At 44.8% G+C, this 142,918-nt stretch overlaps 4 protein-coding genes and 1 long non-coding RNA gene across 22 annotated transcripts in view; 2 read left to right on the forward strand and 3 right to left on the reverse strand.

Moving 5' to 3' along the window:
• Positions 1–34,255: 34,255 nt before the first annotated feature.
• GP2 (glycoprotein 2) lies at positions 34,256–51,451 on the reverse strand. Of its 3 annotated transcripts, none has more exons than XM_077986424.1 (11): positions 51,190–51,451; positions 50,061–50,190; positions 47,607–48,047; positions 46,647–46,757; positions 44,027–44,238; positions 43,386–43,534; positions 41,954–42,199; positions 40,989–41,151; positions 39,702–39,786; positions 38,406–38,450; positions 34,256–35,036 (listed from the first exon to the last, which is right to left on the reverse strand). In XM_077986424.1, the coding sequence occupies exons 2-11, from the start codon at positions 50,152–50,154 to the stop codon at positions 34,978–34,980; spliced, it is 1,605 nt and encodes a 534-aa protein (XP_077842550.1). In that variant the 5' UTR covers positions 50,155–50,190; positions 51,190–51,451; the 3' UTR covers positions 34,256–34,977. The 3 variants fall into 3 exon arrangements, with proteins under 3 accessions (XP_077842550.1, XP_077842548.1, XP_077842551.1); XM_077986422.1 differs by lacking the exon at positions 51,190–51,451 and adding an exon at positions 51,048–51,169; XM_077986425.1 differs by lacking the exon at positions 47,607–48,047 and having other exon boundaries at positions 51,190–51,330.
• A 4,730-nt stretch (positions 51,452–56,181) lies between these two features.
• On the reverse strand, positions 56,182–76,725 carry UMOD (uromodulin). Of its 10 annotated transcripts, none has more exons than XM_077986417.1 (12): positions 76,504–76,530; positions 74,811–74,974; positions 74,440–74,567; positions 72,203–72,979; positions 71,989–72,096; positions 69,255–69,463; positions 67,198–67,346; positions 64,229–64,474; positions 60,721–60,883; positions 60,076–60,157; positions 58,915–58,956; positions 56,182–56,496 (listed from the first exon to the last, which is right to left on the reverse strand). In XM_077986417.1, the coding sequence occupies exons 3-12, from the start codon at positions 74,525–74,527 to the stop codon at positions 56,435–56,437; spliced, it is 1,926 nt and encodes a 641-aa protein (XP_077842543.1). In that variant the 5' UTR covers positions 74,528–74,567; positions 74,811–74,974; positions 76,504–76,530; the 3' UTR covers positions 56,182–56,434. The 10 variants fall into 10 exon arrangements, 9 of the variants coding, with proteins under 9 accessions (XP_077842543.1, XP_077842541.1, XP_014981228.3 ...); XM_077986415.1 differs by having other exon boundaries at positions 74,440–74,630; XR_013411909.1 differs by lacking the exon at positions 74,811–74,974 and having other exon boundaries at positions 64,229–64,508; positions 67,099–67,346; positions 74,440–74,630; positions 76,504–76,697.
• A 3,203-nt stretch (positions 76,726–79,928) lies between these two features.
• On the forward strand, positions 79,929–95,342 carry LOC144338099 (uncharacterized). The gene is made up of 3 exons (XR_013411913.1): positions 79,929–80,058; positions 82,769–82,885; positions 92,563–95,342. It is a non-coding gene; the product is annotated as an uncharacterized LOC144338099 (long non-coding RNA).
• The window catches only part of PDILT (protein disulfide isomerase like, testis expressed), a 61,678-nt gene continuing 1,326 nt past the window's right edge, over positions 82,567–142,918 (reverse strand). The window contains exons 1-12 of one of the 2 annotated variants that reach the window (XM_001087695.5): positions 127,121–127,361; positions 121,755–121,963; positions 106,977–107,183; positions 99,223–99,356; positions 97,963–98,100; positions 96,148–96,258; positions 95,938–96,063; positions 92,649–92,846; positions 88,744–88,864; positions 85,777–85,955; positions 83,969–84,058; positions 82,567–82,970 (exon numbers count right to left, since the gene is read on the reverse strand). In XM_001087695.5, coding sequence (XP_001087695.3) covers positions 82,725–82,970; positions 83,969–84,058; positions 85,777–85,955; positions 88,744–88,864; positions 92,649–92,846; positions 95,938–96,063; positions 96,148–96,258; positions 97,963–98,100; positions 99,223–99,356; positions 106,977–107,183; positions 121,755–121,956 — 1,752 coding nt within the window. In that variant the 5' untranslated portion in view covers positions 121,957–121,963; positions 127,121–127,361 and the 3' untranslated portion in view covers positions 82,567–82,724. Of the gene's footprint in view, positions 82,971–83,968; positions 84,059–85,776; positions 85,956–88,743; positions 88,865–92,648; positions 92,847–95,937; positions 96,064–96,147; positions 96,259–97,962; positions 98,101–99,222; positions 99,357–106,976; positions 107,184–121,754; positions 121,964–127,120; positions 127,362–142,918 lie in introns of those variants that run through there. The other variant, XM_077986421.1, reaches the window with a different exon arrangement.
• Positions 134,253–142,918, forward strand: part of ACSM5 (acyl-CoA synthetase medium chain family member 5) — a 31,299-nt gene continuing 22,633 nt past the window's right edge. For 4 of the 6 annotated variants that reach the window (XR_013411911.1, XR_013411912.1, XM_015125745.3 and 1 more), the window contains exons 1-3: positions 134,253–134,384; positions 136,151–136,369; positions 142,791–142,918. The exon at positions 142,791–142,918 is cut by the window's right edge and continues 83 nt beyond it. Coding sequence is in view for 3 of the 6 variants with exons in the window: in XM_015125745.3 (XP_014981231.3) it covers positions 136,166–136,369; positions 142,791–142,918 (332 nt within the window). In the remaining 3 variants the exon portion in view is untranslated. Of the gene's footprint in view, positions 134,385–136,150; positions 136,423–142,790 lie in introns of all 6 variants that reach the window. The other 2 variants (XM_077986420.1, XM_077986419.1) reach the window with 2 other exon arrangements.

Consider the following 142,918-nt stretch of genomic DNA (forward strand, 5'->3'; position numbering starts at 1 on the left):
ATCACTCTATTTGTAGAAAGAAGCCCTATGAGCTCAGAACAGGCCTGAGGTTGAGCAGCGTCCACTCTGCCGTCCTGCTGATTCCTGTGGCTCTGCTCTTTCTCCTACTCTGGGCCTTGCAAGTGCTGTTCCTACCACCCTCTTCTAATCTGCTTGCTTGGCTCATTCTTTTCAGAACTTAGTTCAGATCTCCCCACCTCCAAGAAGTCTTCCTTGATTCCCCAGAGTTGGGGTAGGGACTGCTTTTCAGTGCTCCCAGGGCCCCAGGATGCTCCTAGTGCAGCCCTTACTGGGAAGTGTTGTGGTTACTTGGTTTCTAATCTGTCTTCCACTCTGCACTGAAATTCCGTGAGAAGAAAGAAGTTCAATACCTGGGACATTGTTGGAGCTTCTTAAATTTGTGTTTATTCGCTACATTGAAGGGTTGAGCTTTGAAGAATGGGTAGAAATCAAATGGGAAGGGGGAAATGAACAGGATCCTTTAGGCATTGGGATGGAAACACATGCTTAAGTGTCTGTGTGGGGTGGGGGTAACAAGTGACAGGGAATGTACAGTGTAGGGGCTGGAGCCATCTTTGGCTGAGCAGACCTTCTAGCCCACTGGCTTGATCTTAGTCCTCAGGGGTCTTCATATTCTCCATGAGATGCACAATGGAGAAGCCTCTATCCCTGCCACATTTGCCTCAAGCATTTCCCAAGAATTGCTCTGAGTACCCACCTGTCCAGCAACTGCTGTTAGTGTTCAGACATTCTCGGGGCTTAATCCTTTAGGACAGAGGTCAGCGAACTTTTCTGCAAAAGGACAGAGAGTAAATATTTTCAGGTTTGTAGGCCACACAATCTCTGGAGTGACTATGCCAATCTTATTAAAGCATGAAAGCGACTATAGACAATGTATAGACAAATGGGTGTGGCTGTATTCAATATAACTTCATTTACACAAACAGGCAGTGGGCCCTTTTCCACCATGCCTGAGTTTATAGTAATGAGGTGATTCAGAGTGGAGCCCCTAGATAGCTGGGCGCTGGGCACCAGAAAGACCACATGTGATTGTGGAGGGGGGACTTTCATCCCTGCCCACTGACATCTGGAGGTCAGAAGAGGGACTGAAGATTGAGTTACAAAAACTCTTAATCATTGAGATTCAGGGAGCCTCTGGGTTGATGGACATATTGATGTGCTGAGAGGGTGGTGCAGTTGGGGAGGACAGGGAAGCTCTATGCCACCCCGTCACTCCCATACCTTGCCCTGTGCAATCTTTCATTTGGTTATTCCTGAGATGTACCCTTTATAATAAACCTGCAAATGTAAGTAAAGTGCCCTTCTGAGTTCTGTGTCATTCTAGTGATTATTGAACCTGATGGGAGGTTGTGGGGACCCCTGAAGTTGTAGTTGTCTGGGCAGCAGTGTAGGTAACTTAGACTCCTCATTTGTGGCTGGTGTCTGCACTGGGGGCAGTCTTGAGGAACTAAACTCTTGAGCTGAGGGGTCTGCACTAATTCTGAATAATTAATAGTGCATGTCAAAATATAATTGAATTGTTGGACACCGAGTTGGTGTCAGAGAATTGGTTGGGTTGGAAAAAAACATTTGATGCCTTTGTAGGCCAGAATTTACCAACCTCTGCTTTATGGAAATGGTAGCATCATCGGAGAACAGGAGGCCCCTTCCCAAAGCCTCCAAATGTGCAGGAGTGGTTTGGAGCTTCTAGCTCATTCATGTTTGATAATTATTTATTGAGCATCTACTATGTGGCGGGCACTGTGCAAACTGCTGGGGGTGTCATGGTAATCAAGACAGAAGAGATTCTTGTCCAGATGGAGGGCAAATTCTAGCAAACAAGGCCCACAGTTAGAAAATAAGAAAACTAAAGAACATTTCAGATCTTGATGGATTCCAGGGAGGGCATTTGTGGGGGATGTGGTAGCACATAGGGCGTGTATGTGGGTGGGGTTGGGGGTGCTGCTGTAGACACCTATATTAGTCTGTTTTCACATTGCGGATAAAGACATGCCTAAGACTGGGCAATTTACAAAAGAGAGAGGTTTAATTGACTTACAGCTTCACATGTCTGGGTAGGCCTCACGATCATGGTGGAAGACGAGGAGCAAGTCACATCTTATGTGGATGATGACAGGCAAAGAGAGCTTGTGCAGGGAAACTCCCATTTTTGAAATCATCAGATCTCATGGGACTTATTTACTATCACAAGATCAGCTTGGGAAAAACCTGCCCCCATGATTCAATTACCTCCCACTGGGACCCTCCCACAACACGTAGGAATTCAGGATGAGATTTGGATGGGGACACAGCCAAACCATATCAACACCCATGGGCAGGGAAGATGGTCTGTGGAGTTGACATTGAACAGAGCCTCCAATAGTGAGAAGGAGCCGGCCATAGGAGGAGCAGGAGGAAGAGAATTCTTGGAAGATGGAACAGCATATGCAAGATTACCCAAATGGGTAATAACCTGGCAGGTTCTAGGAGCTGAAAAGAGACCAGTGTGGGTGGAGCGAGTTTGTGAAATTTGTCTTTGGTTGAACGAGAGGACTCTCTACTCCACTGGCAGGACACTGCTATTTCCTTTAACAAGAAGGCATTGTGGCTGTATCTGTCATTCTCCCCTTTGGGTTACATGAGAAAAATTATGATTGCTAATATTCGTTGACTACTGTGCCATGTTAAGTGCTTTATTTTAATGATGTCTTTAAAGCCCAACAACAACTTTATGAAATATGGACTATTATTTTTATTTCTATTTTGTAGTAGGGGAAACTGAGGCACAGAGGAATTTAATTAACTTGCTCCAAACACAGTTAGGCAGATCTGGGATTTGAACTGGCAGATCTGGGATTTGAACTGGCAGAGTTGGGATTTGAATCTACGGAGTACAGGTGACTATGCTCTCAGCTGATAAACTATTCAACTATTTTCTTTGATTATGTTTCCCTCAGCCTCTTTGGGGGTAATGTATTTTCTCAAGTCCCCTGAAACTGAGAGTCTGAGGAGGTTATTCTAATAGTGGCACTGACTGGCATCTCATCTGTGTAATGAAGGTCTTTGGGCTCTCCCTGCGCTAGGCAAATTCTCACCCATAGAGTTTCACATAAACTCCCAGATAGTCCTTTCAAAGTGTGTTTACTCCAAGTCCCTCTTCTGTGGCTGTTTCTCACCAGCTCCCGCTGGAGCCATCTTGACAAATGTGTAAGTCAAGGGTGATGTCAATGGGTACTCCTCAAAGCTGGCAATCCGCAACACAGCAAAAACATCAAAACGAGCCAGCACTCAGCAGATCCTTTCTCTATACCCATAAAAGCACCCTCCATGTAATAATTCATTTATCACTCATAGTAAGCTTAGGAGGTAATCACTATTAATATACCCATTTTACGGATGAGAAAACCAAGGGGTAGACACATGAAGTAACTTGCCCAAAGTTGATTAGAAGAAGCAGGGCCGGGATTTGAATCCAGGTCATCTAGCCTAGAGCCTGCAGTCTGGTCCTACTAGATAATGCTGCATTCCCACTGTCATCCCTGAGCAGAAGCCACACTGTGGGTTGTGCCAAAATGACTCAAATGCTGCTCTCTGCCTGCATGTGCCCCAGTTTGTCCCAGAGCCCCCAGAGTTGCATTGTCAGAGCCCCTGAAGTCTCACAGACACTCCTCAGTATCCCTCTCCTCAGGGCTCAGACCCTAGCCATGAAGCCTTTTTCTCAGATAGAACCCTTGTTACCTCAAACAAACGAACAACAAAAGCTCCTGCAAAATCTGCCCACTTGACCGATCATTTTCTCGGAGTCCTTTTTCTTTGCAGAGAGGCTGGAGCCTATCAGAGAGAATATTTATTTACCCAAATCTCTGAGAAGCCCTGCATTCAGTCTGCTTTTTTTTTTTTTCTTTTTTTCCTCCTTCACATGACCATTGTTCAATTGCAAACATCAGAGATTGGCTTTTGAAGCCAAAATTATATCCTAGGACCAATACTGATTTTATGCTACAAAAGATTTCTAGGAGAGCTGCAGTAAGCATTTCATTTTCTCATGGGTTAGGATAGGAAAAGGACCCGGGGGAGTCCATCCCCTGAGGTTTTCACCTGAAGGTCAGATCTCTCGCTGGGTGAAGTCCTTGAAATCAATGCAAAGTGGAGTGTAGGTGGCAAGGCAGGAGATGAAAGCCTGGAAGCTTTCTGCAAATACTACCTGTAGCCCAAGCAGGCACCAACTCCTGATAATCTTCATCACTGTAATGAAGTTTAAAACATGAAGGAAGGATTTGTTAGGATGCACCCAGCAGGACCTGAGATCTTGGCTGCTGAAGGCCACGTTTCAAGGCCTCTGCTGTTGGGAAGGTGACAGGAGGCAGAGAATACTTAAAGGGGCCCAAATCTCCCAGGGGCCAGCAGATTTCCTCAGGATTCTGTTCGCTTCCTGATGGCTACTCAACTTTTATGTGCATCTTTCGGTAGTAAAGAATGTGTTCCTCTTCTCACATCATCTTGCCACAATCAATTTCATCAACTGGGCCTTGCTCAAGCCTCTGCCAAGAAGAAACTTCTTTAGAATCATTGGGTGAAAAATTAGGCTCAGTTGTTTGTCTGAAGGCTGGCAAATTTCACTGTCTCCCTGCAGACAATACATCAAACACAGCTACAAATGGACTTCAAACACAAGCATAATGAATTGGCCACGCACTTAGGACTTGGAGCTGAGCTTGCAGCTCAAACTGAGTTTCACAGGCATTTTCCTCTACGGTGTTTGGAGCATTGCAGGCCTTGGCGGAGACACCAAAAGAAAGCTGTGCCTTAGGGCATCAAAATCCTCATGCACATGTGGTATGACTCAGCATTTCCGCTCCTACATGTCTACCCCAGAGATTTGAGAACATATGTCCACACCAAAACTTGTACATAAAATCATGGCAGAATTCTTCATAATAGCCAAAGAAAAGCTGGAAACAGTAGAAACACCCATCAAATGGCAAATGAATAAACAAAATGTGGTATATCCACACAATGGAATTCTACTCAGCAATCCAAAGGAACAAGTTACTGATACGTGACATGAATGAACCTTGAAACAAAACAAAACAAAACAAACAACAAACCATATGAAATATCATGGGAAAAGCAAGCTAGAAAAGACACGATGTATGGTTCTATTTATGTGAAATTTCTAGAAAAGGGAAAATTAGAGTCAGGACACTGATCAGAGGACATTGGGATTAGAGCTATGAATTAACAGCAGATAGGCAAGAACAAATTTGGGAGATGATAGAAGAGTTCTAAAACTGGATTGTGGTGATGGTTGCACAACTGTAGAAATTTGCTAAAACTCACTGAACCATACAATTACAATAGGCACATTTTATAGTGTGTAAGTTATAACTTAATAAAAAGACATGATAACTAAAACGTCTCTCAATTTCCTTCTCTCCTCCTTTCCCTTCCTTCCTTCCTTTGTTCTTCTGTCCCTCCCTCTTTCCAATCTTCTCCGAACATTTACTAAACCTCACAAATGTACCCAGCCCTGTGCTTGGCACTGCAGTCATTCATTTCTCCATGCAGCAAATATTTATTGAGCACCTACTATGTGCTAGGCACAGGCTTCAGGACTGGGGATACAGTCATGAATAAAGTCCCTGTCCTAATGGAGCATACATTTTAATGGAGCAGAGAGACAGATATAAACATCATATTAGGAATCCATGTGTGTTTTGAATAGAGAAGGACTAGAGAGTGATAGCGATGGTCATTTGGGATGGAGTGGGGAGAGCCTAAGGAGGTGGCCCTTGTGAAGCAGCCTGAAGGAACTGAGAAATCTGTGTAAGTATTTGGGAGAAGAGCAGACAAATGGCCAGTGCAAAACTGTGAGATGGGGACTTGCTCCGTGTGTCTGAGGAATAGCAGGGAGGCCAGTGTGGCTGGAGGAGAGGAAGCCTGAGGGCAGAGAGGGAGGCAGGGGCCAGATCGCAAGGCCTTGTATGTCATTGTAAGGACTTTGGGCTTTATTTTAAGAATGATGAGAAAACACTGGAAGTTCACAGCAAGATGAGACCTAAGCTGACTTCTGTTCGAAAGGATCACTCTGAACGCAGAAAACACAGATCAAAGGGGATTGAGATGGTGCATGCAGGCTGTTAGGAGGCTGATGTCTGGGTGGGACAAGATGGTGGCTCGCACTAGACTGGTGCTAACGGACAAAGGGAGATGTGCTCAGAAATGACATCTATTTTGGAGATAAGACCGACAGGATTTGTAAATAAAGAGCTGAGAAGCTCAAAAGAATTAATAGCCCAGTGGAGGAAACAGGGATGTCAGGATAGTGGCTATAATGAACATGTATTAATCATTTGCTCCGTGCCAGGCATTCTGCTAAACACGTTTTGATTCTTATAGTAGCTATAAGGTAGAAGCTATCCATTTTTCCATCATTTTACAGATGGGAGAATTGAGGCCCCAAGAGATTAAACAATTAGGCCAGTGTTAGGCAGCTGGTAAGTAGTAGAGTTGGGATTTGAACCTAGGCAACCCAATTTCAGATGCTGCTCTCTTAACCACTCTGCCACACTAGCTATATGTACTAATTGCTATGGTAGAAGCAGGTACTCATGTGTGGATGTGCGGTCTTGATGAAGAAGGCAGAGAGGGCTTCCTGGAGAGGGAGAACTTGAACTGTGACTTGAAGAGAGTACAAGGATTCTACAGCAGACAGGCACGGGAACAGCATGTGCAAACTCATTGGGAATGATCAAGTTTGGCATGAAGTTAACACTGCATATGATCAACAAGGCTGGAGTATAGAATATCTGAGAAATAAGTTTGGAGAGGGAGGTAAGGGGAAGACCCTGAAGGACCTTGTGTGCCTGGCCAAGGAGTTTGGAACACATCCAAGAGGCCAGTGTTTAAATAGTAGATGCATGACCCGGGGGCTAAGTAAACTTATTATAGGTGATACACAGGCAGGCACTCTTATTTAGATAGTTATGGGTTACTTATCAATTTATCTTAACATGAATTAGAAAAATATATAATTAGTCCACCTAACCTGTGATTTCATAGATACTGCCTAGGATGAGAGAATTTTTTTTTCAAAACAGTTGAAAGAAAGATGTTACAACATTCATGTTACAATTGGGAGATTATTCATACTGCATGGTTTGTGACATTCAAAAAATTGGTTACCACCTCAATGCCTATCAGTTGGGGACTGGTTGAAGAATAGGACAAGTGAATTCAAAGCAGCTTTAAAAAAATGAAGAAGCTTTTTATATTCTAATATACAACAAGCTCTAAGGTATAATGTTAAGTTATAAAAGCAATTGGTGAACATTATATCTGTTACGTTCCCATTTGTGTTTGAAAAGAGAGTGTCTCAGCCAGGCGCTGGCTCACATCTATAATTTCAGCACTTTAGGAGACCAAGGTGGGAGAATTGCTTGAGGCCAGGAATTTAAGACCAGCCTGGGCAACATATCAAGACCCTATTTCTACATTTTTTTAATTAGTTGGGCATGGTGGTATGCACCTGCAGTCCTAGCTACTCAGGAGGCTGAGGTGGGAGGATTGCCTGAGCCCAGGAAGCCAGGGTGCAATGAGTTAGGATTGCACCACTGCACTCCAGCCTGGGTAACAGAGAGAGACTCTGTCTCAAAAAAAAAAAAAAAAAAAGATGTGTGTGTGAGTTTGTGTTTGCTTACATATAAATAGACTTTCTCCGAATTGACAAGCAAGACATGGACATTGGTGGTTGTCTCTGGAAAGGGGACCTGGTGGACAGGGTGGATGGGAGAGCTTTTGCTCTGTATTTCTTTATAACTTTTGCATTTGGAATCATATAAATGCATCAAAATAAAGTCCAATTGTTTAATATTAATAAGAGTACAGGTAGTATAGATGGTGACGATCATCGTGGTGGTACATGCAAGTTGAGGGTCTTAGACCCATGTGGCAGGTAATGGGGTGTTGCAAAGACCTCACAGTGGAGGCATGCTTTCTAATGGACTTGACTGAGGCTGTCTGGGTGCTTGGCATTATGTCTTTCTTTTCCCTTTTCTATGCTTTTCATATCTATGCTCTCATTTCATTTTCATTAGACTCCTATAGGATGAAACCCTTCTGTAAACGTGGGCACTGTTGATTAGAATAAATGCCTATGATTATTTAAAAAATCAAATCAAAGCGGATTAAATACTTAAATCTAAGACCTCAAACTATGAAACGCCCCCAAAAAAATCATTGGGGAAACTCTCCAGGACATCGCTCTAGGCAAAAATTCCTTGAGCAATACCCCATAAGCACAGCCAACCAAAGCAAAAAATGGACAAATGGGATCACATCAAGGTGAAGGGCTTCTGCACAGTGAAGGAAACAATTAACAAAGTGAAGAGATGACCCATATTGAGAGAAAATGTTTGCAAACTATCCATCTAACAAGAGATTAATAACCAGACTATATCAGGAGCTCAAAGAACCCTATAGGAAAAAAAATCTAATAATCTGATCTTTTAAAATGCCAGAATAATTGAATAGACATTTCTCAGAAGAAAACATACAAATGACAAACAGGCTTATGAAAAGATGCTCAACATCACTGATCACCATAGAAATGCAAATCAAGCCTGCAATAGGATATTATCTCCAGTTAAAATGGCTTATAACTAAAAGACAGGCAATGGCAAATGCTGGCGAGGATGTGCAGAAAGGGAACCCTTGTACACTGAGGGTGAGAATGTAAATTAGTACAACCACTATAGAGAACACTTTGGAGGTTCCTCAAAAAGCTAAAAATAGAGCTACCATATGATCCAGCAATCCCACTGCTGGGTATACACCCAAAAGAAAGAAACTCAGTATGCCAAAGAGATATCTGCACTCCCATGTTTATTGCAGCACTATTCACAATAGCCAACATTTGGAAGCAACCTAAGTGTCCATCAACAGATGAATTGGTAAAGAAAATGTGGTACATGTACACAATGGAGTACTATTCAGCCGTAAAAAAGAATAAGACCCTGTCGTTTGCAGCAACATGGAACTGGAAATCATTATGTGAAGTGAAATAAGCCAAGGACTGAAAGACAAACTTCGTATGTTCTCACTTATTTGTGGTTTCTAAAAATCAAAACAATTGAACTCATGGACATAGAGAGTAGAAAGATGTAACCAGAGGGGAAGGATAGTGAACAGGGCAGGTGAGAGGGAAGGGAGAGGGTTAACGGGTACAAAAACAGAAAGAATGTATAAGACCTACTATGTGATGGCAAAACAGAGTGACTATAGTCAATAATAACTTAATTGTACACTTAAAAATACCTACAAGAGTGTAATTGGATTGTTTGTAACTCAAAGGATAAGTGCTTGAGGAGGTGAACACCCCATTCTCCATGATGTGCTTACTATGCATTGCTGCCTGTGTCAAAACACTTCATGTACCCGATAAGTACACCTACTATGTACCTGCAAAAATTAAAAAAATTTTTTAAAGTCTATGTTTCAGGCCTGAATAAGCTCCTCTGTGTCCACGCGATCAGATTAACTGGCTTCAGTGAGCATGAGCATTTCAGGGCAGGATCTGGATTCCAGGCTCAGCCCTGTCTCTACTTCCTGCACAACCTTAACCAAATCTTTTTCCCTGCCTCTCTTGAACCTTGGTTTCTTCTTCTGCAGAACTGAAATGATAATACCATGTCTGACTCCAGTGTTATTGTGGTGAGAATGGAATGAAGAAACACGTGTAAGGCATTTAGCACAGTTCACGGAAGAGATTAAGGACTTAACAAATCTCAGCACTTGTGGGTCGTGGCAAGTCAAAACAATTTCCTCTTAAACAAGAAACATTTGACGCTTGCTGTAGGTGCTGTGGGTGTGGGGTGTGTAAGGGAACCTTTGTCCTTGAGGATTTTACACTTTTGTTAGAGAGCCCGGACATTCTCTTGAAAACAAAATAAAACATGAAGCATACACGCAACAACAAAAAATACAATGCTATGTACCATCAGTGGAACAGGAAGTTATTTTGGGAGCTGCATGGACAAATCACAGCCAATCAGAGTGACACCACCTTCCCCTCTCATATTTTCTTCAGTCTTTGTGATGTGTCAAGGAGAAAGTCTCAGTAAGTGCTGATGTGCCTTTAAAACCCTTGGAACTCTTGCCTGTCTTCCTTTATAAAAAAAGGAGAGTCACTTATTTTAATAGTTACCTTTTATCTATGGCATATTTATGGCATTACTTATTGATGGCTTCCCTATAATGTTGAATAAAAGTTTCCTTTAAAATGCATTTCTATAAATAAAAATGGAAGAACATGATTAAGTCAACTTTAGTGTTGCTGTTATCTAGATAGGAAACATCACAGAGGTAGAACTCAAATGCCAGGAATTAAGTAGGTGCTGGAAGAATGAACCATGGAAATTCAGAGGATGGAGAGGTGAGAGTGGGCAGTGCAGGACAGGAAGTGTTTCTTGGAGGGGCTAGGGCTGATGTGGGCCCTCGGGAGGGGCTAAATAGATTTAGGAGAAAGAGAATTTCCAGGCGTTCCAGGCAGAGAAGCCAGAGTGAGCCAAGACTTGGCTGCCAGCTTCAGATGCCCACCCCTGGAACAGCGCTTCTGTTTCGTGTCTTCATGGAGGTGAAGTGTGCATGTGTCTTGAGGTCAGAGTTCAAATGTCACTTCCTCGAGAAGCCTGTCCTGACCTCACTCTAGGTGTAGTCCCCTATCGCATGTTCTTAGACCTCCCTTTGTCTTTAGTTCAGAATGCTTATCACAGTTTGTAATTATGTAGCTATTTGTGGGACAATTGGATTAATGTTTGGGCTCTATTACACTCTAAGCTTGTCCGGTGCAGAAACTCTGCCTATTTTTGTTAGGAGTATATCCGTGTTGTCTAGTATAGCATTTGGCACAAGGTAGAGACTCAACCATTTGTCTAACCAATCAATCGACGAATCAGTGAATCCATTAATTCATTCATTAATGGTTGTATTTTCCACTGAGGTTGTCCAAAGGGCAAGGAAGAGAGAACTGGCCTGCCCTGGGGTCTGAGGCTTCCATTCAAAACTCCCAACTACAAATATCAAATGTCTTTGAGGCCTTTCTTTTATTTTATCAGTGCATAAGCAGGTGGTATTCTATGTCATAATATATCTGTTTGCTTTAATCTAACGGTCATGTTTTCTATTACGCATTGATGAAATAATTTAACTTTTTTCCCCCTAAAACATTTTCCAGTAAATTGTCTTTCCAGGAAGATGCACCATCCTTTTTCTGTGGCTTCAACCACTCCCGCTGCGTGCCCCACTTTGAGAAGCACGTCCTTGGGGACCTTTGAAATTTTTCAGCTGATTTCATAGCCTGCAGTGCCAGTCTACCAAGGGACAAGGCTGAGGTCATCTCTTGATTTTGGGGGTCTCTTCTCCCATCCCACTTTGTTTTCTAAATTTCATCCACACTTTCTCCTACTCTTCCCTGATTCTTTCATCTTGCTCCTGTGATGCACTTTAAAAGTGTAAGATCTTGGTCTGGCAAGGTGGCTCATGCCTGTAATCCCAGCACTTTGCTGAGGTGGGCAGATCACCTGAGGTCAGCAGTTCGAGACCAGTCTGACCAACATGGAGAAACCCCCTCTCTACTAAAAATACAAAAGTACCCGTGTGGTGGTGCATACCTGTAATCCCAGCTACTCAGGAGGCTGAGGCAGGAGAATCACTTGAACCTAGGAGGCAGAGGCTGTGGTGAGCGAGATCGCACCATTGCACTCCAGCCTGGGCCACAAGAGTGAAACTCTCTCTCAAAAAAAAAAAAAAAAGTATAGGATCTTATGGCTGAATCCTGCAACCCAGGGGCCCTCAAACTTGAAGGCACATCAGAATCACGTGAGGACCAGGTGTGGTGGCTCGTGCCTGTAATCTCAGTACTTTGGGAGGCTGAGGCAGGTGGATCACCTGAGGTCAGAAGTTTGAGACCAGCCTGGCCAACATGGCAAAACCCCGTCTCTACTAAAAATACAAAAATTAGCTGGGTATGGTGGCACACATCTGTAGCTACTCGGGAGGCTCAGGCAAGAGAATCGCTTCAACACGGGAGGCAGAGGTTGTAGTCAGCTGAGATCATGCCACTGCACTCCAGCCTGGGCAACAGAGCAAGACTGTCTGGAAAAAAAAGAAGAATCACATGGGGAGCTTGTAAAAACAGATTACTGGGTCCATCCACCCCCTAAATTTCTAATTCTGTAGGTCCATGCAGAGGGCTGGGTGGGGGCTAAAATTTTTAATTTCTCACGTGTCCAGGTGATGCCATGTTGCTGGTTCAGGGATCACTCAGAATCACTGTTGTCATCTCAATTGGTGGCATAATCAAAGCACCTGGAGGACTTAAAAGAATCCAGTGTATAGGCCTAGTCCCAGATCAACTAAATCAGAATCTCCAAAACACACATTTGTGTGTTTCATTTCCCTGAGAATTCTAATGGTCTAAATCCCAGAGAAGCTGTGACTTGTCTAGGGTCACACAGCAAAGTAAGGCAGAGGCAAGACTGGAGCCGGCATTCCAGGTTCTCAGAACAGCGTCTTCCCAAAACACCCTTGTGCACCTGAAATTCCTAGGCTCTCTTCTGCATATGAGCTTAAAGAATCCTCCCTTTACAGATGAGGAAACTGAGGCTCAGGGAGATGAAATCCCTTGCCTTAGGTAGCAAAGGCGGAACTGGTACCCGGGGCCACCTGCCTTCAAGTGCTGCTGTCTCTGAGGACAGGGTGGAAAAGGCCTGGGCTTGGGAAGCAGAAACACTTGGACCTGTGTTCTGGTTCTACAACTTGGTGGAACTTGGTGACCAGGTAAACTTGGCTAAATACGGACTTTACGGGTTTCTCTCTAAGTGTTAGTCCCCTCATCTATAAAATGGGGCCAATGGTATGCCACCCTGTGGAAAGGAAATGCTCTGTTCTGTTCTTGCAGGACATCACGTCCTACCCCATCGCCTTGCAGTCTCTTCCCCACAACCTCAGCGATGTCCTTCTTTTTCTTTTTTGAGACAGGATCTCACTCTGTCATCCAGGCTGGAGTGCAGTGGTACGACCGTAGGGCACTGCAACCTCACACTCCTGGGCTCAAGGCTCAAGGAATCCTCCTGCCTCAGCCTTCTACGCATCTGGGTCTACAGGTATACACCACCATGCCCAGCTAATTTTTTTTTAGAGATGGGGTCTTACTATGTTGCCTAGGCTGGTTTTAAACTCCTGGGCTCAAGCAATCCTGGTGTGTCCTGCTGCTTAGGCGCCTCAGAAACTTCTTCTTCTTATTATTATTATTTTGAGACGGAGTCTTGCTCTATCGCCCAGACTGTAGTACAGTAGCATGATCTTGGCTCACTGCAACCTCTGCCTCCTGGGCTCCAGGTTCGAGTGATTCTCGTGCCTCTGCTTCCCAAGTAATTGTGATTATAGGAACACGACACCAGAACCAGCTAATTCTTGTATTTTTTTTAGAGACGGGCTTTTGCCGTGTTGGCCAGGCTGGTCTCGAACTCCTGACCTCTGGTGATCTGGCTACCTTCGCCTCCAAAAGTGCTGGTTTCATGGGTGTGAGCCACCATGCCTGGCTGGGCCCAGGGGTTCTAAGAGAAATCCTATGTAGCCCCTTTGTACATCAGAGTTGTAAAACAGACTTTGCTTTAAGCTATTGTTCACACATCATTTCATTTAATCCCTGCAACCATCCTTTTAACGTAGATGTCCCTATGCCCAGTTTTCCAACAAAGACACTAATACTTGGGGGGCGTCAAACAGCTAACAAGGGGCTGGACCCAAAGAAGAACCCAAGATTTCTCTTAACAGGCAAGTTTGCCACCATGTGCAGGCAAATTTCATTTTCAAAATAAGACGAAAATGTACTCCTTTTTAAAAAACTTACTCAATTTCAAACTAAAGCAGACAGCAGAAGGCTGGCATCCACAGCACTGTTACCCGAGCTTGTTGCCTTCTTCTTGGTGCCAGCCCTCTCCCAAAGCCCTTTCTTCCTCTCTGCAGGGCCAGCTTGCACCCACAGCCTCCCACACACTGTGCTGGCTCCAGGCTGGAAGCTCAGGGGCTGCTGCCAGGCATTTAGCAGCTTTGAGTTTCTTGGAATCTCTGGGGTGCTTGGGGCACCTGTGTGGTTCATTCTGGTCTCTCCCTCCTTTTTTCAGAGTGAGGATGCTTTCTTTCTCCCTTCTAGAAAAGCCCCACTCTCTGTTTCAACTTCTTGCTTTGATCTGAAATGCATGCCCCTTCCACCCTGCACTCCCCAAGGAGGCCAGACTTTAAGGGAAGTTGGGGTTGACTGGGTGGGGCATCTTTAGATTGTCAAGGCAGGATCTTTGGGGGAACTCCTGTGACCCTTGCACTAGAGAAAGGGGAGATTCATTACAGTGGAGCCAGTATTTCTTTCGTTTATTTATTTATTTATTTTAATGAGACAGAGTCTCGCCCTGTCGCCAGGCTGGAGTGCAGTAGCGGGATCTCAGTTCACTGCAAACTCTGCCTCCCAGGTTCAAGTGATTCTCCTGCCTCAGCCTCCCAAGTAGTTGGGACTACAGGTGCGTCCCACCATGCCCAGCTAATTTTTGAATATTTAGTAGAGACGAGCTTCACCATGTTGGCCAGGATAGTCTCGATCTCTTGACCTCGTGATCCGCCCACCTTGGCCTCCCAAAGTGCTGGGATTACAGGAGTAAGCCACCGCACCTGGGCTTCAGGATTTCTTGCTCACTGTTTTCCCTTCCTCCCTTCTTCCCTTCCTTCCTTCTTTCCTTCTTTCCTTTCTTCCCTCCTTAGCTGAAATCAATGGCTCACGGCTCACATCTATTTACCCCTGATGTGTCTGCTTGAACTTGGACTCATTGAGAAATTCTCCTTCTGGGACTCCCAAAGTGGAGGTGGACAAAATTGATTCTCCATTTCTCACCAGTCTGCTCCCCACTGCTCCCTCACCCAGACCTCTCACATCTCATGCCAAGATGGTCCCACACCTGGCCCTCCTTGGACGGGAGACTGCTCTACAACTGTACTTGCAAAGACGATTTTGGAGTCAGAGAGACCTGAGTTTGAATACTAGCCTGGTTCCCAACCTTTACTGAGACCTTGGAAATATATTTAACCTCTCTGAGACTTTGTTTCTTTATCTGGAATTTGGGGATACTATGCCTACCAGCATCATTGAGGAGATCAGAAGGGATGCATTAGTAAAGTGCCAGGCACCCAGTAGGTGCTCAGGGCTTGTTCCCATCTCTTCGTGATCAGGAAAACCCCTTCCCTATCAGAGCTGATGCTCAGATTCACTCAGGTATGATGAATGATAATTTATAATATTTACATAATGATTTATGCTTTTAAATATATATGTTTTTATTATCTCATTTAATGCCCCAACGTCCCCTTGTATTAATATTCTTCCAATCCCTACCTTTCAAAGGAGGAAACTAAGGCCCAGACACATTGCATAGCTTGCTAGGATCAAAGAGTGAGTCAGTAGAGGGTTCAGCATTTCAACCTTGGTCTCAGAAGTCCAGAACCTCAGGCCTGTCACCTGGGTATTATGTGAAGACATTGTCCTGCCCCTAGGGTATTTTCGTTTTTATACGAAGCTCAAAGAAATGACTCTCGAATAGAATTCTGGGCTTTTCGACTGGCCAGTGGGGAGAGCTGTATTGAGGCAGGAAGAGATTTCATGGGGTCATGGCCCTGCAGTCATTCCAGGAGAGTAGTCCCCATCATAAGGCTAACAGGAAAAAAAAAAAAAGAAAAAAAAATCATTGCTTTTAGAGCTGGAAGGAATCTCAGAGAAAATCTATTCCCTGCTGCAGTTTTTCACGTCATGAAGAGGGGACATAGAAAGGAATGAATTCACGCCTTGCACTCCCTTTGCAGATCTCTGCATGACGCAGGGGAGAGAGGAGACACCTGGCTCCTGTACCTTTGAGCCCTAGTGACAATAGCTGAGAGGTTTCCTGGGGTCTCCAGGGATCCCTATTCTCCCTCCTTGTACCATTTCTTCCAAGTCAAAGGGTCTGGAGGTGGCAGAAGGCTCCCATCTTCCCCCTGCCAAGGCCCATGATCTGGGAGGATGGGGACACCCCTGTCATCACTCCAGGAGGCTCTGGGGAGAGAGGAATGACCCCTCCCCAGCCTCCCCCACACTCATACACTCCTCACGTCAGGGGAGAGAGGAGGGGGAGGGAGCTGGCAGTGACTGAGAGCTTCATCCAACGCCAAGCATCGATCTGGCTCTCCGCGTCACCATGGCAACAGCTCTTCTGCATGGAACTCAGCACCACGAGGCCTCCTTCAGCCCCCTAGCTCCCTGCCCCCCACTGTCCCAGACACCTTTCCATCTGCTCTTGACGATTGTCCTGTGCTGTCACCACCGGTTCCCCCCATCCTGCTGCCCGCTTTTCCCCTCCAAGTGTCCCTGCCTCCGTCCTCTCCCTGCACTTGACCCCAAACTCCCTTGCCCACTTCTTCCTGCCCCGGCCAGCCATCAGGTCATCACCCCTCCGGGGCTTGGGGTCTCAAGCCAGCTCTCTCTTGGAATCCCACAGAGAAGCAGCAAATGGGAGAGGACAGGATTTCTTTCTGAGCCAAGAGGCTGGAGGCAGCTTTTTCCTTCCAGCAAGCCGTTCTCTCCCCTGCTCCCCAGTTTGAACCCTCCCCTGTGGGAGGAATAAAAGTCACTGAACTGTTTTGTCTGCCTGAGAGAACCTGGAGAGAAAGGAGCTCAGATCCTAAGGTCAGATGGACCTGGGCAGGGGATTCTAGCTCCTGCCTTGCCACTGATGAGCCTTGTGACTTCCTGTGAATGGCAACTTCTGAGAATCAGTTTCCTCTACTAAAAAACAAACAAACAAACAAAAAAATACAAGCCTGGGCAACATGGTGAAAACCCATCTCCACTAAAAATACAAAAATTAGCTGGGCATGGTGTTGGGTGCCTGTAGTCCCAGCTACTTTGGAGGCTGAGGCAAAAGAATCACTTGAACCCGGGAGGCAGAGGCTGCAGTGAGCTGAGATTGGGTGACAGAGTGAGACCCTGTTTAAAAAATAAATAAATATAAAAATAATAATTTTTTTAAAAAGGCTGGGTGTGGTGGCTGACGCCTGTAATTCCAGCACTTTGGGAGGCCAAGGGAGGTGGATCACCTGAGGTCAGGAGTTCGAGACCAGCCTGATCAACATGGTGAAAACCCGTGTCTACTAAAAATACAAAAATTAATTGGGCATAGTGGCAGGTGCCTATAATCTCAACTACTCGGGAGGCTGAGGCAGGACAATCGCTTGAACCCAGGAGGCGGAGGTTGCGGTGAGCAGAGATCGTGCCATTGAACTCCAGCCTGGGTGACAGAGTGTGACTCCGTCTCAAAAACAAACAAAACAAAACAAACAAAAAAACCCAACAAATACAAGTATGGTAATAGCATCCACCTCACTGAGTAACTGTGAGGATAAAATGAGATGACAATAGTGGGCCCCATTTATGGAGCCCTCGTTATGTTCCAGACACTGTGCTGAGTGTCTTGGTGCACAACTCAGTCCTGTGAAGTCACCGCATGCATTGTGCCATTTGCAGCTGAGGAGCTGACTCTTGAGAGAGGCTGCGTGCTTGCCTGAGGCCACCAGTACTGGAGCCATTGGGATGGTCTTTAATCCTAGGGACACTGCTTCCAGGGTTCTTGGTTCCAAACTCTACATTTTCTTGTCTCCAGCATTGGGAAAGTGGTAAGTCAATTGCCTGGCACACAGTAGGTGGCGAATATAGAGCACACCTACCCTGACAGGTAATTAATTAAATCATTGTTATGTGCCTAACATGTCCCAGGTGTTAGGAATAGAATGATAAATTATACACAATCCTTGTCCTTGAAAATTGTAATGTACTTTAGCAGGAGACAGATCTGCAGACAGGTTAAGAGTAGTGTGGTTCAGCGGGGAGATTCTGGAGCAGCTGGGGCTGAGTGCAAATATCACCTCCCCGACTTACCAGCTGGGAGATCTTAAGCACGTTACTGTGCCTTCACGAACCCTCATCTCCTCCTCGTCTGTATACAACGGAGCATTCAATGCTATCTGCCTTATGAAGTGGTTCTGTGGAGTAGAACCAAAAGAAAATGGACTGAGCGCAAGTGTTCGTGACTGTAGTCCCAGCACTTTGGGAAGTCGAGGCAGGAGGATCTCTTGAGGCCAACAGTTTGAGACCAGCCTGGGCAACATAGCAAGACTCTGTCTCTAAAAAAATAAAAAGTAAAAGCTTAGTTGGGTGTGACAGTGGAGCACCTGTAGTCTTCGTTATTAATACTTGGGAGACTGAGGCAGGAGGATTTCTTAGACCCAGGAGTTTGAGGCTTCAGTGAGCTATGATCACATCAATGCACTCTAGCCTGGGCAACAGACCCTGTCTAGAAAGGAAGGAAGGAAGGAAGGAAGGAAGAGAGGAAGGAAGGAAGGAAGGGAGGGAGGAAGGAAGGAGAAAAGAAGGAAAGAAAGAGAAAGAAAGAAAGAAAGAAAGAAAGAAAGAAAGAAAGAAAGAAAGAAAGAAAGAAAGAAAGAAAGAAAGAAAGAAAGGAAGGAAGGAAGGAAGGAAGGAAGGAAGGAAGGAAGGAAGGAAGGAAGGAAGGAAGGAAGGAAGGGAGGGAGGAAGGGAGAAAATATACAGCTTTATACCCAGAAAAGATTAATACTTTGCAACAGGGTAAAGTCAGTATTTGTGTTATCAGTTCAGTTACACTGGAACCTGGAGGAGAAACCTGGTCAGTTCTGTTTGGAGGAATCAGGGAAGGCATCATGAGGGTGGTAAGTTTCATACAGAATCTAGGAAAAATGGCTGTTTGCCAGGCTGTCTGGGAGAGCCGGGTCATTTAAGGCAATCTCCAGGACTGGAGCAAAGGCCTGAGACAGTCTGGTGTGTGCATGAGGAAGGGTACACCGTGTGCATAGCAATAGCTAGCATTTATGGAGCATTTACTATGTGCCTGGTATTGCTTTAGGTCAGTGGCTCTCTGTCCTGGCTGCATGTTAGAAAAATCTACAGAGGTTTGTGCTTGATCTGTTTGAATATGAATGCTAGGCTCCATCCCTAGAGAGTCTTATGTAATTGGTTTGGGATAGCCCAGTCATCAGTACTTTTTAAAAGCCCCTCAGGTGATGCTAATACAGATCCAGAATTTAGTAGCTCCAGGCTGGGTGTTTTAGAAGTATTAACTCATTTAATCTCCATGACAACTCTATGAAGTCACTGCCCAGGCTCAGACTCAAAGATCACACAGCAAGGAGTTATAAGGTTGAATCAAGGCAAATCAAACTCCAGAATGCTCTCTCTTAACCACTAGGCTGCAGATGTAGAGGAGGATGTTTGGGGGCAAAAAGAAGGCAGCAAAATGGGGAAGGTGCAAGGAATAGGTGCCAGATGGCAGCTGCTCTGATTGTCGGTTTTGTGTCCACATCTTCTTTGTCTGGCACCAAGTTTGGGTGCAATAGTCTCACAAGCATACAAGGACCTCAAGCATGTCCTTGTAAGCATCAGGACCTGGACCATCTTGTTCCTATCCCCAGCTTCACTGAGTTGGGCACTCAAATTTCAATGTATGTACGAATCATCAGGGGATTGTATCAAAATGCAGATTCTGATTCAGTAGGTCCGGAATGGGAACTGAGATTATGCATTTCCAAGAAACTCCTGGGTAAAGTCAGTGCTGCTAATCTGCAGACCACACTCAGTAGAAGTGAATAAAAATGCAAGTATAATGCGCCTATTCTGTCTGCGGGAGCCTGTGCATTCTTGAACCTGGAGAGAGCTCCCTTCTTTCTGACCCGGGAGTGACTTCTGCACCTTCTGCGTTTCGTAGAAGCCTCACCAGACTGCAGAAATAACCTGCTTTATTTGTGCTTCCCTTAGGGGATACTACAATGTTATCTCAGTAGTGGTTTGCAAATTTTAGCTTGCACAGGAATCATCTGGAAAGCTTCTGAAAAATGGAGATTGCTGGACCCCATCCCAGAGTTTCTGATTCGGTAGGTCTGCATGAGGCCTGCAAATTTGCATGTCTACCAAGTTCCCAGGTAATGCTGATGCTCCTGTTCTGGGGACCACAGTTTAAGAACACTTGTATTATAGAAATGTCTCCAGGACAGCATTTCCTTAACCATGTCCATTGTGGGTAGACACACTAGCTTTCTTGCCATCCCAACGAAAGGTATGGAGTCCCTGGCTTCAAGTCCTGGCTGTGCCACTAATTCCATTAGTGACCATAACAGCTATGGATTGAGTTGGCTGCATATAAGCAGAAAACCCAAATAACAATGACGTATTCAAGAGGTTTATTTTTGTTTCATGTGACGTAAAATGCGGAGGTAGGTGATCCAGGGTAATTGTGGTAGGTCCAAGATGTCAGCAATATTCTAGATTTTTAACTTTCTGGTCTACTGCCTTTAGTTGGTGGCTTTCATGGTCAAGATCGCCTCACAGGCATAGAATGGACACCTCTGGCCTTTGTGTTTGAATTCTAGAAGAAGAAAGGAGGAAAAAGCAAAGGTTTAGACCAAGCTTGTCTAACCCACGGGCTACATGCAGCCTGACAGCTTTGAATGTGGCCCAACACAAATTCATAAACTTTCTTAAAACATTATGAGATGTTTGTTTTAGGATTTTTTTTTTTTTTAGCTCATCAGTTATCATTAGTGTCAATGTATTTTATGTGTGGCCCAAGGCAATTCTTCTTTCACTGTGGCCCAGGGAAGCCAAAAGATTGGACACTCTGGCTTAGACCTTCTTTTAAGGGAATTTTTCTGGAAGCCACACTTATATCTCCACTCTTACTTAAATCTCATTGGCCAGAACTTAGTCTATGACCACCTTTCTCTGAAAGGGAGGCTGGGAAATGTAGTTTTTCTAATTGAGCATATGACCACCACCACCAAAATCTGGGTTCTGATTATAAGTATGTACTCTTTACTACTAGTTAGAATGAAGAAGAGAATGGCTGTTGCTAATTCTAACTAGTAGTAACAAGTAGTTCCTACCACAATAACCCTGGGCAAGTGTCTTCCACTCTTGGGCTCTATCTAGTCCAGTGTAAAATAAAGTTGGTCTTAATGATCAAACTTTATTTGATCCTATCAAATAAAGAGATCCTATCCAACTATAAGGCAGTTAGATTCCATGGTTCTGTCCCTAAACGTGTTTATCAGTGATGCTCCGTGGAAAGGAAGGCAGCCTGGGTATTGTCCTCATGCAGAACCCCTAGTGTGCTCAGCCTGATGACATGTCAGAGCATATCCTGTGCTTGTCTGTCTATTCATCCAACTACCTGTTCAAAATATTTTTTTTTTGAGATGGAGTTTTGCTTTTGTTGCCCAGGCTGGAGTGCAATGGCACGATCTCGGCTCACCGCAACCTCCGTTTCCTGGGTTCAAGCGACTCTCTTGTCTCAGCTCCCAGGTAGCTGGGACTACAGGTGCCCACCACCACGCCTGGCTCATTTTTGTATTTTCAGTAGAGACAGGGTTTCACCATGTTGGCCAGGCTGGTCTCAAACTCCTGACCTCAGGTGATCTGCCCGCCTCCACCTCCCAAAGTACTGGGATTATAGGCATGAGCCACTGCACCAAGCCCCTGTTAAAAATATTTGAGTACTACTATCTGATAAGTAATAAGGATACAGCTGTGAGTTTAAGCAGACATGGTCCCTGCTCTCCCTGTCCTCTTAGCAGTTTAGCAGGGAAAACAGATATAAACAAATAATGATTCAAATGTTCAACAAAGTGCTATAATGAATGTGGATGTACTACACAAGCATTATAAAGAAAATGTGGGGGGATGTAATTTAGGGGGGTGGACAAGAAGATTTTCCCAAGAATTTATTTTGAAGCTGACACCCAAAGAAGGGGTCAGACATGCAAAGAGTCAGAGAAAGTGCACTCTAGGCAGAGAGAACAGCAAGTTCAGACACAGGCCCTGAGGCAGGAAAGAACTGGGCTCATTCTAGGAAATGAAGGATGGCCAGGGTGTCCAGACATCATCAGTGAGGAGGAGGCTGGTGTGTAATGAGGCTGGAGTAGTCAGTGGATACCACAGCTTGCAGGGCCATGTAAGCTCTGAGAGTGAAACTGGATTTTATTCTAAGGGTAGTGGGAAGGCACTGGCATGTTTCAGACAGAGGTGGGGGCAAGGGTGACATGATGAGATGTGCATCTTCACAGAGATTTCTCTAGATGCTGAATAGGACCTGAACAGGTTTGGATGGAGGTGGTAGTGAGCAGTGCTCACATTGAGAGTTATATGGGTTTCATCCATCTAGCCACTCATCCATCAACCTATTCATCCACCCATCCATCTTTTCATCCATATGTCTTTTCTCCCATCCACCCATCCATCCATCCACTCACTCATCCATCCACTGAACCATCCACCTATCCATCCATCATCCATCCATCCATCCATCCATCCATCCATCCGTCCATCTGTCCATCTATCATCCATCAATCTACCCATTCATTCAACCATTCATCTATCCATCCATCCATCCATCCATCCGTCTGTCCATCTGTCCATCCATCATCCATCAATCTACCCATTCACTCATTCATTCAAACATTCACCTATCCATCCATCTATCTACCCATTCATCCTTTCATCCATCTATCTATCTATCTTTCTATCTATCCATCCATCCATCCATCCATCATCCACCCACCCATTCAACAAACATTCATAAAGCATCTTTAACTGCCAGCTTCTCCATTACATGTGTTGGGTGAATAAGGTGGTTCATTTTCTCAACGAGTTTACCAGTTAGAAAGGTAGAGAGACACACATAAACAAACCATCATGGCTGAGTGCAGGTCCTAACAGCAGTAAGCTCCAAGAAGGTGGGAATAGATTCCTGCAGTGGTGATCTGTTTGCCTAGTGCCAATGGCAGGTAAAAAGTCACCATGTGATTCACCACTCTGGCTGCCAAGAGTGAGGACTTTTCTGAGTCACAGGGAAATAAACACATTTTAGGGCAACAGCAAGACAAGGGAAAGTAACAGCCTTGGAATTTAGCTTGGGGTTAAACAAAAAGTCTTGGGAGATGCTAGGATATAGACACGTCCAGAATAGATGGAATTATTCCATGAATCTATTCGATGGTGTCCTCAGCATGAGTCTGAAGACTCCTTGTTGGCATCTCATTGATTTATTGGCTGGATTCTGGCAGCTGTTGGTGAGAGCAAGACTGGCTGCTCCAGGCATGAAACAAACCATAGAGGAACAAGTTCAAACTCTGTTCAGCTGTATGCAAATAACTTAACCTCTCTGAGCCTTAGCTGCTTCAACTCTAAAACGGTAAATAGCACTGAGCTTGAGAAACCCTGGAATAAGATGGCTGAAGCCTAAGTTCAGTGACTGGTTCATTGTTAGTGGACCTGAGAAACTGACAGGATGGATGCAACTAGGGTTGAAAAGGCACATACTATAATGGTTAACGGTGTGGACAATGGAACCTTGCCTCCTAAATTCAAATCTTCCAATTTTCTCTTCTTTCTGTTCCGCTTGCATCTGTAAACCATGTGCCCAGTCATGGCCCCATAGCTGGGCAACACCATTATGGTCTCCTTTGACCACGGCTCCAAGACTTTCAGGACATCTTGTGAGACTCTTCTCTCCAGCAGATGAAGGGTTATTATCCTCCCTTAGATTTGGTAACTGAGGCCCAAAAGAATCAAGAACGTTGGCCAAGCATGAGTCCCCATTTTACAAGGGAGAAACAGCCTCAGAGAGTTTTAGTAATAAATTCAAGTCCATAATGCTAGTAAGTGAATGAGCTGGGATTTGAACCCAGGCCTATCTAGCTCCAGAATCCTTCTTTCATGGAGTTCAAGTCTACCAGAAGGAGGGGAGGAAATGAAGCAGATGATAGATAAGTAGATGAGTAAGTCAGTCTTACGATTATAAAAATAATTATAAGAGCTGCGAAGGAAGTAAACTGGCTGGTGTGATAGGAAATGGGAGAAGAGCAATCTTTTTCAATGGGGAGATAGGGAAAGACTCCCAGAAGGGAGGTAATAAACCCTAAAACCATTCTTGGTAATGCATGTAATACATGCAGTATGATATTTGGCACGTAGAAAGTTCCAATAATTGGCAGTCATTATTAAGGACAGTGAAATGCTTTCTCAAAGATAATTGTAAAATCAAAGGGATAGTGTGTGTTTTGTCCTACTTTCAACATCTAGAGCCTTTCTCTCACGGAATAGTGGGGAGGGAGGAGAAAACTGAGGACAGTGATAGGCTTTGCAAACAGAGGCCTTGGCTGGCTCAAAGCTTCAGCACCTGGGGCCAGCTGCCTCATTCAGTTCTTGGCAACGCCCCCGCAGAGTGGAGAACGCCAAGGGGGTAGGAGTCATCTCCGCTCTCCACGCAGTAGCTGTGTGACCTTGGGCAAGTCACATCTCCTGTCTGGGCATCTGTTTGTTCATCTGTAAAATGAAGGTTTGGGTCTAGATGGGTTTTTAAGATCCCTTCCGGCTCTAATTCTGTGTCATCTGAGCCCTGACCAACGCCTCCCTCCTTCCGCGGACGTGTTCCCACAGTGCCCTCTATTGGCTGTTTAGTAGAGAGCAGGTACAATACAGATGCAGCCCTGGGGACTGGGAGAAATAGGAACTGCCAGCTGCCCTTCTTCTGTAAGGGATTTAGAACCCTGGGGCACATCTGGATCCGCACACAAGATAAGAGTTGGGCAGTCTGACTTCCCAGAGTCACAGAATTTTGGAAAGGGAAACTTAAAGACTATTTATTACAACAACAACAGTATTAGCTAACATTTGTTTAGGGCTAACCATTTACAGAACGTGGGCTTGATGCTGTGCATGAAGTCATGAGTATAACAGGCACAGGGCCGTCCCGAGGGTGGTAACGTGTACACGGGGACCTAAAGAGTGAGGCTTGCCCATGTGAAGATCAGCTGGAAAGACTGTAACAGCCAAGAGAATAGCATGTGCAAAGGTCCTGGAGGAGAAAAAGACAAGGGTGTCTTCGGAACCAAAGGAAGTAGAGTCAATTGTTACTAGATACTGGAGGCTAAAGAATCTTGGAATGTTAAGACCATGATGACTGGTGGAGTTACAATCACTTTGTGAAACTGCTTAGCAGTAGTCACCAAAGCTGAATATATACACTTCACGAAGATAAGCTTCTGCGCTCACCAAAAAGGCATGAATAAGAAAGCAGCATGCTTACCAGTAGCTGAAAGCTGGAGACAGCCCACATGTCCATCAACAGTAGAATGGATCAATAAATTAGGCTTTATTCTTCCAACAGAATCATGTCAGCAATCAGAATGAGATCCAAGTATAATTAAACACAACAATATGGATCAGGTTCACAAAGAGAATGTTGCACACATTAATAAGAAACTGAGTTCAACAGTGAGAACACTTGGACACAGGGTGGGGAACATCACACACCAGGGCCTGTCGTGGGTGGGGGGAGAGGAGAGGGATATCATTAAGAGATATGCCTAATGTAAATGACGAGTTAATGGGTGCAGCACACCAACATGGCGCATGCATACATATATAACAAACCTGCACGTTGTGTACATGTACCCCAGAACTTAGAGTATAATAAAAAAAAAAAGGTAGAAAAAAAAAAACTGAGTTCAAATGACATATATTCCTTTTATATAAAGTTCAAACCAGACAAAATCCTTCTGTGGTGCTAGGAGTCAGGATAGCGGTTGCCCTTGGGAGATGTAGGAACTGGAGAGGCAAGAGGGGGTTTCTGGGAGCAGCCACTGTTGTATTTCATGAATGGGATGCTGGTTACGCAGGAGTGTTCATTTTGTTAAAATTCATGAAGCTGTACTTGTGATGTATGTGCATGATCTGTGTATTATACACCAATAAAACATAGTAAAAGCATTATGTGGCTACCAGGTGACATCCACTTGTTCATCACACTCACACTTACTGTCACCACCAGTAGGAGCAACACAGACAGGAATATGTTGAGAACAAGATTCTAAGTGCTACTTTTCCACCTGAGGAGCTCCAAGTAGAGAGGAACTCTTGACAAGATAGGCCAGTTCCTTGGAGTCCCTGAAGAGTGGAGAATGACTAGACAAGGAGCTGGTTCACTGGGGTCTTTAGAGAAAGCCAGAAAGAATCAAGGAAGGGAACGTTTTCTCTCCCAAGGCATCTCAGAGTTCTGAATCAGTTTCCTGCTTAGCATCAGTACCAGAAAGGCACTCTCCCAGGTTCTGAATTTACTGGTGGGTTCTGAGGCCCCAGTGGGGATCTGTCTTGAGACAGCCTTAGGCTGGGTAAAAGAGGGCGGTTTTCGGGCCAGAAGGTTTGATATCCATACCTTGTCAACAGTGAAGTCACAGGTCATCAAGTATAACAGAGGAGGTATCATTACCTTCATTTACAGATGACCTGAGGGAAGTTAAGTGCAGTTCTTGAACTGCTCACATCAGCAGAAGTCAGGCTGAAATAGGAATTTCTCGATTCCTGGTTCAGTGCACTCTGGGTGTCAGTTTTCTCGTGGACACAAAGGAGTTGAATTAGATCATCTGTAAAGCTCCTCCGTGTGTCCCAGGTCCAGTGACTCTTCTGAGTTCTTGCTGAGGATAAAAGGGCCTTAGCAATTTCTCAGGACGAATGGATACAGTATCATTTACCCTTGCCTACTAGCAGCGGTCAGCATATGCATACACAGAAATGTGCACATATGGGCACACATGTACACACATGCACACGTGCACACTCATGCACACATGCATACACACATACACACTATGCACATTTATATGCTCTCATGCACATGCACACCTATGTACACACACACATCTTGCCACAGTTCTAAGGTAGGTTTTTTATTGTTGTTTTTCTTCTTCTTCTTCTTTTTTTTTTTTTTTTTGAGACATAGTCTCACTCTGTCTCCCAGGCTGGAATGCAGTGGCGTGATCTCAGCTCGCTGCAACCTCCACCTCCTGGGTTCAAGCAATTCTCCTGCCTCAGCCTCCCTAGTAGCTGAGATTACAGGTGCCTGCCACCTCACCTGGCTCATTTTTGTATTTTAGTACAGACAGAGTTTCACCATATTGGTCAGGCTGGTCTCGAGCTCCGACCTCAAGCAACCCACCTGCCTAGGCCTCCCAAGGTGCTGGGATTACAGATGTGAGCCACCGCACCCAGCCTGAGGTAGATTTTATATTTGTCATTGCCCAGCATCGAGGATCAGGCAGGGAGGTAGAAAGAGCACCTGTATTACATTTAAGCAAATCCAAGTTTGAATCTTGCATTCTGTCACTTTCTAACTGTGCAACCTGGAGCAAGTTCCCTATTATTTGTCCCTTCCTTCCTCATCTGGGATTTGAAGTGCTGACCCTTCTGTAGGCACTAAATACGTGGCAGGCAGGTGTTATCTGTATGATGTCAAGGAGTTCCTTAAACCTCTCTGTGTCTGTTTATTCCTCTGTAAAATAGAATAACAGCCCCTATATCAAAGGAAGAGGCGGAAGCACAGTATATGATGTAAAGAGTTTACTTGAGCCAGGATAAGGAAGATTCAGACACCAGTCACCTGGGATATGAACTCCACTTGGCCTTTATTACAGGCAGATTTTTAAAGGCAAAAAAGGAGGGGAACAAGGATTGGACTGATACAAAGTCCTGCCACGGATTCTCATTGAATTGCAGAAGTAACATTGATTAGTGATTGGCTACCCATGGTTAAGCCTTCGAGTGTGGGATGTCGTGTCCAGTGAGGCGTTATTAGGTTAATTCATGGCTACTTGTGGCAATAGCAGGCAGTTTCGACAGATGAATACATAGCTCTAAAGGGGGAGAATAAGATGTGATTGTTATATCATTTGACTGCTTCTCTGGGCCTAATAATTTGAAAGAGCTCACATTCCTCGATAAAAGTTCTTTCCTTTCCTTGAGATTAAGTTAGATGATAAATTTAAAATGTTTAGCATGCCGATTTATATGTATTAAGTATTCATAAAGTGTTATTCCATGTGCTGAGGGAGGGGAACACCCTCCCACATGCTCCCATGAACCCTGTTTCTGGCAGATGTAAAGTTTTTTTAAATGGCTTTTTTTTGGGCCACATATAGGAAGAGGGAAAATAAAGAGAAGTGAGAAGCAGCTTAGTCCATTAAAATGGGAATAATAGTAGTAATGATGGTGATGAGAATGCCGCAGTTTTCTTCTGTATGATTTTTTTTTTATTTTTTTTTATTTTATTTTTTTTGTGAGACGGAGTCTCACTCTTGTCACCCAGGCTGGAGTGCAATGGTGCGATCTCGGCTCACTGCAATCTCCGTCTCCCGGGTTCAAGTGATTCTCCTGCCTTAGCCTCCTGGGTAGCTGGGAGTACAGGCACGCACCACCACTCCTGGCTAATTTTTATATTTTTAGTAGAGACTGGGATTCACCATGTTGACCAGGCTGGTCTCGAACTCCTAACAAGGTGTCAGGTGATCCGCCCGCCTTGGCTTCCCAAAGTATTGGGATTACAAGCATGAGCCCATATGCAGGCTCTGCCCGTATGATGTTTTTTTATGCATTGCAAAGTGACTACACACCCTATCCCTTGTCTCCTTTCTCTCTCTAGCAACCGTCAGGTTCTTAGGGCAGCGACTACGCTCATCTTCCATGTAAGAAGTGGGAACAGTGTCATGGATGTTCTGGGGCCCACAGTCCAAGTCCTGGTTCTTAGAAAGTTGGATCCAGATCCTGTGTCTTGTAGGTATATAGGTATATGTTTATGCATTGAAATGAAATACGTACAACTAGGTCCTTCCCCGTCTCCCCACCCACCCAGCCTATAAAGTCTTCTATGAAACAAAGTTAATTCCACTCTCAGAGAGAGGCTCCCAGAATCCAGTGTTTTGGTTGGTCTCCGCTACAAATGCTTTTTCTGATATTTGTGTGTTTGCAAGTCCCTCTCTAAGACTTTCTAAGATTTGCTAATTGGCTGCTGTATGCATGAAGTTCTGGACTTGGTGTCCCAAGCTCTTTATAGACTTGCTTTATATATATATACACACACATATATATACTTTAAGTTCTAGGGTACATGTGTACAACGTGCAGGTCTGTTACATATGTATATATGTCTCATGTTGGTGTGCTGCACCCATTAACTCGTCATTTACATTAGGTATATCTCCTAATTCTATCCCTCCCCTCCCCCGACAATACTTGCTTTTTTTTTCTCCCCCTCCTGCCATTAAATAATCACCCTTCAGCTTCTCTCAACTTACTGTCCATCAATAACCATTGTATTGGTTACATTACAGCCCTCCTTAATACAAAACAACGACAACAACAACAAACCATTCAAACTTCCAACCAACTTCCCCTGAAGGCACAGAAAGTGAGACCTAAGCGAAAGAAATCCATCCTCTTTAACATCAGCTAACAGCATGGGAGTCAGTGTCTGGTGCAGAGCTCAGAATTCCTATTTCACATTCTGATTTGGCACTTTCATCGTAATTATTCAAGTGGGAAAATCTCCTCTACTTTTCCTGTGAAGCTGTTTCCTCTCCTTCTGGAAGATAGCAGCAGGATGATTGAGGAGGTAAAAGGATAAAGAGAAAGGATGCAGCCTGTTTCTTCATTTATTCGACCAATAATGTTGGAATGCGACAAAGTCCTTGTCCTCAAGGAACTAACAGTCTGGGGTGAAGGGTGCAGGTGGGACAGATGTAAAAACATAATTTCAGATGTAGTTGCTACATGTGATTATGAAAGTCTGTAGAGTGGCTCATGCCTCTAATCCAGCATCTTAGTAGACTAAGGCAGGCAGATTACCTAAGGTCAGGAGTTCAAGACCAGCCTTGCCAACATGGTAAAACCCCGTCTCTACTAAAAATACAAAAAGTAGCCAGGCGTGGTGGCAGCCACCTGTAATCCCAGCTACTCAGGAGGCTGAGGCAGGAGAATCACTTGAATCGGAGAGGCAGAGGTTGTGGTGAGCTGAGATCACGCCACTGCATTCCAGCCTGGGCAACAAGAGTGAGACTTCATCTCAAAAAAAAAAAAAAAAGTTTGTAAAGAAGAGGTCATAAAGTAGGGTAGTAGTTTTTGTAAATATATATCTTCCTTTTCTCTCATCATGCTCATGCTTTTCTCTACTTTCTTGAAAAAAAAAGGAATGTATTTATTAAACTGTGTTGCCTTTCTGGTCTGCTGATTCTATTATTTGTCATTTCTGGGTCTATTTTCTATTGATTGATTTGCCTACTTTACACCGGACAGGGGGAGCCAGGAAGCCTCCATAGGAGAAATAACCCCAGTGAGGGGAAGGGCCCTCCAGACAGCAAAAACAGCACATAAAAGTAGGGTAGAGCACAACAGAACAGCTCAGGGAGCCTGAGAAATTCCGTGGCACTGGAAGCTGGGTTATGAAGGGGATATGTTTAAGGACTAAGGCTGGAGAGGCCTTATCTCTCAGGTAAGCAGGCAGAACTCATCCTATAGAAGGTAAAGAGCCTCTGGAGTGATCTAAAGGAGAAAGTGACTTTTGTTTCAAATGCTCACTAGCTGCAGAGTAGAGAATGGATTGAGAGAGATGAGCCTGGAGAAAGGCCACTTCAGAAGCTATTATGGCGGTTATGATGAGAGATGACAGTAGCCTGGAAAAGATCAGATTCAACGAAGTTGAAGAAAGGTGGATGAATTTGATAGAGTTTTAGAAGGGAGAATCTAATATCATAGAAAACATGAGGGTGATTTCTGGCCCTTCACAGGAGAAAGAGAGGAACGGAGTGGGGAGAGATTATGGAATGAGTTAGGATGGGTGGGGTTTATCCTCTGGGGTTCCCATGCCAAATTTCCTTCAGGTGACCAGTTTTACCTTTCTCCCTACCCCGTTCATCCCCGCCTGGTCATTAAGGATGGATATGCCATTTGTCTTTGCTGGACCTCAATTTCCATCCATGAAATGAAGGGACTGGGATTGAGTCCTTCCCTCTTCTCTCAGGCTGGACTGAGGTCTCCCTTCTCTGAGTCCTGCAATGTCTGTCTCAGTCTTTCACTACTAAGCTTTTGCTGCTTCATTCTGTTTCCCCAAGAAGAGTTGAAGTTCTTTAATTAAGCCACTCGGCATCCTCTACCAGCTGCTTGCAAAGGTTTCTTCAGGCCTGAGAGACCAGTATTCCTCAGTATGGAAGACAAGTCTTCAGGTTGCTTCTTGCTATCCCCAACATCCTTATTCTCCAGAACTTTCAGATGCTGGGTCCAGGCCCTATTTCACTGAGCCCTCTGCAGCTGGAATTTATCTTGCCCCAGAGCCCAGCTGAACAGCACTAGGGGTGGAAGATGTAAGCTGATGGGGGAGAAACATGGCAGGAATCCTGGTTCTTGGAAAGTTGGATCCAGATCCTGTGTCTTATAGGTATGTATGTGTGTGTTTATGTATACATATGTATGCGTACATGTGCAGCCATATGTATGTGTGTGTGAGTATTGGAGTGTCTCTATGGTTTTTTTTCTGTATTAAGTTATATGTGAAGTTCCATGTATGTGTCTGCATCTAAATCATGACGCATAAGTCAGTGCACACATGTCAACATCTATATGCCCATGAGTATTAATGCCTGTGTATGTGTGAGGGCCTTTGCTGGCAAATGCATGTGTCTGTCCACATACCTGTGTGCAAGTGGGTGCATATATGTTATAAACATGCACATATGTATATATGGGTGCCACACTGTGTGTGTGTGTTTGTGTGTGTGTGTGTGTGTTAAGTGTTGTCTATAAATGGAGGCAAGATACAGTGTCTAGTTAAGAGCATTTGCTTTAAAGTCTGGCTACCTGGGTTCAAGCCCTGAAATCAGCATTTAAAAGCTATAGGCCTTTGAGTAATTATCTTTTTAAAGCATTGGTTTACTCATCACTAAATTGAAGGTAATAGTAGTGGCTAACTTCCATGTCTAATGTGAGGGTGGAATGATAATAATGCCCAAAATGTACTTAAAATAATGCCTTATACATAGGGGGTGTTAAAAAATATTGGTTGTCACAAAGTAATTCATGACAATAAATATGTAAGTGGCTGGCTTGAGGGTCTCTGAGGCTTTCCGCATGTGCTTCTGTGCCTTTGGGCACATGAGGTTGATGTGTGTGTCTGTTAGAATGTGTGTGTTTGTGTGGATAGACGCCTCTGGGCATACAGGCCTGTGTTTGGGGGTAAGTGGGTATGTGTGTTGGTGGTTTGTCTGTGAGTGCCTCTATGTGAGTTTGGGTTCTGCCAGGATTGTGAATCTTCCAAGGGAAGGGATTACATCTAATTAATCATTGTACCCAGGTCCCTGGACCTGGGACATACAAATTGCTAAGCAAATTTGTGTTGACTGAATGAATGAAGTGGACTGGACATTCAGAGATTGTTATTCAGACAACATGCTCATTTGTAGAAAAGAAAAAGTTGTAACTAGCTAGCTAGCTAGCTAGATGATAATTGAGTAGGTAGGTATGTAGATAATAGGTAGATAGGAGGTAGATGATAGATAGATAATAGATAGATGGATAGATAGATAGGTAGATAGATAGATAGATAGATAGATAGATAGATAGATAGATAGATAGATAGATAGATGATAGGTAGACAGCCAGACAGATAGATAGCTGAGATTGGCTCTAAGTGGAATCTTATGTACTTTCTCCTGGACATTATGCTAGAGTTCATACGTCCCAGGGTGCTCCAAAACATTGGCTCTGGCAGCTCTGTGAGTGTTTATGGAGTTGCCTTGAGGGCCTGCAGAGGAAGGAATCACAGAATGGAGAGCTAAGTTCCCCACCTGACATCATCAAGAATCTATTTGCTTTTAATCTCTGGATGTCCATGTCAAATTGTAAAGTTCCACTACTATACATTTTTGAAAATCTTGTTACAGACCAACCCGTTTTATTCTACAGAAGGCAGCAGCTGAGCCTCAGAGAGAGAAGAAGGTTAGAACCTGACCTCTCTTTCAGGCCTATTTCTACCATGCCACCTGCCTTGGGATGCAGTAGGTAGGCCTCCTCTAACTCACTGGGAAACAGAATGCAATTCCTCCCAGGAACTCCTCTTTTAGAGAAGCCACTATCATAGTGGCCCTTGGGATGTCTGTCCAAGAAACGACCCCATTCGTGTGAGATTGCCCCATCAGGTCAGCCACTTTGGCTGTGTGCTAGATAGTCCCAGTCTCCTGGCCCAGACTATTGAACCCTGGCCCAAGCAGCGAAATCAAATTCCCTGTTGCGATTTGGAGGCGGGATGGCAACAGGTTAACCAGTCTCTGTTGGTCCCTGAATTAGAAAGTGATGTGAAGCTGGAATGTCCATATTTAATCAAGGGATGAGTGAACAGGAAAAGCTGGCTTCAGACAGAAAAAGAAAACAAAGGCGATGCAAAGATACACCGTCATAAAAGGCTATGTGGCTTCAGAAAGAGGGACAGAAGGCAAGACAAACTTTGGCTTCTTTTGGCTTGCCAGGTCCCACTCCCAGAGCGTGTGCAGCCTGGAGGTATCTCTTGCACTTGAACTTTGTGCTCCTACGTCCTTATAATTAACTCCCCTTTTGCCTGAGAAATTGTAGTGGGTTTCTGTTTCTCGCAACCACACCATCTCTAAACAAGGTAGCACGTTGGAACGTCTCCTCCAAGTAGATACACAGGCTCGGCACCTGCTGGTCTACCTTGGTTCCTGATGTGTCTCTGAGGCCAGCTTTGCGAGGCCTTATCTGTAGCTGTGGGAAGGGCGTAAGTCAGTGTACACATTTCAGTATCTATATATATGCCCGTGAGTATTAATGCCTGGGTATGTGTGATGCCCTATTTGTTGCATCTTTGTGGAGTGCTTTGAAGTACTCATTAAAGGTCTCCAGAAAGGGACTTCACCCATCTCCTAGGCTTTGCAGTTACATTCCCATAGCAGGACTGGTGCATTGCTTCTGCTGGGACTTCTTGCTTAATCCTTCAGAGCAAGCACAGCACCGTTTACAGTGAGAGGTACTCCCTTGCGTGATGAAGTTTCTGCATCAAAATCGAGTCATTCCTCCAGCATCTAGGTCCCAAGGATGTTTGTGTAGTTCTCTAAGTCACAGCATGTCTGTGGTATGGTGGGGGATAGGGGAGCTATGGGGACTAGTTTTTCCTGGAGCAGAGTCTCCAAAAGTGGCCCTTTGATATGTTCCCATGGGGATTTTTGGAAACCATGATACAAACAATCAAAGGAAGCAGAGTGAATGCAAGGGTCAGTCTCTTCAATTCATGAGCAGTCAGAACAGGAGATGCTTAGGAAGGAATCATGGCCGGTGCTTCTTCTCCATGCTCATCCCATACCCTAGTGACAGGATACCTCTTCCCTGGAGTTAAAAACATGCGCCACACTTCCGGTAAAGGCTAAAGCCACAGAGGGCACCTAGCAAGCTTGCTTTCAAGGTCCCATTAACAAATGAGAAGGGCAGCCCAGTACAGACTGACAGGAACCCCACTATGTTACCTTTTTTTTTTTTTTTGAGACAGTCTTGCCCTGTCACCCAGGCTGGAGTGCAATGGCACAATCTCAGCTCACTGCAACCTCCACCTCCTGGGTTTGAGCGACTCTCCTGCCTCAGCCTCCCAAGTAACTGGGATTACAGGTGCCTGCCACCATGCCCGGCTAATTTTTGTATTTTTAGTAGAGATGGGGTTCCACCATTTTGGCCTGGCTGGTTTTGAACTGCTGACCTCAGGTGAGCCACCTGCCTCAGCCTCCCAAAGTGCTGGAATTACAGGCGTGAGCCACGGCGCCCAGCCGAGAGTTTTAAAGAAGGTGAAAGTTGTTCCCTTTCCCGAAACCTAGCCTGGCCTTGAGTCTGTTAATACCAAGACTGGGTGAATTGGAGTGGAAAGCAGAAGTAGTGAAGGGAGCCATTGCCAGAGGGAAGAACACAACTTCAAGGCCAGATGCTCAGTGGAGCTCTCAGAACAGCCAAGCCAGGAGGACAGTCAGGAGGACCATGGGCCAGGCCACCAGGAACCCTGAAATACAAGAAAGATGACTGTCAAGTGTTGGGCTTTGGGAGTCAGGAGTAAACGTAAGTTGGCCTCTTTGTGTTTTGCAACACCAGGATGAGAAAGGCAAAGCATCTTTAATATCTGGCCTGGTTATAGTCTCTGAGACTCACATGGTAGAGGCAAAGCTATCTAATCACCAAAATTTTTTTTTCATTTTCCTCTAGACACACAGTAAGGCAATTTTTCTCAGTGTCCTTTGCAAGTAGGTGGGGCCATGTGACTGAATCTGGCCAATAAAATGTACATAGAAGTCATCTGTGCCATTTCTATGTCTGATCCTTAAATCCTCCTATATATCCTGTTGCTCTCTCATCTACCATCTAAGGGAGCAGATGCAGAGTATCCAAGATAGGACTTGCAGGGGATAGTGGAATTGCCAGAAGTTACCAGAAGGTAGTAGAAGCCCGAGCTCCTAATGACTACATGGAGTAGAACTGTATCCCCTCCCCCAGTGATTTAGTGGGAAACAATGCTGTTGTGTAAAGACACAGAAGATTGGGGATTGTTTGTTATAGCAGCTAGCATTACTTATGCTGACTAATACTGAAGGGGCAGAAAGACACAGAGGTTAAAAAGCACTGCCTCTGAGGCCTGATTACTTAGCTTAGAATCTCAGCTCTATACCTAGCTGGGCAGTCCCAGAAAAGTTATTAAACCTCTCTGCCTTTATTTTCCTGTATGCCAAAGAGAAATACTAATAGCTCCTGTGACTTCACTGGATTTTTGTACGGCTTAAATGAGTGAGTTCATATTAAGCATTGAGATCAGCGCCTGGCACATGGTAAACACTATATAAATGTTGGTTTTAAAAGTTAGACTCTAAGATCTAGTTCTGCTGGGATTGTATCTCTTTGGCACATCACTGTGTACTCAGTTTCGGTGAAGGACATGGATCCCCGATGATAAATGTCTTGTATCGGAGGGCCTAGGAGAAACATGTGAGCCTTCCTGCCATACTACCAAATTATAAAATCTCCCCATTAACCCAATTTCAAAGTAATTGGCTGATGTCCTAGAAGTGAGGAGAGAAATATAAATTTCAGACACAATTCATGGCAAAAAGTTATAATTATCAAACAGGTTGATGTTCAATTAATTCTAAAACATCAAAGATGATTGTGATAGCAGACAATGAAAACCACAAGTGCCCTCTTGTAGTGGGTAGGCTGCCTCAACATCAGACTGATCCCCTCCTTGTCCAGAAGCGCCCAAAATCCACCACTCATCCTAGAAATTAGTCAATTTGGCAAACTGTACTGGGAAACCACACTGTTCCAGGCACTGGGCTAACCAGAAGGACTGGCAGAAAGGAATGAGACTTGAGGTTCCTGACTTCAAGCTGCTTTTTGTTTTGAGGGAGTTTCGCTTTTGTTGCCCAGGCTGGAGTGCAATGGTGCAATCTCAACTCACCAAAACCTCCACCTCCTGGGTTCAAGCAATTCTCCTGCTTCAGTCTCCCAAGCAGCTGGGATTACAGGCACGTGCCACCATGCCCAACTAATTTTGTATTTTTAGTAGAGACAGGGTTTCTCCATGTTGGTCAGGCTGGTCTCAAACTCCCGACATCAAGTGATCTGCCTGTCTCGGCCTCCCAAAGTGCTGGGATTACAGGTAGGAGCCACCCGCACTTGGCCTAAGCTGCTTTTAGAATGAGTTCTAACCACTCCTCTCAATGAGCGTGACTTTTCTTAGCATTGTCTGAATGCTGGCACTGAACATAGAGAGTCCATCTTGGACTTACTTGGGCAATTTAAAAACTGCCGTCTAAGTTTGGGCTTTGAGGATAGAAAGAACCTTTTCATGTCTGGGTTCACCAATATAGGTCATTTTGTGGGAAAGCAAATCTTAATAGTATGTGCTTTCCATTTTGTCCAAAACAGATTTCTAGTACCCTATAAATATGTAAAAAACATAAAAATGTTCTCTCTCTCTCTCTCTCTCTGTCTGGCTGTGTGTGTGTGTGTGTGTGTGTGTGTGTGTGATATTTCTTTTATTAGTCATCTTGTTTAGCTCCAAGTCATTAATCAAAAACCCATTCAGATGTTACTACCTGGTGAAATTCTTTCCAGACCTTATCCAATACAGTTAATTAGCCTTTTATGTACTCTTTCTGTACCATCTACCTACTTGTCATTTATTTGCTCAAGTGCCTGTCTCACTTGTGCAATGAATTGTTGGTGTTCCCATGCATATAGAGCTCATTCCCCTAACATTTGCACCTCCGACTCATTTTTCTCATTTGGCTTAAACATCACTTATTCTGAAAGTTTTTCTGACCACTTATCCATTCTGACAGTCTTTCTTCCTTCCTACCTTGATAATAAAGCCATCAAACATCGGTTAGGCACACGGCCCATCCAGAGTAAAGATTGCATTTCCTAGCTTCCTTTGCAGCTAGGTGTGGCATGTGACTAAGCACCAGCCAATGAGATGTAAGTGGAGGTATAAGGTGCTAGCTTTCAGGAATGTCTTTTAACACTCATTGGCTTCTTCCTTGTTCCCTCCATCCTGCTGCCTGGATACAAAGGTTGGAGCTCTGGCTGCCATCTTGGAACATGAAGATGATGGCCACACCTCAAAGATGGTGGAGGCATGAGTTGAAAGGAGCCTGGATCTTTGACGACTTTATGGTGCTACCCCACTAGCCTTGGATAGTTTGCCTCTAAGCTTCATTTATGTGTGACAGAAATGAACGTCTATACAATGAGAACACTTGGACACAGGGAAGGGAACATCACATACTAGGGCCTGCCAGGGGATGGGGGGCAAGGGGAGGGAGAGCATTAGGAAAAATACCTAATGCGTGTGGGACTTAAAACCTAGATGACGGGTTGATGGGTGCAGCAAACCACCATGGCACATGTATACCTATGTAACAGACCTGCATGTTCTGCACATGTATCCCAGAACTTAAAGTAAAATGAATTTTAAAAAAAGAAATAAAAACTTCTTGAGTTTGAAAAAAAAGAAATGAATGTCTATTTTAAGGCATTATTACTCTTCTATCACATCACTTTCTTGTATTTCCAAAGTACCATGTTTACTTTTTATTTTCTACTTTCCACACTGGTGCATAAGCTCTATGAGGGTAGGCACCTGGGCTGTTTTGTTTGCCATCACATCTTCAGTGCCTAGAACAAGACTTGGCACACAGTACATATTTCTTATCAAAGGACTGTCTCCTCCACTAGACTGCGGGCATCTCAAAGGCCAATCTTGGGTCTGATTAATGTCAGTGTCCCTAGCATAGGGTCTGGGCTGTAAAAGGGGCAGAATTGAAAAGAGAAAGGAGAGTTGAGAAAGCTATGGGAAAGGCATGAGAAAATGATGTACCTGCAGTGCCGGGGGTTCCATTCATGACACCAGGAGACTGCGCACCTGTGAACAAGAACAGAAGAGGAGGGTTTCCTCAGTCATGCTCCAGTGACTGCAGCACTGTGGCCATAACTGCTTCACATCCTCCTAGACCTGGCCATCACAACCACTGGCCATCCACATTGTGGGGACATCTATGATCTGGCACAGGCACCTTTCTAGACACATTGCATGCGTCTTAGACTTAATCCTCCTAACAGATTTGTGAGGAAAGTATTATCATCCCCATTTGACAGATGAGAAGACTGGAGCTCAGTGATGTTAAGGGACTTGCCAAATTGACCTTTCCAGTCAGTAGCAGAGCTGGGATTCAAACCCCAGTATGTCTGATTCAAAAGTGAAAGTTCTTAACCTCCACCAAGTTACCCTGTGATGCCACTTGAGGCTTCAAGTTGAGAGCTCAGTAAAATGGTAGGAAAACTCAGGGAAGAGCCTTCTTCATGAGACAGCCTCTGTTTGTTCTGGAAAATGGAAATGGTGATAATGCTTTACCTACCTCACCTGTTGTGAGCATTCAGAGTGATCGTGCATATAAAGGCATTTGACAAAGTGCCAGGCACAAGGAAAGTATTATTAGTACCAACATTACTGCATCTTAATTTCTTTAGGGGGAAAAAAAAGGCTTTCATTCTTCTACTTCTCCATCCTGGTGGAAATAAAAACACTAAATAGACACTACTGTAAATCCATGAGTAGGATAGATGAAAATATGAGGAGCCATTGGAAAGCCTCCCCTATATTATACTCCAGAATACCATAAATGAATTTTGGAAAACACAGTCATTCACCAGAAAACAAAGTTGCATTTAAACGGGATTTAGGACTTACACTTCACCTGTAAGGAACTGAGTTATGGGGACCTGGAAACAGGTGGAATAAGGAAAAGGCCACATGTTTTGGCATCAGACTGAGCTGGGTTCAATCCTAACTCTAGCCACTCATGAGTAGGGGGATCCTTGGCGAGTCACTTAATCTCTATGAGTCTTAGTTTCTCGCCTGTAACATGGACACAGGCATAGGAGGATTAAGTGAATTGATGGATGCAAGAGCTTAGCCTGGTCTCTAAGCACACAGGAGGTCCAAATGACAATATTGTTATTATTACTCAAAGCATCTCAAAGAATAGGTTTTTCAGTAAGGGTCAGACTGAGGTGGCAGCAAAGCCCTGAGAAGTTGGGCTGGTGACCCCAGGCATCTGTGGTTAACTGTCAACACTCAGCCAGCAGGTCTTGTCACTGGGATTTGGCCACTTACCTCTCCGAGTGATGGGCCCCAAATCTAGAACCCGGGATAGGTCAATGGCTGGTACTTCACTGCGGACTTGACTTCTTGGGCAAGACTGTAGGGATGATGAACTTTTATTATATCAAAATTTAAATACCTGGATTCTATCTAGACTGCTCCTGCAATGGGCAACTCTGGACCAAGAACTGGGTCCAGAACTAGTTCATGCTATGGCCCTAATTCCGATGCTGTGGTTATCTCAATCTAGAAAATTATCACTGTCATGCCAAACAAATCTGGGTTTGAATCTCATCAAGTAGAGACTTTCTTTTAGCTATATAATTTGGGGCCAATGACTTTGCCTCTCTACAATAACTAAATAATACCCACCTGGTTATGAAGATGAAAATGAGATGTGCCTGCAACACGTGGGCACAAAGTAAGCACTTGGAAAATACCAACTATTCACAGGCAGTGCCAAATGCAGGCAAGAGCAGGGACGCTGGAGTCACCTCTCGGCTGGGGCACACCCTGGCTCTGATATTTTTTACATGTGTGTGGCCCTGTGGGCAAGGACTTCTCTGACCCTCACAGTGGGGTAGATAAAATAATCTACTTACAGGGTTGTTCTGAGAGTTACATGAGAAAACGTATGCAGAAGTTTTAGTATGGTGCTTGACAAAGAGCAAGCACTAAAAACGTCATCTATGATTATAATCATTTAAGAGATGCCAATGGAATCTAGTAGATAGATTTCTTTATCAAATCTGCCTCCTGGGGACACAAAAATTGCTTAGATTTGGCCCTTTAGGAGACCTAGAGTATATCTATTTATCCTTCATTCTTCCCTCCCTCCCATCCACACACCTACCCATCTCTTTCCGTCTCTTCATCCTGCTCCCTTCCTTCTCTCCTTTCCTGTTCCTCCTTTCCTTCTCCATCCCTCCTTTATTCCTTTTTCCCTCCCTCTTCCCTTCTGACTCCCTTCCCTTCCTTCCCTCATTCCCCTTCCTCATCCCCTTCCCTAACCTTCCCTTCCCCTTCCTCTTCCCCTTCCTCTTCCCCTTCCTCTTCCCCTTCCTCTTCCCCTTCCCATTCCCTTCCCTTCTCTCCTTCCTTCAGTTCCCTTCCCCTTCTCTTTCCCCTTCCCCTTTCCCTTCCCTTCTCTTTCCCCTTCCCCTTTCCCTTCCCTTCCCTCCCTTTCCCCTCCCTCCCACCCTCCCTTCATTCATAATTGCAATAAATATATATGGAGAGTCTAACAGGTACCAGGCTCCATGCCGGGCTCTGAAGAGTTCAGTTCAAAGAGAAACTCACAGGCTGGCACTGTTCATTAAAAGAATCACAGAGATGAATCTCACAATGCAGGAAAACTAGGTCATAATGTCCAGCAAACATGAACATCTGAACTGAGAACCGGCTTTCCGAGGATCTCCCATTCTCCTCCACATGGATGGTGGAATCACGTTGATTTGAGCAGCTGGGAGGGTGACAGGGGCAAAGGTGTAACTTCTTAAAATAGCAGTGGAGAAAATTAAAGAGTCCCTCGGGTTCCCTCCATCATGATAAAGTGGACTTTTTCTGTTCCTCTGTTTCCTCCAAGATATATCCATAAACTCACATGGCTTAAATTATTTGGGGGCACAGTCTCTGTAGTGAAACAGACTGATTTTATATTCTAGCCCGACCCATGTTCTAGCTAAGTGATTATGGGCAGGTTACTCATCCTTACTGAACCTTACTTTTCTTATCTGTAAAGTGGAGACAGTAATATACACTTTATGAGACTGATGTGAGCATTTAATCAGATAACCCACATATATTTCTTGGCACATAGCTAAGCTCAATGACAAATATTAGCTAGGATTATTACTATAATTTAAATCGTGATCTATAGAAATGCATTTTTCCCTTGTTTTTGTCAGCCGGGCAGTTCAATAATATTTCATCCCACAACATTTATCATATTGTTTTCATATTGACCCAGTGTTCACTTTGGTGTAATAATCCATTACTACCAAATTGATTCCCTAGTTTTGAACAATAAGCCTGTTACCAAAGTTATCAAGAATATTGAAATGGAAAAATATTGGCATTTATTCACCCTACCCACCTATTTGGTATTAATATTTTAGGCTAAAATCTCAGGAGTGATATTTCTGAGTCAAAGAGTGTGGTTATGCTATGTAATACAACTTACACATCTGCTAGGGATGGATGAGACGAACATTTTCCCGTAAACGTTAGTAAGGCCAAATGATAATTCTAGAATTGCTCGTTACCTGTTTCTGATGATGAAATACTTCACAGGGTCAGCCTTGTCTTCAGTGGGGGTGGCATAGCAGTTCCTCAACACCAGGTTAAACCGGGAGGTGTCCCCTTGCTCCAAGATGGCGCCCACATAGAGCATGGACTCAACAGACAGTTCAGCTACATCCCCTTCATAAGGATTCGTGTAGTTCTGGTCTTGGAAGAGGGCCATCCTAACAATGAACTCTCCATCCCCGCCCACACTGACGTTCAGGAAGCTGAGAAAAGGAAAGCCACAAGAGTGGGAACCTCAGAGAGAACAACATAAATCAAGCCCTGCTACTTACTTAACACACTTATGAAGGCAAAGACACATGTCTTGGATCCTTAAGTGAACTATTCAATCATTCATTTAAACGGAGCATTTATTAGTTTCTAGGCACCAAACTTGACAGACAAGTCTGTCTCCAGGATTTCCACGGATCCTCCCTGCAGGACAAGTTACACATATATCTCTCACTGAAGGAATAACTGAGTGTACACCTCCATCTTCTCACCTGGAGAGTGGGGCTGAGAACCAGTTCTGTGTGTTTACATTTTGTTTAGCAGCAGATCGCTTCCCTCCATTCCACAGTCTTCAGTGAAACCCAATTTTAACAACAGAAATGGCTTTCCTTTTGATTTTTTGTGAACCAGGAGCCCCAGCACCAAACCATCTGGAAACCACTGAATTAGAAAATTGCTAATCCTTCTGATCCTGTTGCTTTGTAATACCAGGGGGCAATAAGGAATGAGATGAGCACTCTGGATTTTTGACTTCCCAGAAAGTCCCCTGGTAAATCTAGGGATGCTAAGGAACTGATTCAACAGGACCCCATTTCAGGCACAGAAACACAATAAAACAGAGAAAAGCCCCTGCCCAAATTGCTATCTGATGCTATTCCTCCTGGGGATGGGGTGCCTGTTTATCCGATAAAAGCTGGTCTCTGCTTCAATCTCATGTCTGCAGGGAAGTTGTTCTGTCCCCATCAAATCCACCACCAACAGGGGTCTGGAACCCCTGTTCCCTGCTCCCAAAGCGCCCCACGTTTTTTTCACATTGCACTTATCCTGCTTATAAGTAATTACTGATTTAATTCGTTGCTTAATACTTTTGTTCCTCAAGGTGAATGAACTTGTCCTGCGTTTTTGTTTTCTAGCACATTTAGTAAGCACTGTTTCATGTTGCTGCATTGCCTAGTTATAACCATCTTTAATATCCACAGAATAATCTATGTCTGTCTTGTTCATGCTGAACATCTTTAATATACAATCAGTGAGTGCTTGTGGAATGAATGATTGAATGACTGGAGGCTCCTGGAGGAGGTTGGTAATATGATGTGGGCATCATAGTCTACACTTGAAATAAGTGTGATGTGACTATTGCTAAGGTTATAGGTCAAAGGGCAAGGGTCAATGCCGTACCTTACAATGGGCTTCAAGGCAGCTTGGAGGCTGACTTTCATGTCCAGTGGGTAGGCACATTGGAAGTTGATGTTGAGGATGGTGTCTCTGATGATGAAATCACTGACCAAGGAGAGGGTGTTTTTGTAGATGGCATGGGTTTGATTTCTCTTTGGCATAAAAACAAAACCACACAGATGTTTATGTGTAAGTGTATGTAGGTGTATCTCAAATCCAGATCTGATTTCCAGAGTCAATGTGCTTAACCATGCAGCCACCCTACCTTCTGAGCTCATGGAGGTAAAGGGACCTCCTCCTTTAGTGTTACTGACACTTTGTGGGAAGGGGAATGAGGACACCAGACAAAAAACTAGACCAATAAATTATTGACCCTTGGGAAGAGTCAAGAACCGAGAAGCTTGCTTCTCTGTGCATCCCTCCCCCACCATCCCTAATTAAAATTATCATAATTGTAGCTTACGTTTATGAAACTCACATGTCAGATTTACACTAAGCTCTTTATGTAAACCAACATGTGCACTCTCACATAACCCTGGGGCTCAGGGAAGCTAAGTGGCTTGTCCAAGATCTCAGAGCTACTATGATAGGTCCCATCAGCCCAACACATACCTTCTGGCAGCAGTGGTGTGAAAGCCACTTACCTCCAGAATGTTCCTGCAGGCACTAGCCTGGACGGGGCTGGTCACAGATACCCAGTTCGTCTCGCCTGTCTGCAAGATGCTGCTGCAGTTTGGGTCTCGCAGGTAGGCAATGACCTCCTCCTCCAAACCCAGGCCTCCCAGCAAACATTTGTCCACCTTCACCTTGATCTCCTCGGCCCCACAGTCTAGCTGAGGCTGCAAACTGTGGAAATCTGCAAAGCAGAGATGAAGGCAAGTGGAATGGACATGAGTCTGGAAGCCCACTTTCCTTACTCTTTGGTAAGGTCTCCATGACCCAGAAGATTATGTAAACTGGAAGGTCCCTGGGACCCAGACGGAATTCATGCCTAGACTGGCAGTAGGTGAGGCTGGCAAAGGGGGCCCCTCATTCGAGATTTCCAAGTGTCCTATGTGCAGGCTTAGCTAAGGTTTTTTGGTCTAGTTCCTCTTGGGGATTGTGTTATTTGGGGAGGCAGGATGGACTTGCATTGCATACTAGAATCAAAGTTAGATATATGTTACCTTGTTGAGTCAGCACATCTGACCAAGTTCAGAGCTATCATATTTTAACTCAACATTTATTCAACACACAACTTCTTGAGCATCTACTATCTGCCAGGCACTGGGGCTACAACACTTATCAAAACTGACAAAATTCCCGCTCTTACAGAGCTAATATTTGAATAGGGTAGACAAATAGTAAACTAATAGGAAGACAGTTTCTATTGCATTCATGAATGCATTAATTCAATATATATTTACCAACCACCTTCTTTCTCTCTCTCTCTCTCTCTCTCTCCTTTTTTTTTTTTTTTCTTTTTTTTTTAGACAGAGTTTTGCTGTGTTGCCCAGGTTGGAGTGCAGTGGTGAAATCTCAGGTCACTGCAACCTCTGCCTCCTGGATTCAAGTGATTCTCCTGCCTCAGCCTCCCGAGGCTGGGATTACAGGCATGGGATTAAAGGCATGTGCCACCACACTGGGCTAATTTTTGTATTTTTATAGAGATGGGGTTTTGCCATATTGGCCAGGCTGGTCTCAAACTCCTGACCTCAGGTGATCTGCCCACTTCAGCCTCCCACAGTGCTGGGATTACAGGCATGAGCCACTTTACCAGCCACCTTCTCAAATGCTAGGTGCATTCAACACAAAGTAAATAAGGCATGGACTTGGCCTATGAGGATTTCTTGGTCTTGTGTAAACACCAACATACCCACAGCTTATTATACTTCAATATGATAAAGATACAGACAGAAGTATGTACAGATGCAGGGGGAGCAGAGAAGAAAGTCTAAGTCTCTTGGTGAAGCCAGGGAAGGATTCACAGTGGGGTGAAACTTGAAAGAAGGGTAGGAGTTTTGCAAGTGAGTAAAGCAAGTGAAAGCATCTCAGGCTAAGGGAATAGGATAGGCAAAAGCATGGAGATGAGATAGAGGGGATGGTGCATTTGTGGAATTTCAAAGTTCAGAGGTGCAGGAACCTAAAATGAGAGTGGGGTGTGAGAGATGGAGAAGGAAGTGAAAGTCAGACCACAGAGGGATGTGTCTGCAAGCAATGGGGCCCACTGGACAGCCATCATTCTGCTGGCCACTGATGAAGACGTGAGGCAGGCCACCTGCTCACTCAGTCAGCTGAGACTGTCCTTGGAGCCCATCCAGGTACAGGGAGGGCCTCCTTAAAGCCCAAGTTCTGACTCTGTGATGGGCCCAAACCCCAGAAAACCACACTGACTCTCTGGGGCCTCATCCACTCAATGAGCAGAAAGAGGCTTTAAGGAGATCAAGGTTGTTGGTTGTTCCCTACCCCTCATTTCCCAGGGTGCTCCTGCTGGGCACATCTAAGCATCGCCTTGTTCACACTGCAGCTCCATTTTCCAAATGTGTCATGCTCCTTCTTGTCCTGCTGCCTAGAACACTCTCTCTTCCATAGGGACTTGGAGTGTGCTCAGAGGAAGGCATGCTTGTGCCAAGGGCAAGATCAAAGGCCCTTGTTAGAGTCCAGTGATGGAGGGAAATAATCTCAGTGGGAGGCTCATCCATCCCCTGTCCAGGGCTTAGTGTTTGTTTGTCTATGACATCCCTACCCACGGGCCATCTCACTCTGCTTGCTCACCTCCTGGGACAAGAAATTCATCACCTCCTGAGCCTTCCCAATTGGACTGCTCTGATTTAGTTCTCACAATAGCCCTGTATGGTGGGTATTATTATCACCTTAACCTCATTTTACAGATGAGAACATTCAGGCTCAGAGACAATAGTGACTTGTCCCCAGAAGTCTGCCCATGTCCCTGACATGAAGACCCTGTGACTATGAAAACATAGCTCCTACATTTGCAGAATTATCATCTTCAGTACCTTCAGCCTCAGGGGTCAAGCCTGTGCATGTCAGAACCATTTCCTGAGGCCGTGGCCCAGCAGCTGACCTGGAAATTTGCTCCAGCTCTGCCCTACTATCCTTGCAAACCCACTGGCTTTACAGCAAATAGACTGGAGAGCCCACATTCCCTTGACCTCAGGTCCATGCCCCCGACTCTGCTTTATACCTTATCCTGACTCTCTAAAGCTCCCTCCCTCCTGCCCTGTCCACTCAGGATGGTAGTTACTGGCCCAGTGAGCCACTCACCAGAGCTATTGAGGTCCTGTCTGCAGAAACAGCCCCAGGTGCTGTTGCGGGCAAGGCACTCCTCCTCGGGGCGGCAGGCCTTCTCACACTTGTCCTCCACAGTGGAGGGATCTAGGTGATGGGGCACGGAGAGAGAAGATCAGGATGCAGTGTGGGCTGGACTTGAGGCCCCCAAGTCCAACCTTCTCATTCCACCGGGGCACAAGAATCTTGCCAAGGTTGTGTGATACTTAGTGGAAGCGTTAAGCCTCAAATTCAGATTTCCTGACTCCCAGTCCAGTAGGATAAGTGAGAGCCCTAAAGCTGCCACCTGAACACTTACCACAGACAAGACTCTATTCTAAGGACAATGAATGTATTAGCCCATTTAATCAAAATGAGAAAGGACAGCATGGCGGTTAAGCCCATGGATGCTGGAGCTAGAATGCCAAGTTCAAATCCCAGCTCTACCATGCTCCAGCTCTGTGATACTAGGACAGCCCCTTAATTTCTCTGTGCCCCTCATTGTGGTAATTAGGTAGCACTTATCTCATGGAACTGGGGAGAGGATCAAATGAGTTAATACATTTGAAGTACTTAGGATAGCAACAAGGACATTGTGAGCATTATGTGTTAGCTGTTATTTTTGCCGTTACCCCCTTTTTTTCAGATCAGAACACCGAGGCTCAGGGAAGCAAATTTAACTTCCCAAATGGAGCCAAAATCTGAATGAGCATTAGCTCTGGATTTTATGCTACAGACATTTATAAACTGGGAAATTTCACCCTTAAATGAGAATTTCTGGCTTGAAACGTTGGAAGGTCTGACAACCCCTGTGTTGTGTTCTCACTGGGCAGGAGCTGAGTCAAGGCTGCTCTGCATCCTCTCCTGTCTCCTCTTGACTTGCTCCACTCACTTTACTGAGCCTGGGGGGCATCTCGCTGACTGTGTAGCTGCCTCCTCCAGGGCTCTGCTGCTCACCTGTGCAGTATCTCAGATTACACTCGGGAGTGCCTTCCAACCGGTACACGTGATACCCGCCTGGGCAGGCCTTCACCAGCACCTCCGTCTTCCAGAGACAGCAGTTGCTACTCCAGTGGGCACAGGCAGTGCGGTTGACGATGCCATCCCCAAGGGCAGGGTGGGTCCCGTTCAACCACATGGGAGCAGCTGTCTGGCATCGGTGCACCTGGACACAGGTCTCCGACATCCTCACTCCTCCTTCCCCTACAAAGCGGTACCAGCCACTTATGTTGTCATCGCACCCCTCTTTCTCTTCTGAGTTCTCTGTGCTTCGGAAGGGTTCATCCAGGAGGGTGTAATTCTGACAGGGGTCAAAACAGATGTGAGCCTCTGGGGTGCCAGGAGCTCCGCAGTCCAAGTCCAGCCCATAGGAACTGGCTTCACTGGGGTTTCCATAACCTGGGAAAGTGACAGAGTGCAGTTGGGTTTAATGTTTAATCCATTAATTAAACATCAACTTCATCACCTTTCGGGCAGAATAACCAGTGAGGATCTTCTGCGGTATTTTTTAGGCATTGAGGACATCAGGGCCACCATCCTGCCCAGTCTCCCTCCCCGCCTTAGAGTAACAAAGTTCTTTCCTGTGCATTCATGCACAGCAGCCTTGTTTGACTAATATTTGTTTTTCTCATTATAAATGTAATACAGGCTTACTGAAAAAGAACCTCAAACACATTAAAATGAATAAAGCAAAAATGAAAGTTGCCATAAGCCCATCTCATCCCCAGAAGTAACAATAAATTTGTTATGTAGCCTTCAGATTCTTCTTAGGCATGTTTAAAATATATTGCTTTCTTAAAAATAAAAATAAGTTTAATTCTATACAACATCTTTTTTTCCACTTGCATTTTTTACTTAACATAACATAGACATTTTTCCATACGAGTAGCACAATCTAATGTAAGAATTCCAAACCTTGGCACTATTGACATTTTGGCTGGGTCATTGTTTATTGGAGGAACCATCCTGTCCATTATAGAATGTTTAGGAGTATCCTTGGTCTCTACCTACCAGATCCCAGCAGCATGACCCAAAGTGGTCTCCAGGCATTGCCAAATGTCCCCTGCGGAATATCGCCTCCAATTGAGAACCACTGACCTAATAAGACCATTTCTGATTGTTGATCTATCATTTTTCAAAACAGTTATAGAAACTGTGATGTATGAAGAGGCAGAGAAGTAAAGGAGGAAGACCACAGGCTGGTCGGGCTGACTTTAAATCCAATTCCACACTTGCTGGCTGGGTGACCTTGGCAGGTGACTTAAGTCCCCTGAGACTCATTGGCAAAACCATGTGTGTAAACTAGTGGTTCTCAAACTTTATCCATTCCTATGCCTTGGGTCATGACCTTTGCCATACATGTGTTTGCCTGTCCTATTATTGACTTAAAATGTTTCTTTCAATGATTATCTCTAAGAATTAGTTTCATCTTAAAGAATAATATCTGTGATAACATAGATATCATGTGCTAGTTATATTTTTTAGATATGCATAAAAAATAAACATAAAACCATGAAAAACTTGTTAAGAGTTTGCCAGGCATCCCCCGAATCATCTTGGAATATATACACCTCATTTGGAGAAAGAAAGCCTTAAATGATTGTTAGAGGATTAAGTGAGATAATATGTGTAAAATGCCAAGCAGAGCACCAGGGTCAAGCGAATTCTCTTCTCTAGTTCTGATTTGTTGAATGCTGTAGATGCCTGAAGAAGGAGCTAAGTGCACACACAGGATCATGTGCTTATAATACACGTTAAAGGGGCTTTCTAAAAAAAGAGACTTTCAAGTTTTGCACATGCTTATAATACACATTAGAAGGGCCTTTCAGAAAAAGAGATTTTCAAACTTTTCTCATGCATGTGCTTAAGACAAGGAATCCCTGCATTTATTGTTCTTAGATTACTCCTTGCACACCCTGCGTTTTTCTACTGGAGGCCTCCAGTGAGTTCAATTCCCTCACCCACCCTCCTCCACAGGGCTGAAATTTGCTCTAATTCTAAGTCTGAGATTCCTTTCTGCAAGTATCTGAATTGCCCAATTCATAAAGAGATCATTTAATCTAGCCCTTTCAGGAAAAGAAGAAGGTGCTTTCCAGTACAAGGTGACTAAGTTGTGTATTTCTTGATCTTCTTTAATCTGGGATCTCTGATCTCCCAAAGATATGGGCATGGGAAGTTATGTTAACTGGCTCCCACTGCCGTTTCAAGGGAATTTCTGATTAGATTCTTTGAGAGATGATTGTGACTTGATTTCCATTGTGTCTCACTATGTTTCCCTTGATTTCTAGCTCTGAGTTTTTGCTTTAGAACCGCCAATTCCTCTTCCTTACCTGAGTCACCTTCTCTGCACTTCTATCCTCACTTGCTAGGTCTTCCTTGACATCTGAGATGCCAGGTGAGCAGAATACTTACCTTGCTGCACTGCAGATGCCTGGGCCAGAATGCAGGAGACCAAGGCCAGCCACAGGAGGCCAGAACCCACCATCCTTTCCATAAGGTGAGGCATGCAGGTCACTTTGCTGTATGCAGACTTGCCGTGCAGCTACGGGAAACGAAAGACCCAAATAAGATCAGGGCATAAGACTATGTTCTTAGAAACAGATCCGTTGACTTCCTTCATGAAGAGCTGCATTGTTTCAAAGTAGGTGTGACTTGTGGACAGATGAAGCAAGATAATGGGAGATAAAGTTGACAGTAAGCAAACCAAAGACAAGCTCAGAGCTGGCTAGTACTGCAGAATGTCCTAGAAAGGTCTCAGGATGGTCCCTGCTCAGGTGGAGGTAAAGTCTCTCTGGAGATTGGATAGAGAAAGAGGGATACGGTGCCTGTCAATATCTGCACACAAAAGTAATGGCTGCCCTTTCTTAGTTTGATGCAATGGGTGCTGTTAAGAGCCCCCTGAAATGTCCTCTATGCATGTAGATTTCTGTGAGTGTGGAACCATGCCAAACCGAGCCCCATGTTCCTTGCTCCTAGTACAGAATCCGGCACACAATGGGTACTCATTAGAGGATTAAGGGATGAATAAATAAATCAATGGGGGTTGGGAGCAGTGGTGAGGCAGAAAGAAAGAGCTGCAAAAAGCCTGCCAGCATTTGGATGGCGTTTACTTTTCTGGGAAATCCTTTCCCTGAATGGCCAAATCTTTGGATAACTTCCTATAACCTCTGGAAGACTTCAGTGGAAAATAGAGATCGGTTTCTGGCAGGGATATCGTGAGTATGCTATGAGGCAGCAGGGATAGGGGAGCACCCAGGATTGGTGATTCTTAGAGTTGAGATCCCTATAGAGACCTAGTGCCCTGGTGGGAGTATCTGGGGCAAGGGAAAGGGTGGCAACCATAGGCCTGGAACATCGCAGGTGACTGAAAGCATGGCTGAGTTGGATATAGAGTGGTACCTGGAGCACTTGACAATGGCCAGGATCCAAACTCCTTGCTAGGTTCTAAAAATTTCCAGAAACAAAGAACCCTAGCAAGTCCAGTGGATCAAGATTTCCCAGGATTAGGAGAAAGCCTCCTGAGGCTTAAAGCAGGACTTACCTCCGATGAGAACACAAAGCGTTCCTTCTCCTCCGCCAGCCATGGGAATGCAGCCTGCTGTGGGCTGTCTTTTTATTGCAATTTCCCACCCATGTGTCTCTCCTCAATTGGTGCACAGGTGTGATGGGAGTTCTAGGCCATACACTGGGCTTGTTGAGTGGAGGTGAGATAAGCCATTTACGCAAAGGATGGTGAAAGAAGGGCCCTCCCCTCACAATGTAAACCCTTCCAGCTGTCTCAGCATCGTGCAAATGCTTCCCACAAACAATAGTGCTGTGTGCTGAATGCTGAACATGCTGGGCACTACTTTGCGTCCATGACTTCTCACATTTAATCTTCCTAATCAATCAATGAAACTGGTGCCATATTTATTACCAGAAACCAAACACGAATTGAAAGGAAGCTTAATACCCAAAGGGAAGTGAAGAGAAAATCAAACAGGCACTTGTTTGCACAATGGATTTTCAACCGTACCTTGTGTTCCTAGCTAATCATCTTGGAACATTTCTGCTTCTGTCTGAAGGCCACTGAGCTTGGGCCAGTTAGACTAAGAGGATAAATAGGAAAAGAAGGAAGGGAGTGTGGATATTTCCACAAAATTCCATTTCTTGGTCCATAGACTCTACCCAACTCCAGATTTCTAATGCTAAGGAGTTTCGGAATGGCTAATTTGGTGATGATGGATTTTGGAATGCCAAAGGACAGACAAAGGTTCCTGGACAAAAGAAGCATCAGAGCAGCCCCTGTAAATCCCTTTTGATATGTAGGCTGCCCTAGAGATTGGAAGGCATGAGACTGAGAAGACGCTGTAGAGGATCTTGGACTTACTAACTCCAGGCTTGGACTGGGCTTTCATGGCATGGTAGAAGTCATGGACTTCATAAAAGAGCCAAAGCTTTTGCAGAAAAAAAATGGCCACTGTTTCTTCTCTGTCACTCTGGGACTCCTTAAGGAGCCAAGGCAACTGGGGACAAGGGAACAGGAGAGTCCTGGCATTGGTAACACCTTCTACAAAACCTCAACCTGGAAAAATGAAAGGTGCTACAAGCCACCTTCTCTACTCCCAAAGCAACTGGAGAAAAGTCTCTATAATGTGGAACTTATGACAACTGGGTCCACTAAATAGCCCACTGATCCATTCAATCTGGCCAGGTGCCCATCCCAGTCTCCCCAGGGGCCACTCTCAACCTTCCCATTCCTCTTAAATGGTCTCTATGGCTATCATCACCCGCTCATACCACCTTTCTCAGCAGATATCTTGTACCCTACTTCAAAAACAATTTAGGCCACAACACCTGACCTTGCTCCTCTCCCTATAAACATATAAATACTGGTCTCTGTCCTCCACTTCTTCCCCCTTCAACTTTTAATAAGGCGATCTTCCTCCTTTTCAAAGTCAGTTCCTCCATCCTTCTTCTGGCCTCACCATTCCAATCTGAACCATGCAGCTACAACTTTATAGCCAAATCCACTGGGTAGTTTGTTTCTGCTCCTTTGTGATTGGATTTGCCTACTGCTTTTTCCGGGTACCTTGCATTTCCTTGACTCCGCATGATAGTATTTTCTTGAGTCTCCTATTTCTACTTGGAGATTTCTGTTCTGTTGCTACAAGATCCTGTCCCTAAGAATGCCGGTTAGGTCCCATTTTTCTTGTCACTTCATAAACTCTCCCTGGGAGGTATCAAGTTATCTCATGGTTTCACATACCATCTCCAGGCTGCTGAGTTCTGAATCTGTATCCCCAGCTTTCGCTACTCCCTTGAACTTCAGTTCCATCTACCTATTGATTGCTGGACCTCTCACTGCCGCTGAGATGCTTGAGACACCTCAAACTCAGCAAGTGCAACACTGAGCTCATCAAGTCCCCTAAATCTCCTCCTCCTCATTGTATAATATATTTTAGTCAAAGGTGCCACTCCCCTCCCAGTCATCCAAGCTGGAAACTTGGCCTCTTCCTTTCTAAGCTCCTTCCTTTCTCCCTCTGCCCCCATTTCCAATAATCCTTTCCTCTCCATCTCCACCTCACCAATCCAAATTCGGGCCACCATTCCTTATGAAGGTAATTTTTTTTTTGACCAAGGGTCTTGCTCTGTTGCCCAGGCTACAGTGTAGTCATGTGATCATAGGCTCACTGCAGCCTTGATCTCCTGGGCTCAAATAATCCTCCCACCTCAGCCTCCTGAGTAGCTGGGACTACGGTTATTGGCCACCACATCTGGCTAATTTTTAAATTGTTTTGTAGAGGCAGCGTCTTGCTATAATTTGTGGTTGTCTGGCCTCTTCCTCATCTTCAAGCCTTTGCATACACTATTCCCTCAGCCTGCATCACTCTTCACCCAGCCTCATCCTACGTTATCACCTCTTCCAGGAAGCCTTTCCTAACTCCACCGGCACTCCTCTTCTCTGCTCCTAGGCCTCGCAGGGCTGATTCCAATTACACTCACCTGCCAACTTATCTGTCTACCTCTGAAGGCTGTTAAGATCTTTGTGGACAGAGGCCAAGTGTGATGGCCCATGCCTGTAATCCCAGCACTTTGGGAGGCCAAGGTGGGTGGATCACTTGAGGTCAGGAGTTCGAGGCCAGCCTGGGCAACATGGTGAAACACCATCTCTACTAAAAATACAAAAATTACCCGGGCATGGTGGTGCATGCCTATAGTCCCAGCTACTCAGGAGGCTGAGGCAGAAGAATCACTTGAACCCAGGAGGTGGAGGTTACAGTGAGCTGAGATCACACCACTGCACTCCAGACTGGACAACAGAGTGAGACTCTGTCAAATAAATAAATAAATAAATAAATAAATAAATAAATAAATAAATAAAAGATATCTGTGGACAGAGAGCCTGTCTCTGCAGTCCTAATCAGTACCTAGTAAGTACTTCTTGAGTAAACACATGGACAAATTCATAAAAAGCACTCCCAGACCCTCTGCAGTGAGCAATTCCTCAAACTTATGGCTGTCCAGGTGTAAGCAGTGAGCCTTGCAGGAAAGACACAAGATCCTACCTCAGGACCTTTGCACCTGCTATTCCGACTGCCTGCAATGCTCTTCAGATATGCCCCTGGTTCACTCCTTTACTTCTTTTAGCCTCTGCTCAGCAGAGGGACTTTCTCTGGTCATTTTATGTCAAATAACACCCACATTGCTCTATCCCTCATCCTTTTTTCTTCGTCCCCCTCAGGACTTGTCACCATCTATCACGTGGCACATAGTTGTTGTTTAAATGTATCTGCCTTTTAAATGTAAGCTCTCTACCAGCAAGGGCTCTCGTTTGATTATTTGCTGTTTCCATGGTACATAGAAAATTGCCTGGCATTGAACTTATGCCCAAAATACCTGTTGAATATATTGAGCTGGATAATCGATAGAAAACAAGAAAGGCAAAGAAAAAGTACCGAGGGACTGAAGGAGTAATTCTGATGTGCTTTCTTTTTATCCCAGCTCTTGTCTTTGGTCTTTGTCTTTATTGATCTTGGCCCAGATTTTTCCTTTATGTTCTGTTGTATTGGAGTGCAAGCACAGATGGATGCGTACACCATCAGCCACCAACTGACCATGGCCTGACAGTGGACAGGGGCTGGGATCAGCCCATAGTCTTCCTCTGCAAAGTTCTTATGTCAAGGTTTTCTGTGCATGTCTGTGTGATAACAGGCCCCTTGACTTAAGACACACTGCCCTAGCAGCCCCCATTTGCTGATACACACGTGTGGATTTCCCTGGGATCAGAAAGTTCTGATAATGTACCAAGGAGGGCCTTGGCCTCTCCTGAAAAGCCACAGCTGGAGCCCAGGGAAGCAGCTGGTAGCAGAGCAGAGAGTTCCCATTGAAACTGGCTTTCTTCTATCCACTTGGCACAGAAGTCCAGAGACTCGTGGGGTATCTGGGTCTGCTGGAACCAGCCGCCCCATCCTGGAGGACCCTCATACCCCACAAAGCATTTCCTACTAATGGGGATCATTGATCTCTTTTCTGCTCTTGGTGTGTCCCTGGGAGTTGGTTTTCCAGGGAATCTTCTGGATTGGGAGGGAAATGTCTAATGATTGGAGGGAGTCCTTAGGACATTCCAGGTACCTGACCTTGACTTGCTTACTCCTTATTACCCCTAAGGACTGGGAGACTCCTGGAAGCAGGGACTTACTCATCAATATGTAATTGTCTGTCTTATTCATCAGTGTTCCCCAGCACCTAGAACAGTGCCTGGCACACATAACATTCTCAGATAAATGTTTCTGGAAAACTAAACTAACCCTCTGAGGACATCACTATTGTCTCCATGATACAGAACCAGCAGGCCCTGGTATACAATCATTAATTTTTCCTTTTTTTTTTTTAATGACAGAGTCTTGCTCTGTCACTCAAGCTAGGGTGCATTGGCATAATCTCAGCTCACTGCAGCCTCAACCTCCCAGGGTCAAGAGATTCTCCCTCCTCGGCCTGCTAAGTAGCTGGGACTACCGGCACGTGACACCATGCCCAGCTAATTTTTAAATTTTTTTTTGTAGGGGTGGGGTCTTGCCATGTTGTCCAGGCTGATCTCAAACTCCTGGGCTCAAGCAATCACCACCGCCGCCTGGGCCTCCCAAAGTGCCAGGATTACAGGTGCGAGCCACCGTGCCTGGCCTATGCTCTCATTTCTGAAATGTCTGACCTACTTAGAATTACTTGTTCAAGTTCTCTCTCCTACCAGACAGGAAATTCCAGGGCGGCAGGGATTGTGTCTGGCTTGTTCACTGCTATATCCCTGGCATCTAGCACATAGTGCCTGGCACATAGTACATGCTCAGCAAATACGAATGAATAAATGGATGAAGCTCAGAGACATTGTGTAAGGTCACACAGCAGAACCTGGTCTCACTGAGCAGACTGTGAACTCCGTGAGGACAGGGTGGGGGGCTATGTTTTCCTACCATGGGATCCTTAGCACCATACATTGTGCCTACATGGTAGAGTTCAATAAATACTTGTTGAATGAATGGATGACTTCAAAGACTGAGATTTAAAACTCATTATTTTGCCAGGAGATGGGGGACTCGGGTACACCGTCACAAGTCCCATTTTGAGAACAAGCAGCATTTAAAGACACAGGCTGTTTCTCGACAGCCGGGATGAAAGGGGAGAAAAGAAGGCAGGCTGACCAAAGCATGAACTTTCTTTTCTGTGGCTGGAGCACTGGCCTACATCGTGCCCCCTGCCCGGCAGGAAGTGAGGCGGCAGCCACGGAGCACAGGGCTTTCTGCTGTCAGTCACTGAAAAGTCAGGGTCAAGGTGGCCGAGAGAAGCAGAGGCAGCCAGACTTTCAGGAGTCCTGGAAAGAAAACAGTTACAGGGCAACTGCTAGTACGACTGTACTTTTGTGCAAATTAACATAAGCTGCCTCCTCTAGACTGACCAATCAGAAGAGGACCCCCTCTCTGGGTTGGTCTCCTAGAAAAATGAAGCTTCCTCTTTATCTGCCCTGAAAAAGGTGGACTGATCTGAAAAAGGTAGTCGTTCCTCTGGCACTAGGCTTGGTACCTCCTCAAAAGGGCACTCTTGTGCAGTGCCCAACCTACTCAACCATCCTTAGAGACCTTGGGGGATAGTCACAGAGGGCAAACCTCTTAGGAGTACTGTGACTCTCCATCTCTGAGCTCACCAGTACTGGGCTGAACTAGTTCAGGTCAAATGCCCAGTTAGCTGGGTGGGGTGGCTCACACCTTTAATCCCAGAATTTTGGGAGGCCGAGGGAGGCGGATCACCTGAGGTCAGGAGTTCAAGACCAGCCTGGCCACACGGAGAAACCCCATCTCTACTAGAAAATACAAAAATTAGTCGGGCATGGTGTTGCAAGCCTGTGGTTTCAGCTACTGGGGAGGCCGAGGCAGAAGAATCGCTTGAACCCAGGAGTTGGAGGTTACAGTGAGCCGAGATTGTGCCATTGTACTCCAGCCTGGGTGACAGAGCAGACTCCACTTCAAAAAAAAAAAAAAAAGGCCAGGCGCGGTGGCTCAAGCCTGTAATCCCAGCACTTTGGGAGGCCGAGACGGGCGGATCACGAGGTCAGGAGATCGAGACCATCCTGGCTAACACAGTGAAACCCCGTCTCTACTAAAAAATACAAAAAACTAGCCAGGCGAGGTGGCGGGCGCCTGTAGTTCCAGCTACTCGGGAGGCTGAGGCAGGAGAATGGCATAAACCCGGGAGGCGGAGCTTGCAGTGAGCCGAGATCCGGCCACTGCACTCCAGCCTGGGCGACAGAGAGAGACTCCGTCTCAAAAAAAAAAAAAAAAAAAAAAAGCCAGGTTAGTGTAAGAACCTCCTTAGATCCAGGTACCAGTAGCTGTTGCACAGATTTGCTTTTCACCTAGATTTTTAGACAATTCAGTAGCCATAAAAATGGTGGCCATAAAAATGCGTTTTTTTGCCACCTGTCCCTGGCCTTTGTGGTCAGAAAAGCAAAGAAGCAGAGAAGTAGGGTTTCTTGTTTGGTCGTTGTATTCACCCCAGTACTAAGCATGCTTCTTGGCACATAGTATTACTCAATGAATATTCGTCACCTATTGAATGAATCTAGGAAAAGGTGTCAGAGAGGAGGCTTGGAGCTTCAGGAAGTGCCCAAGATACAGATCTGGGGTATGTTCATATCCTTTGGGTACAGGTTTCCAATAAGTGTGTGTACATCTGCACACACAAATATGCACGCAGACAATTGCAGCTTTCTGTGCATCTGTACATGCAGATATGATTGCATGTATGTGACCTTGTGTGTGTGGACAAACATGTCTGGATGACCTACATTCTCAAGTGCTTATCTGGGCATGCCTGTGTCTGTGTGCACATATGTACTATTGGGACACAGCATAGGTATGTGTGCATGTGTCCAGCCCTAGGTCCAGGTACCCCAGGCATTTCCATAGATACAGTTGCCTCTTCAGAACTCAAGTCCAGCCCTTCAGCACACCCTGGGACCCCAGGCAGTCAGAAGAGCAAAGAAGAAGCAGAGAAGTAGGATTTCTTGTTTGTTGTGTTCACCCCAGAACTAAACATGCTTCTTGGCACATAGTAGCACTCAAGAAATATTTATCACCAATTTTTTTTTTTTTTTTGAGATGGAGTCTTTCTTTGTTGCTAGACTGGAGCACAGTGGTGCAATCTTGGCTCACTGCAACCTCTGCCTCCCAGGTTCAAGCAATTCTCCTGCCTCAGCCTCCCAAGTAGCTGGGACTACAGGCATGCACCGCCACACCCAGCTAACTTTTGTATTTTTAGTAGAGACGGGGTTTCACCATGTTGGCCAGGATGGTCTCAATCTCTTAACCTTGTAATCCACCCACTTCGGCCTCCCCAAGTGCTGGGATTACAGGCATGAGCCACTGCGCCTGGCCTATTTGTTACCTATTGAATGAATCTAGGAAAAGAGTGTTAGGAGCCTTGGAGCTTCAGTAAAGGCCCAAGATGCAGATCTGGAGTGTGTGCATATCCTTTGGGTACAAGTTTGTAATAAGCGTGTGTATAAAATAAGTGATCTGTATACTGGAGCACACGTCCCAGCTCTAGCAATTAATAGACAGATGCATGATCTCAGTAGAACCACTCAGGTTGTCTGAGCCACTCTCCTCATTTAGAAAATGGAACTAGTAACACCTCCCTTATAGAGGTGCTATGAAGCATTAACAGTTAACAGATAGAAGCCCCCCAGGAGAGTTCTGGAACAGGTCCCACTGCGGAGAGGACCTGAACTTACCCAAGCTGCTAAAAGCAGCTCTTGAGACTGTGGCCTGGACACCTTTGGAGAAAAACAGAAGGATCAGTGAAAAAAGAATGCATGAGATTGGCAAGCAGCCTGGGAGAAACCCCTTCAATCTACTTTTCACTTCGCAGCCAGAGTTACCTCTTCAAAACCCAAATCTGATCACGTTACTCCCCTACTTCAGACCCATCAGAGGCTCTCATTGCTTTCAGGAGAAAGGTCCCAACCCTTAGCAGGAACTGCAAGGCCCCGCAAGGTCTGCAGCAGCTCATCCCACACAACTCCCCTGGCCTTCTCTGAGTTCCTTTAACAGGCCAGGCTCCCTCCTGCCACAGGCCCTTTGCCCAAGCTGTACTCTTGAAACCACCTTTGCAAAATTATGACTGAGACAGTGAAAGAGAGCCAACCTAGCTGACGCCATCTTGGTTCTAACTTTTAAGTTGTCCTTGTTCCTTTCTTGGTATAAGCTGAACTAACTTTGGAAGGAACTCAGTTTATAGTTTAAAACAAAGACGATAACAGCCCTTTCCAAAAACAAACCTTCTTCTTGTCTAGGGGCTAGACTGCCTTTGTAGAACTAAGAAATTAGCTACAAGATTAGAAATTATGGTTTAGGAGTCATGCAGCTGGAGGTTACAAGATTCTGACCCTTCCTAAACCACTCCTAAGATCGGTGCTTGAGACATTGCAGACCCTGCACTTGATGGATCAACTGGCACCACCCAGATCCCACACATCTACATGGGATTATTCAAATGGCATCTTCCTCACTGATTCACAAGCTCCATGGGAGCAGGGCCATCTACTTCTGCTCATCACAAGACCCCCAGACACAGAGTAGGCACACATCTACTACAATTATGAATGTATGTATGTGGCCTCATGTGTGTGCAAACATGTCTGCATCATCTACATTCCTACCTGCCTATCTGGCCTCCCCTGTGTCCTGTGTCACATTCATCCACAAATCATATTTGTGCAATGAATGGGAATAGTAAAAGGAAGGCAGTCTGTATTCCACCTTGCCCCAGAGGATCTACTTGCTCCCAGTTCTTCAGAGCTCAGTAAGGTGCCCAGTGCCAGGCTCTGTTATCCCTCTTCCTCTCCAGAGATCATTCCCAGCCAGGAATGTTGAGGAGGGAGTGGTTCTCTTACCTTTCCGTGTGATGGGACCCAAGTTCAGGACACGGGATTGATCTATGACACTCTCACTTCGGAATCTGGTCCCAGAGCAGGTCTAGAGGGAGAGGGCAATAGAAAAACACCCTCCATGAAGGAGCCTGACTGTGGTTCTGCCACATGGAGTGGACTGCCCACCTCACAGGTGCCTCCTTCTGCCCCAGGCAGAAGTTTTTAGGAGACCTGTATACTGGGGTTCATGCATGTCCCAGCTCTGCCATTTGTTAGATAGATGCAAAATCTCAGGCAAGCCACTGAAGTTCTCTGAGCCCCTCTCCTCATGAGGAAAGGGAACTAGTACTACCTCCCTTATAAAGTTGCTGTGAAGCATTAAAAGCTAACACAAATAAAGTGGACACGGTGCTTAAAAATGTCAGCTCCTGTTATTTGAACATAAGCTTGCAGATAAGCCAGAGCTTTTACCAGCCTGCCGCACTTCACAGATCCCACCTGATTTTCCCGGCAGCTTAGGTTTCCTGCCTAGCCACACCCACCTCATCTTATTGCTCATTCTATCCCTGTGGTAAAAGGGGGAAACAGGGAAGAAATATTGATTTGCTTTCTTTGTGGCCAGATGTCTTTGGTTATAAGAGATGGGTTGGGGGAGGGGAGGCGACTCACAGGCTTGCACTTTTCATTCATGGTGTCACAGAGATAGACTTCACAGTGCAGATAGACTAGGTCATAGTTTCCAGCAAACCGGAACATCTGGACGGAAAATCGGCCTTGGGAGGACTCCCCGTTCTCCACCACTTGGACAGTTGAGTCTTTAGTCTGTGGGCATCTGGGAGGGTTACACATCATTTAATGTGGTTGGTTAAACAAAGATTCTGGAGTCAGACTTCCTGGGTTCAAATATTGCTCTGTCACCTTTTAGCTGTGTGACTTTGGGCAATTTACTTAATCTCGTGTGCCTCAATTTCTCCGCCTGTACATAGGAAATAATTGCAGCCCATGTGATAAGATAGCTGTAAGGATTAAACTGGTTAATTTCTCAAAGTGTGTAGAACTGTGTGTAGCATGCCATAGGTGCTTTATATATGTGATACTAAAGTGAAACTGTCATCAGTGCAGAGCTGAAACTCTCCAAAAGTCAGCACTTCCTGATTTCCCAGGAATTACATTCAAAAATTATTAGCTGCTATGTGCTATCTACAATATGCGTGGTATAATTATAACAATGGAAACCTCTGGGTACCGAGAGCCACTGATGAAATTGGAGTATGTGCACCCATCTGCGCATATGCACCATTGTGCCCAAACACAGTTACAAAGAGAAACCCGAAATTGAGCATGCAGAGACTCCCACGTGTGCTGGGCTGGGTCAGGATACCCATGGGCATTCTGGGGAGGCAAACTGGGCACCCTCTCTGCCATTCACACTCTTTCCTCAAAGTTGATTTACGAGGGAGGCTGAACACTGACTGCAAAACTGAGATGGGACCTTCTGGGAGTGTTTTTCACTCTTAGCTCTGTGTCTCCCATAATTCACATCTGGCCTCAAAAGTGCAGACTCCACCTGGCAAAAGAAAAGCCCTAAGGTTAAGTGGACCCAACTCCTGAAAGGCAGACAGTATGGCCTGTGAGGGCTCCATGGGCTCAAGCCAACCTGGACATTCATGTGTCCCCTCCAGGTGCTTTCACTGTCTCCCTGACTTATCTCCTCTTCGTGCCTTGTGATATTCTGACACCCATCCTAGACTGGCAGTTCTCATCCCAGCTCCCACACACACCCAGATGGAAACACATAGACACACCCTACATTTTTTCCTGCTTCTTTTTCAAAACTTTCCAAGTTTTCCACAATGTCCCTGCTGTACTTTTTTATTTTATTTTTAGAGGGAGTCTTGCTCTGCCACCCAGGCTGGAGTGCAGTGGTACGATCTTGGCTCACTGCAACCTCTGCCTCCCAGTTCAAGCAATTCTCCTGTCTCAGCCTCTTGAGTAGCTGGGATTAAAAGCGCTTGCCACCATGCCTGGCTAATTCTTGTATTTTTAGTAGAGACAGGGTTTCACCATGTTGACCAGGTTGGTCTTGAACTCCTGACCTCGTGATCCACCTGCCTCAGCTTCCCTGGTGTACTTTTTTTTTTTCTTTGAGGCGGAGTTTCGCTCTTGTTGCCCAGGCTGTAGTGCAATGGTGTGATCTCAGCTCACTGCAACCTCCGCCTTCCGGGTTCAAGCTATTATCCTGCCTCAGCCTCCCAAGTAGCTGGGATTACAGGTGCGCACCACCATGCCTGGCTAATTTTTTTGTATTTTTAGTAGAGATGGGCTTCACCATATTGACCAGGCTAGTCTTGAACTTCTGATCTCAGGTGATCCACCTGCCTCAGCCTCCCAAAGTGCTGGAATTACAGGCATGAGCCACCGTGACTGACCCCCTGCTGTACTTTTATACTCATGAAAAACAAGTTTTAAAATCCCAGCATAGCAGGTATTATTTTTCCCCATTTATGTCTGAGAACAGAAAAACCCAGAGAGATGAGCTGACCTGTTTCTTAAAACTAAGAAATGACAAAGGCAAGATTTGAACCCAAATCTCTGTGATACTCCAATCAAGGTCATGCCAACAGTTTCCAAATTTCAGTTCTTTTTTTCTTTATTGAGCTACCACCTTTAGGAGCATTTTCCTGTGTGTCTCAACATCTCTATTATTATTTACTTACTAATTTTCTTGAAATCCACTTGTATTTTTTACTGAAATACATTTATTTTCTAGAAGAATCTTTAGGTCATGACTTCAAATGGCAGACAAGTATCACTTGCCGTAAATAGAACAGGACCATACAATGAGGACAAGATCAACAAAAGAGTTGTATTAAGTTTGAGTTAGACACTGTTAATTGTAAAATGCTCTGAAACAGACTTCTGCTTTATTTTTATTGCAAAGGGAGATTCCAGATAACAAAGAAGTATGAACATCACATTAGCACTCACCTGAAAATATTCCCCTGATATAACCAGGCAGACTCTAAGATAACCTAATGGAAAAAGACTACTGTCTCTCAGGAATGCTTTTTCTGACAATGCAATTAAAATTGCAAATGTCTCTCTCCTTCTCCTGCTTTGTTTCTTCTATAACCTCTTTGTCATTAACATACTACATATTTCACTTTCATTTAATCGTTTGTCCTCCCCCTTTAGACTATAAGATGTATGAGGGCAGAGGTTTTTGTTCCTTCTATTTACTGTGAAGTCCACAGAACCCAACACATAGCAAGCTTCCAAAATATCTTTTCAACTTGTGAATGAGAAAGAGAACCACCTTCTCATGGTAAGATTCATAGTCATCGAGTGCCTCTTGAGTAAAAGGTAGCACACTTGTGTCCTAGTTTCAATTGGCCCTTGGCTAACCATGCCCACCCCAGGTGCTGGGCTGCCTGCTCCCCTGGGCAAGCCTTTCCATCCGGTTTCTTACCATTTTTTGAATTGTAAACCCTACTCAGCTCTCTGGCGAAGCTTGTACATCTCTCTTCAGAAATAATATTTTTAAATGCATACAATATATAACACATAAATATATATATTTGCAAATACATATGTATTTGATAATTCATTAATAAGGTCTAGTGAAAATTCTAATGCTATAGTAACTAAAAAGTACTAATGACCATAAATGACTTCACATGACCTGCTAATATTTCTGTAGTTTGTTGCCTGTATTTATAATGTATGGGAATGCTAAGCTTCCGCTACAGGGTAATGAATATAAAGATGCGATTTTCCGGCTGGGTGCAGTGGCTCACGCCTGTAATCCCAACACTTTGGGAGGCCGAGGCAGGTGCAATGACCTCAAATAATCATTTGAGGTCAGGAGTTCGAGACCAGCCTGGTCAATATGGTGAAACCCCATCTCTACTAAAAATACAAAAATTAGCCAGACGTGCTGGCCTGTGCCTGTAATTCCAGCTACTTGGGAGGCTGAGGTAGAAGAATCACTTGAACCCAGGAGGCAGAGGTTGCAGTGAGCCGAGGTCGCGCCATTGCTCTCCAGCCTTGGCAACAGAGCAAGACTCTGTCTCAAAAAAAAAAAAAAAGGATGCAATTTTCCTTCTTCCAAGTCCAAAGACCCCCTCTGAATTCTACCCGTGGGTTCCCATTTCCCATGTAGGAACCTTTGCCTTACCTGTCCTGGATGATGAAGTATTTCAGAGGGTCCGTGGCATTGCCACTGGGCGTGGCATAGCAGTTGGTCATGAGCAGTGCAAATCGGGACAGGTCACCCCCATCCAACATGGTGCCCACATAGAGAAAAGCCTCAGTGGACAGCGTCACGGAGGAGCCTTCATAGGGCTGCGTGTAGGAAGGGCTCTGGAAGAGGGCCATCCGCACCGTGAACATGCCGGTCCCGCCCACTCTGATGTTTAGGACACTGCCGGGGGAGAAGGGTTGGTGAGAGGACCAGGCTGAGAACATCCGCAGATGAGCCACCTTCTCTGGTTTGCATTCCTGGGCATTCCCTTGTAGTTATTTGCATTTTTATCCAGCAATAAGACTGGAACCCACCAACCGTTGTTTTGCAAACCGCACTAAGTACATACAGGTCAACTTGGGATCTAGATAAAATGCAGGCTCTGATTTAGTGAGTTTGGGGTGGGGCTCAAGGTCCTGCATTTCTGACAAGTGCCTGGATGCTGCTGATGCTGCTGGTCTATGGATCAATCACATCTCAAGTAACACGTCCAGTCCTTCACTTGCTACCGCTGTAGCCTTTGCTACCCCTGTAGCCTTCAAGATGGCAAAAAGCAAATTATTGAGAGAAACACCTGGATTCCTTCTTTAGTCTCAATCTAGAACAGGTTAAAAGGAATTGAGCTATGATGAGTCCTACAACTTGCATCCTCGTCTCCATCGTGATGTACTAACATCTGCAGCAGAAGACTGAGCTTTATAAATTATTTATTTTTAACCACACTGAAAACAGCCACACTGATGTGAACTTCACTGGATGATCCAACAAAGGACATTGTAAGGCTGATACCTCACGAAATAAGGCACATGAGAAATACTCCGAAATGTGGAAGTCCATTTTACAGATGCGAACTGAGTTATCAGTGAAGACTGGGGTGAGATGTCTAACTCAAGACAGAGAGAGGGACCAGGTGCTGTGGCTCATGCCTGTAATCCCAATACTTTAGGAGGCATAGGCAGGAGGATCATTTGAGGCCAGGAGTTTAAGACTAGCCTGGTCCACATAACAAAACCCTGTCTCTACAAAAATATTTTTAAAAATAGCCCAGGGTGGTGGCATGTGTCTGTAGTCTTAGCTACCTGGGAGACTGAGGTGGGAGGATAGCTTGAGCCCAGGAATTTGAGGTTGCATTGAGCTATGATTGTGCCACTGTACTCCAGCCTGGGTGACAGAGTGAGACCCAGATTCTTAACAAAACAAAACAAAACAAACAAAAAAACCACCATAAAACAGAGAGATGTGGGAAAACTTGTTGTTCCCCAGAGCCTACCACGCTGAGGACAGGGCCACATTGCTCCAGGACAGTGCTTGGCCAGGTGAGGCTCCAGCCACCAGCTTGCAATGAGCACCCTTCTTCCTCCAAGTCAGCTATGCACTCTCATCAGTGCCCAGCATCCTTTCCTGAGTCTGGCTGGCCAAGAGAGCAGAAAACTATGGGCAAGCTTCGAAGGGAAGGTCATGGTCAAGTGGAGGCTCTGGACCTGATGTCTGAATCCCAGCTCTGTCACCTGCTAGACTTTACAGCTTTGGGTGAGTCACTCAAATTTCTGTAACCCTCAATTTCCACATCAGTATAATGGGAATAATAATAATAACAATAATACCTTTGTCACCTAGGGCTGCTGTAGGAGTTTGATGAGATGTTCCAGGCAGAACACCAGATACAATGCCTGAGACATAGTAAGCTTTCAATAAATCTTAGTTCTTGGCAGGGTGTGGTGGCTCACGCCTGTAATCCCAGCACTTTGGGAGGCCGAGGTGGCTGGATTGCCTGAGGACAGGAGTTTGAGACCAGCCTGGCCAACATGGTGAAACCCTGTCTCTGCTAAAAATACAAAACTTAGCTGGGTATGGTGGTGGGCACTGTAATCCCAGCTACTTGGGAGGCTGAGGCAGGAGAATTGCTGGAACCTGGGAGGTGGAAGTTGCAGCAAGCCGAGATCATGCCATTGAACTCCAGCCTGGGCAACAGTGCGAGACTCCATCTCAATAAATAAATAAATAAATAGTCAATAAATCTTATTTCTTATTATGACTATTATTTTTCCATCATTGGCCTGTGATTCATCCTATTTGAAGATTTTCCATTTTATTTAGCAACAGGTTCCTTTTTAAAAAAAATATAATAAAATCTTAGGTGGCACCCAGTATGAATAGTTTACCCCTGCAGGCACTCTGCCAGGGCACCTCCCTTGGCCCCTACCAAGACACTTGCAAAGAGCATAATTTTTAAAACCCTCTATAATCAAATTTCTTTCATTCACAGAGAAGGAAGGAAGTTGAGGTCCAAATGTGAAATACGATTTGCCCAGAGCTCCACAGCAGTCTGGACTCAGACCCTTCCTGCTCTCTGGCACAACCATCCTGCCCCTTGAAAAGTAGAGACTCTAATATTTGATTCACATCGGAATCATCCACATTTTAATGGTTGAATCTGATTCACATCACAATCATAGCTCAATGCGGCCTCAAATTCCTGGGCTCCAGCGATCCTCCCATATCATTTGATTCTTAGAGTACTGCTGTACTCTAAGAAAGGCGGTACAAGTATGGCTAAACCTATTTCACAGATGAAAATATTGACACCCAGAGAGGGGCTGTCAACTTCCCAAAGCCAGGCTCAACAACTCACTCAAGCTCATACAACTAGTAAGTGACAGAGCTGGGGCTTGAACCAGGCAGTGCTCTGACTCTGTCCCCCCCTGGCCAGGGCATAACCATCACTTATGACAAAGTCTAGATTTGAACCTGGGCTCCAGAATTCCTGGCTCTTCCACTGGGCAACCCTGATTCCCAGCCCTCACTCCCAGCTCCCTGTGGGTGGCAGTTGACAGAGAAGCTCATGGTTAAGGGGTTTGGGGGTAGAATCGTCTAGGGGCCTCAGGGACCCTCTCTGGCCGCACCTGACCACTGGCTGTAGGGAGGTCTTCAGGCTGACTTTCATGTCCAGGGGGTAGGAACATGCAAAGTTGATTTTGATGTTGCGGTCACGGATGATGATCTCATCTGCCAGGTAGAGGGTGTTGCTGTAAGTGGCGTGGGTTTCATTCCTCTGTATTGTAGGGAATGGGGGAGTAGGGATGGGATGAGAGAAAGGGGCATGAGAATCTGAGTAGGACTTCAAAGCCAAATCTTCTGGTCTCTGGCTACTTGTGAGCTGCTCTCCTAGTCTCCTTGATAAAAAGCTGCCTATGACTGGGCGCGGTAGCTCATGCCTGTAATCCCAGCACTTTGGGAGGCCGAAGCAGGTAGATCACCTGAGGTCAGGAGTTTGAAACCAGCCTGACCAATATGGTGAACTAAAAATACAAAAAAAAGTAGCCAGGAATGGTGATGGGTGACTGTAGTCCCAGCTACTCAGGAGCCTGAGAGAGGAGAATTGCTTGGACCCTGGAGGCAGAGCTTGCAATGAGCCAAGATCGTGCCACTGCACTCCAGCCTGGGCGACAGAGGGAGATTCCATCTCAAAAAAAAAAAAAAAAAAAAAAATCCCACAACAGTTAAAAACTCCCTGTACAGCCTGAACTATGAGCCAATTAATCATCTTTTCTTTATAAATTAGAAAAAAAGTTACAACAGCAATGACCATTCATGCGCACATGTCATGTGCCAGACCCTGAGTGGAATACCCCTCCTGAGTCATTGCATTAGTCCCTTCAGTGACCCTAAGAGGTGGCGCTGCCACATCCCTGCTTCCTGGACAAGAAGACAGAGGTTCATAGTAAGAGAGTCACTGAGGGATTGCCCACAGTACATGACATCTCACAAGCCTAGGCCCTTTTCAACACCCCGTGCTTCCTCTCTTGAAAACTAAAAACCATATGCCAAGTCATCATTAATGGAATTTCAAATACCATCCGTGGAAAATGACATTAATTATCTCTGTTTGTTTGTTTGTTTGTTTGGGGACAGAGTCTCACTCTGTTATCCAGGCTGGAGTGCAGTAGTGCAAATCTTGGCTCACCACAACCTCCACTTTCTGGGTTCAAGTGATTCTTCTGCCTTAGACTCCCGAGTAGCTGGGATTACAGGCGTCCACCACCACACCCAGCTAATTTTTGCATTTTTAGTAGAGATGGAGTTTCTCTGTGCTGGCCAGGCTGGTCTCAAACCCCTGACCTCAAGATATCCACCCGCCTCAGCCTCCCAAAGTGTTGGGATTATAGGTGTGAGCCACCATGCCCGGCCAACATTAAATCTTTCTTTCTCTCCCTTTTTTCTTTTCCCTTTCTCTCTTTCTTTCTTTCTTTCTTTCTTTCTTTCTTTCTTTCTTTCTTTCTTTCTTTCTTTCTTTCTCTCTCTCTCTTTCTTTCTCTCTTTCTCTCTCTCTCTTTCTCTCTCTCTCTCTTTCTCTCCTTTCTCTTTCTTTTCTTTCTTTCTTTCTTTCTTTCTTTCTTTCTTTCTTTCTTTCTTTCTTTCTTTCTTTCTTTCTTTCTTTCTTTCTTTCTTCTGGTAATGAGAGAGGTGGCAGGAGATACTGCTCCACTCACACAAACATTTACCTCTGGGTTTCATTTGAGGAGACCTCTGTAGGTAAGGTCCTGGTTCTCTGTACATTAAGGATACAGACCTTGCCTTCCAGGACCACTGGAGACAAACAGATAAGTTTCTGAACCCAATGCTGATGCCTACTGGCTGGGACAATCACTATTATCGCCCTACTTTTCCCATCTGTAAAATGGAGAACTATCACCATGAATTGCTCTCTTTAGTTGAAGCTGATGTTTATTGAGCACTTACTGTGTGCAGTCACTGTCCTAGTCACTTTAACACATTAACTCATTCAGTCCTCTCAATACACCTGTGGAGTAGGTACTATTATTTCTCCACTTTACAGTTGATGAAACTGAGGCACAGCCAGGCTAAATAACTCCCCAAAGCTACTATAACTGGGAAGTGATAGAGCTGAAGCTTGAACCAGGCAGTGCTCTGGTTCTGTCCCCCACTGGCCAGGACGTACCGTCAACACTGTTCCACAGGGGCCATCCCGGGTTGGGGTCACTACAGACACCCAGTCCCGGTTGTCTCTGTCATTGAAGCCCGAGCACCGGCTGTCACTCAGGTACATGAAGACCTTCTCGAAGCCCAGACTCTTCAGCTGGCACTTGCCCAGGGACACCTTCATGTCATTGGCCCCACATTCCAGCCTGTGCTCCAGGAGGGAGATATCTGAAACAGGTTAGGCGGGAGTGAGGGCCTGTGTCTGTAGCTTGGGGGCCCAGCACATCCCCAGGGGCCAGGTCCAGCTGGCTGGGCCGATCACCACCTGGAGGTGCTCAAAGATTGGACCTCTGACATCAATGGATATATCCTGGGTTCCCCTAAATGTGGGTTATATACCAAATGCAAGAGGGTTTGGGGGAGGGGGGTGGTTGATGTCCCAGCGTTAAATAACAATGAATACTAGTTAAAAAAAAAAAAAAAAGGCCGGATGTGGTGGCTCATGCCTATAATCTCAGCACTTTGGGAGGCTGAGACAGGCAGATCACTTGAGGTCAGGAGCTCAAGACCAGCCTGGCCAACATGGTGAAATCCCATCTTTACTAAAAAAAAAAAAAAAAAAAAATGTAGCCAGGCGAGGTGGTGGGCACCTGTAATCCCAGCTACTTGGGGGTGCTGAGGCAGGAGAATTGCTTGAACCTGGAAGGCAGACATTGCAGTGAGCTGAGATCGCACCATTGCACTCCAGCCTGGGTGACAGAGGCAGACTCGTAAAAGAAGAAAGGAAGGAAGGAAGGAAGGAAGGAAGGAAGGAAGGAAGGAAGGAAGGAAGGAAGGAAGGAAGGAAGGAAAGAAGGAAGGAAGGAAGGAAGGAAGGGAGGGAGGGAGGGAGGGAGGGAGGGAGGGACGGAGGGAGGGAGGGAGGAAGGAAGGAAGGGAAAGGAGGGAGGGAGGAAGGGAGGGAGGAAGGAAGGAAAAGAGAGAGAGAAAGAAAAGAAAATGAAAGAAAAAGAAAGAAAGAGAAAGAAAGAAAGAAAAGAAAGAAGGAAGGGAGGGAAAGAAAGGAGGGAGGGAGGAAGGAAGGAAAAGAGAGAGAGAAAGAGAAGAAAAGGAAAGAAAAAGAAAGAGAAAGAAAGAAAAAGAAAGAGGGAAAGAAAGAAAGAGAAAGCAAGCAAGCTGCAATTGCTTTCTACCCTTTTCACATCAAGGAGATAGTCCCAGCTTGCCACTAATGTCTTTAAAGCCATATACACACTAACTTCCCTCTCTCTCTCTCTTTTTTTGAGACGGAGTTTCTCTCTTGTCACCCAGGCTGGAATGCAGTGGTGCCATCTTGGATTACTGCAACCTCCCTCTCCAGGATTCAGGTGATTCTACTGCCTCTGCCTCCCGAGTAGCTGGAATTACAGGCACCTGCCATCAGACTCGGCTAATTTTTGTGTTTTTAGTAGAGATGGAATTTTGCCATGTTGGCCAGGCTGGTCTTGAACTCTTGACCTCAGGTGATCCGCCCTCCGCGGCCTCCCAAAGTGCTGGGATTACAGGCATGAGCCACTGCGCCCGGCCCACTAACTTCCGTCTCAAACAGGGCAGGCCTCGGGCTCAGAGTTTGGGGCAGGAAACAACACTCAGCTAGAATTCTTTTTTAATTTTTTAAAAATTAAAGTATTTTTCTAATTTTTAGTATTTATTTTTAAAAATTTGTTTTATTGAAGTATTACACAACTGCTGGAATTTAGTAACTTTCTTTTCTTTTTAGTAACTTTTATTTTTACAGTTAACTTTCTATCTAAGGTAAGCATAACTTGCCACAGACAGATGAAGTCGTGACCATCAACATTCCAAATTTGCTTAAGAGATTCAGTCCATTAGGCCGGGCGCGGTGGCTCAAGCCTGTAATCCCAGCACTTTGGGAGGCCAAGACGGGCGGATCACGAGGTCAGGAGATCGAGACCATCCTGGCTAACACGGTGAAACCCCGCCTCTACTAAAAAATACAAAAAAACTAGCCGGGCAAGGTGGCGGGTGCCTGTAGTCCCAGCTACTCGGGAGGCCGAGGCAGGAGAATGGCGTAAACCCGGGGGGCGGAGCTTGCAGTGAGCTGAGATCCGGCCACTGCACCCCAGCCTGGGCGACAGAGCGAGACTCCGTCTCAAAAAAAAAAAAAAAAAAAAAAAAAGAGATTCAGTCCATTAGAAGAAAAACAACTTAATAATAAAAGTCATGGCACAGATAACACTGGGATAAAGCAAGTGAACCAGGGTGCCAATTGTAAAGTTGGCACTTGGATGTAACTAAAATCATGACTGAAGTCTGGAAAATACTGTTTTCATCTTCAATAATTGTACCTATGAGAAATCTGAGGCTTGTGCCTGGCCCAGAGTCCTGAGCTGATTGGTGGTCTGGTCACCAGGCCTGAGCTGATTGGTGGACTGGTCACCGGGCCTGTGTTCTGGTTGGCTCCCAGATGGCAGCAACGCGTGTGCCCACTGCGGTGTGGGGCCTCAGAAAGAAGGTTGGGAGTTCCCCAAACCTCTGAGAGCTTTGAAGTCAACTAAAGGGAGACTCAGGGAGCCCCAGAGAGCCTCTTGCCAGCTTTAATGGGTATTAGTGGATCTTCTCTTTTCACTCAGGTTGGATATGTAGCCCCTGCGTCACACCCATATGGCCCCAATCTCACAGGGGAGGAATACGTCCCTTCCCCAGTCAATGACAGATTTCTCAACAACCCGTTTCCTCCCCACTGGCCTCACCAGAGATGTTGAAGTCCTGTTTGCACTGGCAGTGCCATCTGCCATTATTCGATTTGCAGTCTTCGTCTAAACTGCACTCCTCACACGTCCCCTCCACGGAGCTGGGGTCTGCAGGGTCACAGGGACAGACAGACAATCAATAAGGACGCACCCCCGTCTTTTGCAGTGCCTATCCAGGCCTGGGATGAGGACTGTGGGGAGACGCCCAGCTGACCTGTGCAGTACGCCAGGTGACACTCGGGGGGCGCCGTCAGGTTGTAGACGTAGTAGCCGCCGGCACAGGCCTTCACCTGGATGGACGCATCCCACAGGCAGCAGTGGCCGCTCCAGTGCGCGCAGGCCTTGCGGCTTACAATGCCCTGGTCGCTGGACGGATGCGAGCCGTTGAGCCACATGGGGGCGGCCGTGTTGCAGCGCAGGACTGGCACGCAGGTCTCGGCCAGGCGCACACCGCCCTGGCCCACGAAGCGGTACCAGCCGCGCAGGTCCGTGTCGCAGTAGTAGCCCTCCCCGTACTCGGTGCTGCGCCAATACTCGTCCAGGATGCGGTGCGCCTGGCACGGATCCGCGCACACGAGCGTGTCGCCCTCGGGCACGCAGTCCAGCCCCGGCCCGCAGGAGCCCGGAGAACACTCACAATGCCATCCATCCCCCCAGTAGCCCGCGGGGCATACGCACGAGTAGTTGCCCACCACATTGACACACGTGGCCAGGGCGTGGCAGTGGCTAAGTCCAGGCTCTGCACACTCATCCACGTCTGTGCAGCCGAGCCCGGGCGACAGGCGGAAGCCTTCGTGGCAGACGCAGGAGAAGGAGCCTGGCGTGTTTACGCAGCGGCTGTTGGCGGAGCAGTTGTGAGCCCCAGGAATGGCGCACTCATCCACGTCCACGCAGGTCAGACCGTCGCCGGCGAAGCCCTCCTTACAGGTGCATGTCGTGGCGGCCTCATCCTCCTTGCAGGTGGCATTGCTGTGACATTCAGAGCACCATCCTGTGGACAGAAGAGCCCAGCCTCCGAGTGTTGGGCAGCTGGGCCCGTGGCCACCCAGAGATCCTTCCCTCGTTCTCCAGGGAACTCATATTATAATTTAAGACTTATTCCCTAGCAGACTCCCTCCAAAACAAGGAAAGAAAGAAAGAAACAAAACTCCCCTGATGATGTCAAACTTCCACCATTCATTCTGTGTTTATTTCATTGTATTTTTTAACCTTATTTATTTTTTTTTTAGAGAGGGGATCTAGCTCTGTCGCCCAGGCTGGAGTGCAGTGGTGCGATCATAGCTCATTGTAGCCTACACTTCCTGGGCTCAAGCGCTCCACTCCCTCTGCCACCACCGCACCCTGCCTCAGCTTCCCAAAAAGCCAGGACCACAGGCACGTGCCATCAGGCCCAGCTCCACCACTGATTTTTGTGTTAAGCATTGCTTTCAAGCTGTCTTCTTTTAAAATAGTCACATTCTCACATTCAGAAAAGTAATGCACAGAATTCCTGTACTCTGGTAGGATTTGCAATGAACCTGTTGCCCCTCCCTGCCTTTGCACATTTTGTTTTCTGCCAGATCTGCTTCCCTGACTGGCAAAACCTTCATCAGAACCCTGCTCAGTGTCGCCTCCTCTCTTGAGGAGTCCTCCAACCCCACCAGGCAGGGCAGTTGTACTTTGCTCCTCCATAAGAAAAATAACTGTTAAAAAAAAAAAATAAGCTGTTGTTTATTAAGCAGTTACTATATGCCGGGCAATAGGATGTGCACTTTTCATTCACTATCTTGTTGAATACTTTCCAACAGCCTTGTGAGGTCAGTTTTTTATTTATCCTTATTTTAAAGACAAGGAAACTGAGGTTCAGAGGGATTAAGCCCCTTGCTCCTTTGGTAAGAAGTAGAACCAGGATACAGACGCAGATGGCAGGACCACAAAATATGTGCTTTTAACCAGGACACCACAATAGTATTCATCATGCCCCAATGTACTCCAGGGAGAAAATGAAAGTGGGGTGAGAGCAAATATCAGCCCAATGGAGTGACCTCTTAAGGTTGAAAGGGTAGGTGTTTGGAGCCTCCTGCATTGGTTCAAATCTCCTATGTGATATAGTATGTTTTTGACTTCCAATACAGGGCCTTCAGGCCTTAGAGATGTTGTAGCCCCTTGCTTTTCAATGTGTGCTCCAAGGACCCCAGTACCAGCATCACCTGGAAGCTTGTTAAAAATTCAGCATCTCAGGTCCCACTGCAGATCTGCTGAACCAGAATCTGCATTTCAGCAAAATTTCTAAGTCAGTCCTATGCATACTGAGGTCTAAGAAATGAACTTAGAATGAAGACAATGCAAGTCCCAAGTGCAATAGGAGGATTGAGATCGCCTCTGACATGGGCTACATTGCTCCGCTCCCCACCACATTCACACATACACGTGCATACACACACATACAATGCACACACACTTCTCACTTACTTGCTTCTGAGGAGTCAGTGGCTGCAGTTGTGATTAACCAAGAGGCCACCGCCAACAACAGCACCCAAGTCAGAGATGGCTGTCCCATCCTTTCTGCTCTTCCCAGCTACTTCTGGTCTAGAGAACACCTGCCCAAAGGCAAGATGGGTTGGCCCTTTGAGTTTTTCTCTCTGTCTCTGATGTCTGGTGTCCTGTGAACAGAGATGGATGGGACAAATGCATGATCTAACTCTCCTCCCCACAGCTGGGAGGAGTGCTTTGATTGTATAGTATAAACTCCAGGAGGTGTCACTTATATGGACTAAAAAAATTGCATAACACTGCAGCCCTTGTTTTGCTGGCACTTTCCCCCTTGTAGTCCCCATCGTTACCTCACCAACATCCCAGTCTTGGCTCCCCAAGTCTCAGCACATTGCACGTTTTGAAGGACTGAGTCATTTGGAACAGGAAGTAGCAAGATGGAATAGTGTTCTGTTCTGAACTCACCACTTTATTGAAGGCAGCTTTGGATTTTAACTGATCCTCTGCCTGGAGACTTTCAATTTGCCCAGATCACTTATTCATTCAACAAACATCTATTGAGTAGCTACATTGTGCCAAACAGGGAGCTAGTCACCATGGAGAACAATGAATACAACAAAATCTGCTCCTTCATGCAACTCACATATTGTAAAGAAGTGGCTTGAGACAAGCAACTTGAGAGGTAATTAACCTCCACAACGCATTTTAATGTTTCTGAAGTGGTCGCTTATTATTTCTTTTAACTGGAAAAATAGTCCAAGATGAATGCCAGTATTACCCCAGCGTTCACAGCAGCAAAATAGCGTGGCATGTTGGCTAAGTATGGAGGAGCTGCAGCCTGCAACCGGGATTCAAATCCCTGTTTTACTGATCACGAACACTGTGACGTTGGGTATTTCAGTTCACTAAGTCTCCGTTTTTGTTTGTGAAATGGAGATTGTTGCTTTCACAAACTGAATATCTATGATGGGCCCGGCTTAGTTCAAAGACGTCCATGTGCTCAAAGACATTGGGTCCCAGAGCAACGTTTTCCAGATCTTTGTGACCATGATGTGCTACAAGAAAAACATTTTATGTTGCCAGGCGCGGTGGCTCACACCTGTAATCCCAGCACTTTGGGAGGCCGAGGGGGGTGGATCATGAGGTCAGAAGTTTGAGACCAGCCTGGCCAACATGGTGAAACCCTATCTCCAATAAAAATACAAAAATTAGCCAGGCGTGGTGGTGGGCACCTGTAATCCCAGCCACTCGGGAGGCTGAGGCAGGAGAATTGCTTGAACCTGGGAGGCAGAAGTTGCAGTGAGCTGAGACTGCGCCACTGCCCTCCTGCCTGGGTGACAATGCGAGACTCCATCTCAAAAAAAAAAAAAAAAGGAAAGGAAAACATTTTATGTCACGATCTAGTGCAGTCGCTTCTGTGTGTATGTGCACACACACATAAAATAAAAGTTTTATAAGACAACTGATATCCTTACTATCCTGACTATATTAAGTCATTTAATTCGTACCACAACCCTACGAGATAAGTATTACCCTAGTTTGCAGATGAGAAAACAGGGGAACAAAGATGCTGCTTGCCTCAAATGTGTATTGCTTACTGACATATTCTATTATACTTAATTAAAAGAAGTCTCTGGATATAACCCACAAATGGAACGATTTTATGACCCACTAATGAGTTGCGACCCAAAACACTGCGTTTTGTCACTGGGATTAACTAAGATGACATATGTCAAGCAGGGCCCAGCACATAGCAAATGTTCTTGTTCATTGTCGTATCCCTGGTAACTGGCGCATAATAGGTTCATAACTAATATTCATGGAATAAGTAAAAAAATAGTAGTCATTGTTACTAGGACAGAGAGGATCAAAGAGAGGAAAACTAACTTACCAAAGATTATGAAGCCAATAATGATAATTATTGAATAATGACTCAAATCCAGGTCTGACCCCAGTGTCCAAGGTCTTAATTTCCTCTGCTACCTCCCTCAAATAGAATGGGGATAAGCTGGGCTAGGACAAGACAGCTACAGATAGCCTTACCTGAAGCCGAAAAGGTAGAGTTAGTCTGGTCACGATGTGCCTCATACTTATATATACACATCTGCCCCAGGCTGGCAATCTTTCCTCCAATTATTCTCTAGTTCTGTTTTTTGATATTGTTTTCTTGGGGGTGGAATATTTTTTCCTCCTGGCATAATGTTTGCCTTGTCCAAGCTGTGAGGTTGTTGTTGTTCTTTTTCCTAATAGCTAGAGACCCCAAATGATTGACGTTGGGGGGGTCACCCCTGTGCCCGGAAGTACAAGGTCACTGTTTCACACCTTCTCACAGCAAAAGATTCCTTAGTTAGAAATTAACTGGGAAAGCAGTGCCAAGGTGCTGGGCTTCTTCCTGGTCACTGACAAGGGCAAGGTGGGCCCAAGGAGCCAGGCGAATGCCAGTATCTGAAGACAGACTCCATAAAGACAAAAAGGGTGTTCATTGCCCCTGCTGGGAGGTGCACCTGTCCTGCAGAGGGCACCCTTTTGAAACACTCATTCTCATGAGATCAGCCTTAGAATCCAGACACAAGCAAGAGAGGAGCTGAGAATGGCTGAAAGTTAGAGCCAGAAGATAGTTCAGACATCACTGCACCTGACCCACTCTGTGAAACAAAGAATCAGGTCTGATGACTGGGAGGTCCCTTTGGAGGCGAAAAAATTTGCAATTAAATAGACTGACTTTGGAGTCAGTCTGACTCCTTTATCTGGTGTTTATTGTGTGGCAGTGGGCTCATTTCTTAACCTTCCTGAGGTCCAGAGGTCAATTTCCTTGTCTACAAAATCAGAATACCCATCTCCCACAGTAGTGATAGCAGCCAAAGGAGATGATGCAAGTAAAGGCGCACAGTAATGATTACATTCATGGAAGTCCTGAAAATTCTGCTTTGCTGTTGTGCAATCACTGAGGTAGAAAATGACAGAGCCTGAGTTAAAACCATGTCTTTAGACCCAGTTCCACATACATGGCATTCCAAAAATCAACGTGAGAGTGGCTGTCATCATGTTAAGAAAAATAAAATATGTGTGAACTTGGGCTGAACAGGAAAATAACACCATGATCACTGCATTGATCTTTTCAGGACATTTCTCCATCCTGTCTCACTCAGTGGTAGGGTAACCCCTGGCACTGGTGAATCATCTCCTCAGGATTATGTCCAAGGAGTGGAAATTCTGAGTCAAAGAGTTAGCACAGCTGTAGGGATATTGACTCCTCTTCTCAAACAGCATCCCAGAGAGATTATTAAAAATTGGTTTACAATCCCACCAACACTACTCACCAGTTGTGAGCATTGTTAACTTGCTTTCATCTTTGCCAAAAGATAAGTGGAAACGATCTCATTGTTGTTCATTTTTGCAATTGTTTGATGAAAAGGGAAGTTATCTCTTCATTTATTTGCTGTTCTTCTTTTCCTGAACTAATTATTTTTATCCTATACCTTTTTCATGAGGCCTTGTCTAAACCTTAGTATGGATGTCTTCAAAGGATTAAAGATGGTGACCCCAGGTGGCTTCTACAGTTGCCTTGACAAAGACTTGGGCAGAAAAACAGGGAGTTTGGGCTGGAATCTATTCATAAGTGTAATCACCATGCTTTCTAGTTTCTGTATTTCATGCTTTTACATCTTGGGGCCTTACTGATCATGGAGGGACTGCCCCTTCCAGGGCTCAATAATTACTAGAGATCCAAAACGACTTATCTGTGAATGTGCCCTTCCGACTGCAAATCAATCAGTCCAGAGCACATACCCCCAACCCTTGGCCTCTTTTATGGGGCTTTTACACTCAGGGTCACTACTCGCTGCTTTAAATCACCCTAAGGGACCAGGTGCCAGACAACTAGAGACAACTCTATGGCCCAGAGGTCTCTGAAATTATTCAAACTAAGCCAATCCTAAATCTGCTCACCCTGCCTCTCCCATTCCTTCCGGCAGAAACTACAATAAAGGCTCTTTCCTGCCTTTTCCCTTGCTCTCTTTACTTCCTGACCGACCCTGGTGCTTCCCAGCGGCTCTTCCTCTACTTTCAGCCCCTCTACCCAGTGTGGTGTGTTTCCTTCTCTTGGGATCTGTGAGTATAAAAAATTGTCAATGGCCATAGTTTCCTGCTCTGTTGCTCATCAAGTTCACCAAAGACATCTACATTACCAAATTCAGTCAATATTTTTCTCTTTATCTTACCTCTAGGACAGTGCGCAATAAATATTTGTTTTTGAACGAACCTTAATCTCTCAGCACTTCCTTCCTTCTTGAAACACTCTTCTTTCTTTTTTTTTTTTAATTTTTATTTATTTATTTTTTTGATACAGAGTCTTGCTGTGTTGCCCAGGCTGGAGTGCAGTGGTTCAGTCTTGGCTCACTGCAACTTCCACCTCCCAAGTCCAAGTGATTCTCCTGCCTCAGCCTCCCGAGTAGCTGGGATTACAGGTGCACACAACTAGGCCCAGCTAATTTTTGTATTTTTAGTAGAGACAGAGTTTCACCACATTGGCCAGACTGGTCTCGAACTCCCGACCTCAGGTGATCTGCCTGCCTCGGCCTCCAAAAGCGCTGGGATTGCAGGTGTGAGCCACCACGCCCAGCCTGAAACACTCTTCTCTCTTAACTTTCAAACATGGGTAGGAGACTCTATCTTAGTAATGCTGAGAACAGTCACCTGCTGAGCACTTCTCTTGGGTCAGACACTGTGCTCGGCGCTTTTGCCTCCATTGTCTCAAACAACGAAACACAGCAACCCACATCACAGGGAAGAAGACAGTTCAGAGAGGCGGAGTAACTCCCCCAAGATTACACAGCTAGCCATGCTAAGTCCAGATGAAAACTCAAATCTCACTTGGATTTACCTGCATTCCTGAGTAAAGAACATTCCTTGCTCAGTCATGACAGGGTCTTAGAGGGTTAAGTGGTATTAGGTAGTTTTGGAAAGAGTGAAACTAAGGGGTGGAGAGTTTTGAAAAATTGATCAAACAGAACATAAAGAATTAGAATGAGAGGTTGGTGTGTTTCAGAAAGGGGCAAAAATGAGCCAAGGGAGAAGATCCTCCAACAGAGGGGTATCACCTGTCCTACCTACCTCTCTGAGCACACACCTCCTGAGGCTCCAGTTATGCCTGGGGGACCTGCAGGTGGCATACACATTCTCTGGCTCGTGGCCTGTCAGGGGCTCTATGCCACATGATCTGGTCTAGGCAGCCCCCCTGTAACTCTCCTTCAACTGGCAGCCACATGGCCTCAAGGCCGAGGCAGGTGAGCCTCACACCGTGTCCTGAATACTAACATCTGCTCCTGTTGGGGAATTTGGCTCAGGTGAGTTCCAGAGCCGCAGGCTGTTCCCTGCTTCCTCTGGTTGTGGACAGGCCAGGTTCGGGGTGAGGGGTATGGGAGCTGGCTCCGGAGGTATGAAAAAGCACAAACAGCCCTTTTCCTTACATGACGGGTGAGGAGTGGAGGCACCCAGGTGGTTCCTAGAGACCTCAATTTCTAAAAGAATGCTGCCCTTCTTTTCTCAAGAGAAGGCCTGGCTGAAATGAATGACACAAATCAGTGAGGTAAACTTGTGGTAAGCTGAATAATGACCCCCAAATACGTCTACCTCTGAATCCCCAAACCTGTGAGTGTTGCCTTATATAGCAAAAGGGACTGTGCAGGTGTGATTATGATCTTGAGATGGAGAGGTTGTCTGGGCAGGCTGGATGCAGTCACAGTGGTGCTTATAAAAGTGATGCAGGAGGAGTCAGGAAGTAGGTGTGAGGATGAAACCAAAAGTCAGAGTGATTCTAGGACAGAACCATGAACCAAGGAATGCAGGGGCCTCCCAGAAGCTAGAAAAGGCATAGCAGGGAATTCATCCAAAAGGGACTAAGTCTGATGACATCGTGAATTTAGTCCAGTGGAATTGATTTCTAATTTCTAGTCTCCAGAACTCTAAGAGTTTGTGTTGTTTTAAGCCACTAAGTGTTAATTTGTCAGAGCAACAACAGGGAACTAATACAGATTCCAGTTTGGATCTGGGGACGACACTGTCAGCACCTCTGCCTTTTGGGATGACTATGAAATTATGTATCTCTCCCCTAAAATGGAATTTTGTATTGATCCATGAGCATTTATTGAGCATCTACTATGTGCCAAGCAGAGTTCTAGGCAAAGGGAATATAGCAAGAAAAAAAAAAAAAAACAGGTATATCTGCTTTCATGGGACTTACATATTAATTGGAGAATCAGGCAATAACAACAAACAAAATAAGATTCTTTCAATTACTGGTCTCCAGGAATGCCTTTTGGAGGTGGTGACAGGTGAGCTGAGATTTGAACCATTAAAAAGACACAGCTGTGTGAGGACCTGGGGGGAATGTATTTTGAAGCAAGTACATTTAGGCAGAGGGAACATGAAGAAGAGAGAGTGAATTTGGCTTGTTCAAAGAGTAGACAGCAAGTATGGCTGGAGCCGAAAATGTGAGAGGGAGAGGGAGACATCTGTGGGGCCAGACCTTTCAAAGTGTTGAAGGCGTGGTAGGCAGGCTAGATTTTATTCTAAAAGCAATAAAGATGCCATTATAGCAGCGGTCCCCAATCTTTTTGGCATCAGGGACGGGTTTCCTGGAAGACAATTTTTCCAAGGATGGGAGTGGGAAGGTGGGGGGGAAGTAGGAGAGTGTGGTTGGAGGGGGGTGTCAGGAGGGAAATGTTGTGAAACTAGGAAATAAGAAGTGGGATGAAACCATTGAACAGCACAGATCTAAAGCCAGATCATCAGGCATTTGATTCTCATAAGAAGCCAGCAACCTAGATTCCTCATATGCCCAGTTCACAATAGGGTTCAGGCTCCTATGAGAGTCTAATACCCAGGCGGAGCTCAGGCGGTAAAGCTCACTCACCGGGCGCTCACCTTCTGCTGTGCTGCTGGGCTCCTAACAGGACACCTACCCATACCGGTCAGTGATCAAGAGGCTGGGGACCCCTGCATTACATAATTAAACAACGTGCTGTTGTAAGTGCTTAGGGCTACGACTTTTTAAAAGATGGCCTCAGTGGCTGTATGGAATATGGAGGGGTTTAGGGTGGGTGCTGGGAGGGAGGTACAGAGGGGCAGCAAAAAGACCAGTTAGGAGACTTCAGCAGAGAAATGGCGGGTGACGGTCAGTGGAGAGGTGAAGGGAAGTGGGTGGAATCACATGGATGGATAAGCTACTTTTATGATAGTAAAAGAAGGCAGTTGAGCCCAGCACTTTCAGAGGTCAAGGCAGGTGCGTTGCCTGAGCTCAGGAGTCCAAGACCAGCCTGGGCAACAAGGTGAAACCTCATCTCTCCAAAAATATACAGAAAGTAGCCAGGCGTGGTGGCGCATGCCTGTAGTCCCAGCTACTTGCGGGGCTGAGACAGGAGGATCATTTGAGCCCAGGAGGTTGATGCTGCAGTGAGCCTTGTTCACGCCACTGCACTGAGTGGATTGATTCCAATAAAAGCATATATCATTGTGGTAGGGTAGGTGGGGGGCTGGATAGGGTAGCCTGGGTGACAGAGTGAGACCTGTCTCCAAAAAAAGAAAAAAAAAAAAAAAAAGGAAGGAAGAAAGAAAAAGGCAGTTGTTGATGATTCTGGAGTGATTGCTGGAGTGAATGGGCCACTTACTGAGATGTGGAAGTCTGGGGACAGGTTTGGGATTTGATCGTTTTCTTACTGTGCCCAAATGAAGCGTAAGACAATCAATCCACCTCATTTGAAAGACTGAGCCAGACTCTCGGGACACCTAACCTGGTAGGAGACGGTAGCATAGTGGTTAAGTGCACAGTCTTCGGAGTGCGATTGCCTGGGATTGGTTGCATCTCAACAGCTTTCCACCTGTGTGATCCTGACTGGTTGCTTAACCTCTCTGTCCCTCAGTTTTTCCCATCTATAAAATGGGGTTAATGAACCCCAGTTCAGTGATGGTGTGAGAACTAGATGAATGCCAAGCATGTTGCACACACTCATTGAATGTTGCTACTGTGGCTTCCCTTGCAGTCCTGTCTGAAATCCAGGTCACACAGTTCTTCTAAGAGAGCACCAACCAGGAAAAAGAGGTCATGAGTAAAACAGAGCCAAGGACCTTCAGAGGTTTTATTATCCAGCCCCACCCCTGCCCCACCTACCCTACCACAATATATATGCTTTTATTGGAATCAATCCCCTCAGAAAATGATGCCAGGATCTGGAAGATGAGCATCTTTTTTCCTGGTATTGGAGAAGCTACAGTTCTTCCTTGACTTTTGGTTTCTTCTTTTGCGTTGGAGGTCCCTTTGGTTTGGCCACCACCACCACCTCCTCAGATGTTTTCTTCTTCCCAGCGGACTCTTCCAGCTTGGATACATGCTTGGTCACGTTCTCCAGCTCAGGCGACTGCTGTTCAGGTAACTCTTTCTTCATCATAGGCACCTCCTTTTCCTTAGCTCGCACTTCCTCTTCTATCACTTCGTTTTGCTCAACAGACAATAGCTATGAAAGAAAAGGTGGAAAGAAGAAGGGAGGGAGGGAAGAAAGGGAGAAAGAAATAGATAAGAAATATGTGATCATTGTGGTTGTAGTAGTCAAAGCTACTTCTTCTGAAAGTGCCCAGAGAGAATCAGTCTTTGGACTGCAGGGTTTTCATAGATGCTAAAGATCCATTTGGTTTGGGTGGTAAAATGCTCAACTGTGGTTTCACCCTTCAGGTAAGAGGACCTTGTGAGGAACCAAAGGTTCTAAGTCTATAGATGTGGCTCCTGCACCACTAGCTCCAGGACTGGACAAGTGACCAGTCTTAGCTAATGAGATCTCTGTCCAGGACATTTTCTGGGACATCTAAGAAGTAGTTGCTTGCTTTCTACACTGGGAGGATGTTAGTTTGGAGCTGTGGTGTAATCTTTGAACTTCTGTGGGGAAATGACTACTTGAGAATGAAACCAACATAGAGGAAAACAGAGATGGGAAGACAGAAAGCAAGCCTGGGTTCTGGATCCACCCACTCCTGATGTTCTACCAGTTATATGGGATAAATTCCCATCGTTGCTTAAAGCAAAGAGTAGTGTCTGGAATTTCCAGCAGAAAAGTCTTAATTAATACAGATGGCACCGTCCAGCAGAGGGCCTCACTGAGGCATGGCTAGGGGAGAAAGCGGGCTGTGGTCTCATGCATCAGGAGAGTAATGCCAGAGGGCAGAATCCCACCAAGACATCTGGTCAGTCCCAGGGGAGCGGCCCAAGGCAAGCAGCTGTGTGTTACCTCAGAGCCTCGGTCTTTCTAGATGTTTCTAAAGTCTGCCCTTTCTGCTTCCCATAGTAAGTGCCTTTGAAATAAAGGTGACTAGTAGAGTCACCCAAACTGGATGGCTCTCCATCCATCCTCAACCATCTCCCGAGATTATGTAACTCTAAGCACACTCTTTTGTCGTCCATTGAATTCCTGGGGATTCTGTGTGGGACAGAATAATCCAAGGTGTTTCTGTTGCCCCTTACCTCATCCTCATCCTCAATGCTAGTTTTGATGTAGCTTTCCAGGAAGTCAGAGAAGCCCTTCAGTGTATGTTCTCCCTTATACAGGACAGCCTAGGAAGAAAATGGAACAGGGTCAGGATGGGATCCTCTTCCCGCAGAGGTGCTCGAGGATTGCTACCTAGGTAAACCCAGGGTCAAATTCCTAACAACCCCGAGTATGTTATGCAGGTTCCTTAACTTGTCTTAGCCTCCAGTGCCACGGCCCCAAGGGAAGGATAATAAAAATGCCTCTGTCATAGGGTTGTTATGTAGTGGATGAAAGCATGGACTGTAAAACCACACAGCGAAGCCTTAAACTTTGGCTGCATTACTGCAGTGTGGTCTGGTTATTTAATTTCTCTGACTCAGTTTTCCCATCTCTAATATGGAGACAAAATAGTACCTACCTCGTAGGGTTGTTATAAGGATAAAATAAAGTGATGTACGTGAAGTATGGAAAACAGCACCTGGTTCGTGATGAGCACTATAGGCGTTTGTTATTATTATTATTGCTATCATAGTGACAATAATAAGAGGAAGAATAGTTATTTTCAAAAGCATCTGGCATATGGTCAGTGCTCCGTTATCATACGTTCTCTTTCCCTTTTTTTTTTTTTTTTGAGACGGAATCTTGCTCTGTCACCAGGCTGGAGTGCAGTGGCGCGATCCCAGCTCACTGCAACCTCTGCCTCCTGGGTTCAAGCAATTCCTCTGCCTCAGCCTCCTGGGTACTTGGGACTACAGGCATGCGCCACCATGCCTGGCTAATTTTATATTTTTAGTAGAGATGGGGTTTACCATGTTGGCCAGGATGGTCTGGATCTCTTGACCTCATGATCCAACTCCCTCAGCCTCCTAATGTAATGAGATTACAGGCATGAGGCACGGCGCCCGACCCCCTTTCCTCTTTAGGAAAGTTCAGAAGCTTCTTCATGTCCACGGGTCACCCAAATTTCTTCAGATAATTTGAGATTATGACCTTAGCCTCATCCTCTCAGCCCAGCCTCAGTTGCACAACTCCCTGACATGCATCCTCTGCAGTGCAGACTGAGCAAAGAGTGGGTCACAATGGAATCTTGCCACAGTGCTGGGTCACCCTTCTGCCCACCTCTTTGTTCAGACTACACTTCCTACCTGTAGCACATAGTCCCCACCATTCTCCGGAGTACTGGGTCTGCATGGAGACTTGCAGCCATATCTGCCCTCCAGAATCTCTTGCTCCCCCTTGATTTCAATTGCATTCATCCATACTCTTCTAAGGAGCAGAAACCTGGGCTTACATTTCTTTGACTGATGCTCTTTCCCATGAATGGACATGGCATGGAGAGTGGGTTCTATCAACACTGGTTATGGCTGATGACTGTAATCCCAAGGTGGAAATGACATTGTTTGTCTCTAGCATGTATTGTTTCCTTCATCTAGTAATACCCCACATCCAATATTCTCATGGAGATTCCTCCCACCTTATTTCATATAGTTAGGGTAGAGCTCAGCCCCAATACTAGTAGGAACCGTATAAACCAGGCTTGCCCATCAAAACATCCACATCCACTTGGCCACAGTGACTGGGTCAGGGATATGCAAGCTACACCCAATGATAGTGAGTCTCAGGACTTTGGTGCAAACTACTGGAAAATATTCTTTGAACTTGAATGTGAGAGGATGGATAGTGGCCGCAGCTGAGAATAAAACTGGTTTGGTAGAAAGCGCAGCTGGAGGTAGGGAGAAACTGAGTCCCTGATAATAACATAACATTGTTTTCAGCCATGTGTGTCCCAAGAGCCCCTCACTTGTTGAGAGTCGGTGGGAAACAGCCTGAAGAATGGGTACCGGTCCAGGTACACCAGCTGAATGTCATTTGCTGTGATGTCGATCTTGGCAATGATGATCGTGGAGTGGTTTTGATACTTTCGGCCTAGTTCCTCCAACAGCGGGAACAACATCTTGCACTTTTTAGACCAGGGTGCATCTGGAAGAGAAGGGCCATGGCTCAGACTCACATTGATGAAGATCCAGAAAGCTGGCGCCACCCAACACATGGCATCGCTGTGTTCCACTTGTGGTCCTGCTGTTTTGCCAATTGCACTCCCTCTTTCTTTTAATCATATATCAGGTTATGTTTACATTTCAGCCATAGTACCTGATTGTTATTCGATAAATTAGAAAAAGATAGCTTTGGCCGGGTGCGGTGGCTCACGCCTATAATCCCAGCACTTTGGGAGGCTGAGGCTGGTGGAACACAAGGTCAGGAGTTCAAGACCAGCCTGACCAATATGGTGAAACCACATCTCTACTAAAAATACAAAAATTAGCCTAGCATGGTGGCATGCGCCTGTAATCCCAGCTTCTCAGGAGGCTGAGGCAGGAGAATCACTTGAACCTGGGAGGAAGAGGTTGCAATGAGCTGAGATTGCACCACTGCACTCCAGCCTGGGTGACAGAGAAGGACTCCACCTCAAAAACGAAACAAAAAAAAAGAAAAAGAAAAAAATAGCTTAGTTCTCTTCTACCTAAATACTAACACTTTTGGTGTGTTCATGTTTTCTTTTATTTTTTTGTTTTGCTTTTTAGAGGCAAGGTTTTGCTATGTTGCCCAGGTTGGGCTCAAACTCAAACTCCTGGGCTCAAGAAATCCTTCCATCTCAGCTTCCTGAGTTGCTGGGGCTACAGGCTTGTGCCACTGTGCCCAGCTTGCTTTTTTTCTTTTTTTCAAATTCCTTTCTTTTAACATAGTGTTCCACTCTAGTAGAAGAAGAAAGCCAAGAACAATATTTATGCTAGATGACTTTTTATGTTATGCCGAAAAGTGTGTGTGTGTGTGTGCGTGTGTGTGTGTGTGCGCGCATATGCATTATAGCACAGGGGTTTTTCACAATAGAAGTTTGGGAACTTGCCCAAAGTTATGCAGTAATTTCACTTTTCAGATCAGAGTAGTTAAGCAGAAGAAGTGGGGTTTAAAGACAGGCTGCTTTGACTAGTGACCACTATACCACAGGTAGAGATTAATATAACATAACATATATATGTTATGTTATGTCATGTCATGTATATGCAATTACATGTCATGTCATTATACATATAAAATTCAGTGGAGGAGAATATCCCCAAGAAGTGTGACAGGTATAGTAACTACTCGTGAGTAACTACTCTTGGACAGGGGACACTGAACTTTCTTGTGGACAGTTCTTTGGTCTTTGAATGTGGTCCAGGCTCCTGGGCCTCTGGAAACCAGAGACCTGCTCCAATCCAAGGGAAAGCAAACCTTACCTGCTTGTCCTTCTATTAGAGCTCAAAGCTCAGTTTCTGGCTCTGGAAGAGAAATGGCCTCAAAAGCCCCCAGACACACCATCTTCGGATGATCATCCCCCATTTACAAGCCAAGTGTCTTCATGGCCATCCCCGCTGCCTGCAGCATCTCTGGCAGCCCCACTAGCACTCAGCGGGTCCTGGGTCAGAACAGGAGGGGGCATAATGGTTGCAGCCCCAGGGGGCCAATCCCGTAGCACTACTTCCAAGAAAATGAAGCTGATTTTGCCTTTTATCAAAATGAAATGGACAGTCTCATAACTCTGGGTGTGACGTAAGTACAGAATGGCTGCACCTAGGTAGCGGATCTTGGTGATTCAGCCACAGACCTTAAGCACCTCGCTCTGTGAATAAGAGTCCCTTTCAGAGTGATTGTAAAAGGACTGCATGATGCAGTGTAGCCCTTGCCTTACCCTCAAGAAAGTAATAGCATCAGAGCTTGCGTTAAACTTCTTGTCTTGCTACTTACTGTGTGACCTAGGGTAAGGTCATTAACCTCTCTGAGGTGGGGTTCCCTGATCTGTGACATGGGGAAAACCAGCATACCTTCCTCACAAACTTGTCACACAGCTCCTTAGAGGAGGTGTGTCAATAGCAAACTCATGCTTGACTCATTGTAAGGGCTCATTAAATGTTAAAATAAAGAGATGTCTGAAGGAACTTCAGTATCACCTTTCTCTGTGTCTCAGTGTGGGAGAGAACATCTCTGGCTTTTTCTCTCACGTGCAAATCAGAAACAATGGGAAAAGGGCAATAGTTCTTAGGCGAGCCCTGGAAGTAATTATAATAATAGAAATAACAACAGCAGTAGCAATTTTCACTTATCAAGTGCTTACAAAATGTCAGACGGGCTAAGTACTGTACATGAAGGATTGGGGTCCCCAACTCCTATGGGCCATTTGACAAGTAATCTAAAGCCAGAAGCAAAGAAATCCTGTACAGCAGTTAGGAGTGTAGGTGCTAGAATCAGATGCCTAAATTCAGATCCCAGTTCCAGCACTTATTGGCTGCAAGATACTGGAAAAAAATGTCTTCACCTTCCTGAGACTCTATTTAATCATCTGCAAAGTCAGAGCAATAAAAGTAGCTACTTTCAAAAGGATGTTGTAAGGAATAAATGAGATAATGTATGCAATGGCTTAGAATAAAGCCCAATATACTACAGCATCCAATCAAACATTGTTAGCCATCAGCATTATTGCTTTTAGAAATAGCCACAGACCTGGGTTATATGGAAGGCATTGCATACATTCTAAGAATTACATTTCTTGGGGACAGAGTTGCATTGTTCCTGATAGCATCTTGAGTCAATCTCTTTGGGTATCTGAAGACCATCCTTGGCATGGTGCATTGATGGGTTTTAGAGATTTCAGTGCCAAAGAATTCAGGAGAAACAGTTGAAACATAATTTTGGCACCTGTTGCCTCCCAACCCCTCTTGAAGGTACTTACAGAACATCACAAACACGTCCTTTTCTTTGTCAAAGACGACTATGTTGAAGTTCTTCCCCACGAGCTGCTTAACAAGTCCCTGGTCCCAGTGTTTTGGAATCTCTTCACTGGACTGATGTTTCTAGGAAGCACATTTGAAAGGTCTAAGAATCTTCAGAAAGGGTTTCGAAGTTGTGGGCCTCCCCACCCTGACTGGAAACAGCTAAAGGTTTTCTTGTGTCTTTTCACAAGAGCCTTAGAAAAGAGTTTGAAATACTGAGATGGATCATGAGCTTGATGTCAACCCTGGATGGTTCAGGGCAATTTGCGGTCAGGGGACTAAGGAGCAGACAAAGCTTGAAACTGGGATAGATTTCTCAGATTTTATAAAAAGAAGCTTTAAACCGGGTGCAGTGGCTCACGCCTGTAATCACAGCACTTTGGGAGGCCAAGGCGGGCGGATCATGAAGTCAGGAGTTTGAGACCAGCCTGGCCAACATGGTAAAACCTCGTCTCTACTAAAAAAAGAAAAAATACAAATATTAGCTGGGTATGGTGGCATGCACCTTAATCCCAGCTACTCGGGAGGCTGAGGCAGGAGAATTGCTTGAACCCGGGAGGCGGAAGTTGCAGTGAGCAAAGATTGTGCTACTGCACGCCAGGCTGGTTGACAGAGCAAGACTTCATCTCAAAAAAAAAAAAAAAAATTAGTTGTCCTCAATTACTCTAAGAATCAAGATCAAGACCACTTACATGACTTATGAAACCTTGATCACACTTTGATTGGTCCCTGCAATAAAGGAAGTCTTCTCTTTTCTTTCCTCAGCCATGTTGGTCTTCAGTTTATCCAAATGGCCAACCTTCCTCCCAGCTCAGGCCTTTGTTAACGCTGTTCCTTCCGGCTGACAGGCCTCCCCTCTCCTGATTCCTACCCTCCCTTCTTCATCTGGGTAACTCAAAATGTATGCCTCAGAATGGCCCAAGGGAGGACTTCCTTGACCCTCCCCTGGTCTAGATGAGGACTCACTGCCATGAATTCTCATAATACTCAGTACTTTTTCTTGTATCACTTATTCACGTTTACTATTTATATTTATTTTTCTAGTTATTTGATTAATGTGTCTCTACCATACTAGATGGAATGTCAGAAGAGATTTTTCTTTCCTTGCCATTGAGTATCCACTGCCTGCTACATAGTAGATCCTCAATAATTGTTTTGCAAATGAATGAACAAAAAATGAGCTCAGCTTTTGCTTCTCTTTGAAGTAAGTGTTGGAAATCTCAAAAAAAACTTTTATCTACAATCATTGCCTCCTGAATGTCTCCTGAATCCACATCCTTTTCTCCATCTGCGCAGTTACTGACCAAATCCAGGTTGCCTCTGTCTCTCATCTCAATTGCCAGAATAACCTCCAGATGTTCTCCCCGCATCTCCTCCCAGTTCTCCCACACCTTTATTCTTTATAAGCAGGGCTCTATTTTCACCAAATCTGGCTTCTAACATTGCTCTTAGGAAACCAAATTCTTCTCTTTTTTTTTTGGAGACAGAATCTCACTCTGTCACCCAGGCTGGAGTGCAGTGGTGGCGTCTGGGCTCACTGCAACCTCCACCTCCTGGGTTCAAGTGATTCTCCTGCCTCAGGCTCCTGAGTAACTGGGACTACAGGTGTGTGCCATCATGCCCGGCTAGTGTTTTGTAGTTTTTGTAGAGATGGGGTTTCACCATGTTGGTTCTTACTATGCAGCCTCTGTCTGGCTCACAGCCTCTTCTTCCACAGGGTCCTCCCTCACCGCACCCCCTCCATCCTCTGGAAAGCACTTAAAGATTCTGTCAGTGGGAGCACAAATGGGGCAGCCATGGGGCATGGGAGATAGAAGATGGTGACAATTGTGGGGAATGGCTCAGATCAGGTGGATCTCATAGGTCTTGTAGAGGATGCCCATCTCTGCTCTAACAGCATAAGAAGACATGTTGGCCTTTCAGAGGAAGACAGACACCACCTCAGATCTAACTGCAAGGGAGAGAGAGAGAGGATGGGTAGTATTCCAGGTAGGATTTAAGACATGGTGATGGAAAGTGAGGAGGACCCAATGTGAAGACATCTATTTTCTTAGTGATCTAGGGGTAGAGTGCTCGGCCGAGAGTGGGTGGGAATGGGATATGAGGACAGAGACACTCTGAGATTTAAAAATGAACACACTAACAGAAATTTCCATGTGGATGCCAGGACTTTTCTCAAAGTCCATGGGAGGCTAGTTTGCAATGCCATGAAGCCAGCTACCCTCGTGGTGATGTTGGTCTGGAAGCAGGGAAGTTAAGGGGGTTCAGCCAGAGTTGGAACTTTGCCCAGTGAGTACTATGGGGTGTAGAGGAGGTGGAAGATGGAGGGGATAAAAGAGTTAAGGGAATCATCATCAGAGCAATGAATGATGGAATGCAAGTTCGCAGACGGGGTACTAAAGAGAAATGGGATCGGGAGGTTGGGGACAATGAGAAGGATGAGGAATCGTAGCTATGTGTGTCCTGGAGGGAAAGTCAGGCATTGGGAGGTGCTGCAATCTCCAGGTTGTGGGCATGGGAGCAGGGAACCGACATGGCATGGACACATCAGCTGCTGGAGGAGACCAGGGTTGTGGACACTGACATCTCTGGAAATGATGGCAGAGTTGGGGCTTAGGGAAAGGCTGCCATCAGGAGCTTAGGTCCTCGGAGAGTGAAGGGAGATAGTCAGAGGGCAGCAACAAGGGGGTGAGAGCACAGGGTCAAAAAGCATGAGATCCAAGGCATCTGGGTTTCTAAAGGTGAAAGAACGAGAATGGGTTGGAAGTGGAAAGAAGGACAGCAGCCTCACCACTTGGCCCATGAAAATGCTGTGCACACAAGACAGCTTCCATAGAGACAGCTGCAGGGGCAGCTATCTCTCTGGGGGAATGGACAAAAGGCAGTAGAGGACTCAGGTAAGGGGACCATCATTTGGGTTTGTCTGGAGAGTCTCAATTTACTTCTATTGTTCCAGATTTTTTGGGGGGTGGGGGAAGAGGTCTTCCTCTGTGGCCCAGGCTGGAGTGCAGTGGTGTGATTGTAGCTCACTGTAGCCTTGATATCTAGGCTCAAGCAATGCTCCTGCCTCAGCCTCCTAAGTATCTGAGACTACAGATGCACACCACCACACCTGGCTAATTTTTAAATTTTTTTTCAAGATGGGATCTTGCTGTGTTGGCCAGGCTGGTCTTGAACTCCTGGGCTCAAGCGAGCCTCTTGCCTCAGGCTTGCAAAGTGCTGGCATTACAGGCATGAGCCACCACAGCTGGCCCATTCCAGAATCCTTACTCCCATAATGTCCCAATTTGGAAAATAAATAATACGGTTACCTTACTCAGCAGAGTAGCTGTGGAGACATAGACAGTGGGTGACTAGACTACGTGTTCCATGTGTTTCTGCAGCCTCTCCTTCCTGCTAGCAAAATAGATGAGCCCCCTTCTAACCCCATCCAACGAAAAGGTCCCTAAAGCTTTTGAGGCTAAGTCCTGATTGCCCTGTGGCTCCATCCCCCTTCTCCTCCTCAAAGCAAGCATATGCTCTTGGACCAAGTAGATCTTTCACATTGGAGGTGATAGGAGAAGAAGAGCCTCCTTTCAGAGGGCAAGTTAACCCTACTGAGTGCCTGCATTTCTATGGTGAATTCCTGCAAAGGAAATGCCTCCACTTTACAACTAAGAATGAGTGGAGGAACTAAAGGCTTGGGATAGGTCAGAAGTTGGATAGATTTGAGGTGGGGAGATGGGGGATTTCCCCACATTGAGCCACAAAATTGATCTTTATTCTGCCTCCACATATAGGTGAGGAGAATGATCAAAGCCAGCAGAATTATGAGAAGGAGATGATTTTGAGGTTCTGGATAAACCTTGTCCAAGAACAAACCTACCTTGGCATTTTTACTCAGGAAGCTACGGCCAAATTTCTTCAGGTTTTCGTAAGTTATGTCATCCGAAGGCATTTTGTACCTGGCGTCAGAACTCAAGTTTAGGATTTGGACAGATGGTATATCGACCTCTGTGACCCGGAAATACTCAATGACACGTCTATTTCTGGGTTCGTCTGCATTCACAAGGATGAAAAGGATCTGCCAAAGAAAATGAAACCCTTGTCTCTCTGGATCCTTTGCCAATAGAGAAAAACTGTTGGAAGGCTGTGGACTAAGGGGATGCACATGGTGGGGTCTGTGGAGCACCTCTGCAAAATGTAACGAAGGCAGGTGCAGCTCTGCACCGAAATGCATGGCAGGCGGTAGCCACCAGCCTGGCTTTAGCCTCCTTGCACTGTGCTCCATCCACACAATTTCAGGAGGTCAGGAAGCCCTGAGCTTTCATTCTGTTTCATTCTGTTTCAAACTGTTTCATCAGTTTCGTGATCTGTAAAATGATTATCACAGTGCCTATCTTCTAGGCAGTGAGAATTCTGTGAGAATTAAACAGGACAATGTATGGAAAGGCTTAGTTCAGGGACTGGCAGGTAGAAAGTGTTCAATATGTGACAGTTATTATTATTCAAAATTATTCTATCAAGGAAATTCATGACTTCATTCATTCATTCATTCAACAAACATTCATGGAGTGCCTACTATGTGTGAGCCATTTTACTGAGCACTGAGGACACAACCATGCCCAAAGCAGACAAAATCCTGCCCTCAGGGAGCTTATGTTCTAGTGGAGAAGACAGACAACAAATGAGTGAATGAACTTATAAAGTCAAACAGCAATGAGTGCCAATTAGACCATAAAACAGGGCAATGTGATAGAGAGTAACTGCCCAGATGGGGTAAGGTAGGGGCTCAGGATTAGGTAGGGTGGTCAAGAGGAGAACCTGAGGAGGTCACATTTCAACTGGGATATAGTAGATAGTAACAAGTCACACAACAGTATTCCGGGTGGTGGAAACTGCCAGTGCAAAGGCCTGAAGACAAAACAAACACCTAGAGAGCTTACCGTGTTCTGGGAGTAGAAAAGAAACGTCAGTGTGGCTTCATCAGAGGTGTTTAAACCAGAGCAACTTCATCTTGAATACAGGCTGGGTAAAATGAGGCTGAGACCTATGGGGCTGCTTTTCCAGACGGTTTAGGCATTCTTAGTCACAGAATGCGATAGGAGATTGGCACAAGATACAGGTCCTGAAGACCTTGCTGATAAAACAGGTTGCAGTAAAGAAGCCGGCCAAAACCCACCAAAACCGAGATAGTGACAAGAGTGATCTCTGGTTGTCCTCATTGCTACACTCCCACCAGCGCCATGACAGTTTACAAATGCCATGGCAATGTCAGGAAGTTACCCCATATGGTCTAAAAAAGGGAAGCATGAATAACCCACTCTTTGTTTAACATATCATCAAGAAATAACCATAAAAATGGGCAACCAGCCGCCCTCGGGGCTGCTCTGTCTATGGAACAGCCATTCTTTATTCCTTTACTTTCCTAACAAACTTGCTTTCACTTTACTCTGCGAACTGGCCCTGAATTCTTTCTGGTACGAGATCCAAGAATCCTCTTTTAGGGTCTGGATCAGGACCCCTTTCCAGTAACAGCTTCATCACCATGAGGGAGAGAGACAAAAGAGACAAGGTCAGAGCCTGTTGAAGATGAGGTCAGAGATCCAGTAAGGAGCCTGGGTTTAGTCTGAACATAATGGTGGGCCACTGAAGGATGGTAAGCTAGAAAGTGACATGCTAAAAATTTTGAGAAGGTCATTCTGGTTGCAGAGAAGAAGCAAAAGTGGAAGTAGGGAGATGAGTTGGAGGCAACTGCTGCAGCCACCTAGGGTCAGATACTTTCAGTTCATTCATTCATCAGATTAAAGGCCCCACTGCGTGCTCCTCTTCTAGGTGCCAGGGAAATTGAAAAACACAGCAAACATATTAAAACCATCCTTGTGTACTTTCAACAAATATTTGCTGCCTTCTGTTGGCACTGGAGCACAGAGGTGAGCAAGATAAGAGGTGCAATCTGTTGAAATAGTATCCATTCAACTGTTCATCGTTGGCTGTGAAATGGATCACAATTTATAAATGGCATTTGGGAAACTCACTAGGGTGACTGCAATTTAGAAGTTCGTCTTCTGATGTAAGCCAAAGTAAATACCAGGAAGATTAAAGAGTTAAAAAGAATGGAAGAAAATAATGGCTAAGCATTGACTACTGTAAAATCGGAGAAATAGAGAAAAAGCAATCGGGTTGCAATCAATTTAACTATATCCAAAAACTTGGAGTAAAATTGGAAAAAAACAGCCCCCAAGAAATATATTTAACAAGAGGAATTCTTTCTGTGATTCGAACCATCTTTCTTGAAAATAATGTGGTGGCATGAACATTATATATGTTATACTCTAGTGGCTTTATTTTAGGTTACAAAGTTCTCAATTGTTTTATTTAATTTCAGATTAATTTTTTTTTCAAAAGAGAAAAAAACCCTGCCATGATTCTACTTCCTGTAAAGATGAAGAGAAAAATTAACGAAATAGTTTCCATAGTTCAGGTACTGCTAACTACCTTAAATACAGGAATAACTTAGGGGAAATGTTTGTTTCTAATGGTGATGATGACGATAATAAAAAGCACCATTGATTGTAAAGCTCATGCTTTACATATATATTTTCTAATTCTTACTACAACTGTCCATTTCATACATGAGGAGACCTCAATATGGGGTTAAGAAACTCACCTGAGTGTAGTTTGTCAGAGAAAGAGAATTTGAACTTGGGTCTGTACAATGTTAAAGCCCAGAATCTTAGCAATTACTTGCCAGATAATCTGAAAGCCCCACCTTCAGGCTTTCATGTTCCCTGACCTCAGACAGCAGTGGTCTTTCCTCCCCCCACCTCCCGGCCAAATGATAACACTCTTAGTGTATGGAGTCCACTTAGTGATCCATCAAAAAGCAGGCAAACCTTCATGTTCTCAGAGTAGACTTATTACAAAGACGAGCGAAGGAGTGTAGATTTGGCATGAAGAGACACTGGGCAGAAAGAATGGAGGAGGCATATTTAAAATTAAATAGTAAATGATATGAGGCGTTGACATGCGGATCAGAAAACCGGCAGGCAATTGCACATGCCGATCTTTCCTGATTCAATTTATAATAAGCAGGGCAGGCAAACGCCCTCAGGGTCTGTAGGCTTTGAATCCTCATCCTGGAGTCCCAAAGAGCAATGGCGCACTCTACAAACCTTGTTTTGGAATTCCTTTGACGCCAGCTTATAATGCTGAATTATGATTCCAAATGACTCCGAGCTTTTGGAGACGAAGAGCAGCATGTGACTCATGATGTACAACTCGTAAATCAGATCCTTATTCTGAAATGACCGGGAAAGTATGTCATCCCAAGCACACACAGTGGCCCCAGCTCCCCTTCCTCTGGGGACGCTTTACTCACTGACCTCAGCGTTGTATTCGATCACAAAATCTGTAAGGTGCTGTTTTATGACACGATTGAGTTCCTGTTTGTTGGTACTGTCATTAATAAGTTCTTGGCGGTTCACGATTTTTCCCTTGGACCAAAGGAGAAACACATTGGAGGACAGTAGCTTTCGTGATATAGCCATTTAATAAATATAAATAGCACCATTTTCTCCTTGGATGAAAAGAAAGCACTGAGGAATGGTGTCAGGTGTAGTCTGTAATGTAGGTAGTGAATAACTAGGAAGGGCTGCTCAGATTAGTCTGTGGGTGGAATCTGGGTAGGTGAGAGTCATGAAAATCTCAGATCTGTGGCAGGCCACAAGGAGTGTAATTGACTTAATGGCCCCAGCCATTGTCATGCTCTGTAATCCATCAAATATTAAAATATCGGTGCCAGGGCTAAGCAATTTCTCACATACTATTCCAACTAATGACTGACAGCTCATTCCTATTAGGACAAGCCCGGTCTCAGGAGATTCAGGACTTCACTGACAGGTGTTAAATCAAGCTTAGCCTAAAGCTGCCTCCTTACATGTTTTAAGTTTGGCCTAAACGTTTCTCTATACATAGTGAACTATAACCTAAATGGAGGTGTAAATAGACCGTCATAGCCTACACTTGTGCCAATCACTGAGTTTTGGCCAATCAAAGGTGGCCAACTGTTCAATCATTGTTAAACTAAGGCGAACACTGAGCTGTAACCAATCCTGCCTGCTGTTTCTGAACCTCACTTCTGTTTTTTGTACATCACTTTGCTTTTTCTGTCCATAAATCTTCTTCCACCATGTGGCTTTGCTGGAGTCTGTCTGAGCCTACTCTGGCTTGGGAGGCTGCCTGATTCATGAATTGTTCTTTGCTCAACTAAGCTCTTCAATTTAACTTGTCTAAAGTTTTTCTTTTATCATTATTATTCTTTTTATTTCTTGTTTTTCTTTTTGAGACAGGGTCTCATTCTGTTGCCCAGGCTGGAGTGCAGTGGTTTAATCAGCGCACTGCAGCCTCAACCTCCCAGATTCAATCAATCCTCCTGCCTCAGCTTGCTGAGGAGCTAGGACTACAAGCACTTGCCACCATGCCTGAATAACTTTCTTTTTTTTTTTGTAAAGATGTAGTCTCACTATACCGCCCAGGCTGGTTTCGAACCCTGGGCATAAGGCTTCTTCCCTCATTTTATACTCTTGATCTAGGATGGTATCAATAAAGATAGAAATTAATGATTAAAGAGATATTTTGGTTATAAAATCAGTAGGGTTGTGGTGATGGATTGCCTATGAGAGGTGAAGGAGAGGGAAGTGTTAGAATGTTGGCTGGGTTTTCTGACTTGTTTAACTGGATGGGGGAGGTGGTTGCATCATTCCTTGAGCAAGAGAAAACACTGGGAGAGGACCTGGAGAGGAGATTATGACTTTGGGCTTAGCCATGTTGAGACATCTGGTTGCACATAAAGGTCTGCAGATTAGAGAAATCTCACTGGAGATGGATATTTATAAGACATGTGCGTGTAGCATAGATGGTAACTGCTGATGAAGGGTAGAAGGGGAAGCATGGTGTAGAAGAAAAGAGGGCATAGGATTGAGCCTTGATGAACTGCATTTACTGGTTAAATAAAGAGAAGAAGCTTAAATGGCTAGAAAGGCTGGAGTCACACTGGGAGACCGTGACTTCACAGAAGTCAACTAGTCCAATGCCACTGAGCTCACAAGTGGCAGAACCAGAATTTGTACCCAAAGCTCATACGATTCCACTACTTTGAACTAGAGACCCCCTCACTAGCAATAGGATCAAAATCCTACCTTTTTGAACACCAGGATGCTGTCAAGGGTGACGTGGAAACGCCCAATGGCATTGCCAATCGTTATGACTCCAAACGTGAGCTCTGGAAAGTCTTTGATCACATCATAGAACAACTCTGCTACTTCTTCCTCTAAATCCTGTTTGGGAAAGGATATTTGGAAAGGCTTCGGTAGAAATCAAGGTGCCTGGCTTATATAAGGGAAAGACGGCAGTGGTGGCTGATTCGTCTCTTCACTTTTTCAAGTACTGGGGTTTGGCTGGGTCACCCAAATCCTCTTTCGTGAGTATTTCATACTCAAAACGCTTCTCTGGCTATAACTAAAGCCAAAATAGGCAAGCCCTCAGAGATCAACGAAGAGAATTGATAAATGTGACCTTTTCCAATCGCTAGAGTAAAGGCTGTTCTAGCCCAGTGATTGAGACTTTTAACATTTATTCCTTAGTTACTTTCACAAGAGACAATTGATTTTACCACATGTAATACAAAATGTGAACTTAATATCAAGAATTTCAGCCTTCATTCTTTAGCTTGAAAGAAAATTAAGGCCAAACACCTCTCAAAGAAATGGCAAGGGGTGAGGGAGAGAGGCAGATATTCTCTCTGTATTAAATATAATGCCCGAATTCTGCCTTCTACTGGGAGAAGGAGAGGAGTCACCAGTTTATAGCAAATGAATCCAGACACATGAGAAACTCATTCTCCAATAGCAAGAACAATTTGCAAGTTATTTATAAATATGAAAAACATCTATATGTAAGGCTATTATGAGACATTTCATGATTATATCTAAGTTACTTACGTTCTTCCCCAAACATCTCCTCCTACTGCACCTCTAAGGGTTGGCGTATTTTCGAATGAGTGCATGTTTATCCTGTGCTACTGATTTTAATATATGAGAATGCTTGGAAAGAGGTTAGGGAGAGAAACTGGCCTGGCCCAAGCACAGCTGGTGGCCTTCAGACTCACAGAGAACAATGGCTCTGAAACCAGAAACTAAGATATCCCTTTATTAAGTGATGTTCTAAATGGACCCCTAAGAAGATTAGCCACACTGTTAAAACCCATTAAGTACAGATGCCATTCTTTTCTCTTTTCTCTCCATTCCCGTCCATTTGAACCCTTGGAGCTTCCCCTAAAAACCAGCTCATTGGATGGAGAAAATTGGGCAACCAAAACAGAAGAGTCTCATCACCCATTCCCTCCCAGACACAGCACTTTCACCAGTTGAAAGCCTCCTCCCACCTCTTGGCCCCAGTACCTGGAAGAAGCCAACGATGACCAAGGGCCTGGATGTCACAAACTCTGCCACCTGCAGGCTGCTGTTGAACAAAAATGCTTTCTGGCTAATTTGTCGTCTCAACCAAACGACTAAGGCAGTAGATTCAACCACTCCTGGAGAAAGACACAGTCAAATGGATACCAGAGAAGTTTCCTCTTGAACCAAAGCAAGAAGCTGGTCTTTCTCCAGTTTAATGCATAGAAGCTTCTTGTCTCAGGCTCCCATCCCTTGAAGGCCAAGGTCAGTTCCTCCATTCCCCTCTTCCCCAAGCTCCAAGCATGGACATTAACAACAGCAGCTAAATGTTACTGAGCACTTACCGAGGCCCAGACACTGTGCTGAATGTTTTGCATGTATTAAATCTTCACAGTCATCTACGAAATAGATACTTTTACTCTCCCCATTTTGCAGATGAGGAAACCAAGGTTCAACTGCCAACAGGCACCCAACTAGCAAACCTGAAGATCAAATTTAGGAGGAGGCATTTCCAGACTTCTTTTCCTATGCATTCTCCAAGGTGACAGGAAGATTGATTTATTTTTTAAAATCTCAATAAAATATAGCTGGAAAGACCACCTAGCTCTGTAACCTTGGGAAAATCCTATTATCCTTCTGTGTCCCCCATTCCTCAGCTGAGATTCAAATGCCCTCTCAGGTCATCCACTCCTGACTTCCATTTCTCAGCTATCGCATGGGTGGTGTCAAGCACACAAAAGTCTTAGCTTCTAAAATTAAGACACATCTATCATATCTGGAAAGACAAATTGGTGAGCCAGAGGTACGGAGGGCTACATACAGGTGAACATGTGTTTTTCTAGGATTATCAGTTTCACATGATGGAAAGTAATGTAAAATATTATATATTTGTATCTGCTACAGAACATTAAAAGTGAACATTTTAAATGAGTTTATGAGCTAAGCATGGTGGCCCATGCCTATTTTCTAGCACTTTGGGAGACCAACGCAGGAAAATCACTCAAGGCCAGGAGTTTGGGACCAGTCTGGGCAACATAGTCAGACATTCAGCTCTACAAAAAAAAAAAAAAAAAAAAAAATTAGCCAGGCATTGTGGCATGTGCCTGCAGTCCCAGCTATTTGGGAGACTGAGGCAGAAGGATTGCTTGAGCCCAGGAGTTCAAGGCTGCAGTGAGCTATAATTGGCCTGGGAGACAGAGTGAGACCTTGTCTCTAAAATAAATAAATAAATTTATGAGATAAAGCAACATTCCTTGTGAGTAGCTTTGAACTACATCCACAGACTGTTATTCATTTACTCATTATTTATTTCTTCCCTTATTTATTTACTTGGCAAATATGTATCGGGTGCTTACTATCAAGTGCTGTACTCAGCCCTGGAGATATAAGGTTTAACAGAAACAAACACATTACCACCTTTCACAGCTCTCATTCTGTTGAGGAAGACAACAATCAAATAAATACACAAACAAGGGCATCATTATACCCAAAGGAAATACTTGAAATCAAAATTCTGCCAGTCTGTAGCAAAGATGCCTGATGTAGACTGTGAAGTCAAGGAGGACTTCCTGGAGGAAATTGCGGATGAGCTGTAAACTAAAGAATGCACTGGGCCAGACAGAGTGACTCACACCTGTAATCCCAGCACTTTAAGAGGCCAAGGCAGGCAGATCACAAGGTCAGGAGATCGAGACCACCCTGGCTAACACGGTGAAACCCTGTATCTACTAAAAATACAAAAAATTAACCGGGCATGGTGGCACACGCCTATAATCCCAGCTACTCGGGAGGCTGAGGCGGGAGAATCACTTGAACCCAGGAGATGGAGATTGCAGTGAGCTGACATCGTACCACTGCCCTCTAGCCTGGACAACAAGCAAGACTCTGTCTCGAAAAAAAAAAAAAAAAGAAAGAAAGAAAGGAAAGGAAAAGAAAAGAAAAGAAAGAAAAGAATGCACTGGAGTTAACTAGGAGGCATTAAGGAGAGGGAAAGTCTTCTATGAGAAGCAAACAGCCTATACAAAGTCCTGCAGCAGGACAAATTGCTGCCTGAGGCTTAATGAATGCACCCTGAGCTACTAAATCAACTGCAAAGGCTCTACCTTTGGTATATTTGCTTTATTTCATGAGAACATGAAGCCTTTTCAAAAACTTATAATAAAGTAAATTTACATGCAGAAAGGTGCATAAATGATAATGTATGGTTAGATGGATTTTCACAAAATGAACACACCTGTGTAACTACAACCCAAATCAAGAACTAGAACATCATCAGATCCTCAGCAGTCCCTGTTGTGCTCACTCCCAGCCTCTACTCCCCCACATCCAAGAGTAACCACCACCCTAACTACTACTACTTCTTCTTCTTCTTCTTCTTCTTCTTCTTCTTCTTCTTCTTCTTCTTCTTCTTCTTCTTCTTCTTCTTCTTCTTCTTCTTCTTATTCTTATTCTTCTTCTTCCTCTTCTTCCTCTTCTTCCTCTTCTTCTTCCTCTTCTTCCTCTTCTTCCTCTTCTTCCTCTTCTTCTTCTTCTTCTTCTTCTTCTTCTTCTTCTTCTTCCTCTTCCTCTTCCTCCTTCTCCTCCTCCTCCTCTTCTCCTTCTCCTTCTTCCTCTTCCTCTTCCTCTTCCTCTCCTTCTCCTTCTTCTTCTTCTTTTTATTTTACTTTAAGTTCTGGGATACATGTGCAGAACATGCAAGTCTGTTACATAGGTATACACGTGCCATGGTGCTTTGCTGCACCTATCAACCTGTCACCTAGGCTTTAAGCCCCGCATGCATTAGGTGTTTGTCTTAATGCTCTCCCTTCCCTCGCCCTCCACCCCAACAGGCCCCAATGTGTGATGTTCCCCTCCCTGTGTCCATGTGTTCTCATTGTTTAACTCCCATTTATGAGTGAAAATATGTGGTGTTTGGTTTTCTGTTCCTGTGCTAATTTGCTGAGGATGATGAATTCCAGCTTCATCCATATCCCTGCAAAGGACATAATCTCATTCCTTTTTATGGCTGTATAGTATTCCATCACTGCCCTAACTTCTAACAGCATGCATTAGTCTGCCCTGTTCCTGAACTTCATATGAATGTTCTTGGCTCTGATTTCATTATGTTTGTGAGATTCAGCCACAGTTTTTCATGTACTTGAAGATTCATTTCCACTGCTGTGAATATTCCACAACTTATTTGTCCATTCTCTGCTGATGGGCATTAAGTTGCTCTCATTTTAGGGTCTTTTTTTTTTTGAGACAGTTTATCCTTCTGTCACCCAGGCTAGAATGCAGTGGTGTGGTTGTGGCTCATTGCAGCCCCGATCTCCCAGGCTCAAGCCCTCCTCCCACCTCAGCCCTCTGGGTAGCTGGGACTACAAGCATGTACCACCACACCTGGCTAATTTTTTTTTTTTTTTTTGAGACAGAGTCTTACTCTGTTGCCCAGGCTGGAGTGTAGTGGCTCAATCTTGGCTCACTGCACCTCCGCCTCCCAGGTTCCAGTGATTCTCCTGGCTCAGCCTCTCGAGTAGGTGAGACTACAGGCATGTGCCACCATGCCCGGCTAATTTTTTAGTATTAGTAGAGACAGGGTTTCACCATGTTGGCCAGGCTGGTCTTGAACTCCAGGCGATCTTCCCACCTCGGCCTCCCAAAGGGCTGGCATTATAGGCTTGAGCCACCATGCCCAGCCCACACCTAGCTAATTTTTAAGCAATTTTTAGTAGGACAAGGTTTTGTCTGTGCTGGGATTACAGGCGTGAGCCACAGCACCCGGCCGAGCTGCTCTATTTTCTTCACGGAGTCTATCCGTTCTTGAAATTATTATGATGATTTTTTGCTAGCTTGTTCAGTATGAGCTCCCAGTAAGCTCCTATAATGCTTGGCACATAGTAGGTGCTTAAGAAATCTTTCTAGAATGAATGAAGGGGCTGAATGAGTCATTAGGGAAGCTGGTTTGAGGAAACTTGATCTTGGGCCACCTTCTTGGGGATGTGTGAGCTCCATTTGCCCCTCTGGCCCCTGTGGGACCAAAGTAGCTATGAACTCTGCAAGCTGTTGATTCCTTTGTGCCTGCAGATCAGGCACTGCCCTTGTTGGGGACCTCCTTTGGTACTTGGCTCTGTGCCAGAGGACACGGTGACAACTGAAGTGTGAATGCAATGTCAATGATTGACTAGGGCCGGCACTGGGCTGCATATTTCCAGGCACAAGTTGTGGCTGCATCATTAATAGAGGCCTAGAGGCAACCTGAGTCTCCCTCCTTCCAGGGTGGCGGTCATCAATCCTTGGAGGATAGATAAAAACGGGACTGGGGCTTTGACCCCACAAGGACTAAATCCCACCTGCGTCCTAAGAGGGGTTTTTATCAAAGTCACATTGCAGAAGATGCGTAAAGCACCGTCCCCTCTCAGGTCAGAGGAGCCCTGGCAAGTAGGCAGAACTGGCATTACTCATCCTGTTTAGAAAAAGAGAAATTGGGCCAGGTGCAGTGACTCACACCTGTAATCCCAGCACTTTGGGAGGCCAAGGCAGGTGGATCACGAAGTCAAGAGATTGAGACCATTCTGGCCAACATGGTGAAACCCCATCTCTACTAAAAATACTAAAAATTAGCTGGGAGTGGTGGCACATGCCTGTAGACCCAACTACTCGGGAGGCTAACGCAGGAGAATCACTCGAACCCGGGAGGTGGAGGTTGCAGTGAGCTGAGATCACACCACTGCACTCCAGCCTGGCAAAAGAGCAAGACTCCATCTCAAAAAAAAAAAAAAAAGAAAAGAAAAAGAAAAAAAGAGAGAAATTGGAAGCCTGGTTGTAAAAGGCTCATTGAAGTTCCCATGGCTACTGCTCATCCTAAAATCGAGGGATCCTCAGTCCTTGTCCCGGCTTCATCCTGGCATTCCCCTTCCCCTTTCTCTGGCTGGAAGTAATACTGAGGAAGTAAGCCCAGCAGAAATATGGGTAGGTACTTTATCCTATGCCTGCCTGCAGTGGGTGCTTCCAATTCCGTGTATTCAAACTCAAAAACTATTATTATTATTTTAAAATTTAGAGACAGGATTTCACTCTGTCACCCAGGCTGAAGTACAGTGGTGCAATCATGGCTCAATGTAGCCACAAATTCCTGGGTTCAAGCGATTCTCCCATCTCAGCCTCCTGAGTAGCTGAGAATACAGGTATCCACCACCACACCTGGCTAAGTTTTAAGGTTTTTGTAGAGACAGGTCTTGTTGTGTTGACCAGGCTGGTCTCAAACTTCTGGGCGCAAGTGATCTTCCCATCTAAGCCTCCCAGACTGTTGGGATTACAGGTGTGAGCCACTGCACTTGGCTCAGAAACTATTTGTTAAGAGCTTAATTGTTCCAGGCATTGGACTAGAATCAGAAAACTAATAGTCCGATAATAATAACGAACACATCTGCCACTTGCTTAGAGTATAGTGCAATGTAAAGCAGATTTCAACATACTACAGCCTGTAGTCCAAATCAGGTCTGCTGTTTGAACGTATAAATAAAACTTTATTGGAACACAGTCATTCCCATTTGTTAACACGTGGCTGCCTTCACATTGCATCAGCAGATCTGAGTAGTTACAACAGAGACTGCCTGGCTTGTAGGACCTGAAATATTAATGATCTGGGCCTTTGCAGAAAACTTTTGCTGACTCCACCACTACTCGCTGGGGAGCTTTGAAGAAGTTATTCTACCTTTGTGTGCCTCAGTTTCTCCATCTGTAAAACACCTCTTATATTGGGGTGTTATGACATAGGAGAAGGGTCTAGAACAATGGCCGGAACACAGTATATGCTACAGGTATGTGTCAGGCCGTGTGCCTTGCAAACATCGTTTTATCTTCCCAACAACGTAGAGGGATCGATCTTTTCACCATCCCCATTTAACAGATGAAAAAAACTGAGATTCGACGAGAGGCAGTGATTGTTTCTTAAGCCTGCAGTAAGGATTTGGATGCAGAGGGGAGTGCTGTCAATTCCGGTAGTCTCTTTAGAGGACTCAGGAGTGCAAGCGAGATCAGCCACTGCCCTTGTGATGCTCTCTGTAGAGAACACGCAGTAAGTAGCAGATGTAATTCTTTGAGGCCAGGGGAAAACACAGATGCTGTGAGGCCACAGAGGTGGAGCAGGCACTCTGGCCTGGGCAGTCAGGGGAGACTTCCTAGAGGGGGTGATGATGAAGCTTCCTGTATGGCAGAAGAGGTCCCAGGCACTGGTTTCCCTGATGAAGGGGGCTCAGAGGTCAAATGCCTTGGGGACCTTCTCTGCTAGTTTCATCCACAGTCTGGAAGTTGCCATATTGTTACTTTGTCGCCTCTAAGTGGAGTCAGGTCTCTCCTGCCCTTCAGGAAGGAAGGTCATCGCAGCACCTGGGCCACTCCATTAGCAGTCACGGGCTCCGATGACCTAGGGCCTCCCATTTCCTCATAGCTCTCCCCAGAGCAAACACATCACAAAGGGCTCCTTGCTGGTGTCAGTGAGTCCCCCTTGTTGAGGGTCATCCCCTGGTATCCACAGGAAACAGCACCCTCTGTTGCTTCTCTCACTGCTCCTGCCCTCCCTCCCCACGTCTTCTCTCGACCACACAGCCACCACCCTCCCACAAGCCTGCTGGGAGCTGCAACCCTGCCCTTAGGTGACTGCTCTGAGGTTCTCTTGCGGTGCCTTGCTCTGGGTCTATCCTGTGTCTTTTATGCCCTCTTGTGTCCGTTCTGAGAACTGCAAAGCATCCTGCAGCCCCCTGGATGTGTGTTTCTTGCAAATAACACTGAATCTGGCTTATTGGAAGCTGGCTATACACCAGATCCAGTGGAAGGCAGTTTCCGTTACTCAAGACTCAATAATTTAACATATATAATGAGAACATTCTACTGGCACAGCTGTTACAGGCGCTTCTGTGTTCATCAGTTTTTTTACTTCCATCCTTCCATCCATTTATCCATCCTGCATCCATGAATGCCTTCATATACGTAACTTTCTAGAAGTTGGGGCTACCATATGTGCCATACTAGTACCTTATTCTCTATACATCCTCAACATCAAGATAGGGCTTGGCACATGGTAGCTTGTCAATAAATGGATGTTGAATAAATGAATGAATGAGTTAATCAATGAATGAAATATATGATGATAGAACTTAAATTGTTTGGTAGACATTGCATCCCAAACCTGTCATGTTCCATCATTTCTCAATTTCCCTTTTGGCTAACTAGTGCTTCCCTAGTCCTAGGACTCTGTCAAAATCATTCTAAAGTCGAAGATTGGGAGTGGGAAGTGAAGTTAGAACTTAATCTCTGGTGTCTGGTTTCTAAGCCATGCACCCCACCCTCCCACCTCTTGGTGTTTCTAGGGCCCATCAGCTGAGCTGCAAGCTATAGTAGAGGCAGCTACATATTCACTGAACCCGTTTTCTTTCTAAAGACAGAGCTGAACTGTATTTCTCAGCCTTTCTTGCAGTTAGTTCGGGCCATGTAGCAGAATTCTGGTCAACGGGGTGTGAATAGAAGTGATACTTCCCACTGTCCATGGCCAGGGCCATGAGCAGTACTCATGGTGACCTTCTACCCCTTACCCAAACTGCTGTCTGGATACAGAGGAAAGAGCAAGTGGTTCCAAGACCCTAGAAAAGGGCAGAGTCACAAGCTGGAGGGGCCTGGGTCCCTGAGAGGCTGCATGGAGCAGAGCCTCCCACCTTTACCCTATGGCTGTTAAGTGGACTTTCCATGAACATGAAACAAATGTGACACGCAAGCACCATTACCTTTGCAGCTGATGGGCTCCGACCTGTTGCCCTCAAAAAACAGCTTCAACTGCGGGGCCTTGGTAATCCCAAACTCCTGCTGAAGCTCTTTCTCTACGGTAATGTCCACTTTGCCAAAGCCGATCCCATTCTTGCCTTTGCCCATGATCTCCACAGCTTTGCCCAGCTCTTCCGCCAAGTTCCTGGATTGCTTTGAGGATGGGTTGTCTGAAAAAGAATGAAGACAAAATTCGAGAGAGTCTTTCCTCACTCCCCGTCTCCAACAGTGGATTATTTATTGGACCTGCCCAGCTCCCGGAACCTTTCTTGTGCTCAGCTGCTAATGGCTGAATTTTCATAAATGTGACAGGATGTGAGACACAATGGTTCATGAAATTGGACAATCTGGGAGATGTCTATCAATGTTCTTTGGATTCAGTAGCATTGGAAACAATACAACCGTGGTCAACTTTACTCAATCTCTCTGAGCTCCATTTTTCTCTTGTGTAAAGTGGGGGAAAATAATAGTGGTTACTTCAAGGAATTGTCAGAGTTAAATGAGATTTATATCACAATCGGCTATAACTGCTTATTGTTTTCTAAGAGATTTATGTGCCTTAAGCCATTTTCTCCTCTCTATAACTCTGTGGGATAGGTATTATATCAATTTTATACCTGAGGAAACTGAGGCACAACAAATGACTTACTTGCCCAAGGCCCTATGACAATGGAGGTATGGCCAGGATAAGAGCCCACTCCGTCTAGCTGTAGAGTTCTTGTTTTCTAACCTCTACTAGGCACGTAAACACTCGGCATAATGCCTGGCACAAGTTAAGTACATGATGCATTCTAACTACTGCTTCCATTATTATGGTAAAATTTCTGCGGTCAAAGCAGGACCCAAGCAATGATTACACAAAAGCATGCAGAGTGGTATAATGGACATTGGAGACTGAGATTCGGGGAGACTGAGTGCAGGGTGAGGGTTAAAAAACAAACAAACAAACAAACTGCCTATTGGGTAGAATGAACATGACTCAGGTGATGGGTGCACTAAAATCTCAGACCTCACCACTATACAATTCATCCGTGTAACCAAAAGCCACTTGTACCCCCAAAGCTATTGAAATAAACAAAAACAAACCACTCAATAGCATAGACACGATGATCACATTTATGGAATTTTTAAGAAGTGTATGCACAGGGCAAAAGAAGTCTAGAGGGAAATTTTCCAAACTATTAAAATTGTTTGTTTTTAAAAAATTCTGTGGTCAGAAATTATGGCGAGACAGAGAGGAAACATGAGAGCTCATGAACGCCATCTGGTGGAACTTCCTGGAGCTAACAGGCCAAATTGGGCCTCTGCGGTTGCCCGGCGTATAATTGGACAGGGGACTTTCCTAGGTAAGGAAGGCCAGGTGTAGGAAGGGCAGGGAGAGGGGAGGTTATGGTGTTCCACTGAGCCCACCCTCTTGCATGGGGGGAATCGAAGAGACCTGAAACTCTCCATTAAGCGGTCTGATCTGGATGCCTTGGCCCCTCACGTTGCTGGACAGTGGGGAGGGAGTGGGGAAGCCCTTTTCTAGAAGCCGTATCAGGGAGCTGGCACGTGACCTTGGCAGTGGAAGAGGCTTTTCTGGCTAAACGGAGGGGACTAAAAGGCGCCCAAGTTTGCCTTTCTTCCTCCTGATAACATTGTGAGGCTGCCGGTCCCTCGCTACCCCATGACTGAGGAAGGGGGCTGAGCCAGGGCAGCGGGTCATTGGTTGCCTTTCAAGCCGAAACATTTTATCTTTTTCACTGCCCCCCATCCCCTCGGTCCATCTGGAGCACTTGGAGAAAGTGCAAATCACCTCTGCCGCGGAGGGCAAGTTCCAAGTCCAACAGAGAGGTGTTTTGTAAAGTGCAGCTCAGAAAGCAGGGCCCTGGGACAGCTGGCTCAGGCCCCGTTGCTGGTCAGCACGCCTGCTCCTGCAATGGGATCTGAAAGTGAATGATCGCTTTCATTAAACTCCCGGTCAATGGACGGGAAGCGGGGACTTTGAGCCTCCCTCCTGGATCGATGCCCCTCCACTGCCTGCTTTGTCACCGCCATCGCCTTCGATACTCCCCATCCATCATCACCAGCATGCACTGGCCAATTGCTGGCTGCTCTGGTCCCTGAGGCTCTCCCAGGCTTCCTCGTGGATGTGGCCATGCTGGGCTCAGGATTGCTGATTGACATAGAATCTGAATCTGAGTTTCTAAGGGCGGAAGCTCAGGGCAAGAGAAACACTTGAAATGATTGTCCAGATGGTAGAGCAAATTTCAGAGGTTTCACACACAACCCAGTGCCCCTGGGTGTCTGAAACGCAAGTGACAGAAAGGGATTGTGGCAACTGGAATGCTGAGTTCTGAGAGCTAGATTGATGGGGCCTATGATAACAGTAATGGAGAGTCATTCATTCATTTTATGAATTCATTCATTTCTTCGTTCATACAATGAATCTTTTAGGATATGCCATGTGCCAGGCACTGTCCTGGGGACTGGGGATGTAACAGTGAACAGATAAAAACCCCTGCTGTCACTGGAAATGGCAGAAAATAAGCAAAATAACAAAGTAAAATAAGTGCTGAGTTAGATAATATGTGTTTTGGAAAAGAATAGGAGAGTTGGAGGTTGGCAGTATATGGGAAATTGCAAAGTTAAGTAGGAGGCTAAAGATGGCTCACTGAGAAGCAATGTTTTAATAAAGATGGAAAGAGAGAGGAAGCCATGTAGACATCTAGCAGGAGATGGTAATTCCTGGTAAAGAGTCAGTGTATGCAAAGGCCCTGAGGTGGGGCATGTGTGACATGTTCAAGGTATGACAAGAAGTCCATTGCGTCTGGAGCAGAGTGAGCTGGGGCCAGGGGACAGGTGATGTAGGGTCTTGCAGGCCACTGAATAGACTTTGACTCTTCCCAGAATATAGAATGGTACCAGAGGGTTTGGAGCAGAGGTGGATGTGATCTGAGTTACTTTTCTTTTTTTTAAATGGATCTCGTTCTGTGGCCCAGGCTGGAGTGCAATGGCACCATCTTGGCTTACTGCAACCTCCACCTCCCAGTTCAAGCGATTCTCCTGCCTGGGCCTCCTGAGTAGCCGGCACAGGCACGTGCCAATAGGCCCTGCTAATTTTTGTATTTTAGTAGAGACGGGGTTTTACCATGCTGGCCAGGCTGGTCTCAAACTCCTGACCTCAGGTGGTGATCTGAGCTACTTTTTAACTGGATTTCTCTGAATATTATATGGAGATTAGACAAAAGGGGGAAAAGAATGGATGCAGGTAGACCAGTCAGAGGCTACTACAGTAATCCAGGCAAGAGATGGTGATGGCTTTGGGCCAGGAGACTGGTAATGGAGGGGCTGAGAAGTGATTCCATTCTAGAGAGATTTGGGAGGAGGAGTTTGGATATGGGACATGGTGAAAGAGCAGAGTCCAGGGTGACTCTGAGGTTTTGATCTGAGTGACTTAGGATTATGTAGGATCTTTTCCTATGGAAAGATGATAATGATGATGTCACTATCATCACCATAATGATGATGATATTGATGGCGATGTTGATAATGAGAATAGTAATAATAATAACACGTATTGATCCTTTACGATGCTAAATACTTTGCATAGTGTTCCATGCATTTTCCTGGTTAATCTTCAGAACAACCCTGTGAGTTATCTATGATTGCAAGCAGGAATATCACCGATAAGGAAATGGAAGCTCAGAGGTCTTACAGCTAGCATGCGATTAGGCTGAGCGTCAACTTGAAGGCAGACTAGCTCCAAAGTTCATGCTCTAAATGACCAAATTAGCCAACTGGTCTGAAAAATCTTTCTTTTTCTCGAAGCAGATTGATAGGGGCACGTTTTTCATTTCTTCTGTTCCAGGTGGTTCCCATCAGAGCAGAGACAACCTATAGAGCCAACACCACTCTTTAAAATTTAGAGTCTGATTTTCTGGCTTCTCATTTTAAAAATTTTGCAAATTGGGCAAGGTGTGGTGACTCCACGCCTGTAATCCCAGCACTTTGGGAGGCTGAGGCGGGCAGACCACCTGAGGTCAGGAGTTCGAGACCAACCTGACCAATATGGAGAAACCCCATCTCTACTAAAAATACAAAATTAGCCTGGTGTGGTGGCACATGCCTGTAATCCCAGCTACTCGGGAGGATGAGGCAGGAGAATCGCTTGAACCTGGGAGATGGAGGTTGCGGTGAGCTGAGATTGCGCCATTGTACTCCAGCCTGGGCAACAAGAGTGAAACTCCATCTCAAAAAAAAAAAATAATAAAAAAATTGCAAATTGGTTTTCCTTCCGGGTTCTGGAACCTTGAATTCCAAGTTTGTAGGTGTGAAATGAATGCATACACCCCTCAGGTCTCAGCATCTACATTCTGCCCTGGTCAACTGAAAATGCCAGTTTGGCTGGGTGTGGAGACAATTCACATGTATATTGGCACTTAGGCTGAGCAGTGCCCAGTGGATTGTAGATGGACAGAGACCCCTTTGCTGTGAGGCCAAGAGCGCCTATGGGCCCAACTTCTGTCAGGCCCTGAGCTCTCAGGTCCTAGCTCATTGTCTGCCACATACTAGATGCTCAATTAACATAAATTCCTTAGGTTATCTTATCAGAGGCAGTTATGGTGGTTTACAGTGCTTGTAGCCCAGGAAAGTTGTTTTTATTTTTTAAGTCTCTGTGACTCAGTTTCCTCATTCATAAAGTGGGGTTATTAATAGATCCTACATCTTAGAGTGATCCTACAAAATAAGACAAGGTGTGCAAAACTTTGGTACAAATAAACATTAGCTATTTCGATGACATAGGAGGAGACTCTTTGGTATTGCTCTGACGAGATTCTCTCTGGGAAGGGAGGGTCCCATGGTGATGTCAGGAATCCCAAAGATCTTCTGGTTACTGATGAAAGGGAACAACAGTGACCATCACCAAACCATCCATCGCAAGTTCTAGGCCTATGATAGGGCTCTCACGTGGGTTTCAGGGTAAGCACATGGGACTCAGGGCCATGTTAGAATAGGCAGTGGCTCCCTGACTGTCTGCTTGGTGTGTAGATGTGCTAATGGCTAATGGACCTAGAATTAATGTTTGCCTGGTCTTTAGTAGAAAACCCCAGGTTCCCTTCTCTGAGCAGTGAATGTGAGTCAGAGGAGGGGCTGATAGGTGATGGGGAGGTGATGAGCATGGGAAATGGAGTTTGATCCCAGCACAAGGAACTTAAGTTTGCCTTTCTTTAGACCAGTGGTTCTCAGTGGGGGACATTTTGCAAGGTCTGGAGGCATTTTGGTTGTCACAACTGGAAAAAGAGATGCTACTGGCATCTAGTGGATGGAGGCCAGGGATGCTGCTAAACATTCTACAATGCACGGGACAGCCCCAGCCCTACAAGCAAAGAATTATCTAGTCAAATGTCCATAGGGCTTAGGATGAGAAACCCTACTTTAGATCCAACTTCTGATCGAGCATGAAAAAAATATTCTGAGAAAAACCCTCTCCCCATTGCATAGGGCCATGCACAGTATACAGAGGTACTCACAGTCGATAGGGACTTCAGGATTGTCATCAATCTCTTCTTGTTTCTCGGAGGCCAGCCACCAATTTGTTCTGACCATTGCAATGGCCTTTAAGTTTTTAAAAGATCTGTACCTCCCTATTTTTCTGGCCTCATTTTCTACTTCTCTTCTCTTCAGAAACCCTATATCTTTAGCCACATGGGTACAATCTCCCTCACCCCAGGGTATTTTTACTTGCTGTTCCTTCTGCCCTAAATCTGCATAGATCACTCCTTCACCATCTTAAGATCTTTGCTAAAGTGTTACCTTTCTAGGGAAGCTGTCCCTGACCATCCTATTTAATACTACAGCCTCATCTCCATCTACCTCATGCATTCCCTATCACTCTTCTCTATTTTTCTCCATAGTACTTTTAACCATAGGAAATACTATGTATTTTACTTATTTATTTGTTTATCTTTTGTCTTCTGTCTCCAGGATGTCAGTTCCAGGAGAGCAAGGATGATCATCTGTTTTGTTCACCACCATATCCTCAGTGCCTACAATATATCTGGCAAATAACCAGTATTCAATAAATACTGAAGGAATGAAGTTTCCAATGATCAGCACAGTGTAAGAAGATGAATTTAGCACCAGTTTTGGTGTCAAGCTTGGTCTCAAACCCAGGCTTCACTACTTACCAGTTGTGTGACCTTGGGCAAATGATCTAACCTTTCTGACATTTACATGCTTCATATACAAGATGGGGACAAGGTTATCAAGTGCAGTGCCTGAAACACAGGTGCTTGATAAATGGCTTTGGTCATCATCATCACCACTGTTGTCATTATCATCACCATAACCATCATCACCAGCACTATCATCACCACTGTCATCACCATCATCATGACAGTCATCATCACCAGCACTATCATCGCAGTTTTCATCATAATCACCATAACGATCATGGTCATCAGCACCATCATCACCATTGTCATTATCATCAGCATAGTTAATAATCATTATTACTAGTACCATCATTGCCATTGTCATCACCATCATAACAATCATTATCACCAGCACCATCATCGCCCTTGTCATCATCACCACCATAGTTAATAGCCATTATCATCACCATCATCGCCATTGTCACCATCATCACCATTGTCATCATCACCACCATAATTAATAGCCATTATCATCACCATCATTGCCATTGTCGTCATCATCATCATCTTCATCATTATTCCATCCACATTACCATCTCCACATCATGCTCACCATCATCATCTAACCTACACCCAGGACAGAATCTTATCACCTCTGCCTTAGGGACAAGCGATAAAGGACCCTAGACAGCTCCTAATCTTATCTTGACCTCTCCCCACTAATGGTAGTTAATCCCCTCTCCTTGATTCATTCAAGTTAATGTAGATGAAGAAAATTACGGGTCAAAGGAAATCTCATTCACCCATCTATTCATTTGTTTAACATCTATGGAAGCCTACCATGCTCCAAGCACAATGCTGAATGTTAGGAATCAGGAGATGAGTAAGATTTGGCCCCCAACATCACGAAATGTACATGATGAAAAGCAGTTTTGATACCATATGGTAAATGCTATGAGAGAGAGGGTAAAAAGAAGGCGGTGGGAGCATAGGAAGGCCTCCCAGCCAGACTAAGTGGGGGTGAAGGTGGACACAGCCTACCAATGAGGGGCATGAACTTCACAATCCAGGTGAAGGAGTGTAGGAAGGATACTACAAAGTGCAAAGGCCCAGAGGCTGTAGCCGTGGGCTAGATCAAGCAGAAGACCTTAGCTACTGAGTGACCTGATCAGATTTGCATTTTAGAGGAAGTCTCTCTGGGTACATTGCAGGACAGCATTGGAGAAGGCAGGGAGACCATCTCAGAGGCTGTTGCAGTGGTTCAGGTGAGGTATAATGAGGCCAGAACCAAGGCTGTGGTGGCGGGATGGGGATAACAGAGATTGAAGGGATTTAGAAAGTGGCATCTACAGGATGTGATGATGGATTGCATGTGAGAGTAGAGGAATCAAGAACAACCTTGAGGTTTCTGACTTTGACACTGAGTGGATGGTGGTACTGTCAGTGAAGGCAGGACATACAAAGCAGCAGATTGTTGGGACCAAATCAAAGATGTTGAGGTCTGTTGTGGACATGTGGCATTTGGGACTGCCAGGAACATTGAGAGGAAAGCTCCCTCAACCCCTGGCTCTTGGCCTGGAGTTCTCAGAGAGAAGAGAAAGCTGGTCATCCATTGAGGATTTGAGCGACTCGGGCGGTCCCTGGGGGCAGTATCTGAAAATAATCTCTTTTTCGAAGAGCCCATTTACCCTTAAAGAAAGCTTTTATAGTGCTTTCCCCAAGTGATTTGTTTTTCCAAAGGCCACTTTAGAAAGCCTGCTAATTTTTTTGAGAACTCATTTTGAATTTAATTGTGTATTGGCAGGAATCAAAGATTCAAATGTAATGAGATTAATTGAGTGTCCCTTTTAGATAAGAAAATTTTTGCTGCTGTCGAGTTCACTGCTCTGGAATACCTGCTAGTGGAAAGGCTTTAGCTTTGAAATATGCACATTGGTTGTTGTCGAATGCAATTGAAGAACGTGAAATTGATTGGCTCCCTCTGTAGCCCCAGATTTAGTGTCAGTTCTTATGTCATAAGAATTAAAGAACCGTGAACTCACCCTTCTGCCCTGGTTAAAACAGGGCAGAGCCTACTATTCTCATGAGGACTGGACAGGTTTCCCAGCCTTATCCATCCACTACACCGTTTTTGGAAGGGGAATGTGTTGAGGTGTGTTTTGTGGTTGTGTAAATGTATGGCTCTAAGCCTTTCAACACCTCCATTGAGGGTCCCAGATTAGAAATTAGGGCTACAGCGAAAGAGACGGTTTGGATGTTTCATCTGTGCAAACCATTAGTTTATCAGTTCCACAGCAAGTGGAGTAAGACTGCAAGGTTCTCTGCTCTTCCCTGTAAAAGTAACCATGAAACAGATGCACAAGTGCTGGCCTGAATTCTAGTGTGGATGAGGGATGTGCAGAACTAGCTGGAGGAGTCTTTCAGCAAAGTGGAAATGCCTGCCCTGCTCACAGGCTCATGTAAAGAAAATGGTCCAGGGTGGATTTCTCTTACAAGGTATTGCTCAAAGGGCTTTGAAGTAAAATCAAACTGGCATCCTGATGAACAGTCTGAGCTAGAGGGAGGTCACAAGCTTGGAACTACGTTGATGAAACTTCAAGCAACAGGCATGGTTCAGTATTGGATGGAGGCAAAAATGACCCAATTGGACATTCCTTGTGGGAACCGTAAGTGTTAAGGGTACAAAAAGAAGGCGATTCATGCTTCCACGAAGTGGCAGCATAACCTAGCTGGGGAGGCACCAGGACTCGGGGGACTGACTTATTGATGCTCCCACATCCCCAAATTTCCTCATGTAAGTGGCACCACTCACAGAGTATACCTCAAATGAGAAGGACAAGGATTGAGGAAGGAGATTGGAAGACCGAATTTCCGGCAAGGAAATAGACTCAAATGTCATGGGGATAAAGCAGAGAGTGTGACAGTGTGAGGTTGGCAGGACAGGAATATGGCAAATTGATAAGCATGTTCTCTGACCACAAGGAAAAATAACAACTCAGCTTCAGCCAGTTGTCACCGTGTAGGACTGAGGGCCAGTGCTTCCAGATCTTCTGATTTTTTGAAGAGCTGATGCAAATTCAGTTTTAATTGTGACATGTTTCATTTCTTTTAAACACTGCATGGGCCAGCTGCCAACTCATGGGCTCAGTTCCTGGGCTTCCTGTTGTATCCTTAGTTTCAATGTTATGGGAAAGAGTAGGAGTCATAGAAAAGAACTGTGAAAAAGGAGCCAGAGAGGTACATAGGAACCAGAAGAGACTGAGTTCACGGAAACCAGGCATTAGGGGGTCTTGGCATGAATAGGCAAAGAAGGTCAAGGAAGGTGAGGGCTGTCAAGTGTCCACTGGATTTGAGAAACAGCTGTCCCTTGAAAGCTAGCCTGAGCCACAGTCAATAAAGGCAGTCTCTTGGAGAAAATAGTTTTTGACATTCCTGCCCAGAAGAGAAATCTTTTCCTGGTGGTTCACTGTCTTAAAGAGCTTATTCCACCAGGCTGCCTCTCAGCCCGCCCAGTCTTGAGTTGCCTCTGAACAAAGGTCATTTCAAGGCTTTTATAGCAAAACGCAGGTGCAATGTGACTAAAGGAAGGCAATGTTGTGGGTTCCCCAGGCCTGGTTTCTTTATCCTCTTGGGGTACACAGTCATACTACATTTCCCAACCTCTCTTACAGATAAGCATGGCTATAGGGCAGTGATCTGGCCAACGAAATGTGGGTAGAAATGATGTACATCAGTGCTTCCCACACTTTAATATACGTGAATCACCTGAGAATCTTGTTAAAATGCAGATTCTGATTCAGTGTATCTAGGATGAAACCTGGGAGTCTGCATTTCTTTTTTTTCTTTCCTTTTTTTTTTTTTTTTTTTTTTTTGAGACGGAGTCTCGCTCTGTCACCCAGGCTGGAGTGCAGTGGTGATCTCGGCTCATTGCAAGCTCCGTCTCCTGGGTTCACGCCATTCTCATGCCTCAGCCTCCTGAGTAGCTGGGACTACAGGCGCCCGCCACCACGCCTGGATAATTTTTTGTATTTTTAGTAGAGACGGGTTTCACTGTGTTAGCCAGGCTGGTCTCAATCTCCTGACCTCATGATCCACCAGTCTTGGCCTCCCAAAGTTCTGGGATTACAGGCGGGAACCACCGCGCCTGGCGGGAGTCTGAATTTCTATGAGCTCCTGAGTGAAGCTGACATTGCTGGCTTATGGCCTATACATTGAGTGGCACAGATGGGTATCATTTCCAGGCCTAGCCTGACCCAGAGGCACATCCTGGCCTCCCTCTCCCTTTGCTGGCTGGAGGCAGAGGTTTCTGTGGAGTACTTTAGGCCCTAAGGAATGGCTCAGGCCTTAGGTAGAAGGAGCCTGGGTGCCTGAATGATTGTATGGAGCAGAGCTTCTCTGCAGATCCACCTGGAACTAAGATGACATGGACCCTTATGAACCTAGATTGTTATGGCAGTTAGCTTTCCCAGTAAACACAGTGATTTTTAAGATAACTAGTCAAAATTAGAGCAAAGAAGAAGTTTGAGTATTAAAGTGGGCAATACGTTCTAGAATTTATTTCTTTAAGGGATTTCATTGATCTCTTATTAATTGACCCCACAATATGCAAAGAACTAATAAGACGCTTGGCACATTGAAGTTAGCCTATAACCTTGCATCTTGTGGCAAATACTGAGAATCAGCCATTTATAACCTCCTTTTGTTTTGCTTCCTCAGCTAAAGAGGTTGGAAACCTAAAATATTCACCATTCCAGACTTCTCAGTTAGAAACATCCATGGGCCCAAGTTCTAGCCATTAAGACGTTACCAAAGTGATTGGATGCAGCTCTGGGAAAGTTTTATTTTTTTAAAGGGACATAGGTGGCTGATGTATTTTATCCCTTTGTTGTTTGCCTATCCCTTTTTGTTTCTAGCTGGAACGTCCAGTGCAATGCAAGAAGCACAGCAGCCATCTTGTGACCATGAGTTGTAATGTGTCAAGGATGAGGGAGTTAGAAAATAGAAGGAGGCTTGTCCCTGAAGCTGTGGAGCTGCTATACCAGGCATTGACTGCCTATCCCGCCTCACACAGTGTGTGAGATCAGCTCTTGGATTAAGCCAGCTGCTATAGTTTGGTTAGTTTGACTTTCTTTAAATGTCATGTTGAAATTTGTTCCCCAGTGTTGGAGGGGGGGCCTAATAGGAGGCATCTGGGTCGTAGAGGTGGATCCCTCATGAATGTTTTGATGCTGTCACCAAGGTAATGAGTGAGTTCTCACTCAATTAGTTTCTGCAAGAGCTGGTTGTTAAAAAGAGCCTGACATCTGCTGCCCCTCTCTCTTGTTCCCCTCTCATATGTGATCGCTGCCCACACCAGCTCCCCCTTCACATTCCATCATGAGTAGAAGCAGCTTGAACCTTTCGCCAGATGCCCAACTTCCAACCAGCAGAGTTGTGAACCAAATAAACCTTCACTGTTTGTAAATTATCCAGCCTCAGGTATTCCTTTGTAGCAACACAAACAGAGGAAGACATCACCATCAGCAGATTCTTAATTAGTTGCAGTTGAACTCTGTCCTAACTGACACAGGGTTGATGAACTGCATTTGCCTCAGTGCCACAGGGCAAGGGAGAATGGGAGCTCATGTTTATTGAGCAACTTCCACATGTCAGGTAATAGACAGCCTCTCAGTTCATCCCTCTAATGACTATACCACTTTCAATATTTTCGCTTTACAGGTGAAAGTGAGACAGGAAGAAACTCACCCAAGGCCACATATGCAGTTTACGGAAGAACTCAGCTTTACACTCAGGCTTGCCTGGATCCCAATGTACATTACACCAAACCTTGATGTTGCATAAGAACCAAGATGCACGAGTGATTCAGGCTAAGAGAGGTTCTTTAGAATTTACCAGTGCTTGGCATGAGGTCTTTGATTAAGTATTGACATCAACAACCATAAATTTTAATGACTTCTACTAACTTTTTGGCTTTGATTATCTGTCACTGGGCATTACAGGGAAGCCTAACAGACTATGTATCTCCCTTCAAGGCAAACTTCAAGCATCCAGATGCATTTGCATTGGCCTGGGAATCCCTCATGCACTCCAGGACATGAGGGAGCAGGAACCAAGCCAGAGAAGGTCACTCAGCTGCTGCAGTTGGAAGAACCACTTCTGAGGACGAGTTCACACCATTACTTCTCCATTTTAGAGCACCCAAAGTGTACAATTTAGACTATTTTAATTGCATGACTTAATCACACTTTGTTTTAAAGGGTTTCTCATGCCTTGTGACATTCCTGGCTTAAACTGTAAAGTCCTTGAGAGCGGAAACCAAGACACCCATGGAGTCCACCCGTGACCTGGCATTGAGCTGCATAAATGTGGGGTGAATAAGAACCCAGTGGTGATAGCTCCTGCCTGTGGAGTGCCCACTATGACAAGGGACTGCATATCTGAACCCACTTTCATCACCACAACAACCTGCAAGAGAGGAATTGTTAACCTTGTACAGATGAGAAAATGGGTGAGGATGATGAGAGCGGAAGCCAACATCTCCTTAAGTTCTTATTATGCATCAGTCACTGTGCTAAGCACATGATTTCACTTAATCCCCACAATAACCCTAGGAGTTATAAATTTTATGTATGTACATATTTATTTATTTATTTATTTTGAGACAGAGCCTCGCTCTGTCAGCCAGGCTGGAGTGCAGTGGTGTGATCACGGGTCACTGCAGCCTTGACCTCCTGGGCTCAAGCCATTCTCGCACCGCAGCCTCCCAGGTAGCTGGGATTTCACGTGTGTGCTACCATTCCTACCTGATTTTGTATTTTTCTTTTTGGTAAAGGTGGGGTTTTGCCATGTTGCTCAGAATGGTCTTGAACACTTGAGTTCAAGAGAGCCTCCCACCTCGGCCTCCCAAAGTGCTGGGATTACAGGCATGAGCCACCACGCCTGGCCTATAAATGTTATTAAATTCCCCATTTTACAGTCAAGTAAACAGAAGTTCAGAATGCTCAAGGTCACCAGCCCAAGGCCACCAGGCTAGTAAGTGGCAGAACTCAGCCTCTGAACGTAGGACTGTGAACCTCTGAAACTGACCTTATCTCACTACATTGCACTCATTGGACTAGAAATAAAAGGGAGTCTGTAAATGGTTCTGGTCAGAGGGCAGCACACAGAGAAGGGAGCTAGGGCTATCTCAGAACAACAGCCGAAAGGAGGAGCAAAGGGGAGTGTGGGTGGAGGGGCAGCTTGGGAAGCAGGTGAAAACCAAGAAGGGAAAGGCGCCCTGCCTCCCCTGCCCTGATCTTCCCTGGAACCTTAGGCTCTGCCGAGCCTCTGGGAACCTAGTGCTGGGCAGGCACGTCCTGGAAGCAGGCCTTGGGGACTGACACGGAGCCAGCCATTTTCTAGGAGTGGCTCTGAACACAGGATTCCAATCCAGTGTTCACACCTGCAGTCTAATTCCCTAAATCCTGCCATATAAAGCATGGTACAACATGGGGTCTGTCGTCTCTACTTGTGCTGTGTGACCTTGGGAAAATTGCTGATCCTTTCTGAGTTTCCGTTTCCTCAACTATCAGATAGGGAGATGAATCGTACCTACCACACGGGGTCGTGAGGATGGAATGATGTCACATTTAAAGCAGCGCTTAGGACAGTGCCTGGCACGCCATGAATGCTCACTATGGGGAAGTTGTTATGAAAATCCCTTACATTCTGTCCCAGGGCATGGCTCGGTCCCAATGCCTCAGGAAGAAGCAGTCTGCTCTGTCCCCCAAAATGTCTGCTGATGCAAAATGTCCAAAGAAAAAAAACCAGGCCTGCAAATCTGATAGCAAACGTGATGGTCTCAGCCGGGCGCAGTGGCTCATGCCTGTAATCCCAGCACTTTGGAAGGCCAAGGTGGGCAGATCACTTGAGGTCAGGAGTTCGAGACCAGCCAGGCCTACATGGTAAAACCCTGTCTCTACTGAAAATACAGAAATTACAACAATTAGCCAGGTGTGGTGGGGGGCACCTGTGGTCCCACCTACTCGGGTGCATGATGCAGGAGAATTGCTTGAATCCAGGAGGCGGAGGTTGCAGTGAGCTGGGATTGTGCCACTGCACTCCAGCCTGGGTGACAGAGCAAGGCCCTGTCTCAAAACAAACAAAAAAGTGACAGTCTAAAAATTCCTGTCTCAAGAGCTTGCCCCAGACTGCCATCATTTATTTCTCTCCAGTTGTGTTCCAGGAACTTACCACATCTCATTTAATCTTCACTATAATCCAGTGTGTCATTAGGTTCACACCCATTTTATGGAGGAGAAAGACTGAGGCTCAGAATAATATAGACACCTGGGGTTAAAGCCTGGCTCCTCTTCAGTGGGACAGAGGAGCCACATACAAATCCAAGACTGGAGGGATGGCATAATATATTGCAATTTGCCTAACCTCCCTGGAGTATTCTCGTCTGGAGATTGGAGATGATGCTGTCTATATATATTAAATGTCTGTTTTAAATAATATGTGTTCTTATGTGTTTAGCAATATATAAAACTCTTCTGGCCCCCAGACACAAGGAGGCAGGCCTCATCCCATCTATCATCCCTCACCCAGGATGGGGGCACTCACGGAAAAGCACCATGAGGAAGCGGGTCTGGTTCAGCATCTGGGTCAGGCCAGCGGGCGTTAGCACTAGGAGATTGCGTTCCTCTAGGATGTGCACAGGTTTGGTTATGTGGATGCTGGAAACACCGGCGTTAACCTCCGGTGAGCTGTGGACAGCAGAGATACGAGCGGCCACCAGCAGCAGGGGCATCCAGAGCAGGTCCATGGCTGTCCTGCAGGGGCCAGAGAAGGAACAGAGACCTTATCAACACAGGTGGTGGAGCCCCACGTCATCAATCCCCCGTCCTTGTCCAGCCGGTTCACGTAGGGTGAATGTGGCCTGGGCATTGTCTCCCAGCAATGCCTGCAGCTTGGCAGCAGCCCTGGAGAAGAAGCAAAGTATTAGGTCAACCTCAGGCTCAGTGGTGACTGTATGGGGAACCTTAGAGCAGCAACAACCCACTGGCAGCGCTGGATGCGGAAGCAAACGCAGACCACTCAAGCCTACTGACTTCCCAGCCAAGAGGTGAGACTCGTGCAGACATAAGGTCCCATTTCAGAGTCCTCGGGTGAGCCTCTGGATCTCAGAGATAACTGGTTCAATCCCCCATCACAACCCCATAGGAATCCCTCTGTCCACAATGTCCCCGCTTCACCTTCCTCCAGCTCCTGCTTGAATGCCCCTATGAAGGGAAGCTCACTACCTTGCAGTGTACCTGTTTAATTTTTGAACACATTTTATCAAGTGTAGATATTTAAAAAGTCATCACTATAATACACACTTGTAAAAGTTTCAAGCAATACAATACAAATGTCAAGAAGAAAGTAAAAATCTCTTCCATTCTCTCACTGCTGAGAAAGTGACTCTTAGAAGTATGGAATGAATCCTTACAGATATTGAAAATATCTATATAAACATACCTTTGAATATATCTATATCTATATATATAGAGAGAGAGATAGAAAGATAGATTTTTTTTTTTTTTTTTTTGAGATGGAGTTTTGCTCTTGTCGCCCAGGCTGGAGTGCAGTGGCACAGTCTCAGCTCACTGCAACCTCCACATCCTGGGTTCCAAAGGCTCACTCTAGTGATCCTCTCACCTCAGCCTTCCAAGTAGTTGAAATTACAGATACCCACCACCACACCCAGCTAATTTTTGTGTTTTTAGTAGAGACGGGGTTCCACCATGTTGGCCAGGTTGGTCTTGAACTCCTGACCTCAAGTGATCTGCCCGCCTCAGCCTCCTAAAGTGCTAGGATTACAGGCATGATCCACCACTCCCGGCCTGAATGTATATTTTTAAATATAAATGGAATCTGATTATCTTTTTTTTTTTTTTGCTTGATTAGCTCTTTTTAACCCTGGATACACATGAAAATCCTCTGGGGAGCTTTTAGGAGAACACTGACACTCAATCTCATTCCAGACCAATTAATTCAGAATTGCCCAGGATGGGGTCTAGATACCTACATGTTTCAAAAGCTCCCCAGATGATTCTTTTGTTTTATTTCAACTTCTATTTGGGAAATTTTGAACGTGTACAAAAACAGAGAGATGGTGTAATGTACCCCCAAGGTACCCATCACTCAACTTCACTTATAGTCATGACCAATGTTATTTTATTTATATTCTTGACTCTCTGCCCTGGATTATTTTGAATCCAGTTCTGGGAATCATGTCATTTCACCCATAAATACTTTATTATAAATATTTAAAAGATAAGGATTTTTCAAAACAACACAATAACCTCAATACTATTATCATACTTAACGAAATGCACAATAATGTCATCATATCCTCAAATATCTAGACAGTGTGCGAATTACCCTGATGGCCTCATAAATTTTAAGTCTGTTTAAATCAGGACCCGAATGAAATCCATGAATTGTCATTGATTGTTTTGTCTCCTAAGCCTCTCCCAGGTAAATCTATCATTCAGTTTGTAGCTTGAGAAGCACATGGTCAAATGAAACCAACAAAGGGCAAGTGGAGAAAAGGAAGAGGGACAGGTAGATAACCTGGTTTTCTGGACAGCTGAATGATACAGACCATTTAAATCTGTGTCTCGGTCAAAAGGCTCATCACCGTCAGCTCAGCCTTGAGTCCCTAATGATCTCAGGGTCCCAGGATTCACCAGGTGACATGCCACTTACCAGCCCGGACTGAACCTGGTACAGCCGTGATGACTATCAGGTGGAACCCTTGTTCTTAGGAATAATTTACCTGCTTGTTTATTTGTTCATTGATGCACTTACTTGTGAGAGAAATGGCTGCCTAAGAATTCTTTGCCTAGCTGGAGACATCAAAGTACTAGAGAGTTAGTTTTTATTCTACAGAAAAGCACTTGAATAACCCCTTCGTTGTGATACAAACGTAAGAGTCACCCAGAACCATTCTAGGCCTGACAGTCCCTTCAAACCTTCCAAACCTCCTCGGGGCCCAGTATCCCTTGGCTGGCAGGAGGGAGCCAGATCTGCAAAAGCCCCAAGGGGCCTTCAGAGAAGAAACCTTGAAATTCAAGGTTGTGAGACCCTCTCTGAGGGGTCTGGATGGCACTTGCTGGAGGACAGAGGAGACTGGAGGACAGAGGAGACCTTGAGTCAGCTGGACTCCTTCAGGGTACAGAGCCGAACCACGGGCCCAGCTCAACCACTGTGGAGGGCTGAGCCTCTGAGCAAAAGCTAAGCAGGAGGGGCTACAGTGGGCTCGTCCTCACGCCCTCGCTCCCAGGCCTTTGACAGAGTGTTTCCCTGGGTTCCTGATCAAGGAAGAGGTAGTGGGAGGTGTCGGTTTCCTGCTAACCTGGGCGGGCTGGGTTATGAGCCTCAAATGTTTCCAGTGCTTCAGGTCAAATAGGACGGAGACCAAGCCCCACTGGCTGGCAAGGAGAGCCCTCCATGGTCAGACTCTGGCCACCAGGCTTCCCTCTGGCTCCACGGAGCCAGTCACAGCTCCTGTTCGCTCACTCATTCATTCATCAAATATTTTTGAAGTCTTAAAACATGTTAAGTACCATTCTAGGTGCCAGGGATACAAACAATATTCCTTGCATCTTAGTGGTGGGAAACACAGTGAAATAAATAGATGCGATCAATAGTGTGTCAGATGATGGTAATGCAAAGGAGAAAAGGGGGATAACAGAAGATTCGAAAGTGATGGAGTCGGGGAGGAGTGTTGATATTTTCTTCTTTTCTTTCTTTTTTTTTTTGAGACAAGATCTCACTCTGTCACCCAGGCTGTAATGCAGTGGCGCGATCTCGGTTCTCTGCAACCTGCGCCTCCCTGGTTCAAAGGATTCTCCTGCCTCAGCCTCAGGAGTAGCTGGGATTACAGGCACATGCCCCCATGCCCGGCTAATTTTTGTATTTTCAGTAGAGACAAGGTTTCTCCGTGTTGGCCAGGCTGGTCTGGAACTCCTGACCTCAGGTGATCCACCCACCTCGGCCTCCCAAAGTGCTGCGATGACAGGCATAAGACGCTGCACCCAGCCGATATTTTAAATAGGGTGACCACCGGAAAGCTTCATTTAGAAGTTGACATTTGACTATGGGAAGCAAAGAAGTGAACTATTGTATTTGCATTTCTGGGAGTGTGGGAGAAGTAGTCTCTCTCTGCCCTGCTCCTGTTTTTTCTCCCAATCTCTCCCACAATACCTGGCTCAGCTCTGCAACACCCCAGGGCTCCCCTGAGACTGTAGCGCCCACCCTGGTCCAGCCCTGGGACTGTGCTCTCAGCCATCCTACCTCCAGCCTGCCCTGACCTGCCCCTTTATTCTCTCAGCCTTGGCCCTTGGTTCTCCCGGCACCTGCTTCTCTAGCCTGACACCGCTGTGGTTCTGCTGTGTCCCCCAGCACAATCTCCCCAGCCTCACAAAGTCCAAGCTCAGCTCCAACATCGGCTCCCTACCTGCTACTCAGAGGAGAGTGACTGTGATGGGAAACTTTTATTAATGAGAATAGCCAAAATCGAGGGGCCGGTCAGCAGCCATATTGTGCTAAGTGCCAACTGTGTGCATTCCCTACACCAGTATGCCATGGAGAGACCCCGTGTCTCAGTCACCCTGGTTTCCTGCCAAGAGGGTGTGGCAACCTCCTCATTGATCCCGCCTCTGCTTCTACTCTTTGCGCTTCACCTCAACCCATTGCCCACAAAACAATCAGATATTTCCTTTATTTTTATTTTTATTTTTATTGTTTGAGACGGAGTTTTGCTCTTGCTGCCCAGGCAGGAGTGCAATCTCATGATCTTGGCTCACTGCAACCTCCGCCTCCTGGGTTCAAGCGATTCTCCTGCTTCAGCCTCCCTGGTAGCTGGGATTATAGGCATCCGCCACCATGCCCAGCTAATTTTTGTATTTTTAGTAGAAATGAGATTTCACCATGTTGGCCAGGCTGGTCTTGAACTCCTGACCTCAGGTGATCCACCAGCCTGGGCCTCCCAAAGTGCTGAGATTACAGCTGTGAGCCACTGCGCCTGGCCGAGATTTCCTTTTGACACAGGAATTCCATCACACCACTCTGCCTATTAAAAGGTGCTCACTTTTATATATTGTGCAAAAAAAGTTTCTGCCTCTTTTTTTTAACAATCCATTCACAAAACCACACACCAGCCAAACTGTTCTCTGTGGTCTACCAGGCCCCACTGGCTCTGGACCCATCTGGCCTTATCGCCCTCCTCTCTCTCTCCTCCTGCACTCTGGGGAGGCACACTGGCCTCTTCCCTTTTCCAGGCACACCCTACCTGGGGCCTTTGCCTCTCCCTGGGGCACCCTTCCCTCACATCGTCAGCCTTTTCTGGTTGTTTGGGTCCTGGCTCAAATCCAAGCTCATTAGAAGGGTCTTCCCGGGCTGCTCTGTCTCACCCCATCTCAGCTTTCAGCACGCTCTGCCATATACCACTGTTTGCGTTATATTTTCTATTATTATTTCTGAATGTACTTTGTTGTCGTTGTTTTGAACTTTATAATGTAAATACCGTTGTTCACAGCTGTTTTCTCCCCTCCAGAACAGTGCCTGCACCAGATTTGGAGCTCAATGAATGTTTGTTGAATGAATGAACAAGTGGCCTAATTTAATTCTTACACAACAAACCCCATCCATGGTTCATTTCAGTGGTTCTCAACCATGACTATGCTGAGAATCTCTTGGAGGGTTTAATAGAAAATGCTGATGTTCAAGTTCAAACCCAATAGGTTCTAATTTAATTGGTCTGGGGTTGGATGAGTCTGGGCATTATTACTATTTTTTTTAAAGTCCTCAAGTTGATCCTAATGTGTAGCCATCTATACCAAAACCCACACTTAAACCTTAAACTGGTGACACCTGGCACAGAAAAGCCTCCCAAGGCAGGGCCCATCGGTCAGACTCCCCATTTTCACTGAAGCTCGTACCTGCAGGAAGCCAAGGCCACTCCCAGGGTTACTGGGGCCGAGACGGGGCTGTGCTGGGGGTGGGGCCACAAACTCTGCGGCCCTTAAGAAGGGAGGTTGTAGCTTGAAGAAGAGGCTCCTGGATTCTTCTTGTGATCAGGGCAGGACCCGCAGATGACTGGGCATTCTAAATAAATCCACAGGCAGAAATGAAGTCCCTTCCTGGGCACACAGAGGCCACAGCAGCCTCAGCAGCAGTTCTGGGTTCTGGGGTTCTAGAGCACCAGGGGTGACCCTGGAGAAGAATGGGTCATTGTTGAGTAAGAGGGGGCCCTGCCTGGCAGCCCTTGCTGAGTTCACTTGAAGGGCCAGAAAGCAAAACTCACTGTGGGGTGCTGGATATGGCCCAGGAGGGTTCTGAACGCAGTGCCTATAGATTGGAATTTGAATCCCAGCTCTATCTTGAACAGCTGTAGGGTCTTGAGAATGTCACTTACTCTTTCTGAGGTTCAGTTTCCATGCCTGTAACATGGCATCTAACTCAGAGGGGTGTTGTTAGCAAAGTAAATTCTGTGGAATTTAGAAGATAATGAAGGCTATGAAGAAAAACAAAACCTGGAAGGATGATGAGGAACGCCTGAGAGGGGGATGGGATAAAACAAGATGATTTATGCAAAATGAGCAGCTCGGTACCTAGAAGGCAGTAGCCCCCTCACCCATCACCACCCTGGCCTCATCTCCTCGGGGAGAAAGATCGCTACTCACCCTGCTCCAGCCACACTGGTGTGTCCCTGCCAGTCTTTCAATACAATGTCAGGGCCTCTGCACTTGTGGTTTTCCCTGCTAGGGAGGCTCTTTACCCAGGTAGACTCAAGGTTCACCCTCTTAGCTTGTTCCAGTCTTTGCCCAAATCTCACTTCCACAGTTGGTCCTTTCCTGGCCACTTCGTTTAAACTTGTAAGGGCCCCATCCCCATCTCAGGCGTTCCTCATCATCCTTCCAGGTTTTATTTTTCTTCATAGCATTAATTATCTTCTAAATTGCACATAATTTACTTTGCTTACCAGGTGATAGGTGCTCAATAAATATTTGTCGAATGATTAAAGAAAAGGCTATTGATATTATTAGCATCGTTATTACTGTCAGAGTTTGCAACCTTTGGCTATCTGCTGCCCAACTCTTACTAAATACTAATGGAGATGATTAACATTCATTTCACTAAATTTTAACATATGTGGGTTTTAGTCCTAGAGCTTTGCTCTTCTCTCTCTTTTCTTTTTCTTTGAGACAGTGTAGTGGCACCATCTCCGCTCACTATAGCCTTCACCTCCAGGGTTCAAGTGATCCTCCTGCCTCAGCCTCCCCAGTAGCTGGGACTACAGGCACGTGCCACCACGTCTGGCTAATTTTTGTGTTTTTAGTAGAAACGGGGTTTCACCATATTGGCCAGGTTGGTCTCAAACTCCTGACCTCATTGATCCTCCCGCCTCGGCCTCCCAAAGTGCTGGGATTACAGGCGTGAGCCACGGCACGTGGCCCCACTCTTCTCTTTCCATACTTAACTTCTATACTTTTGTTGGCTTGTTTAAATGCATGAGTTCAAATATTCCCCTTTATAAGTTACTCCCTCATTTACTCCCCTGGATTTGATCAACTGATTGCATTTACTATTAAGACTGTTTTCTATCTGCCTGTTAGAAAAGCTCTTTTTGGTTGAACCACACTCATTGAATACCCGAATGTCTTAATTTGAACTCATCATGTCCCTTTCAACTTTTCTTGCCAATTATTCCTTTTCTGGATGCTGTGTTTGTACATAATTCCTGGGGTATGTTTGACTCTTTTTTCTCCCCTGTCCAAATCAACCATCTACTCTGGCATGTATTATTTTGACATCTTTACACTTGTCAACTTTTCGTCACAAACTAAAACACTTGGGTTATTATCTCAAATGGCCTTTATTCACTTTCCTTCACTCTTGGACACAGTTAGTTGTTTCTTGGCATAACATAGACACTTTCATGGTGATACTCATTTACCGATAAAGCTGCTGCTTCTTTATTTTTTTATTTTATTTTTTGAGACAGAGTCTCGCTCTCTTGCCTAGGCTGGAGTGCAGTGGTGCAATCTTGGCTCACTCAACCCCCACCTCCTGAGTTCAAGTAATTCTCCTGCCTCAGCCTCCTGAGTAACTCGGATTACAGACATGCGCCACCACGGCCGGCTAATTTTTGTATTTTTAGTAGAGACGAGGTTTCACCATGTTGGCCAAACTGGTCTCAAACTCATGACCTCAGGTGATCCACCCGCCTCGGCCTCCCAAAGTGCTGAGGTTACAGGCGTGGACCGCTGTGCCCCACTTAAAGTTTCTTTTATAAAATAACATTAATTTCTTTCTGATTAGAAAAGAACAGGATTTCATTTATAAAACATAGAACATACAGAAAAAATGAGTTAATTAAAATCATACATCATCTTACTTGCAGAAACATTCATATTTTGTTATGTATGGGATTAATATATACTTTTTAAAAATAAAATTGTGATTATATTATCTATAAAGTGTATCCAGTTCTTTCATTGAACATTTATGAAACATTTGTCATGTCTTTTTTTTTTTTTTTTTTAAGATTTCACAGCTTTAATATCAAGCGTTTGATTACAAGCATGGTAATCTTGTACTTCACCAAATGTTAAACAAAAATACAATAAACAAATGAACAAAATAACAAGATCAAATTAAATTTCGTTTCCCAAAAATAATCTCACTTTTTTCTGGGAAGCTAATTTTCTAAGATGCTATGCAATAGTTTGGTGGAAAGAAAATCAGATAAAAGATCTATTTTCTATATTTGAGATAGGGAGCAAAAGTCAGGAATACAGTTAATATTTCCATAAACATATTTTCTTTCTTGACTAAATATCAAAGTGTTTCAGACATTTGTGAAGGAATTTGGCCAAGATAAAGGAAATAAAAGTGTGAGGAATAATGCCAGTCCATTTTTTTTTAATACCTCAGTGTTTCAGTAATCTGTTTAATAGTAACAAAATGCTATTTCTTAATAGGAAGATTGTTCTTGAGAGTGTTTGATAATACAACAGAAATAGAAAAGACTGTAGACTGTATTTCCATTGTCTGTATTTTAGAGATATCCATATAAATACATATTAAAAAATAAAAAAAAATGATGTTAAAAGAATATAATTCATAATGCAGTCAATATTTTAGAGTAAATTGAGGCCGAGTATGGTAGCTCATGCCTGTCATCCCAGTACTTTGGGAGGCCAAGGCGGTGGATCATTTGAGGCCAAGAGACCAGCCTGGTCAACATGGTGAAACCCTGTCTCTGCTGAAAATAGAAAATTATCTAGGTGTAGTGGTGCATGCCAGTAATCCCAGCTACTCAGGAAGCTGAGGCAGGAGAATCGTTTGAACCCAGGAGGCAGAGGTGGCAGTGAGCCGAGATGGTACTACTGCACTTCAATCTGGGTGACACAGCAAGACTGTGTTTCACAAAAACAAACAAACAAAAGATTTTAGAATCAATTGGACAATTAAAATTATCCCTACATTCATACATGGAGAGTACAAAATAAAACTTTCTTTTTTTTTTTTTTCCTCAGAAATAATACCACACATCTACAGCCATCTGATCTTTGACAAACCTGAAAGAAACAAGAAATGGGGAAAGGATTCCCTATTTAATAAATGGTGCTGGGAAAATTGGCTAGCCATAAGTAGAAAGCTGAAACTGGATCCTTTCCTTACTCCTTATACGAAAATTAATTCAAGATGGATTAGAGACTTAAATGTTAGACCTAATACCATAAAAATCCTAGAGGAAAACCTAGGTAGTACCATTCAGGACATAGGCATGGGCAAAGACTTCATGTCTAAAACACCAAAAGCAACGGCAGCAAAAGCCAAAATTGACAAATGGGATCTCATTAAACTAAAGAGCTTCTGCACAGCAAAAGAAACTACCATCAGAGTGAACAGGCAACCTACAGAATGGGAGAAAATTTTTGCAATCTACTCATCTGACAAAGGGCTAATATCCAGAACCTACAAAGAACTCAATCAAATTTACAAGAAAAAAACAAACAACCCCATCAAAAAGTGGGCAAAGGATATGAACAGACATTTCTCAAAAGAAGACATTCATACAGCCAACAGACACATGAAAAAATGCTCATCATCACTGGCCATCAGAGAAATGCAAATCAAAACCACAATGAGATACCATCTCACACCAGTTAGAATGGCCATCATTAAAAAGTCAGGAAACAACAGGTGCTGGAGAGGATGTGGAGAAATAGGAACACTTTTACACTGTTGGTGGGATTGTAAACTAGTTCAACCATTATGGAAAACAGTATGGCGATTCCTCAAAGATCTAGAACTAGATGTACCATATGACCCAGCCATCCCATTACTGGGTATATACCCAAAGGATTATAAATTATGCTGCTATAAAGACACATGCACACGTATGTTTATTGTAGCACTATTCACAATAGCAAAGACTTGGAATCAACCCAAATGTCCATCAGTGACAGATTGGATTAAGAAAATGTGGCACATATACACCATGGAATACTATGCAGCCATCAAAAAGGATGAGTTTGTGTCCTTTGTAGGGACATGGATGCAGCTGGAAACCATCATTCTTAGCAAACTATCACAAGAACAGAAAACCAAACACCGCATGTTCTCACTCATAGGTGGGAACTGAACAATGAGATCACTTGGACTCAGGAAGGGGAACATCACACACCGGGCCCTATCATGGGGAGGGGGGAGGGGGGAGGGATTGCATTGGGAGTTATACCTGATGTAAATGACGAGTTGATGGGTGCAGCACACCAACATGGCACAAGTATACATATGTAACAAACCTGCACGTTATGCACATGTACCCTACAACTTAAAGTATAATAATAATAAATAAATTTAAAAAAAAAAGAAAGTTTTATTTTGTCATGTCTTATGATTATATATCCTTTTAAAAAGTACTGATGGAGAGTAGTGATATTGAGATTAGACTGCCGGAAAAATAGATAATATCCAACAGTCTGTACACCCTACTGAGGGTAGAGATTGTATCTTTAGATCTGGCTGGAGATTCAGAGATGAGGTTGTATCCTGGGTTGCAGTAGAGGACTGAATGCTGAGCAAGTGGACACTGAAGGCCCAGAAGATGGTTCCCTGTGGCCAAGCTTGGCAGCAAGGGAGAGGAGCTGCCTGCGTGGAAATGAGCCAAACTGGCCAGGCCAGGAAATGAGACAGAGTCACAGGGGAACAACACACAGTGACGGCTAAAAATCCGGTGTGATGTTTGAATCACTGCAAAGAAAGGCAGTTAATGGTTCAGCGTCCTCTCCATAGGACACCCATAACCCTGTCATTGCAACAACATGGATGGAACTGGAAGTCATTACATTAAGGGAAGCAAGTCAGGCATAGAAAGCAAACATTCTGTTCTCACTTACTTGTGGGAGCTAAACAGGAAAACAAACGAACTCATGGAGACAATAGAAGGATGGTTGCCAGAGTCTGGAAAGTGTTGCAGGGAGTTGGAGGAGAAGGGGGATGGTGAATGGGTACAAAAAAGTAGTAAGAATGAATAAATAAGGCCTAGTATTTGCTAGCACAATAGGATGACTATCATCAAGAATAATTTAACCATACACTTAAAATAACTACAATAGTATAATTGGATTGTTTGTAACACAAAGGATAAATGTTTGAGGTGATGGACACCCCATTTACCCTGATGTAGTTCTAACGCACTGCATGCCTGTATCAAAATATCTCATGTAACCCATGAATGTATATACCTACTATGTACCCACAAAAATTAAAAATAATTTAAAAAGAACTTCAGAGAACAAACAACCAAAAGCCTAGTATGGCTGGAGCAGAGTGAGATGGGGCTTTGAGGAGAAAAACTCGCAGGAATTCCTGTGGGGCCCTGTAGGCAACTGACAGGACTTTTTGTTTGTTTGTTTGTTTTTGTTTTTTTGAGACGGAGTCTTGCTGGGTCTCTGGCTGGAGTGCAGTGGCGCGATCTCGGCTCACTGCAACCTCCGCCTCCCGGGTTCACGCCATTCTCCTGCCTCAGCTTCCCCAGTAGCTGGGACTACAGGTGCCCACCACCACGCCCGGCTAATTTTTGTATTTTTAATAGAGACAGCGTTTCACTGTATTAGCCAGGATGGTCTCAATCTTCTGACCTCGTGATCCACCCACCTCGGCCTCCCAAAGTGCTGGGATGACAGGCATAAGCCACCGCGCCTGGCAATTGTCAGGACTTTGGCTTGGACTGTGAGTGAGACAGGGAGCTGTAGGAAGCTTTTTCAAAAAACCACCTTTGTGCCAGGTGCAGTGGCTCACACCTATAATCCCAGCACTTTGGGAGGCCACAGTGGTCAGATCACTTAAGGTCAGGAATTGAGACCAACCTGGTCAACATGTTGAAACTGCATCTCTACCAAAAAAATACAAAAATTAGCCAGGCGTGGTAGTGCGTGCCTATCGTCCCAGCTACTCGGGAGGCTGAGGTGGGAGGATCGCTTGAACCCAGGAGGTGGAGGTTGCAGTGAGTCAAGACTGCACCATCGCACTCCAGCCTGGGCGACAGAACAAGAGCCTGTCTCAAAAAACAAACAAACAAACAAACACCCAAAAAACTTCTTTTGGCAGTGTACAATTATTATTACTATTTTTTGCAGGAAATTTACAGAGTTGTGCTGTCATGACCACAATCCAAATTTAGAACAATTCTATGACTTCAAAGGGATGCCTTAGGTTTCCCTGGAACCACTCCTCTGTTCTCTCTGTATCTATTGGAGGGTTTTAAGCAGAAAAGAAACAAAGTCTGACTTATATTTTTATCACTGTTGTACCTTTTCTGTTAAAACATCATAATCTTCTTGTTGCTTTTTCTGATTAGATGGCAACTTGAATTTTTAGGGAATCTATCCACCAGTTTCGGTGCACCCACCAGGCATGACAGTTGAGGTCTGATCTTCCAGCCACTGTGAGTACTGAGCAAACTTGGCAGGAGGCCACTTTCACTGGCTCAGCGCACCCTGACCAGTTAAAGCCACTGTGTCAGCTGCTGGGTTCTGGCTCTGCCCACTCTTGGCTGCATTTGGGGCCGAAGTTCCCTGTGGGAGGCTGTTTTCTGAGGGAGCCCAGTGTTTACAGGCATTCAGGTCTGCTCCGCTCAGCTGAAGCAGAAAACAGAGACCTTTTGCATTACTTTGGTTCAAGAGCAAGGTAATTTGGAAAGAAAGTTTTCAGCCGAAGGTGTCAGCTGCCTCTGAGGCCTTTGCCGATTAAATCAGGAAGTGACATCCGAAATGGTGTCCGGGAATGGGAAGGAGGCCTGGGGATTCTAAATTATCAGCTGTTTAGGCGCCTGAGGAATCCAGGGGTGGGAGACTGAGGAAAGGATTGGGGCAGAGTTCAGGAGAGGTGAGGGGCAGGAGAGGTGGGTCAGAGAAAGGAAGTCTCTGAGGCGCAGGCCTAGGCCTGGTGGCCACTGCAGAGGCCGGGGCCTATGTTTTTCCAGGAAGTGAAACCTGAAAGTCACTTTTCCCCTTAAGCTTCACTTTCTTTATCTGTAAAAGGAGAAAATAACATTTACAGCAGAGAGCTGTTATAAAGATTTAATGAAATAATGCCTATAAGCACTTTTAAAATGCTTGGTACACAGTAGGCCTTCGATAGACTGTAGCTGTTACGGTTTTTCTTGTTGTGCCACGTTATTCTTGTCGGTTGTTATTACATTTTGTTATTACCATATTTTGTTATTATTATTACTAAGAGGAATTTAATGCAAGGAAACTGAAACTGAGGTCACATGCAGGTCCCGGGCCAGTGTCTCTCAAACTTTAACATGTTAACTTTAACATCTGAACATCCTGTTAACTTGCAGATTCTAATTCTACAGGTGTAGGGTGGGGCCCCATCTGCTGGTCCCCAGATCACACTTTGAGTAGCAAGACACTAAAACCGGGCTGGGCACAGTGGCTCACATCTGTAATCCCAGCACTTGGGAGGCCGAGTTGGGAGGATCACTTGAGGCCAGGAGTTCAAGCCCTGCCTGGGCAACACAGTGAGATCCTGTTTCTACAAAAAAACCTTTAAAACATTTAGCCATACGTGGTGGCTAGTGCTTGTAGTTCCAGCTGTAGGAAGGCTGGGGTGGCAGGACTGCTTCAGTTCGAGGCTGCAGTAAGCTGTGATGGCACCACCGTACTCTAGCCTGGGCAACAGAGTGAGACTGTCTCAAAAATAGCAATAATAAAAATTTTGAAACTAAAATTAATTTTTAAAAATTTAAAAAATTAAAAAGACACTAAAAGCACATCATGCCATGCAGCAGCCACTTGTGGCTTTTGAGCCTTTGAAGTGTGGTTAGTCCAAATTGACACGTGTTTGTAAGGGTAAAATCTATATCAGATTTTGAGGACTTAGTACCAAAAAAAAACAAAAAATAAGTAAAAGTATGTAAAATATCTCTTTACCAATTTATTCGTCTATTGACTATGCATTGAAATGGTCATACTTTGGCTCTATCTGGTTAAATAAAATGTATTATTATAATAAATCTCACCTGTTTCTACTTTTCTTAAAGGAAGTAGTAGAGCATTGTAAATTGCACAGGTGGCTAATATTCTATCTCTATTGGACAGTGCTGCCCTAGAGCTGTCTTCAACTTTGTAAGGTCAGTTCAGGATTGGCCAAAGGCTTTTTGAGGGATTCCCTTTGAAGTACTGAACCTTGAGAAGTGGGCTCTGATTTCTGACCTCAGACCCAGAGGCCCACAGTCAGTGAGAGGTCAAAAGGACGGATCTCGGGGTCAGAGGAGAGAAATGACCATCACATAGAAGAACTGAGACTGAAGGTGGAGAGTTTGTTCTACAAGTCAGTAGAGACCACAGTCACCGTCAGCACTGACCACAGGTTTCTCCTAACCTCGTGTTGTCCCCAAAGTCCAAAATATATGACAATGCCCTCTTTCCTTTCTTTGGTGACAGACAGGAGGCAACCACATGAGACCATGGTTGAGACACATGGTCCTCCAGGTACTGAGGAACTCCAGGGGATTCTGTGGGTCTCGCGGGCAGCCAACACCTCTACCTGTTCCTCAGAAGATCGTGGCCACCTGGGAAGCCATCAGCCTGGGAAGGCAGCCGGTGCCTGAGTACTTCAACTTTGCCCATGATGTGCTGGATGTGTGGAGTCGGCTGGAAGAGGTGAAGCCTGTTCTGTCCTAGAGTCCACCTGGGTCATCTGAGGCTGCCCTCAGGTACCACAATGAGACTCAAGACTCCAAGACATGTTGATGAGAAAATTTGGACCTGGGAATTTTGCTGGTTCTAAAATGTAAACTGTTAGCATTTGAGACTTAGGAAAAAAAATCTGAGTCAGTGTTGTGAGCCTTAGACATGCTTGTTCCTTCTCTGAAGTGTCCTGCATTCTTGAGCCCAAATCACACAGTGAGACAGTTATGTCCCTTCCGATTCCCTTCTAGTTGTTCATCAACTGAAGGAGGAAGTTTTGTTTTGCTGCTACTCTTTGATGTCTCTTGTTCAGTGTCATGCGCTTCTCTTCTAAATAAGGAAAGAAGGCCGGGCGCGGTGGCTCACGTCCGTAATTCCAGCACTTTGGGGTGCCAGGAAGGGCAGATCACCTGAGGTCAGGAGTTCAAGACCAGCCTCACCAACATGGTGAAACTCTGGCTCTACTAAAAATAAAATAAATAAAATAAATAAATAAAAATTAGCCAGGCATGGTGGCACACACCTGTAGTCCCAGCTACTTTGGAGGCTGAGGCATGAGAATTGCTTGAACTCAGGAGGCAGAGGTTGCAGTGAGCTGAGATCATGCCACTGCACTCCAGCCTAGACAACAGAGTGAGACTCCATCTCAAAAAATAAAATAAAATAAGACAAAACAAAATAAAATAAGGAAAGAATAGGGCTCAGGCTCAAAGCTTTTTGCAGATCATAACAGATACATAGAATTGAATTAGAGAACCCTGATTTATTTGTGTGTCTCTGTGCATCTGCTTTCTTCTTTATTTTCCCTTATATCTGTGTCTGTTGAGTCTCTCTATTTCATGGTTACTTTTTATTTGTGTTACATGATATTAACTTTTCATTTATAAGAGGAAGACCTACTTATAAAACTGTATTTCAACAAATGTGAAGCTTAACTGATGAGAAAAGCCTTTTCCCTGGGGGTTTTGTCCAAAACAATTACAGACAAATATTTAACTTCGTTGTTGCCTAAGGTGATGGATAACAGTAGGGACAAACAATAGACTCACCAAAAAGTGAAAAAAGAAAAGCTGGAGAATACAAAACTAGAAATATAAAATTTAATTCAAAGAATTGTATTCATGTTAATTATAACATGAGATTGTTTAAAGAAAAAATATGATGTAAATGGCATTGTTAGTAGATACAGTAAAATTAACTGTCAGCAGATATAGTGAAACTTATGAAGGTGGTATGAGGATGACTGAGACTTAAAAGCAGGCTTTGCAGTCGGATAGACATTGTTCATCCATGTACTTGAAGTGTGACCTTGGACAAGTGCCCTAAGTTCTTTAGATCTCAACTTTCTCATCTGTACAATGATAGTCATACCATATGCTACTTAGAGTAATAGTGAGAATTAAATGAGAAGTGCATGTAAGAGATGAAGCCAGGATGCTCCATTCCTGATGGCCTACAAAAATCTAAGTTCTTTTTGCAATACTAGGGGCATCCTTAGAAGACTTCTCCTAATGATAAAAACAAGCAAGCAGGATTAGGTGAGGAAAAAATGGTAGAATAAGGACTTTCCAGCTATGCGGTAGCCTTGAAAAATAACAGCCCCCATTTCTTGTGCATCATGGCAACCATTAGAGGGGACAGAATGGAGTTGGAGTTTTTTCAAAGCTTCACTTAGGAAGAACTGTTATTATTTGAGCTGCCCATTGGTTCTTTAGAAGACCCTACTTGTAAAACTGTATTTGAATCAACTTGAGGCTCAACCAATGAGAAAAGCCTTTTCCCTGGGGGTTTTTGTCCAAAACAATTACAGACAAATATTATAGCTTCATTGTTCCCTAAGGTGATGGATACCAGCGGGACAAACAATAGACTCACCAAAGAGTGAAAAAAGAAAAGCTGGAGGATCTAATGTCTATGGGAGCTTTAAAAATTATATTGTATTCCTGGAAATCTAGAAATCAACACACCTAAGTAAGGCTGTGTTCTTTCCCAGGGCTTTGCACATGCTTAGGAAAGATCTGAGGAAACTCTAAGCTCTCACTTCTGGCAGACTGAGAGTTTGAGCATGCAGGAAATTAAGACTGAGGCAGGATTGTTAATTGCCTGGCTGAATGCTAAAGGTGTGCCTCAACACCCACCCAAAGACTGGGAGATTTATTGGTTTCAGGCATTTAAAGAAATTTCTGTCTAATCATAAGATGACTACTAAGCTAACCAAGTAGAGATCTCAGTGGCCACATAGAACAAATAATGCACACTTCACAGAAATGGTTCACAAAAGTCACTAAACAAACAACAACAATCAGCAACAACAAATCAAACTCTGGGGAGTTGCAGGGAATGGATGGGGAGGAGGGATCTGATTTCCTGAGTAATCAAATGATGTAATTTTAAATGTATAGTTTTTAACAAAAATTTACAAGATGCTCAAAGAAACTTGAAATAGCATGGCTATGGTTATCAAAATAATGCACCCCTTCCCCAAGATTTTTACATCTTAATCCCTGAAACCTGTGAGTATGTTATCTTACACGGCAAAAGAGACCTTGCAAACATTATTATAACTAAAGATATTCATATGATGAGATTATTCTGGATTATCTGGATGAGCCCAATATAATCATAAGGTACCCTATGAGAAGGAAGGAGGGTCAGAGTCAGAGAAGGAGATGTGACAATGAAAACAGAGGTGGGAGTGATGTGGGGCCATGATCCAAGGGATGTGAATTGCCTCTAAAAACTAGAAAATGCAAGGACACAGGTTCTCCACTAAAGCACCCAGTAGGAAAACAATTCTTCTGATATCTTGATGTTAGTCCACCAAGACTGATTTGGAACTTTTTATCTCCAGAACTATAAGGCTGTATATTTGTGTTGTTTTATGCAACTAAGTTTTTGGTAATTTATTACAGCAGCAATAGATAGGATTATTCGAAACCAATACAGACTTTTGGCACCAAGAGTAGCAATGAGAGCTGTAATAAATACCAAAGGATGTGCAAGTAGGTTTGGAATTAGGTGATGGGTAGAGGCTTGAAGAATTTTGAGGAGCACAGAAAAAAGCCTGGATTGCCTTGAGCAGACTGTTAGTAGAAATGCAGATATTAATGATTAATGAGCGAGACCTCAAAAAGAAAGGAGGAACATGATAGATGAGACTTGTATTGTTTTAAAGAATCATGAATCATGAACAGACTGTTGGTAGAAATATGAACATTAAAGGCACAGATGATAAAAACTCAGAAGGAAATGAAAAATGTAATATCAGAAACTGAAGGAAAGTGGATCCTTATTACATAGTGGCAGAAATTTTGGCTGACTAGCGTCCTAGAGCCATATGGATAGAAGAACTTATAAGGGATAACCTTGGATATTTAGCTAAGAAGATTTCCCAGCCAAGTGTTGAAGATGTGGCCTGATTTCTTCTCGCTGGTTATATTACAACGCTAAAGGAAAGAAAGAGATAGAGGAAAGAATTGTTAAGCAAAAACAGAGCCAGAACTTGGTGGTTTGAACAATTCTCAGCCTTCTTATATTATAAAAGACATTAAAGTTAGGATATTCACTGTCAGAAAAGTATGCTGCAAAGGGAAATCCAAGAGTGTGGTTGGACAATCTTTTGCCAGCAATTCAAGTATCAAAAAGTCACAGAGAACTTTTTAAAGAGATTAGACATGGGGCTCCTGAGTTCCTTCAGTCATGGAGGCAGAAACCAGCAATAGAGATGGAATTATGTGGAAAAGATCTGTGGAGGAGCTACTTCTCTAATGGGATGAATCACTGAGACATACATGAGAGAACCATTAGTTTCTTGAGAATGTTATATCAGCAGAAACACTGCCATCTTGTACTGGACAGAGAGCAGGAAAATATAAAAGAAGGCTGTTGGACTCCCCAAATTCTACAGGCAGGAAGCAGATGGTTAAAGCTACTTAGCTGCAAACATGTGTCACCCTTCTTGAAAAAGAAAAGATTGTTTAGGGCAGAGTTGTTAGCCAAGAATGTGGAATTGGGAGCCCAGAGGGTGGAGCTGAGCAACTAGAAAGCAAAGCCACAACCACAGAGGATTAAGGGCTTTGAAACATAATAGAGTTTTCTCAGTTGGATTCAGAGTTGCTTGGGATTGGTGACTCATTGTTTTCCTTTTATTTTAATCCACTGTTTGAATGGATATCTCTGTGACTGTTATGGAATCCCTGCTTCGTCATTGTATTTTAAGAGCAGATAACTTAATATTCAATACTTGAGTAAGGAGGAATAAAAAATGAAGTTAAGAAATAATTTTATTTACTAATAGCATCAAAAAGAATGAAATACATATAAGTAAATTTAACCAAAGAAGTATAAGGCTTGTACACGGAATATGACAAAACATTACTGAAATAAACTGGAAAAGATACAAACAAATAGAAATACACCCCATGCTCATGGATTAAAGGAATTAATATTGTTAAAATGAAAATACACCCCCAATTGAGCTGCACATTTAATGTAAACTTTATCAAAATCCTAGGAGACTTGTTTACAGAAATAGACAAGCTGATTCAAAAACTCCTATGGAAATGCAAGGGACCCACAGGGACCAAAACAATCTTGGAAAAAAAAAAAAAAAAAAAAGAAGACTAACACTTTTCTATTTCAAATCTACTGAAAAGTTACAGTAACCAAGACAGTGTGGCACTAGCATAAAGATAGACTTGGATAAATAGGTATTAATTCAGAGTCTAGAAATAAATCCACAAATCTACGATCAATTGATTTTCAACAAGGGTACAGAGACAATTAAATGGATGAAATAATTGTCTTTTCAACTAATGATGCTGGCACAACTGGGTGTTCACATGCAAAAGAATTAATTGAGTCTCTTACCTGACATTAAATACAAAAATTAGCTCAAAATGTATCAAAGACCTAAATGAAGAAACAAAAAGTATAAGAAAATTTTTAGAAGAAAACATAGGAGTGTATCTTTGTGACCTCTGATTAGGCAACGGTTTCTAAAGCAAAAGCAACAAAAGAAAAAATAGATTAATTAGACTTCATGAAAATTAATAGTATTTGTATATGAAAGTAAAGAGACAGCTCACAGAATAGGAGAAAATATCTGAAAAATCACATATTGGGTAAGGGTCTAGTATCTACCACACTTAAAGAACTCAAACTCAACAGTGAAAAAGACAAATAACCCAATTAAAGTATGGGCTAAGAATCTGAATAGACATTTTCTTAAGGAATATAAACAAATGGCCAATAGACACATGAAAAGATGCTTGACATCTTTATTCACTAGGGAAATGCAAATTCTAGCTACAAGGAGATACCACTTCATAACCAGTGGCATGGCAAAAAAAAAAAAAAAAAAAAAAAAGGCACAATAACAAGTGTTGGAGATGATGCAGAGAATTAGAACCCTCCAACATGCCTGGATGGAAACGTAAAATGGTGCGGTGCTATGGAAAACAGTTTGGCAGTTCCTCCAAAAGTTAACATAGAGTTATTACAGTACTGACCCAGGAATTGTACTCCTAGGTACATATCCAAGACAATAGAAAACATGTGCTCACACAAAAACTTGTACATAAATCCTCATAGCAATGTTATTTAAAATAGCCAAAAAGTAGAACCAACCCTAATGTCTGTCAACTGATGAATGGATAAACAAAATGTGGTCTATCCATACAGTGGAATATTATTCAGCCATCAAAAGAATGTAATACCAATTCATGATATGACATAGATAAATATTGAAAGCATTGTACAAAGTGAAAGAAACCAGACATAAAGCTACATATTGTATGATACCATTCATATGAAATATCCAGAAGATGCAAATCCATAGAGACAGAAAGCAGATAAGTGGTAGCCAGGAGCTGGAGGAGGAGGGAATGGGGAGGGACTGCTAATTTGTACAGTGTTTCTTTATAGGGCAACAAAAGTGTTCTGGAATTAGAGAATGGTGATAGCTACACAACCTTGTGAATATATTAAGAAACAGTGAGTTGTGTGCTTTAAAATGGTGATTTTTCTGGTACCTGAATTATATTTCAATAAAAAAGGGAAAAACAGAAAACAGCGTAAATCACGTGCTACCTTTTGCATTAAAAAGATAGTAGGAAAAATATATGTGCTTGTGTTTGCCTAAAGAAACTATGGAAGGATATGCAAAAAACTAATACAATTGGTTACTTAGTGAGGCAGAGGAAGTAGAAAACAGGGCAGATAGGTACAAGGAAGGGAGCAAGCCTTTTCAATGCATGCCTTTCCATATTGCTTTGCTTTTGGAACCCTGTGAATTTTACATAAACTACTATAAAACATTAAACAACAGCAACAAGCAAACAAAAATTCTCAATAAATTACTTCTATTTTTTTTTCTGCCTGCACCACCATCTAGGCTGGACACCGCCCCCCAAATCCTGCCTTCTGGTGGGTCAATGGCACAGGAGCAGAGATCAAGTGGAGCTTTGAGGAGCTGGGGAAGCAGTCCAGGAAGGCAGCCAATGTGCTGGGGGGTGCATGTGG

The sequence above is a fragment of the Macaca mulatta genome, chromosome 20, assembly GCF_049350105.2.
Source record: "Macaca mulatta isolate MMU2019108-1 chromosome 20, T2T-MMU8v2.0, whole genome shotgun sequence".
NCBI lineage: Eukaryota > Metazoa > Chordata > Mammalia > Primates > Cercopithecidae > Macaca > Macaca mulatta.

Coding starts and splice junctions, on each gene's coding strand:
- GP2 (XM_077986424.1), bottom strand. CDS start 50,154: ATGCCTCACCTTATGGAAAGGATGGTGGGTTCTGGCCTCCTGTGGCTG. Junction 43,535..44,026: donor CCTGCAGGAACATTCTGGAG/GTAAGTGGCTTT, acceptor TTTATGCCAAAG/AGAAATCAAACCCATGCCAT. Junction 41,152..41,953: donor TATTTCATCATCAGAAACAG/GTAACGAGCAAT, acceptor TCACCCTCCCAG/CTGCTCAAATCAACGTGATT.
- UMOD (XM_077986412.1), bottom strand. CDS start 74,527: ATGGGACAGCCATCTCTGACTTGGGTGCTGTTGTTGGCGGTGGCCTCT. Junction 72,980..74,439: donor CACTGACTCCTCAGAAGCAA/GTAAGTGAGAAG, acceptor TTCTGTCCACAG/GATGGTGCTCTGAATGTCAC. Junction 69,464..71,988: donor ACAGGACTTCAACATCTCTG/GTGAGGCCAGTG, acceptor AACCTGTTTCAG/ATATCTCCCTCCTGGAGCAC.